This window comes from Eriocheir sinensis, unplaced genomic scaffold (assembly GCF_024679095.1).
Source record: "Eriocheir sinensis breed Jianghai 21 unplaced genomic scaffold, ASM2467909v1 Scaffold350, whole genome shotgun sequence".
In the NCBI taxonomy this organism is placed as follows: Eukaryota; Metazoa; Arthropoda; class Malacostraca; order Decapoda; family Varunidae; genus Eriocheir; species Eriocheir sinensis.
Genome location: NW_026111666.1, coordinates 64401 through 208579, shown reverse-complemented (window position 1 = coordinate 208579; position 144179 = coordinate 64401). Strand labels below are relative to the sequence as shown.

The following is a 144179-nucleotide window of genomic DNA, read 5'->3' as shown; positions in this document are numbered from 1 at the left end:
TTATGCCTACAGGTTCCTAGCAAAGGTTATCATCGTCCTGGGGTTAGTTGGGTCCACTTTTGGATTGTTCCTGCCCTTCAATGACAGCCTTCACATGTAAGTTACAGAGATCATTTGTTCCATTCCATTACACTATGTAACACGATTTTTGTCGTTGATAAGCAAGCGTTTTTTTCCAACACTTTTCATTGCAAAACAATAGAAAATGTCCATGATTCCTGTCATACTTTGCTTTTGTGGCTTTTAGAATGATTTTTTAGCTAAATTTCACCATTTTCACTATTTTTGAACAGAAAACAAAACAAACAAAAAAAAATCAAATGACACAAAAACATTTTTTTTTTAAACTTCTGAAACTAACTTTTATAATTAAAAATGCACATTTTTGGGGGGTTGATTTGCGTGAATTCAACATATCACTTTCACGTATGAGCCCCCAAATGTAGTCTCCCATCATGTTTTTATTGAAGGATCCCTGATATCTCTGTTCAAAGTTCATTATATCTTGGTGGAAGCGCTCCCCTTGTTTCTCTGAATATGCTCTCATATTCTCCTTGGCGTTGTCGAGATGAGCATCTAGGATATAGACCTGCAAGGACATTCTGCAGTCCATCTCAACATAGGTTTTCACTAAAGCTTCAACCAGTTCCATATAGTTATCAGCCTTGTTGTCGCAAAGAAAGCCCTGTACTACAGCAATGAAACACTCCCAAGCTTTTTATCCTTTTCTATGAGCTTCTGTAGAAATTTTGAGCACTCCATAATTTTCCTTACTTGTGGTCCAATGAAGATACCAGCTTTCACCTTTGCCTCTGAAAGCTTAGGAAAGAAGTCTTGAAGATATTTGAAGGCAGCAGACTCCTTGTCAAGAGCTGTAACAAACTGTTTCATGAGACCCAGTTTGATGTGTAGTGGAGGAAACACAACCTTTTGAGGATTCACCAATGGGTCATGTTTGATATTGTGTGCTCCCACTGTAGTGTCAGTCCTTGGGGGCCAGTGCTTTCTCTGGTAATGTGCTGCTCTGTCTCTACTTTCCCAAAGGCAGAGAAAACAGGGATTCTTGGTAAAACCTCCTTGCAGTCCCATCAAGAAAGCCACCATCTTGAAGTCTCCAATAACTTCCCAGCCATACTTGTTTTAGTTCAAAGTTTCCAGTAGAAGTTTTACACTGCTGTGGTCCTCCTTAAGATGCACAGCATGAGTAAGAGGCAGAGATGGATAATTGTTTCCATTGTGCAGAAGTACAGCTTTCAGGCTTTTTGAGGAGCTGTCAATGAAAAGTCTCCATTCATCTGTATTGCAAGCAATTCCAATAGCATCAAACAAGCCTGATACATCATTGCATTAGCATAGCCTGTCCGCCCTCTGCAAAGAAGCTGGATATATTTTTTTTGTGACGTTTTCTTTGGCTGGTTACTTGCACACTGTCATCAAGTAACTCCCATTCCTTCAGCCTTGAAATCAAAAGCTCAACATTTGACTTTGTCAAACCAAGATCTCTGATGAGTTCATTGAGGTCTCTTTGGTTTGGGTAGTAAGGATTCCTCCCAACTACAACTGTGTATGTGATGTCACAGTCTTCCTCTCTGTTTAGCTCATCTTCTGACTTGCTGCTTGCTTTTGATAGTTGACTTCCTTCTGGAGAAGCTGGTACAGGAAGATCAGCACTGTGTTTACATTGAATAAAATGTTCTAAACTGTTCTAGAAACTTCTAAAAGTGTCTGGTAGAACATTCTGGAAGATTTGAGATTTCTGAAATGTAAGCAAATTCTTCAAAATATGAGAAATTTCTTGCTAGATCTGGTCAGTTCAAGAATGATCTTATTAAAATTAAAAATCTTTAGAACACTTTATATTCTTTATTTCATTGTTTTAACTTGCAACATTTTAAAAGCAGTTAGATAAGCAATTGAGATTTTGCGAAGGTCTTTACCTGACATGAAAACCAATAGTAACCCATACTATTGTTGTGCTGGAAGCTTCCCCTGAAGTCTTCCAGAGGGCCATAGACCACGGGGGAAGCTTCCAGCACAACACTATAATGAAATAATGCAAAAATGTAAATTCATTGTTCTAACCACAAACGCAAAGTTTTAGGATCAAATTTTTGTTTTTTCTATTTTGCTTAGATGGAAATAACTTGAAAATTATGGTTTGGGGTCAAGGACAGAACAAAAAGTGAAATTTATTTACATAGTGACTTATTAGCAAGATATTTCCCAATTAGCAGCATACAGATAATGGGCGAATAAATGTAGTTTAGATCAACTGCACTATCCGTTCCCTGCTCCAGACAATATGCACGATATACACACATACTATTTCCTCACCATTATCAAAATTTAAGATAAGCAATAACAGCCATGCCTCGGAGTCACCATCTGGGGAGGGTTCATAAATGTCCCCTGGTTGGAACGGAGTTGTCTTGGTAGCTCTTCTAACGTTTTCCTCATCAAGCGAGGTCCTCGCTCTCTATTGCATTCTGTAGAACAACATCTCTCCTCCTCTTAACCTAATCTTTTCTTCCAAACCGAAGCACGTTTCTGAATCTGCTGATAGTTCTCTCTTATTGCTCTTGTCCACATTTCAGTCCAAAGCTGAATGCCATGTCTATTTACGTAATGGTGTCTTTTAAAGCCTCTAATACATAATTAATCCGCCTGTCAGCTCAACAAAATCTGACAAACATTTATCCTATAATTTGACAACACTCATCTGTCCCCTCCTTCTTCTCTAAACATTATCGGTCTATCAGTAACTCAGACTCTGATCTGGAAAATCCATATATTTTGCTAAATAAGTTTCCTCGAGGTTAGGCATTCCGTATCGTCTTCACCAGAACTTTTCTCCCATCCAAATATTATTTATCGAAAAGGGCCTCATCCATCCTAGTATGGAGTATGCATCTCATTGGTGTTTAGGGGGGGGGAGCTTCAATCACACAGCCCTTCTTAAAAAAAGTAAAAGTTAAAGGCTATTAGCGGCTGTCCATCCAGCTTCGTCGCCGGGCGTCGAAACTGAGGAACAGGCTCGAGCGACACCTAGCATCGAGCACTGCGCGATGCTTGGTCGAGACAGCTCTTGAAGTAAGCTTCACACATAAGCGATCTTGGTACGAGAGCACAGCGATTATGGTTCGCTGTGGTATGGTTGGAAATTGGCGCACTTTGGTCCGTCCCCTTGCGTGGAAAACTTTGGCACGACGCTTGCACAAATATTGCCCGAATGTTGAACTGAAGCTGGACAATCATAACGATGCGTGCCCGACAATTGCCCGGTATCTGAACGATCGACGACGATCACTCTTGAAATTTGAATTTAAAGGACCTTATACCGGGTTTTGTGGTTTGAGAGAAAAAACGGACCAAACTTAGTGAAATTTTAACGAGTAATCCTTAAGATACCTACTTACGTGAATAGAAATTGAGGACACTATAATGAAGAGTGAAGAAAAATAAGTTATTTGAAAAATGTGAGACCCATACATTTTAAAGAAAAAAAGAGAACGAAAGAAAATGCAAAAAAAAAAAAATCTAAATAACGCTGAAACTAACAGAACAAATGTAATTTAACAGTCAATAACTTTTATTCTGAGAATAAAACGCTACATTGCGTGAGGATGTGATTGTGTCCTGTAGGTCACTCACTACATAAAAGCCTTCTGGAGCATAGTTTTGCAGGTCTTTCCTCTCATGTAAGGAGTGATCATCTTCTTGTCCTTGTTTTGAAGGTACTTCCTCACGCCTGATCCAGTCGGAAATTCACTGGTAGTCGGTTAAATAGCCAAGTATACAAACTCGCGTTGCCAGAACTTTTAAAAATGATGTCACAAGCCTACCTTTCGTCGGTCTACACTGACAGGGAGCGGCAACCTCCGGCCCGCGGACCAGATCTGGCCCGAAGAGTCCTAATTCATGGCCAGTCACCCAGCTTGATATTTATATAACAATCTGGCCCACAACAGCCTAGCCAACTAAATGAGTAAGTCGGCGCATTTCGACGTGATCGTAGCGGGTAGCGAGGGGCAGATTTGCATGACTGAGATATTTACCACAGAAGCACCACAGAGAATCGCCAGGGAGGAAAATGAAAATGAGGCTCAACTGGTTCCTGGTCAGTTTATGCATTTTCCTCGTATTGCGGCTGGTGCTCCTGATGACGTGGACCTGAACACTTGTGTTAGTGTTGTCACCTCTTTGCGGAAGGAATTTGCCTCCCGTTTCATAGGTTTCAGGCCAATGGCTCTGGGCTTCATGCTGTTCACCTTCCCCTTTGACTTCCTTGTGGACGAAGCCCCTGCCCCCCTGCAGATGGAGTCGGTGGAGCTTTGATGTAATGACGAGCTGAAGGCAAAGTACCGTACCGCTTCTCCACTGTCCTTCTTCCGTGAGCTCGTCCTCCCTTCTAACAAATTTCCAAATTACATTGAGCATGTAAAATGCATCGTTGCCATGTTTGGTAGCACTTAATGTTGTGAACAACTCTTTAAAAAAATTAAATATACAAAGTCTCACATTCGCTCCCAGCTAAGTGACCGCCACCTCAATGACATTCTGCTCTTGTCTACCTCATCTATCGATCCAGACACTGAATCACTTATCCACGGCAAACAGCACCAACCATCCCACTAATTTGCATGTCTCTTCATGAAACTGTATTCAGCAGTCACTGATTTGCATGTTTTTCAATAAATTTCTAGTATTCTAGTCACTGGTCTGCCTGCTTATCTACATTTTTTTTGTATATTGTTACAAACTTTTCTGCAGTCACTGATGTGCATATATTTTAATAAATTTATTGTAATCTAGTCACTAGTTTGCCTGCTTTTCTATATTTGTTTTTGTATATTGTCACAAACAGTTTTCTGCAGTCGATGATTTGCAAGTTTTCAATAAATTTCTTGTAATCTGCTCACTAGTTTGCTTGCTTTTTTTTTTTTTGTACACTGTCACTTATGGGTTATCTTTGACACTTCCGCCCACAGTCTACTCTTTGAAACTTTCTCTGGCCCTCACACTGAAAAGGTTACCAACCCCGCTTCGAAACTTCCAGAGGGTGTTGCCACAAACCTGTACTATTTTTTAGTCCATTTAACTAATATATTCCTTTTTTTTTCGCGGTAAAAAAAACAGGACACCGCGCATAAACGCTTTTTTAGACGACGATTCCTGCCCGACTAATGCTCAACACCAGAACGACAATAAGAAATACTGCCCGACTGCTTAACGAAAACTTCTCAATTGTTGGACGAATGGAGAACGACTCCCGAGGTGTCCCCCTCCGGTAGGTATATAACCACACCTATGCAGGATCCTTACGCAGTTCTCAGGTGAACCTGGGGGCGCAACGTAATTCGTACGTCAGACTCAGTGTACATTCGTATTCGTGAGCTCATTCTGCTCCTCCAGTATATATCTGTGTAAGGCTCTCGGTTGCTAAGATGTCTGGTATCAGCCCATGATGTCAGATGGTTGTGCAAATGCAGCAAGCAAGGGGGTCAGTTCAGGATAGCACACAAGAGCGCCAGGTGGGTTGTCAGGAACGTAGGCGAAGGCAGGGCAACAAAAATAACCAGGACGTCAAGTAGAGATGCAGGACTTCGAGGGACCTCGAGCTGCACGAATGCTGCACCATAGCTGGATGATCATTGAGATTGATGCACAATGCCCAAAGCACTCCTGCCCGATCTTTGCCACGGTCACCGGCGACACCGAGGGCTGCACGAAAAATCAGTGCTACTCTTATATTTTGCATACCTTGCCGACTCATCTGCCAGCACTCGTTCTGTACGGATTTCCCCAGTGACGACTAGACGACGTGCTACGATTATGAACTCAAATGCTGCACGAATGACAGTCGTGCAGATGTCGCGTTCAATATCGTGTATATGTGAAAGGATCATAAGTTTACCTTCCGACTCCAGAGCTGTCTTGACCAAGGCTTCGAACACTGCTCGAAGTTAAGTGTCGCTCACTCTTGTCCCGATTCTTTTCGACGCCTGGTAACGAAGCTCCTAGAGTAGTGGTCGACATTCCCTACACCACTCCCCCCTTCCAGCGACATAAATTGCAAGTCTAATAAGGTGCGTACACAGAGAAAGAAGGTTGCCCGCTCGCTGGTTACCGGCGCTGACCCTCCCTGGCGCCGGATCCAAAGAGAAGGCTGCTGACCGACATCGGTATCGTTACCGAGCTTTTGCCCGGACGACACAGCTAAATTCAGATCCAAAGAGGAGACTTAACCTATCCCTCGGACCTCGCTACTGCAGAAAGCCAACTGATTGGGTAAGCGCCACGATGATGTCATCAGACTCGACAGCCAATCACAGCAAGTCTTTGAAAAAAGTTCAGCCAATCATAGGGCTGCCTCACTCAGTTGTGTTTACGAACTGTGGCGCCAACGTTACCATCGCATCACTCAATGCTAATATCGACTTCAGCCCCCAAACGGTCTCTTCTGGGCTTCAACGAAACTCATTTATAGTTATATGGTTGTTACAAAGAGGAGATGTGATGTTTCTTGGCAATAGTTAGGCAACTTAGGCGTCAGAAACCGTTACATACTATGCTCTGAGTACGATATTCTGGCAACGGTCTGTGGCGCTCACCTTACACACGGCAGGAAAGTACTTTTACCCAGAAAATGGTTGAACCACTAGGGAAAATGCGGCGGCCGAAATTTAGTGAGTCTGAGCAGCTGACAGTGGTTGAGGAGGTGGAGAAGAGAGAGGCAGTCATCATCGGGTAACATGACTACGGGGTATAACGGGAGAAGCAGCTAGCTTGGCAGCAAGTCGTCCTCAGCCTCTTATGGTTGCCAATTTCCGACACAAAAACTCTCTCCTGGGCCCCGATAACTGGATTCATATATTTTTATATTTATAATGGTTAATGATTAGTGCTCCTGGGCAATAGTCAAGGGTCAGAAACCGGTAAATACGATGCTCTGAGTACGACAATCTGGCAATGTTGCTTAGAGATGCCAGATGTTCTTGTGACACTTTCTCTGCCTTTTATATTATTTTGTGGTTGTTCTTATGATTGTATTTCCAGGACGGACCGGGGAGGGGGGTGGAGGTAAGCAGCAGCGACGCAGCGCTCGTGTTGATATTTTAGTCATGTGCATTGTGTACAAATCATGAGTATATAAATGAATCTGCTCTGTGTACTCTAAAACATATATTTAATGCTAAAAAAATCATAAGTTTATCATGATGAACCTCGCTACGTTTACGAGTGCTCTGGGGCTCTTGTTAAGTTAACCAAACTGTGACGCCATAGTTTAGCTTCTTGGATCCCATTAACGAGTGTTTACCTCGGTATCTCTCTAACGTTTTTTGGATCCGGCGTCTGGTTACCTGCTCCGTAAGTTGTTCGCAAAAGACGCGGGCTCCGACCAGTGCGGCAAGGGACACGGACGCGTGTTCAGTATCGAGTCACTTGTGATTCAGGGATGGAGTGTTCGTATTCGGTATTAGTATTCGAATACATTTGAATACCGTATTTGGATGTATATGTATTCGTATTCGAAGAATTACTGAAATAAAACAAAGTATTTTCATTTGTATTCCATTACAAAGGAAAAAAAATCGTATTCTGAAAAAAATCTGATGAAATTTCCTTAAAACTCTGGCCTCCTGAGCGAACGTGAATGGGCTTGTATGGTACAGATTAATTTGGTCGTTCTACTGCTGCATAACTTTAGGACAGTGCTATATCCAGTTGCGTCAATAGGGTAATTTTCAATGAAAAGTATTCATGAATGTATTTATGAATACGTTCAAGAAATATTCGTGTTTGTATTCGTATCCGAATTGGTGTTAGTATTCGTTGGAATTTAAAGTATTCGTATTCGAATACACAACTCTTTTATTCACTCCATCCCTGGTTGTGATCCAGCCAGTGTCGAGCCAAGATGTCAAGCTTATGATCTGATGAGTTCATGTTGCTGGACACTGCACATACGAAACTTAGAATATAATGGCAATACATGACACATATTTTTATTTCAAAAAGGAAAATAAGTGCATCACAATCTACAACCTGTACTACTTCTTAACTCGTAGGCTATTGGTGCTTGATCAAATTATTAAGGTTGTGTAATCACTTTTTTTAAACAACTGCCTAAATAATATAATTTTGCTTCTTATAAAATTAATACAGAGTTGTAGGTCACGTCTGCCCGCGCGGGTTGAGCTGGCAAGAATGGTCTGCGGAATCAAGGGTTGGAGCAGACTGCCTGCATCAACACGTTCGAGCCCGTTTTCTCTGTGAAACGCCTAGACTTGTTTCAATGGTATAATTATTCGTGTAGGTCGGCGTCAGTAGCCCGCCACAAATCGCCAGCAGCCGCTAGCTCCGCCCCCAATCTCTCTCTCTCTCTCTGTGTATGTGTGTGTGTGTGTGTGTGTGTGTGTGTGTGTACTGAGGTATCCCTAATGGCTGTGGCCCTTGTGAGCAAGCAAATTGTGGAGAGGTAGCACTGACCTGTAATCATTCAGCGGCATCAGCGGTTGAAGAGTGCTGGGTGGAGATCGAAATAGCAGACTCAAGGTCGCCGCTTCACGTGCCTCACGGCGGCGTTGGACTAAAACTAACATTCTTAGTTTCTGAGCCTCTTTGTGCCTTGACGCCTTCGGCATGGTGATGTAACAATGTAGCATGCAGTAAACAGCGTATGGTTGAGAAAACGAGTGAGGTACATGGTCTGAAGGGAGCAGAAATGATGGAAGGATGAGTGGCGAAGAGCGACAAGTCGCCTCCTCTGTTCCTTCGCATCTAATGCTGGGATCACAAATCTGCGATTTCGCTCTGCGACGGTTGGCGATTTTGAAAATGCACGAAATCGTGGGATCATCGCCATTGTCTCTGCGAGTTTGCCTCTGTTTCAACTCACAGCAACATGGCGAGGGAGGGTCGCTCGCCTATACGCACACGAGGGCGACAGGCGAGGGGACGTCCAGGTGAATCGTGCGTGAATGCGCGCGACTGTACGCAGAGGAGCCCAATTCTGAAAATAAAACCCGTTGCGACGGTTCGTGATGAACGCAGGGCCTGGCGACTATGCGCGACCGCCCCTCGTCTAGCCGCTCGACGATGCTCGACGTCGCACGCATGGTCGAGAAAACGTCAAGGGCGCGTCGCTGTACGACCCATATAGGCGGGCAACACTATCGCGCTCTCTCTACCCTCCATCCCCCATACACCACACTTTATATATATATATATATATATATATATATATATATATATATATATATATATATATATATATATATATATATATATATATATATATATATATATATATATATACACACACACACACACACACACACACACACACACACTAACCATAAATTAATATTGGCACCCTGCATATCCCGACGCTCTAACGCTAAGGTTATTACTTCGGCTGGTCAACCTTATAGGTTTTCAATATGGTAAAATAATCCCCATCTGACAACGCCAGTTGCATGTGTCGAGTCAAATTTGATAGTCGGTTAGTAACGAACACCCAGTGTTTCAAGTAAGTAGTAGCCCGTGCTACCCTCCCTTGCTGTCGCTGATATTGCTCTATTGTTTCTTGCTTCTAATTCAGCAGTTCTTAACCTGGGGGTCGTGATCTCCAGGGAACAAAGTAAGTTGTTTTGAGGAATATTAGATTTTCTTCGTATGGTGTAAAGTTTTCTGCATGTTATACCGTATCTACAACTTATGTAATAAATTGAAAGTGGAAAGAAATTTACAATCTGTAATAACTTGCTAACAAGCTAATGAAGTAGTCAAGAGAAATACATCAAAATGTTATGGTATACTCTACCTAATAATTTAACTGTGTACACTAGCTTATAATTTTACATTTTGTTTAACCAGGCTATTATTTTGCATTTAGTAATACTATTCTATTATTTTTTTATTCATGAATACTAGGCTTTCATATTATTTAGCAGTTAGGAATACTATTCTATTATTTTGAATTCATGAACACTAGGGTATTATTTTGCATTTAGGAATACTATTATATTATTTTCCATTCATGAAGACTAGGCTATTATTTAGCAGTTACGAATAATATGCTATTATTATAAATTCATGAATACTAGGGTATTATTTTGCCGGCGGGCAGGGTAGCGACGTGTGGCAGGACAGTGTGTGTGCGAGCGAGTAGTCGCTCGCCAACGGTTTTTCACACTCTCCCGCTCGCTCGCTACCATCTCGCTTTCCGAAGCAACGTTGCTGCCATACGCACGATGTACAAAGTCGCTCGCATATACGCTCGCATACACCGCGACCCCTTGCGTTTGACGAGGGTATGCGAGCGCATACTGCGATGGTCTCTCGCTTAACCCTGCGAATAATCGTGCGATTTGGCCAATATCGCAGACTTTCTGCGAACTTTTTTAACATTTCAAAATGTTCGCGCGACGGGCCGGCACCCGCAAGTTGCGCGAACTTTATCGCGCGACTATTGCGACTAATCGCAGGGACGTCGCTACAATGTCGAGCGTATATGCCGATTTCGGAAATTTTCAAAATCGCCAACCGTCGCAGAGCGAAATCGCGGATGTGTAATCCCAGCATAAGTGTATGAGAGGAATGAGTTGTGAAACTTTGTGATAGAGATGCCAATTTGCTTCTAGATGCCTGTATCATGAATTTTCATAACTGATTTTCTTTCGCGGAATAATGCAACAAATACATATTAATCAACGCGTTCCCTCGCATAACGCGTTCCTTGCCGAGGCGAGTGACACGGGGAGAGGGAAAGAGAAAATCAGCCATAACTTTCATGCTTGCTTATTTCCTTATAAAACTTTGTAACATGATCGCTGAAGTGATCTAGAGCACTTTTTCAAATATTTGGATTTTTTTTTTTAAATATAGGTACTAAAAAGGTTGTCCCAGGGGTAACCTACGTTGAGGGTGGATGACAAACAATTGGTAAAATACACCAAGTTTAATAACGAAACTATGGCACTCATCGGGCAGCGACAGCGGCTGGAGACAGGCGGAGCAGGACTGCAAGGTGGTGTTGGCCCCACTTCCCTCCCCGAGCACGGGTCCAGCCCACAACACGGGACGGCGGGAGAAGTGTCGGTCCCCTTCTCTCTTGCAGTCAGATGGAAGACACCCTCTCGGTCGGGCAGGAGACAGAGGCAACGGCAGAATGAGTAACACTCCACCTCTGTCAGCTCCACGAGGTACCAAGCCAGTCGGGTCACCGGCGGGTTCGTCCCTTGAAATGGGGGGCGATAAGGACTGCCAACCCTGCTCGGTCCAATGAAGGAGTGTGGAGTCGAGAGTGGGGTAGTCCAGTCTGCCTTCGTAAGAAGCGGGAGAATCCACGTCGCTTTCGTCCGAAGCCGTGAAGTAGCATCCGAGGTGAATGAAGCTTCGGAGCACGTTGGTAGGCTTGATTCCCTCCGAAGCAACGATGAATAGGTTAATCCAAACCTTGGTTGAGAAAATACTTAAACTTTGCCTTGATTTACTTCCCCTAACAAGTATTTATCGAAAGATTGATAAAAAATATAGTAGAAAAGGAAATAAGTGCAAACTAAACAATGGAGTACTGAACCAGAAATGTGGGAAGCCACTAGTGTTATTTACATGACCCGTTCAGGAAGTCTGCCCACACGTTATCCTTTCCCGCCACATGGACTAAACGGTAGCAGAAGCTCAAAAGGGTAATATACCAATATGAATTCCTTGCCCCGTAAGTAGTAATCGACCTTTGTACATATCCCAAAGATGAAGGCAAGATATTCACGATCTATCGTGAAATACTTTCCCTCATGATCAAGTAACTTCCGACTGGCATAGGAGACAGGGTAGGGGACGTCTTCGTGGTACTGATGTAACGATGCTCTAAGTCCCGCACCAGAGGCGTCAGTGCATAGCACAAAGGTGAGGCTGGCATCTGGCAACTTCTGCACGGGCGGAGAGAGTAAGGCAGTCTTCAGGGTGTTGAAGTGATTCTGCAGCGTGTCCGACCAAATCGGGGTTCTTGGCTTTCTTTTCGCAAAAGGTCCGACAATGGTCCTGTGTGAGAAGAGGCCTGTGGGATGAACATACGGTAAAAGGAAATCATACCCAAGAATGAGCGCGAGGTCTTAAAGTGCTTGAATCCGGTCGTTAAGGGACCGTAGTGTCTCCCCGTCCATCACGAAGCCCAAGTATTGTCTTGAAACCAAACTTGCACTTTGAAAGTCGAGTTGTCAGGCCGTATTCCCTCAGGCGTAGTAGAACTGCACGAAGAGCACCGATATGGTCTGTCCAAGTACGGGAGAAGACGAATACATTATCAAAGTAAAAGCTGCCGCTTGTTAGTCCCGCAAGGACGATGTGCATAAATCGTATGTATGTTGCACAAGCAGGTACTAGACCGAAAGAAAGTCTGGTAAATTCAATCAATCCCCGATGAGTTGGGAAGGGCGTAGGGTGCCTGCTTTGTTGGGAAATTGGTACCTTGTAGTATATCTTTGAAAGGTTTAAAAGGAGCCAGATCTTGCTTTCCCTTTGGTCGACATCCGTTGGCAATGATCACATGACCTGCAGAATTTCCTGATGTCCGTGCCCATTCCTAGCCAGAAATAAATTGCATATAATCATCTTCTCGGTCGTCCGACGAGAGAAATGGCCCGCCAATGGAGCCTAATCAGCGACATGAGAACGGTGTTCCTGAAGTGGGATGGAATGAGAAGGGAATGCTTTCCATTCCTGTCCTTAACCCGTGTGCGTCGGGTGACGGGAATTCCCGCTCGGGCGGAAAGCGTCGGGTGGCGGGAGTTCCCGCCATCCGACGCGCACGGCTTGGCCAAAAATAGCACCTCTTCCCAACATCATATATATGCCGTGCTGCGACGTAGACACTTCAAATTTATTTAATCATGGAGAGGAAGGATTGGCGATGAAAAAACAATATAAATTATTATATTTTCGTTTGAAATTGCCACACGGGGCATTGATGAAAGACACCTATTTTACAAAATCTATCAGCACCGCCCGCGCGGTGCGAGGACGACAATAGTCCTCTAGCCCGAAGCTTATGGGTTAAAGGGAGGTTTCCACTTGGGCTCTTGAAAAAAAAAAAAAAATTTTGGCTAATAAAAGTCTGTGATTTTTTCTCATTTCTTTGGCACTACGGGCTGCAATCCATGTTTTCATCCATTTTTAATTTTAGGAATTTTTTCTTTTTGGGGGGGGTCTGTCATGAAACTCTCAGGTTCTCTCTCACCACTGGCTGAGAAAATGGGAAATTCTAGCAGTCACTAATATTTTTCGTATTTATCGGTGAGAAATTGGTTTATATCATTTTTTTATGACTCCAACAAAGCACTACGTATCCGCTTCAAATGTCTTTGTTTTAATTATATTTTATTGATATTACACAGTAGAACATTGGTTTTTACTTTGAAATACGGCGAAATATGGTAAAATTCGAGTACATGGATTTATGAACCAAAGCAGCCTGTTTACACAATCAATGAAAGTAAGTAAGGGAAACCATGTCTGCTTTTTCTTCATATCCTGATGTATATATCCTGTGAATATCAAGTCGGTGGGCGGATTAGGTAACATAAAAAAAATATTTAGACTTCATCACTTGATATCTCAAAACCATGATTTTGCATTTTGAAAAATATCTCCTCCTAGGCATTTACTGTTATACTAGTTTCAATGCTTCAGGGTTATGAAACAATACAAAAGGAACAACTAAAAGTCTGCTAGATTTTCTTTGAAGTTCATTTTGATTTTTAGAATTTTTTTTTTTCATCGAACATTTTTTTTTTATTAACAATTAAGGGCTCCACCTTTTTCCCTCATCCTTCCTGAATAAAATGCTTTTTGAATGAAGGAAATCAGGTAAGAAATAAGCGAGGAGAATGGAAAAGACAAGCCCTTTAACATGGGAAACGCCCAAGTGAAAACCCCCCTTTAAGGGGGCCGACCGTTTTTACCCTTTTTTTTCATTGGGTCATTGTCATGATTTATATACCAGACGTAAGGGACACCCTACGCATATGATTTAGCCCCCCAAAAACAGTCTCTCACCTTTCCTTTTTTTACCAATGATAATTTTTGGAAAATTTGAAGTTTTTTTGAGAAGACTATTTCTACTATAATAATTGCTCTCCATGGGAACAATTACCATAGTACAAAAACCACGTTTAGGCCAATAAAAGTATAGCGAGATATTGGATCAATTATCATTAGTTTGCGGAATACAAATTTTCAAACTTTCATAGTCATAATGTCCCCCTAAAAATTCAGACATAAATACACCGTAGTTCAGTGTCATTTCATATACGAGAAAAACACGCAATAGTTTGATTTGTTCAAGTCTAGGCATGGTTTTGGTGTTGGTTTCATAGAAATCGGTTGAAAAATGGTGGATAAATTGAAATGCAAAAGTACATAACTTACATTTTGAGATACGGCCAGGTAAAGTTTTGAATGTGTAACATTCAAGCATAGCGAAGTGCTATCATGGAATTTATCCTTTCATTTATTTGTAATGATATCTACAAACAAATATCTTCATGTTCATTCATTAGTTTCTCAAAGGGCATACGTAGCTGAGGGATTTTTTCTAAGTTTTTCATTTTTAACCGATTTTCGTCATTTTCGACCGGCCGGCCCCCTTAACTTTGACTTCTATTTCTGTCCTTAACTTTGGAGTCACAGCAGGTTTTGTAGAGTAACCCATCGATGTACTCGAAGATAAAACTCAAAGCCGTCCCGTGAGAAACTCTTCATCCTCAAGACTGCATCTCTACCAATAGCTTCTAAGGGGGGGCAAGGAGATTGTAAATCAGAGAACTCTTGGGAGGCCAGAGTATGAAATGGCAACTTGGGTAGCACTAAGGGATGCATCGTCTTGGCCTGGCTGCTTATGTTTCTACGGCCTGCACTCTCCTTCGCACGTCTGGGTCAGGCGGGACGTCCGGTTGACACGTCTCATTTGTTATGTCAAAATCACTGGGGTCTCTGACACCTGGAGCGTTTTCAACCATTATCGAGCTGTGGTGCCCCGAGGGCTGCGACACCACTCGCTCCAGTGTCATCATCTTCACCGGCAATATTTTCCGATGACAACAGCGGTATCGACCGCTAAAACACAACACGGACTCCAAGACATGATTGTCCCCACACACACTGTTCATTTACCAACCTATACACAATTGCAATTGCCCATTAACGCACCCGCTTATCTCTCTAAGCCAAAACACAATCAACCGCGGCCAAAACACGATCAACCGCGGAACAAAATGTTATGAAAACAAAGCTGCGTCACCGCGTGAATTAAGCATGTCGGTTAGGTAGATTATTGTATGAGCTCGGTGTGAGTTTGATGTATGACTCACACGCCTGACGTATTAACCTCGCGATGTCTGTATGTATGTCTGCCTATATAAGAAGCATTTATTCAGGCTTGACCTCAGATCAACCAGCACTCTGTTCGTTGCTGGACACTCAGTTGTCCTTCCCTAGACAACATGGGTAGAACATTCATCTTTGCTACTGTGAGTATGGAGTAATGTGGTACCATAGAGGAAAGCGTATCTAACATATCTATTGTGTTCTATTATCTTAGTTTTACTTAGGATTATATTTCTATGATACTTTATTGTGTGAGTTTTTACTCAATATTATACCAGTGTTAACGTCAGTAACCAATAGTGAAAGAAAACCTGAAGACTCATTGAGTCTAGTAAGCCAGTCGCTGGTTTAAACAATATTTTTACCCTCTGTAATATTAAGTAGTATTAAGGTAGAATAAAATACATATAAGAAAGGCGACACCGTTTCATCACCCCATTTACGAACTCCTTTAAATACTCCTAAAGTACCAGAATTTTAAGTCAAGTGTCACTAATACAAACAGTGTGTCGTCTACCCTGTGTGCCCGGATAACGGGTTACAACATTGGTGTCAGGTGTGGGGTGGTGAAACTTGTGGTGAAACTTGTGGTAAAACTTGTGGTGAAACTTGCGATTTATATTGGTTTATATTGATATTGTACTGGTGTATGTCCACATCCGAAAGCGAGGGAGAAGACAGTTATTCTTGGAATTACGGGAATAAGACTTTAGAGTTAAAAAATGCCAGACGAAGGCAAGAACCCTCCCCCCACCAAAGGAGATGGAAAATCGATCACCCTTGCCCATGATGATCTTGTCACGCTACTTAGCCGTCATACCTTGAATGATTTTAGTAGAGTGCAGGGACTCTTATATTTTTGAGGTGGAGAAGAAAAAAGTAGCAAAGCACCAAACCTCCCATGCCATAAGCTAGCAAAGAAATGGATAGAGGATATTGAAAGCCGGACACAGGCAAATTGGGACACTACCGGAAAGATTGAGTTAGCCAAACAATATGCCCTGGGAGCAGCGCGCGATCATCTCCTCGGTTGTATTACTAGATGTGGACAGGATTGGGAAAAAGTAAAGGAAGACTTCCTACGTGTGTTTCCCACAGTAAGGACCTTTTCGGTCCTCCAGAAAGAATTGGGAGAGGCAAAACGGCGGACAGGAGAAAACATCCGCACCTTCCTCATCCGCCTGGAGACATTGAGAGACGAGTTGATCGCTCTCAAGCCTGACAATGCCAGTTTGCTAACTGAGATAACCGCTTTACGGCTCAGAGAGGCTTTCCCTCCGGCCCTCTTACTCATCCTAACGGAGGAAGAAAAGGGGGACCCACAGAAGGTATTAAAGAAAGGGTATGAGTATATTAAAGCTTATCCAGAGTCGAAGCTATCCGATGCCGATATCGCCAAAGAAATAAAAGTGCTGAACGTCTGTTCCACCCAGGCATCCGGACCCAAACATGTCTCACAAGCCCGTCCTCCACGCCCTCCAGGCCAGTCACGTTACCCGATACCCCAAAGGGGAGGACGGCACGCCGCGCCACCTACACGCCCATATCCCATTGAGACCCGAGAGAAAACTACTGAAGGGAATCACTTCAAACTGATATCCCATGACGTTTGTGAGTGAAATATGAAACAAAATAGTTTATTTCACTATGAATGCATGTTTACTTACAATCCATACTTTCAGATAGTAATTGTATAAAAAAACCCGCGAACTTTGGAAATTGCGAGATAAGTAGCGTCATCATGATGTCTTCAGGACTCAATGGGATATGGGAACGCGCCTACGCCACCCACATGTTATGCTTGTGGGTATGTAGGACACATGGCTCGCGATTGCACATATGGAAGGCAGTATAGGGGTGCCTACCACCCACCAACGGGCTCTCGGTACCCTCAGTACCAGCCCACTCGAAACAGGCGTCAGCCTGTCTCGCCTTGCGCTGCCTGGCGCCCGGAGTACACGGCCGGTCCCTCACCCCGTAGCTCCTGGGTCAACCCTGACCACCACAAAAAAAAAAAAAAAAACACGACCCCAGAGTAGCTGCGGCAGTCCACGGCCCTACCAACGCCCTCACGTTGAGATTGTGCGTAGGCGCTAATGCACAAAAGGAGATGGTTTACGCAATGCTAGACACAGGAGCAGGAGCGTCCCTAATAGAAGAAGATTTATTTAGGAAGGTAGGCGGGAAGATGATAGTTACAGAACCTCTCTCCATACAAGGGGTAGATCGGACTCCAATCCCTAATAAAAGAATAGCCGAAGTAGTAGTAGACTTTGGGCACGGAGAAATTATAGAAAAGTTTGTAGTAATATCACAAGGTATAGTGTTACCAACAGCAGTTTTGTTGGGCCTAGAATTTATGTGGAGACAAAATGTGGTAGCTGCACCGCTGGCCACCCCTGGGCAGTTTAGTGTAATGGTGGGCGCCTACCCAGTGGAAGTTCATTCCCTGGCTGCGGATGATATGAGCCCGTACCCAGAAGATTGACTAACCGACCTTAAACCTACTTTAGACGAGATGGAGGAAGTACCAGTGAAAGCATACGCTATTAACGTGGCGTCCTTGCTACCAGGCACGGCAGGGTATGTCACTCTGGAGGCAGAGATTGGCAGAGCCCAGCAAGCCTTATTTCTCCCAAGGTCCAATGATATCCCTTCTTCATTTTTATTTCCCGGGTTAGTAACCTTAACTCCTAACGTCAAACAAACCAAAGGCAAATTCATCATTCCCTATGCTAACCCAACTGAAGAAACTATTGAGATGCCAACAGGTGAAGTGATGGGACACATTTATTCTTGTCACTCAGAATACTATCAATCATCGACTAATGAATGTGTAGCGGCTGTCACAAAATCAGCTACAAAGCCGCCTGTCACCCAGTCAAGTAAGCAGATGGTACTCGATAAGCTGATAGACGAGCTATTTTTACCCTCACAACGGGAAAATTGCTGTCTGAAGGGCTTAACCCGCAAGTATCCTGATGTGTTTGCTCTAAAAAACGAGCCACTCACTATTACCCCTATTATGTTCACACTTTAAGGCTAAAAAATGACAAGCCTATATATAAAAAGCCATACCCAATACCAGTAAAATATCATAAAGAAATAGAGATTCAGCTCAAGGACCTTGAGGCCCAGGGTATTATACGCCCTAGTGCGTCACCCTACAGCGCACCTCTAGTCCCTGTTGCTAAAAAGGATGGTGGAGTCAGACTTTGTCTCGACTTCCGCGCTCTGAACGATGAATTGATTGATGACAAACATCCACTCCCTAACATTAACCTCATTTTGCAACAGTTAGGGGAAAGTAAAGTATTCACCTCCCTTGATTTGCGCCAGGGCTACCACCAAGTCCCATTGGCAGAGGAATCTAAACACTTGACAGCCTTCACGACACCTTATGGCCTCTATGAATTCACTACAGTCCCCTTTGGATTAAAAACAGCACCTGCAGCCTATCAACGGATCATGAATCAAGTTCTCATAGGTCTGACAGGAAGAATTGTACATGTATACCTTGATGATTTGATAGTACAAGGAAAGACATGGACCATCACCTAAAGAACCTCCATGCCGTCTTGGACAGACTGCAGAAGGCTCACCTGTCCTTAAGACTAGATAAGTGTTCCTTTTTCAAAGAGCAAGTAGATTATCTGGGTCACATTGTTAGTGCTTCTGGCTTGAAGCCTCAGCCCTCAAAGGTACAGGCGGTGCAACAACTCACTCCTCCGAAAACAGTCAAAGAACTTCAAGGTTTCCTGGGATTGGTTAACTTTTATAGGAAATTCATTAAAGACTTTGCCAAGATAGCATCCCCACTTAATAATTTACTCAAAGGGAGGAAAGTAACCAAGAATGATAAGACACATCTGGAGTGGAATGAAGAGGCATTGCATGCATTTAGCACACTAAAGAACAGTCTAACGACTGACATTGTTTTAGCCTTTCCGGATTTCCGGAAGCCCTTCAATCTCACCACAGATGCGTCAGATAAGGCAATAGGTGGTGTGTTGCAACAAAAGGATGAAAATGGTAGTTTACGTCCCATAGCATATTTTAGTAGAACCCTGAATGGAGCAGAACGTAACTACTCAGCGGTAGAGAGAGAAGCTTTAGCAGTCATCTATGGCCTCAGTACTAATCGACCCCTTATCTTGGGTTATAGGATACACATCCTGTCGGACCATAGACCACTGACTTGGCTGTTAAAAAGCACAGTACCTAGCAGCAGGATTGCACGCTGGCAGACACTTCTAGGAGAATTTGACTTTAGTATTGATTATCTCCCAGGCTCCAGCAACATGGTAGCAGATTTTTTGTCAAGGATTAGTGAGTGACGTGACGTGATAGAAGGCGAATTGGATGCTCGAATTATGTCTGTCACCCTTACGGGTGGACAGGACATGTCTGTCGCCTCTCCGGAGGGACATGACAAACAGGATAAGTTTCTCCATTGGAGTCTTGCTGGACTCATGGAGCACCAGGATCGCGATCCTGAACTGAGAGAATTGAAGCATGCTTTTGAACAGACCACCGGTGGTAACGTACATGAGAGAGATGAGAGAAAGGTTGCAGAGAGGAGCAATGTAACGTTAAATGCAGCTAAGAGGCACTTCAAAAAACTGCCTCTTAGTGAAGTGTGTGTAGAGAACGGCATTCTCTACCGCGATGTTTGCGATGAATACAACAAGCAGAAAAGACTGGTTATCGTTCCACCAAGCTACATTCCTAACGCGTTAGCTTTGGCGCATTCCATGCTACCTGCAGGGCATGGAGGCACTAAGGTTACGTTGGCACGCTGTCGCAAGTTTGCGTACTGGCCGGGAATGAAGGCGGACGTGGAGCAATATGTCAGATCTTGTCCTGTCTGTTGTCGGTTTAAGAAGAGGGATCCCGCCAGCTCCACTTATGAGGTATCCAGAGGTTGGCCAACCGTTTGACAGAGTCCATATGGATATTGTCGGACCTTTGTCTGTTTCAGACGAAGGCTATAGGTATGTACTGACAGTGATAGACGTCCTGTCACGCTTCTTGGTAGCAACCCCCCTTCGTACGAAGGCAGCCAAGGAAGTGGCAGCTGCGTTCTACAAGAACGTAGTCTGTGTACACAGCATCCCGCCGATTCTAGTCACGGATCAAGGAAAGGAGTTCGTCAACACTCTCTTACGAGAGTTGACTCAGTTGTTACAGATTGATCATCTAAGGACAACTCCTTATCACCCGTCTGCAAACGGTGTGATAGAAAGGCCTAATGGCACCTTAATAAATATCTTGAGAACTTTGTGCGAGGACAATCGCGGTATCTGGGACCAAATGCTTCCGGTTGCAACACACGCCTACAACACTGCCTACCATCGTGTTCTGAAAGATTCACCATTTTCTTGCTTTTCTCTCGGGACCCAAATGTTCCTTTTGAAGTGCTTGAGAATAAACTCCAACCTTGTTATGATGTTGACAGCTATAAAGCATTTACTTCTAGTGTCGCGCAGCGGACCTATAAACTATGTCAGACCAATATAGATATAGGATGGCAGGAGTCAGAAAGAATGTTTAGGAAATCCAAACCCAAACAGGTGGTAGTAGGAGATCGGGTCTACTTAAGGCATGTATGTACAAAGGGCGAACCAAAGAAGCTCCAGCCCTTGTTCAATGGACCTTTAGGGTGCTAGAAAAATAAGCCCTGTAGTCTTACGACTGCGTCATGTTAGAGGTGGTAAGATCAAGACAGTTCACACAAATAATGTTCAGGTCGTTCACGAGGACTCTCTTGGCTTCCATGACTCTCCTAATGTCAGGCGTGCATACCCTCTCCCTGATCAAGTAGTAGAAGTGGACCCACTCCCCATGACTTATTCCCCCGAGGAGCCGCTGCCATTGTCCCTTCCAGCTCCTTCCGAGCTCTCCTCACCGGCTCCTGTCTCCTCAGATGCTTCAGAGGTCCCTCATTGGTTCCTCAGCTCCTTCAGAGCCCTGTGTCAGTCGCTCATTACGCTCCAATACGGTACCCCCTTCTCTCCCCAATGTGATGGAACGCCCTCTTGAGTATCGACAACGCCCAACGAACTGATGCCCCCTATAATTACAGATCCTGGGTGTTGCCCTCTCCTTGTCTTCCCTTGATCCCTCCAGGGAGCAACCCTTTCGTCCCGGCCTCGTCTTCTCCCCAGTCTTTAAGATGCTGTTGACAGGACGGTACTATGTTGTCCCAGTCGTCATCAAGACTGACGACATCCAACGTCCTCTCAACAACGTGGCAAATCTAACAGCGGAAGTTTCATGGTCGATTGAACATATGAATCAATCCCCTACTGTTGGTCTACTCAGGCGCACTCTAGACTCTTTTCACATTGAGTTTGCGAAGTTATTCAAAGATCTTAACAGCTTTCTGTCGGCTATGAGTGGTAGAGATGGCAGCCCGTTTCGACTCGCCAGAAGCGAGGAGCCGTGGATTTCCTTGGCTCGGTAGCAAACCTCCTTTTCGGTACGGCCACTCAGGCCCAAATAGATGTGATACACGGAAGCTCTCCAGCTCTACACTCTGTCCACAGAAGAGAGACGTCAACTTAACCTCCATCAGGAAGTCCTCAACGCCACAGTTCGGGACCTCCGTCATGTTCATTCTGCCATCTCCTGTCTAGAGTCCGCCTCGGCTTTGGCCTCAGCTATTATCCGTCAGTTCTCACTAAAAACCTTGCAAATTGAAGGGAAATGCGTATTTTGGAGACTATCCTTCTCATTCAGTTGGCACTTAGTGACCTGAATCATGATACTCTGAATCTCAAGCTTGGCCTTCAGCAGCTGTCCCAAACGCAGGTTTCCTCCTCCTTCCGAATGATGTACTATTTCGTGTGCTCAGCAATGCGTCACCCATTACCCAGGCTTACTTTTCCCTGCAGCACATGAATATTTAGCATTGTATAGAGATGTCTCTAGGTTATTTCTAAAGGTACGCTTTCCTCAGGAACCCTTCACTTCTACTTACAAATCCCCATGAAAGGGGATCCTCTGACGTGTTCGATGTGTTTAAAATGGACGCGTTGCCTTTTCATCTTGATGGCACGCCATATTTTCTGCACACCGACACGCTTTCCACTTACCTTGCGGTTTCTGAAGACCGCACTCACTATATGCTCTTGGACTCCTTGGACCGCTGTACTAAACACCACCTGCTCTATGTATGTCCCCTGTCGCCCCTGTCTACTCGACTTCTGTCCGGCGCTGCGAGATCGCTCTCTTCTCGATCGCCCAGACGCCCTCTCGCTGTGTTCTAAGTCTCTCCTCAGAGTCTTCCCCCCGGTCTTCATCCCGTCTCCTGCGGGCTGGGTCTTCGCTACCGATACTCCCCAGGTGGTCACCATGGTCTGCCCGGACAGCCCGGTCTCCAAATACAGGCAGACCATCAACGGGACGGGTCTCCTCAGCCTCGGTATGGGCTGTAGTGCCCACTCCGACGCCTTCAGCCTCCTGCCTCTGCTACTATGGACGGTTACGCCCAGCTGACGGTTCATCGCGCCCTTCCACATCGGACGTGACGTGGTCTCATCGCTCCTGGCCAAGACTCCCTTGGACCCTTCCTCCCCGCCGCCGTCGCCCGGGTCGTCTCTGGCCCCCCCGCTGGACCTCCCTCCAGCACTTCACGCGCTCCAGGAATCCGTCTCCGGTCCCCGCCTTCGACCCCTTCCTCCCTTGGTGGGGGTGGCTCTCCTCGGCGTCGTCTTCGTCGCCGGTGGGGTGGCCTTCTGTCTCTTCAGGTCCCGTCTCGCAGGCCTCCTCCCCCACGATCCCGCCATCCCCGTCTTGGCCCTCCATGGTCGTCCGCCGGGCGGACCGCTTCGTGCCACGAGGACGTGGCGTGATTTTAACGGGGGGGGTATGTGGTGCCCCGAGGGCTGCGACACCACTCGCTCCAGTGTCATCATCTTCACCGGCAATATTTTCCGATGACAACAGCGGTATCGACCGCTAAAACACAACACGGACTCCAAGACATGATTGTCCCCACACACTGTTCATTTACCAACCTATACACAATTGCAATTGCCCATTAACGCACCCGCTTATCTCTCTAAGCCAAAACACAATCAACCGCGGCCAAAACACGATCAACCGCGGAACAAAATGTTATGAAAACAAAGCTGCGTCACCGCGTGAATTAAGCATGTCGGTTAGGTAGATTATTGTATGAGCTCGGTGTGAGTTTGATGTATGACTCACACGCCTGACGTATTACCTCGCGATGTCTGTATGTATGTCTGCCTATATAAGAAGCATTTATTCAGGCTTGACCTCAGATCAACCAGCACTCTGTTCGTTGCTGGACACTCAGTTGTCCTTCCCTAGACAACATGGGTAGAACATTCATCTTTGCTACTGTGAGTATGGAGTAATGTGGTACCATAGAGGAAAGCGTATCTAACATATCTATTGTGTTCTATTATCTTAGTTTTACTTAGGATTATATTTCTATGATACTTTATTGTGTGAGTTTTTACTCAATATTATACCAGTGTTAACGTCAGTAACCAATAGTGAAAGAAAACCTGAAGACTCATTGAGTCTAGTAAGCCAGTCGCTGGTTTAAACAATATTTTTACCCTCTGTAATATTAAGTAGTATTAAGGTAGAATAAAATACATATAAGAAAGGCGACACCGTTTCATCACCCCATTTACGAACTCCTTTAAATACTCCTAAAGTACCAGAATTTTAAGTCAAGTGTCACTAATACAAACAGTGTGTCGTCTACCCTGTGTGCCCGGATAACGGGTTACAACAGAGCAGAATTTAATAGGGGCCGCAGGGCATTGGTCAATCCCTCGAAACATGAACACCGTATACAACATCAAACAATGGGAAAGGTGTTAATCTGGCAAAGATAATCCGCTACTTTCACCATTTTGCAGTTGGATACGTCATAATCAGGAAGAGTCTGCTCTGAGACGATTATGCAAGGACGGCAGGTGTCTCTAATGATGGTTGAAACTCTAGATCCGTTGAAAGAACCAGATGTGCTCAACAATGAAGGCGTCCTAAACCCGCACCCATACAAGCATCAACAATACTGGAAGACTAATGACGTGACGTCATAGAGAGCAAGGTCTCCAAATAGTAAACAGTGAAAGGTCAAGACGATAAACGATAGACTAAACTAGGCGACAGCCACTTACTTCCAGGCTAAGAGGCAGCAAGTAGCGGTGAGAACCTCGAACAACTTGTCACCGATCCAAACGAGGTTTCCACAATGTAAAGGTTGTGCCAGAGGTGACCTATGCTGAGGGTGGTAGAGTAGAGGCAAACTGCGGTCACGGGTCCAGCCCACAACACGGGATGGCGGAAGACCTGTCGGTCCGCTTCTCTCTTGCAGTTAATTGGAAGACGCCCTCTCGGTCCGGCAAGAAACGGAGGCAACGGCAGAATGCGAAACAGTCCACCTCTGTCAGCTCCATGAAGTACCAAGCCAGTCGGGTTCCCTTGAGATGGGGGACGATACGGAATGCCAAACCTGCCCGGCCCATTGCAGGAGTGTGGAGTCGATAGTTGGGTAGTCCAATCTGCCTTGGTGAGAAGCGGAAGAATCCACGTCGCTTTCGTCCAAAGCAGTGAAATAGCGTCCGAGGTGAATGAAGCTTCGGAGGGCGTTGGTAGGCTTGGTTACTCCCGCAGAGACGATGAATAGGTTAATCCAATCCCTGGTTCAGAAGATACTTAAACTTGGCCTTGACAACGTGTTACGTTTTTATAATAGGTTTAGGGAAAGGACAGTGACCGTGTACCACAGCTGAGACATCATCTGGAAAGGAAACTGGCGATAGAATTTCAGAGGGAGGGATATAATCCATAGGTGAATTGTTTAGAAAGCAAAGCCTGTCGAAAGCTTCTGAAATGTCCAACGCAACAGCAAAAGTTTCACCGAAACGGCAAAGAAAGGTTGACCAGGAGTCATTCACGAGGGCAAGATCTCCTGTAGAAAACATCTTTCGGAACCCACACTGACGACCAGATAGGTCAGATGTAGACAAAAGCAAAGGAACTTTTCTTGTTGAGGATTGTCTCAAAAGCCTTAGAAAGACAAGCAAGTAGAGCTATAAGACGGTAGTTTGAGGGATTAAATCGGTCTCCCTTCATAGGCACAGGCTGTAAGTAGACGTACTTCCAGCAGGAAAGGAAGGTGAATATTGAACGGCACAGACAGAGAGTTTGACCAGGCAGGGTGTCATCAGGAAGGCATAATTTTTATGACAATAGGAGGCACTCCATCAGACCCATAAGTCTTCTAAGAACTGAGGCAAGCGATGGAATAGACGACATCATTCGTAAGTATTCTAATAACAAGCATAGTATAATCTGATGGGGGTTAAGTAGGAGAAATATGCCCTGACTCGTCCAAAGTGGAGTTACGTAAAATTATTATTTTTTTTTTTATAAAGGATACTCCGATCACAGCGTTATTCTACATTCTGTACTATCGCTCCTGTATAACATCTAGACCCACCAAAGAGGCAGTTCATTAGCTTATCAGTTGGTCCAGCAATCTTGACGTATGTTCCTGACCGCCTTGGAGAAACACCCAAAATACTTGACCTTTTTATAACCTCTAACCCTTTGGGATCCTCCTATCACAACCTTATTTTTGTTTTTTGTCCTATCGCTCCTGTACAGCCTCTGGACCCACCAAAGAGGCGGTGCTTCTACCATTTTGGTTCAGCTCGGTGGTACGACCTGAGGATGTACTTTTCCGATTTTCCCTGGAATGATTACTGCTTCCAAAAGAGAAACCCCTATATATGTGCCCAGCGCATCAATGAGGTGATTGATTTTGGAATTCACACATTTCACGTTCTTTCTCTACTCCTCATGCTAAAATGCCTTGATCCAGTCTGTTGTTATCGTGCTGTCAAAGAAATAGAGGCAGCTTACAAAGGGTTACAAAAAGACTTCGTACTCCTGCTAATCATGATCGTTACATTTCCGTCCGGAATCGCGCCAAATCTATTCTCCGACTAATCAGAAACTCTTTCATTAGTATAAATTGTCAAAAACTTGCTTTTTCTAATTCTTCCAGACACTGCTAGCACCTAGCCAAATAATCATTTTACTTATTCATGTTTCCCCCATCTCTTAGTTCCGACGACTGCACTGTTGTCACATCTGTTTCTAAGCTGAACTCTTTGCTCAAACTTTCTCTAATAACTCCACTCTGAATGATTCAGGGCATATTCCTCCCACTCATACCCCATATGACTTCACTCTACCAGTTATTAAAATTCTTCAGAGCGATGTTTTATATGCCGTCTCTGGCCTCAATTCTCAGAAGGTTTATGGACCTGATGGGGTGCCTCCTATTGTCCTTAAAAACTGTGCTTTCGTGCTGACACCCTGCCTGGTCAAATTCTTTCGTCTGCCTTTCAACACCTTCCTTTTCTTCCTGCTGAAAGTACGCCTACATAATTATAGCCTGTGCCTAAGAATGGTGACCGCACCAATCCCTCAAATTACCGTCCAATATATTTACTTTCCTGTCTTTCCGAAGCTTTTGAATCAGTCCTTAACCGGAAAATTCTGAAGCATCAAACAACCTCTGGCTCTCCATCCGATCGCCAGTATGGGTTCCGCAAGTGTAGGAACACACTCTCTGACCCGCTCAGCTCCTCCTGGATGTCTTCCAATGAGGCCATGGCCTCGGCGAGAGGGGATCAGGAGAGAGCGAACTGCACCTTCGAGGAGACGGAGAACGGTTTTTGTTGGTCAAAAGGCCCTCCATTTTATACATGAAGGTATTTACCGACTTCATCCACTGTGCACATCCCTGAGTCAAGGAAGGGAAGAACGTGGACGTCCCTGGGAAGGCTTGTTGTTCCTGGGCAGCGACGTATGGGCCCGAGAAGGCCCTGGCCTGGGACTCGTGGCCGGAGAGAGGGGCAGGAGACGCTGTCATGTCCTCGTCCACAGCCAACACGACTGACAGCGACCGTAGGCAGCCAGAACCAGAGGACCAAGATGCACGAGATAAGTAGGACTTTCCGGAGGGGCGGGAGGGGGAGTCGAGACCCAGGGAGACCCCAGAGCTGGATCCGCCCATGAAAGGCTGCCGTCCATGCGGTTGCGGGACTTCAGGGCCGTCGTCCATCGCTCTTTAAGGTCGGCAAAGCCCATCCCCTCCCCCCGCCAGGCGCGGCACTCCTCCATAGGTGAAACTACCCTCCAGCAAGCCTCGGCAGACCGCACACTCTTCCGGACGGTAAAGGTAAGTCAGAAGGCAGGGGTCGTGCGAGGAACAGAACTTATGGCCCCGAGACTTTAATTAAAATCGACGAGCACCCCTGAGCCTCACGGCTTTGCTTGTGGTTACCCTGGAGGAGGAGAGCGTCCAAGTGATAAGGAAAAAGGTGTGAAACACTATTTTATTTTTTTTAATGCACAGGAAGCAACTCAAGGACAACAAAAAGAAAAAGTAGAAAAAAGTCCGCTAATCGTTGCTCCCACAAAGCGAAAAGAAAAGAGTGGCGAAAACGGAGACCAATTTCGAATGGAGAGGTGTCTTGATACACTCTTCTTGAAAGAAGTCAATTCATAGGCAGGAGAAAATACAGACGAAGGAAGGCTGTTCAAGAGTTTACCAGTGAAGGGAATGAAATAATAAATATGCTGGTTAACTCTTGCATAAGGGGTTTGAACAGTATAGGGGTGAGCTAGAGTAGAAAGTCGGGTGCAGCGGGGCCGTGGGTGGGGGGGAGGTATGCAGTTAGCAAGTTAAGAAGAGCAATCAGCATGAAAATATCGATAGAAGATAGAAAGAGAGGCAACTGTCAGTAAGAAGAGGGGATCTGATGATATGAAGAGCCTTAGGCTTCACTCTGTCCAAGAGAACTGTGAGTGTGGAGCACCCCCACTCGTGAGATGCATACTCCATACAAGGACGGACAAGGCCCTTATATATGGAAAGCATTTGTGCAGGGGAAAATAACTGGCGGAGACAATACAGAACGCCCAACCTCGAGGAAGCTGATTTAATAAAAGAGGAGACGTGAAGTTCCCAGTTGCGATTTTAAGCTAAGGATAGGCCGAGGATGTTAATTGTACAAAAAAGGGACAGCTAAGTGTTGTCGAAGAATAGGGGATAGGTGTTTGGAAGATTGTGTCGAGTTGATAGATGGAAAATTTTTGTTTTTGATGCGTTGAAGGGCTCAAGGTTCCTTCTACCCCAATCAAAAAAAAAAAAAAAAGAGCAAGGTTTGAGGTTAAGCGTTCTACAGCCTCCAGTCTGGAGTCTTGTACGTAAATCCTGTTGTAAGGCTAGAGTGTGAGGGTAGAGTCGTAAGCGTATGAGTGGATAGGACAGTTTGTTGTGGAAAGAAGATCACTGATGAATAACAGGAAGAAAGTGAGTGACAGGACAGAGCCCAGTCGGACACCACTGTTGATAGTTTTAGGGGAAGAACAATGACCGTCTACCACAGCAGAGAGAGAACGGCCGAAAAGTAAACTGGAGATAAAGGAACAGAGAGAAGCTTTCGATATGTTTACCGCGACTGAGAAAGTTTCACCTAAACAGCTAAAGCTGCCCACACACGCATTCTTTGAGACCTGGCGTCAAGAGGCCAATCCCCACAAAATCCTCACCGTGTGTGGGCTCTTGATTCCATTCGTCAGATGGAATTATTCGGCCTCATGGTATTACGTCTGGTTATAAATCCATGTGAGGCCGGGAAGGGATTGGCGTCATTGAAGTCAATCGTCTGTGTGTAGGAGACGGCTCGCGCCAGTCACTTGAGGCCACGAGAGAGGCAAAAGGAGTGATATCACATAAATGCTTATCTATTAGTTGCCGCAACTCAACTCATACACGAGATAGGACATTTTGGTTAACATCGTTAAACGCAGCAGTAATTGCAAACTCGAATTTGTTTGTGAAAATTCAATAAATCATTAACTTAATAAAGAGTGACGAGTTGAAGTTGAAGAATCACTCCGTAATCTTTATAACACATTTCACATATAGTTACCATTTTCAGCGGCTATGAAATGAGTACTAAAATAAATAATTTCATCTTATAGAAAAAAGACTCCTGAGCACGGTGGTGTATACAGATTTTTCATAAAACTCCAAATAAGTGAAGCACGGATCTGTTCATTAAAAAAAACTTTTACCTCATCCCTCGTGTGTGCCCACGGGGGTGGGTGCGAGAGTTGTGTTTATAGTGCTCTTCGAGTCGCGTTGCCATGACAACCCTCGCCTCGCTTCGCTTTTTGTGGCCACAGAAATTCGCCTTCAGGACTAGACTATAAATAGTTTCTTATGTAGCTACATAACCCATCGTTATATTCCTTTATTGTTTATATATTGTACAGCCCTGGTCATTTTAACACTGGATGTTGGACGATTTAAAACACAACAATAAATTTAACAGTAGGCAATCTGGTTAAATAAACTAAATGCTGATCGCCTACTCCTGAATAAAATAATTAAGGCGTATTTGTGAAGTAAAGAATAACGTACATTTACCTCTCATACACCACACAGTCATGGGCAGGAGGTGATGTTATCATAAACTAAGCAGGATAGAAAACCCCTGCCTTGGTTATGCTCTCAGGAGAGGCACCTACCGCCACGAGAGAGAGAGAGAGAGAGAGAGAGAGAGAGAGAGAGAGAGAGAGAGAGAGAGAATGTCTGTCCTCATGCCAATTCTTAACGCCAATAGTCAGCGTGTGTGGGGTTTCGTCTATGATGCCAAGCCTTAAGGCTAGTCCATAAATGATTGTCCTCACAGAATCGTGGCGCCAGTCCTCTGCGTGTGTGGGCAGCGAGAGGATGACCAGGAGTCAGTTAAGAAAGCAAGAATATCACCAGTAGAACGCCCCTTGCGGAACCCATAATGGGAATCGGAAAGAAGATCGAAAGTGGATAGGTGCTTTTGAATCTTCCGGTTAAGGATCGATTCAATAGCTTTAGAGTTTAGATAGACAGGAAAGTAGAGCTATTAGGCAGCGAATGGAGAAGGGTGGTGGTGGGTGTGAGGGGGGACGTAGAGCAGCAACAAAAACACTGCACTCCGTCCTGCCATTTGACCAGCAGGCAGAAGGGGGGAGGGACGGCAAAGCTCCAGCGGTGCAACTCCAGAAGGCAGGATCAGCAAAACTCAACCCCTTGCCTTCAACCAGCGAGTGGAGAAGAGGGAGGGGAAGTGCAGGCCAGGGTTCCAAGAAAGACCGTGACCCAACTCTACTTCCTGGGCAAGAAGATAGTAGAGAAGGGCAAGGAGGAGGGGCTGGTAGCAAAAGTTACAAATCGCAGCACCCTACTAACGGTTTCAGGGGCCGTGTTCCCCTGTTTTTCGCAAATAAAAGTTTAACAAAGCGTCGGACAAGGATGTTATTTTGGCAGTGAATGTTTGAGACCCCGACCTAATGGGCAAATATATGATTTGATGATCTGGTGTCACATGTGGATAATGAAGCACTTATAGGAGTAAATTTAGGGTAAACTTGGCTAAAAGTTAGAGGCACTGTGAGCGAGGCTAACCCCGCCCCACTCATCTTCTCGTGACGTCGATGTGACGTTTAGCTCTGACGTATGAGTAATCATCCATCCAACCAGCAATTATGTCTTACTGCTTCACACACACACACACACACACACACACACACACACACACACACACACACACACACACCGTAGCAATATTTAATCTACTGTAAATATGGATGTTCCTTATATGGACTATCAGTTGGGGAGATACTGTTTTACTCGAAGGAAATTACTTATCATTTACATGGAAAATGTGACTATTGGAAGTACATGCTGCATGTATGTAAGCGAGCAGTAGTTTCTGGCTTCATCCCTTGTTGGTTCACCAACCTCCCCCAAACCCAACCTTTCCTTCCTCACACAATCATCCCCACCCAACTATCCAACAACACCTTTGTCGTTGGTGGGGCTAGCTTCGCTCACAGTGCCTCTAACTTTTAGCCAAGTTTATCCTAGATTTACTCTTATAAGTGCTTCATTATCCACATGTGACACCAAATCATATTTTTGCCCATTAGGTCGGGGTCTCAGACATCCACTGCCAAAATAACATCCTTGTCCGAAGCTTTGTTAAAGTTTTATTTGCGAAAAACAGGGGAACATTGCCCTTGAAACCGTTAGTAGGTGCCATCAACCACATCCATCCACCGACCTATCGCCGATAGTGCAGAGAGGGGCGGTGGAGGAGGGGCTAAGTTGCGACGGCTACGAAGCAAAGCAACCTCGGCGCCATAGCCTCCCCCCCCTCCCCCCCAAAAAAAAAAAAACACACACACACATACTCTACCTATCATAGATAGTGCGGAGTGGGGCCGGGAAGCCCTCGGTACCAAAGTCCACACAATTAACCACTCCACCTATTGTAGACAGTGCAGAGTGGGGCGGGGTAGGAAGGACTGAATAGCGACAGCTACGAGACAAGGCACCATCGGCACCATAGCACCCCCCCCCCACACACACACACATTCCACCTATCATAGACAGTGCAGTGTGGAGCCGGGAAGCCCTCGGTACCAGAGTCCTCACCCTTACCCACACCACCTACTGTAGACAGTGCACAGTTGGGCGGGGGAGGAGAGAATGAGTAGCGACAGCTGCGAGACAACGCACCCTCGGCGCCATAAACCATACACACACACACACACACACACACACACACACACAGTACACACACTATATCTCTCTCTCTCTCTCTCTCTCTCTCTCTCTCTCTCTCTCTCTCTCTCTCTCTCTCTCACACACACACACACACACACACACACACACAGGCGGTGGGTGAATGGTTAGCGTACGGGCCTTGCATTAACCGCGTGATGGACGACGCGGGTTCGGATTCGCCGCTATCACTTTGGAATTTTTAGTCATCACCGAGTGGCTTAAGACTACCTATATGCTGCCCTGAATACCACCCATCAACCCGGACTCAAGAGGAAACCGTCCAAGTAAAACATGAACGAGCTCCGGGGGGACAGCATGAGCCAAGAAAATATGGCGCCAATATAAAACACTTGGTTGCGCTATGACGGGCTGCTGCCGACTATCATCCAGTCCCCTCAAGAAAGGCTACCACCGCTATAAGCTAGCACGTAAAAAAAAAAATGAGTACAGAGTGGGGCGGGGGTGGGGGCGATGAGTAGCGACAACTACGAGACAACGCACCCTCGACGACATAAACCACGGACACACACACACACACACACACACACACACACACACACACTCCACTTATCTTTGATAGTGCAGAATGGGGCGGGTGAGGAGGGGTTGAATAGCGACAGCTACGAGACAACGCACCTTCGGCGCAATAAACCACACACACACACACACACACACACACACACACACACACACACACACACACACACACACATACCTTCCACCTATTGTTGATGGTGCAGAGTGTGGCGGGAAAACCTTTGGCGCCAATGTACACACCCACATCTACACATTCTATCTGATCGCCAGTATGGGTTCCGCAAGGGGCGTTCTACTGGTGATCTTCCCTTCCTAACTGACTTTTGGTCATCCTCTCTTAGCCGCTTCGGTGAAACCTTTGCTATTGCGCTGGACATATCAAAAGCCTTTGATAGAGTCTGGCACAAATCTTGCTTTCCAAACTACCCTCCTACGGTTTCTATCCTTCTCTCTGTACCTTTATCTCAAGCTTCCTCTCTGACCGTTCTATTTCTGCTGTGGTAGACGGTCACTGCTCTTCTCCTAAACCTATTAATAGTGGTGTTCCACAGGGTTCTGTCCTATCTCCCACTCTCTTTCTGTTGTTCATTGATGATCTTTCCAAAAAGAACTGTCCTGTCCATTCTTACGCCGATGACTCTACTCTGCATTACTCAACTTATTTTAATAGAAGACCCACCCAACAGGAACTAAATGATTCCAGGATGGAGGCGGCAGAACGCTTAGCCTCAGACCTTTCTATTATTTCCGACTGGGGCAAGAACAACTTGGTGTCCTTCAACGTCTCAAAAACACAGTCTCTCCACCTATCCACTCGACACAATCTTCCAAATAACTATCCCCTATTCTTTGACAACACTCAGCTGTCACCTTCTTGAACACTAAACATCCTCGGTCTATCCTTATCTCAAAATCTCAACTGGAAACTTCATATCTCCTCTCTCGCTAAATCAGCTTCCTCGAGGCTGGGCGTTCTGTACCGTCTCCGCCAGTTCTTCTCCCCCGCACAGTTGCTATCCATTTACAGGGGCCTTGTCCGCCCTCGTATGGAGCATGCATCTCACGTGTGGAGGGGCTCCACTCACACAGCTCTCTTGGACAGAGTGGAGTCTTAGGCTCTTCGTCTCATCAACTCTCCTCCTTTTACTGATAGTCTTCTACCTCTTAAATTTCGCCGCCATGTTGCCTCTCTTTCTATCTTCTATCGATATTTTCATGGTGACTGCTCTTCTGTACTTGCTAACTGCATGCCTCCCCCCCTCCCGTGGCCTCGCAACACACGACTTTCTACTCAAGCTCATCGCTTTACTGTCCAAATCTCTGACGCAAGAGTTAACCAGCATCTTCACTCTTTAATCCCTCACGCTGGTAAACTCAGGAAAAATCTTCCTTCATCTGTATTTCCCCCTGCCTACAACTTGAACTCTTTCAAGAGGAGGGTATCAGGACACCTCTTCTCCCGAAATTGACCTCTGTTTTTGGACACTTCTTTGACCTCTGTTCGGGACCAGTAAGTAGCGGGCTTTTTTTCACATCTGTTACCTTTTTGATGCCCTTGAACTGACTCCTCTGCTGTAAACACACACACACACACACACACACACACACACACACCTCATCTATCGTAGATAGTGCAGAATAGGGCGGGGTTGAGGTGGCAGAGTAGCGACAGTTACGAAACAACACAACTTTGGCGCAATAAACCACACACACACACACACACACACACACACACACACACACACACAAACACACACAAGAACACACACAAACACACACACGCACACACACTCCACCTATCTTTGATAGTGCGGAGTGGGGCGGGAAAGAGCCAGGCTGCTACCCGTTTTTAAAGTATTTACTTTTTAAAGTAGTTTTTTTTTTTTTTTTGTTTGTTTTTTACGTTGTTTCCTATTGCGCCGGTAGGCATCTTCCTGGTGGGGCCTGATGGTCGGCCCAAGGCTTCTTCCAGGTGGGACCTGATGGTCGGCCCAGCCCGTTCTGGCGCAGGCGAGTGTTTATAGTGGCGCCATCCTGCAGTGGCTCATGCTGCCCCCCGGAACTCGTTCTTGATTCGCTTGGACGGCTTCCTCTAGAGTCCGAGTTGATGGGTGGTCTTCAGGACAGCATGTGGGTAGTTTTAAGCCACTCGGCGGTGACTGAAAAATCCGAGGATTCGAACCCGCGTCGTCCATCACGCGGTGAATGTAGGCCCAGTACGCTATCAGTTCGGCCACCGCCTACCCAAGTTAGTTTTATGTGTTAAGTTTAAGGCGCGAACTGTTATCTCACTCGTCACAGGGCCGGTGTTTCCGTTGTCTGCTTCACAAGAGGATTGTAGTAGGTGAGATAACAGAATAGCCCTTTAAGTTAAGTGATGTGGATTATGTTGTGGCCGAGCGGTAGCCGTTATAAGTTCACTTTAGTTCACTTTAGTTCTCTCTCTCACAGGGACATAAAAATGCTGTGCTGTATTTTAACTATATGAACAGTTTTACACAATAGTTTATGTGAGCGAATCGCACGAAGATAAGCAAGCCACACCCAGCGCGCGGAGCGGCTGATCACCGCCCGCTACCCGCTGCCCAGTGTTTTCTCTCACGTCTTCGCGTTGTTCGCACATACAGTAGCACATACAGTCATACAGTCATATACACATGACGATATATGTATTACATTTTTGGGGGGGGTATTTTTCCATTTTACTCCTCATTTTACTAGTAACTCTTTTAATGGCAAGAATCAGCAAATGATGATATATATATTACAAGGCCATATACGAAGGGCAGTTGACTTACCATGGAGAAAGAGTCGATGACCAGCATGGGCAGGAAAGAGTAGTCGAACCAATGATGGGCAGCGAGGGAATGAGCTGAAGCGAGATTTGCTATGGGAGGTCGGCCCATCAGGAGAGGCGGAGCTGCTGACGGCAGTTTTTACTTCACTATATATGTCTACTCTATGTGTATAATTATGTCATCGGGAAACAGTATTATACCTTATATTAACTCATTGGGAAGGCAGTGGCTGAGTAGTTAGCGTGCCGGCGCGGCGTCCGGAAGATCCAGGAGAGACGCGGGTTCGAATCCTGGCCATCAAACGGCTGGGATTTTTCAGTTAACGCCGAGTGGCCTAAGACTACCCACATGCTACCCTGAAGACCACCTAACAACCCGAACTCCAGATTAGGCCTACCTCTCCAAAGAGAGGCTAAGAGATGCGCTCCGGGGGACAGTATGAGCCAAAAAAAGATGGCGCCACTATAAACACTCGTCAGCGCCACAACGGACTGGGCCGACCATCAGGCCCTACCAATGAAAAAGCCTAACGGCGCAATAATCCGCGACGTATACAAAAACAAAAACAAAAAAACATGACAATATTTTAAATAATAAAAAAAATCACGCTTAATTGACATATAATTATTATAGTTTTCATACGCGTTTCGGTAGAGGTGCCATGTTATTGATAACGAGCTTGTCGGGTCATGTCTCATATGTTATCTTAAAAGTATGTCAAAACAAACATTTATTTTCACATTCCTCGATTAGAGACATCTGTTTTTCTGTCTATACAATAACTAGCTAATGTATTGTAACATCAAGATATGGATAAAGATATTATACAGCAGACATATAATCAAAGGAAGACTCATACATAATTCGCATCATATATAAGAAAAAAAAAAAGAAAAAAAAACAGTTCATCTGCTGCAACTAAACGATAATGTTGTTTCATCAAATTTTACTTCTCACAGGACGGGTGTTCATGGACCTGTGGAAAACAAAAGGCATCACAAAAATTTCACATGCGAAGACTGTGTAAACCATAACTCCTCCCACGGACATAGCATATCAATTGAAATAATGCTGAGCATCTCCGACTCACATGAATCAGAAAACTCCGAGTCCTCTGGGAACCACAACTCTGGATGCGATAATGATGTTAACTACAATGAGAGTAGCGACTCTAGTGAAGATTCCAGCGAAATTACTGGTGAAGAGAGCAATGAAAACATAACTGAAGACACAACTGAAGACACAAGTGAAGACACAACTGAAGACACAACTGAAGACACCACTGAGGACACAACTGAAGACACAACTGAAAACACCACTGAAGACACAACTGAGGACACGACTGAAGACACAACTGAGGACACAACTGAAGACACAACTGAGGACACAACTGAGGACACCACTGAAGACACAACTGAAGACACAACTGAAGACACAACTGAAAACACCACTGAAGACACAACTGAGGACACAACTGAAGACACAACTGAAGACACCACTGAAGACACAACTGAAGACACAACTGAAAACACCACTGAAGACACAACTGAGGACACAACTGAAGACACAACTGAGGACACAACTGAGGACACCACTGAAGACACAACTGAAGACACCACTGAAGACACCACTGAGGACACAACTGAAGACACAACTGAGGACACAACTGAAGACACCACTGAAGACACAACTGAGGACACAACTGAGGACACAACTGAAGATACAACTGAAGACACCACTGAAGACACAACTGAGGACACAACTGAAGACACCACTGAAGACACCACTGAGGACACAACTGAAGACACAACTGAAGACACAACTGAAGACACCACTGAAGACACAACTGAAGACACAACTGAGAACACAACTGAAGACACAGCTGAAGATACAACTGAAAACACCACTGAAGACACAACTGAGGACACAACTGAAGACACCACAGAATACACAACTGAAGACACCACTGAAGACACAACTGAGGACACCACTGAAGATACAGCTGAAGACACCACTGAAGACACCACTGAGGACACCACTGAAGATACAACTGAAGACACAACTGAAGACACAACTGAGGACACAACTGAAGACACCACTGAAGACACCACTGAAGACACAACTGAAGAGACAACTGAGGACACAACTGAAGACACAACTGAAGACACCACTGAAGAAACCACTGAAGAGACAACTGAAGACACAACTGAAGACACCACTGAGGACACAACTGAGGACACAACTGAAGACACAACTGAAGATACCACTGAAGACACCACCGAGGACACAACTGAAGATAAAACCGAAGACACAACTGAGGACACAACTGAAGATACAACCGAAGACACAACTGAGGACACAACTGAAGATACAACCGAAGACACAACTGAGGACACAACTGAAGATACAACCGAAGACACAACTGAGGACACAACTGAAGATACAACCGAAGACACAACTGAGGACACAACTGAAGATACAACCGAAGACACAACTGAGGACACAACTGAAGATACAACCGAAGACACAACTGAGGACACAACTGAAGATACAACCGAAGACACAACTGAGGACACAACTGAAGACACCACTGAAGACACAACTGAAGACACAACTGAGGACACAACTGAAGACACCACTGAAGACACCACAGAAGAGACAACTGAAGACACAGCTGAAGACACCACTGAAGACACCACTGAGGACACAACTGAAGACACAACTGAAGACACAACTGAGGACACAACTGAAGACACCACTGAAGACACAACTGAAGACACAACTGAAGACACTACTGAAGACACAACTGAGGACACAACTGAAGACACAACTGAAGAAACCACTGAAGACACCACTGAAGACACAACTGAGGACACAACTGAAGACACAACTGAAGAAACCACTGAGGACACAACTGAAGACACAACTGAGGACACCACTGAAGACACAACTGAAAACACAACTGAAGACACAACTGAAGACACCACTGAAGACACCACTGAAGACACAACTGAGGACACAACTGAAAACACAACTGAAGACACAACTGAAGACACCACTGAGGACACAACTGAAGACACAACTGAAGACACAACTGAAGACACCACTGAAGACACAACTGAAGACACAACTGAAGAGACAACTGAGGACACAACTGAAGACACAACTGAAGACACAACTGAAGAGACAACTGAGGACACCACTGAAGACACCACTGAGGACACAACTGAAGACACAACTGAAAACACCACTGAAGACACAACTGAGGACACAACTGAAGACACAACTGAGGACACAACTGAGGACACAACTGAAGACACAACTGAAAACACCACTGAAGACACAACTGAGGACACAACTGAAGACACAACTGAGGACACAACTGAAGACACCACTGAAGACACCACAGAAGAGACAACTGAAGACACAACTGACGACACCACTGAAGACACCACTGAGGACACAACTGAAGACACAACTGACGACACAACTTAGGACACAACTGAAGACACCACTGAAGACACAACTGAAGACACAACTGAAGACACTACTGAAGACACAACTGAGGACACAACTGAAGACACAACTGAAGAAACCACTGAAGACACCACTGAAGACACAACTGAGGACACAACTGAAGACACAACTGAAGAAACCACTGAGGACACAACTGAAGACACAACTGAGGACACCACTGAAGACACAACTGAAAACACAACTGGAGAAACCACTGAAGACACAACTGAGGACACAACTGAAGACACAACTGAAGACACAACTGAAGACACCACTGAGGACACAACTGAAGACACAACTGAAGACACAACTGAAGACACCACTGAAGACACAACTGAAGACACAACTGAGGACACAACTGAAGACACAACTGAAGACACAACTGAAGAGACAACTGAGGACACCACTGAAGACACCACTGAGGACACAACTGAAGACAAAACTGAAAACACCACTGAAGACACAACTGAGGACACAACTGAAGACACAACTGAGGACACAACTGAGGACACAACTGAAGACACAACTGAAAACCCCACTGAAGACACAACTGAGGACACAACTGAAGACACAACTGAGGACACAACTGAGGACACCACTGAAGACACAACTGAAGACACCACTGAAGACACCACTGAGGACACAACTGAAGACACAACTGAGGACACAACTGAAGACACCACTGAAGACACAACTGAGGACACAACTGAGGACACAACTGAAGATACAACTGAAGACACCACTGAAGACACAACTGAGGACACAACTGAAGACACCACTGAAGACACCACTGAAGACACCACTGAGGACACAACTGAAGACACAACTGAAGACACCACTGAAGACACAACTGAAGACACAACTGAAGACACAACTGAGGACACAACTGAAGACACAACTGAAGACACAACTGAAGACACCACTGAAGACACAACTGAGGACACAACTGAAGACACAACTGAAGATACAACTGAAGACACCACTGAAAACACAACTGAGGACACAACTGAAGACACCACTGAAGACACCACTGAGGACACAACTGAAGACACAACTGAGGACACAACTGAAGACACCACTGAAGACACAACTGAAGACACAACTGAGAACACAACTGAAGACACCACAGAAGACACCACTGAGGACACAACTGAAGACACAGCTGAAGATACAACTGAAAACACCACTGAAGACACAACTGAGGACACAACTGAAGACACCACAGAATACACAACTGAAGACACCACTGAAGACACAACTGAGGACACCACTGAAGATACAGCTGAAGACACCACTGAAGACACAACTGAGGACACCACTGAAGATACAACTGAAGACACAACTGAGGACACAACTGAAGACACAACTGAGGACACAACTGAAGACACCACTGAAGACACCACTGAGGACACCACTGAAGAGACAACTGAGGACACAACTGAAGACACAACTGAAGACACCACAGAAGAAACCACTGAAGAGACAACTGAAGACACAACTGAAGACACCACTGAGGACACAACTGAGGACACAACTGAAGACACAACTGAAGATACCACTGAAGACACCACAGAAGAGACAACTGAAGACACAACTGAAGACACAACTGAGGACACAATTGAAGACACCACTGAAGACACAACTGAAGACACAACTGAAGACACCACTGAAGACACAACTGAGGACACAACTGAAGACACAACTGAAGAAACCACTGAGGACACAACTGAAGACACAACTGAGGACACCACTGAAGACACAACTGAAAACACAACTGAAGACACAACTGAAGACACCACTGAAGACACCACTGAAGACACAACTGAGGACACAACTGAAGACACAACTGAAGACACAACTGAAGACATCACTAAGGACACAACTGAAGACACAACTGAAGACACAACTGAAGACACCACTGAAGACACAACTGAAGACACAACTGAAGCCACAACTGAAGAGACAACTGAGGACACAACTGAAGACATAACTGAAGACACAACTGAAGAGACAACTGAGGACACAACTGATGACACAACTGAAGACACCACTGAAGACACAACTGAAAACAAAACTGAAGACACAACTTAAGACACCACTGAAGACACCACTGAAGACACAACTGAGGACACAACTGAAGACACAACTGAAGACACAACTGAGGACACAACTGAGGACACAACTGAAGACACAACTGAAGATACCACTGAAGACACCACAGAAGAGACACCTGAAGACACAACTGAAGACACCACTGAAGACACCACTGAGGACACAACTGAAGACACAACTGAAGACACAACTGAGGACACAACTGAAGACACCACTGAAGACACAACTGAAGACACAACTGAAGACACAACTGAAGACACCACTGAAGACACAACTGAGGACACAACTGAAGACACAACTGAAGAAACCACTGAGGACACAACTGAAGACACAACTGAGGACACCACTGAAGACACAACTGAAAACACAACTGAAGACACAACTGAAGACACCACTGAAGACACCACTGAAGACACAACTGAGTACACAACTGAAGACACAACTGAAGACACAACTGAAGACACCACTAAGGACACAACTGAAGACACAACTGAAGACACAACTGAAGACACAACTGAAGACACAACTGAAGACACAACTGAGGACACAACTGAAGACACAACTGAAGACACAACTGAAGAGACAACTGAGGACACAACTGATGACACAACTGAAGACACCACTGAAGACACAACTGAAAACACAACTGAAGACACAACTGAAGACACCACTGAAGACACCATTGAAGACACAACTGAGGACACAACTGAAGACACAACTGAAGACACCACTGAGGACACAACTGAAGACACAACTGAAGACACAACTGAAGACACCACTGAAGACACAACTGAAGACACAACTGAGGACACAACTGAGGACACCACTGAAGACACCACTGAAGACACAACTGAAGACACAACTGCGGACACAACTGAGGACACAACTGAAGATACAACTGAGGACACAACTGAAGACACCACTGAAGACACCACTGAAGACACAACTGAGGACACAACTGAAGACACCACTGAAGACACCACTGAAGACACAACTGAAGACACCACTGAAGACACAACTGAAGACACAACTGCGGACACAACTGAGGACACAACTGAAGATACAACTGAGGACACAACTGAAGACACCACTGAAGACACAACTGAAGACACAACTGAGGACACAACTGAAGATACAACTGAGGACACAACTGAAGACACCACTGAAGACACAACTGAAGACACAACTGCGGACACAACTGAGGACACAACTGAAGATACAACTGAGGACACAACTGAAGACACCACTGAAGACACCACTGAGGACACAACTGAGGACACAACTGAAGACACAACTGAGGACACAACTAAACACACCACCGAAGCCACAACTGAGGTTACAACTATATAAAAAAATACAAACACAAAGGCACCCAAAGGACACAACTGAAGACACAACTGAACAGACAACTGAGGACACAACTGAAGACACCACTGAAGACACAACTGAACAGACAACTGAGGACACAACTGAAGACACCACTGAAGACACAACTGAAGACACAACTGAACAGACAACTGAGGACACAACTGAAGACACCACTGAAGACACAACTGAAGACACAACTGAAGACACAACTGAACAGACAACTGAGGACACAACCGAAGACACAATTGAAGACATCACTGAGGACAGAACTGAAGACACAACTGAAGAAAAATGAAAAAAAAACAGTGAAGAAACCACTGAAGGCATAACTGAAAACACCACTGAAGACACAGCTGAAGACACAACTGAAGACACAACTGAAGAGACAACTGAAGACACAACTGAAGAGACAACTGAAGACACACCTGAAGACACAAATGAAGACACAACTGAGGACACAACTGAGGACAGAACTGATGACACCACTGAAGACACAACTGAAGACACCACTGAAGACACAACTGAGGACACAACTGAAGACACAACTGAAGACACCACTGAAGACACAACTGAGGACACATCTGAAGACACCACTGAAGACACCACTGAAGACACCACTGAAGACACAACTGAAGGCACAACTGAAGACACCACTGAAGACACAACTGAGGACACATCTGAAGACACCACTGAAGACACAACTGAAGACACAACGGAAGACACAACTGTTGACACAACTGAAGACACAACTGAAGACACAACGGAAGACACAACTGTGGACACAACTGAAGACACAACTGAAGACACAAACTGAAGATACAACTGAGGACATAACTGAAGACACAACTGAAGACACAACTGAAGACACAACTGTTGACACAACTGTGAACACAACTGAAGACACAACTGAAGACACAACTGTTGACACAATTGTGGACACAACTGAAGACACAACGGAAGACACAACTGTTGACACAACTGAAGACACAACTGAAGACACAACTGAAGACACAACTGAAGACACAACTGAAGACACAACTGAAGACACAACTGAAGACACAACTGAAGACACAGCTGAGGACACAACTGAGGACACAACTGAAGACACAACTGAAGACACCACTGAAGACACAACTGAAGACACAACTGAGGACACAACTGAAGACACAACTGAAGATACAACTGAGGACATAACTGAAGACACAACTGAAGACACAACTGAAGACACAACTGAAGACACAACTGAAGACACAACTGAAGATACAACTGAGGACATAACTGAAGACACAACTGAAGACACAACTGAAGACACAACTGAAGACACAACTGTTGACACAACTGAAGACACAACTGAAGACACAACTGAAGACACGGCTGAGGACATAACTGAGGACACAACTGAAGACACAACTGAAGACACCACTGAAGACACAACTGAAGACACAACTGAACACACCACTGAAGACACAACTGAAGACACAACTGAGGACGCAACTGATGACACAAATGAAGACACAACTGAGGACACAGTTGAGGACACAACTGAAGACACAACTTAAGACACAATTGACAGCTCCACTGAAACATCCACTGAAGTCACACACAACTGACGGCTCCACTGAAACCTTTCCTGAAGACACACCTGACGGCTCCACTGAAACTTCCACGGAAGTCACAATTGATAGCTCCACTGAAACCTCCACGGAAGATTCAACTGACGGCTCAACTGAAACATCCACTAAAGACACAACTGACGGCTCAACTGAAACTCCACTGAAGACACGTCTAATAGTTTCACTGAAAACTCCACTTAAAGAGAAAACTGACAGCTCCACTGAAACATCCACGGAAGACACAGCTGACGTCTTTACTGAAATCTCCACGGATGATACAACTGACGGCTCCTATCAAACCTACACTTGAGACTGAAACCTCCACTGAAGACATTTTTTGACGACTCCACTAAAAACCGCAAAGGACACAATTGGAAATACATCTTAGGACTGAGTTGAAATCACAACTGAAGAAGTCACTTAAAGATTCCACTGGGGACAACACTAATTACACTACTAAAAACACAACTAAAGACTCAACTGAAAATACCACGGAAGACACATCTAGGGAAATCATTTGAAACACAACTGTGGACACCACTTTAAACGCAATTGAAGACAACTGAAGACACCCCTGATGACACAATCGATGGCACTATCTGATATACCAATGTAGACACCACCGGAGACATTTCATAACTCATTGCAGAAACAACTCAAGAATATTGAAGTTAATGTACATTAATTTGTTTATCTATTTTGCTATTTTATTGAGGTTAAGCTTCCTTATGTTTCTTATATGCATACTCTCCCATAGTGCCTAAATGGGGATTCTTAAATGCATCTGCATAATGTAGTAGGCTTTAACATGTTACTCTTCCGTCATTTTCGTTGAGATTATAACATTTATTAGACAATCAGTATAACATACATGCAGGTTAGGCATTATGTAGAATAACATACTTGCGTTATCAGTCAGCAGCATGGTTCCTCAAGACAATTTTCTTTTCCAACGAAAATTTAAACACTATACTGTGTCTATACAGCCCGCAAATAATGAAGTTTATCATGTATTTGTCAAAAAACAAATATAACTAACGAATTCAGTTCATTGCCTAACCTGATCTAGCTTAACCAAGTCAAACCTACACATACCTAACCTGTGCCGTGGCACACGGGAGAGAAGACCAGGGCGACCCACTGTGATGTCATCCATCATTCCTCTGTCCGTGGTGCATTGGTTGATATTTCTTTCTTATTCTCACCAGTATGTCCTACAACAGTGGTGCTCAACCTTTTTGGCTGGCAGGGCCACATTAGATGGGCAATGTGTGATGAGGGCCTCGTATTGCCTGCAATGTGAATACGCATAGTAATTAATATATTTTACAGACTGATAACACTGATTAGGTTGTGTATATACTGTAACCTTCCGGATAGAGTCGTAATCAAAACACTTCTTACATAAACTGCAGGTCATGGGGAAATTAGCAATTATAAGCTTCAATAAAGTGAAGACCTACAAACGAGCGACAACATTTCGCTATTGAGCAGGGAAAGGGGAAACGTGGAGCGGCTGCGGTGTGCGGAAGGGTGGGGGAACTCTATTGGGTAGGGGTCCAGGGGAGGTGGCTTGGAAGACGATGGGTAAGGGGAGAGGGCTAGGAGTGGATGGGCAACGGTGGGAAAGGCCCGGAAGGGAGTGGTTGGGTAGGAGAGGGGTAGAGAGCCAGAGACCAGAGGCCGCATCTTCGTCAACTATTAATACTAAACTTGGTATTAACGTTCAACTTTACTATTAACTTCCCTCTCAAAGTGTATCCTCACCAACTATTAGCCTAATACCTAATATTAACTTCGGTATTAACTTGGGAGTGCTGGCGAGGACTTATAAACCCTTAATAGGAAAGTTAATAGTAAATCCTAGACCCAGACCCATATCAACATGGCCGCCGGAGTTCCTCGCCCAGCCCACCTCCGCAATTTTAGAGTTGGAAAGGACTCTTTGGAACTGTATATCGATAGTGAACTTGTCAAGAGATACATATTAGACCGTGCAGGAATGAAATATGTGGCTGATTTGGTGAGAATAGAGCTACAAGATCCAGTTCAGAGGGAGCATTCCCTCACCCCGGGGTTGAAAGTGATTTTGACTTAAAGAGACTTGACTACAGGAAAAATGCAGCAGTGTTCAAGTGATGAGTTTGGGGTTAGCCAGAGTAGTGCAAGCAGGGTGATTGTGGAAACTCTGGCCGCCCTCAGTGCCCCGTAGGTAGTCGGGAGGTTTATCCAGTTTCCCTTGATAGGGCGGAGATCCGTGAAGAGCAAGCAGAATTTTACCAACTTGCACATTTTCCCGGTGTTGTGGGAGTGATAGACTGCACCCATGTGAAAATAATAGCACCAAAGGAAAACGAAGTAGTTTATGGGAACAGAAAAAAAAACCTTACATAACTTGAACATACAATTAGTGTTTGATGCCTTTGTTATTGATTAAAATGTAAAATATTTGATTAAAGGAAAACGAAACATGAGGAATTTTTTTTTATTTGTAGCAGAAAGGTACACACATGCATATAAAAAAGATAACATTAGAATTGCATTAAAATGTAATTTAAAATATGATTTATAATTATTGTTGTGCTTTAAAATCGAGTTAGAAAAACAAATTACTCCTGCCGGTCATTCGTATGGAGATAATGGTGGTAAGAAAGCTTGTTAGTGACGTCTGCGAGTGTAAGGGAGGAGGAACGAAAGATCGAGGCGACCACATCGCGTACATCATGACTTATGAGTGAAGTAAAACGAGGTTACTTGGTTTCTGTTTACAAAGTTCCAAGAGAAAAAACAACTTTATTGCGAATTCAGTGTATACTTTTCTTTAGTATTGTGTTTACTGAGTGAATTGGTGACCAATCTGTTGCTATTTGTGTCTTGCTTGAAGATATTCATCATTGGATTCAAAGCTATGGTATTAACGTGCAATAGTCATAACAAGATACGTAGTTATAAATTATATATGTTAACCTATTTATTTTCATGAGATAATGGTATGACCACTGAAAAACATAGCTTTTTTTATCTCGGCTCCATTACAAATTCAGTATATAATTACTCATGTATTCAATAAAGTAGTGGAATCCAGTTTTCAGCATCTTTTATTATTATGCCAATTAGCACTCAGCTTGCAAACACGCTTAGGTTTATGTTGTCTGCTTGGGTCGCACTTAGGTGAACACTTTACCAAGTGACCTAAGATTATTCAATGCTACCATATAGGTACTATATCTTTAATTGTGAGTGAATCAGAGAGCACTAGAGAGCAGCATGAGTCTAATTAGGTGTTAATGAATATCCTTCCTGCATCACAGACTACATAAAATGCTAATATGATCGGTGCCTAAAGGTGCTATAAGCTAATGATGGTAAATATATATATATATATATATATATATATATATATATATATATATATATATATATATATATATATATATATATATATATATATATATATATATATATATATATATATATATATATATATATATATATATATATAGGTCCCTCCCACTTTTGAAGTCCAAATGACGCCCCTGATTGTAACAAAGTATCTTGTAACACCAACGATTGGGTGCCGGTGAAAATCTTCTCATTAAACATTGAGATATTAATCCAGGGAACTGAGAAAAATCTGAGTTAGAGAGTGCTGGCTGTGGGGATTGAACCAGGGACCTTCGACATACAAAGCCATGTCTCTGTCAGTCGAGCCAATAAAGGTAAAGTAAAGTTGGGGGCATACACTGTAGCAGCACGTGGTCTCGGTGCTCATCTCCGTAACATTGGCCCTTGACCCTGTTTTGGGAGGGAGCCCATTACCCCGGGACTTAGGGCCAGTGTGACATCCAGGTTACCACAGTTTCCCCAGGTTTCCCCAGGTACCCATTTATCGACCAGCCCGAGAGGGAGGATGAACAGCTGGGTGAGCTGCACGCCGACTGCCCTGGCCAGCATTCAAACCCGGGCCCGCGGAGTAGAAGCCAGGTACGCTGACCTCTAGACCACGGAGGCGTATTGGCGCCCAATCTCAAGTGAACCCGCTCACAATGGCACACAATTCTTTTTCTGGTAAATTATTTACTTTGAATGAATTTGCTAACCATGTGTGTCGAAAAACAGCAGAGATTTTTTGTCACTCCTTCCACCCTAATCTCCTCAGAAAAAAAAGAAAAAAAGTGATAAAATCATAGCCTTGAGGCAGTAATATTCAGCCCCAGCATCGAAAAATTATGCTGCTGCCTTATGAAAGGCATCTCTTAACTCCGATGAAGTAGGTGGTGACTTAGGTGGAGCAGCTTCATTGTCATCCCTTGCAGAGGCAGGTGCCATTGGGCCAGCAGATGATGAAGCAGTGGCAGGTGTCATAGGGACAGCAGATGTTGAAGCAGTGGCTGTTGCCGGAGCTGCTGATGGTATCTTTTCCACAAGTAATGAACAATGCGCTGGGATGGTCTCTAGCAATACAGCAGCAGGGCTGAAAAAAAGGGTCATATATTCGTCATGCTTAATGAATGTAATTCAAATAGGTAGTTGAAGAAAAAGGGTCATAAAGGTGAAATATTACTTATTAATATAAGTATTCCACTATTTGTTATTGGTTGTAAAGTAATTGACTGATAAAGTATGTATCTACAAAGAATATGAATTTAAGAGTTATTAATAAATTGTTTTAATGAACATTTTAAAGTTTTTTGCCAAAAACATACAGGCCAATCAATATATCACTGCTGCTTGACTGCTGCTGCTGTCCTATCCCTAGCACATCATCAGCTGTGTCAATGCTGAATGGCTCTGGTACCCCTTCAAATACATGGGTAGGCGGTGGCTGAACAGATAGCAAGACGGCCCCGCGTTCAGGAGGACGCGAGTTCAATCCCCGACCGGTGCCACCAAGCTGGGATTTTTCAGCCGCCGCCGAGTGGCTTAAAACTACCCACATGCTGTCCAGAAGACCACCTATCAACCCGGACTCTAGATTCTAGGAATTAAGATGAGTTCCGGGAGGGCAGCATGAGCCAATGCAGGATGGCGCCACTATAAACACTCGCCTGCGCCAGAACGGGCTGGGCCGACCATCAGAACTCACCGGGAAGAAGCCTTGGACCGACCATCAGGATCCACCGGGAAGAAGCCAACCGGTGCAATAGGCCAAGACGTAAAAAAGAAAAAAAGAAAAAAAAGGAAAAAAGAAAAAAAAACATGAGACGACCAGCCTATGACGTCATACACCAGTTTATTTACCACAGTTAATGTCATAGTTAGGAAGGCGCTTGCGCATCTGTGGTGCCGCACATGTGAGGCACTCAGGTGCTGGGGGGAAATGTCATTGTTATGAAGGGGCAGGGGTAAACCAGTGTATGCTGTGAAGCCTTGGTGTGGAAGTTCCCTGTCTGAACTGTGCAGCTAATCCCCCGTACAGTGAGGGCAGTGTGGGCCTTTTTTTACTCCCTCAGGGGCTGTGCAGCTGAGAGAGTGGTGTACATGAGTGTGAATGTGTGAGTGAGTGTGTGCCTGTCATTGCTACCACCCTTCATTGGGAGAAGACAGCCAAGGTATTTAGATAGATTGATAGTCATTGACAAATGAACATTAAAAAAAATATCTATATCAAATATGCAGTTCACTGCTATGAGCTTATTAACTTTAAGCTAAAATAAAGGCCTTATTTGTGGCCAGTATAGCTGCATTCTGTGAGCACGTAAAAAACTAATATAAGTTTTACATTTAAAGACATAACAACTCAAAAAAAGTACCAGTCTGCCGCTGCTCATTCTTGTACTTGGCAATGTGAGGCTTTGATTTTTGTTGTACGTTGTACCAACGCCTCTCAGTCATCCTGCGTATGGGATCCACTCCCAGGGAAGGCACTGTCAGGGTATAAATGTGAAGCGAGTTTCTTAATAGTTTCACTATGGCATGCTATTTATTTCCCATACCTTCTCTAATAACATTTAGTACATGCTGTTATGGAAAGCTAAATCAGTACCGGTATTTTATTTCCATGCATCATAAGACATTAACTTTTTTGTTGTTATGAACATGGCCATAAATACTACTTTTCATTACCTACTTTTCTAAAATGCTTCTCTAAGTAGGATGATATTACACAATACAGCTATACAAAAAAATTCAATGCATTAACCTTAATTTCATTCTTTTGAACATAAAATACTTGTAAGAGTGTTCAGAGTCTGGCATGCCCAACACCCCCCCCAAAAAAAAATATATATAAATAAAGAATAGATAAAATAACAGGTAAATATGACTTAACTCTCTTATACTAACCCCCTTTCCACCCTTACAAACTTGGGGACCTACCATGTTAGGTTAGGACGTGTTAGGTAGGACAGGTTTAGCAGGAGTTGGTTTAGTTATGTTAGATTATTAAGGGAGCGGGGGTTGCAGCATAAATGGTCATAATGATACTATTCACGTGGAACAGTAGTAAAAAGTATGTTCTGTTTGGAAACTCAGTGGTTGTGTTCGTATACAAAAATACCCATTTGACGAGGTTAGGTTATTTTGCAAGTTACTTGAATCATGAATATGTGAATAGGCTATGTAACAACAAAAAAAAAAGCATTAACCTTAATTTCATTATCCTGAGTACATTCCAATCTAACACTATATCACTATAATCTGTTTGACCAATGCTATAAATATCGTATTTTTATCTTACTTTACCATTCTCATGAAACATACTTATTCCCATATAGTCTTGACATAAAGTTCTTGTAAAAGTGTCCATAGTCTGGCATGCCTAGCACCACCCCCCAAAAAAAAAGATATATAAAGAATAAAATAAGAGCAAATATGCCTTAACTATCTAAAACAACCCCCTCTTCCCCCCCAACAAGCTTGGGGACCTGCCATGTTAAGTTAGGATGTGTTCGGTAGGACGGGGCAGGTTTGACATGGTTAGGTTTAGTTATGTTAGGTTGTTGAGGGAGAGGGGGTTGTGGCAGAAATGGTCATAATGAAACTATTCAGATACAGAATGAAAAGTTATGTTATGTTTGGAAGGTCAGTGGTTGTGTTATTATGCAAAAAATACCCAATTGATAAGGTTAGGTTAGTTTGTAAGCTAACTGAATCATGAATATGTGATTACCAACCTTGTTACAGCTTCTGCCACTTCAGTCCACGCTCACTTCTTATCCTCAGGGGTGATACTCTTCCCATAACACCCTCTGATTGTACGTATTTTTTCATGAATTTGATGTAATAAGACCGTTTCATCTGGCGACCAATTAAACTTATTCCTTTTCTGCGCTTGTTTTCCGGCCCGTAGATGTGCTAATATTGTGACAGTTGACGTGGTTATGGTGCAGTAATCTCAGCAGAGCAAGTTGTGATGAAGGAGGGGAGATAAGGGTATTCACGAGTGACGAATTAAAAGAAGCCTTTGAAGCTTCTTCGATCTGCCACAAAACTCAATATATTCTTGTGTTTGCCATTTATTATGTTTTTGTTGTATATTTATTCATGTTTTCTATCTGCAAACCTTTATTTCTATTTTTTTTTTAAATATTCACTTAATTCATGTCGGTTGTTTACGTTTTGCACGGAGGCGTCCTTAGCAACGAGCCCGCCATAAAGAAGACGAAGAAGATAATAGGAGCCAGGATTTGTTAATACTTACTCTCAAAGTTCACGAGGATAGCTATTACTCTTAATAAATCTAAACTATTAACTTTGATAGTAACTTGAAGGGTAAAAGTTACTAGCTTGTGAGGATACGGGTCCAGGACTGATTGAGAGGAAAAGGGGGGGGGGGGGGAGAGGGCAGGGACACGAGCGAAGGGAATAGCGAAACAGGAGAGAATTAAAAAAAAAAATCCTAGATTAGCCTGTTTTCAAGTGAAAAAAAGACAAGGCGCCAAAGTCTCAGCCCAAAAGCCAGGATCTAGTAAAAAAAAGCCAAGGAGTGGCAACGCTGGTCACGCCAACAAAATCAGTGAGGGTAGCCAGCATTCAGGCTGCTATAGTCCATCGACTCTAACTTGAGCCCTATGGCTTGGGCCGGGGAAACCTCCATTGCTTCCAGATCTAGCGATGACCCGCGCATGGCGATTTTTCTCACTGTTTGTCTGTACTTTATCTATATTTTGTATATATATATATATATATATATATATATATATATATATATATATATATATATATATATATATATATATATATATATATATATATATATATATATATATATATATATATATATATATATATATATATATATATATATATATATATATATATATATATATATATATATATATATATATATATATATATATATATATATATATATATATATATATATATATATATATATATATATATATATATATATATATATAATATATATATGAAAGGCTTGGGATTAGAAAGAAAACGTTACGTCAAGGGCTCAAGTTAAAATTGATAGACTATAGATGTGCAATAGCCTTTTTATCATTATAATAAATAACATAAAAAAAGTTAGCATATAATAAGATATTCAGTAATATGAATCATAATATAATTTATATTATTGCACATCATTGAAATTTAATGTGAACAAATAGTACGTATTATGATAGTGATAAGTAGGGTTTTTTTTTGTTACTTGCCGAGGGCCGCATTAAACTTCTTTGAGGGCCGCATGCGGCCCTCAAGCAGTGGGTTGAGCACACCTGTGACCTACAACATTCCGAGTTACCTTTGATCCTATCAAGGCTACCCTTTTAACTGCTTCATCACCTAGCCCTGGGTTCTTAAGATGTTATATAGTCTATGTTGAAAAAACACGACGCTGCACTACTGGTTAAACTCTAGAAAAAAAGAAAAAAAAGAACCGCACCTTTTCTTCCTATGATTAAAAAAAAAAAAACTTCACATATACAATATTTTTTATTTATATTTGTATGGATAATACCTAATTGTATATGTACACTTTATAGAAGTCAGCACACTCCCGTTTCATGAATCATTTATCGAAAGTTTGAAGTTTGCTTTCAAAGGACTCTTATAACACTTATTGACTGCTACAAGGTTGTTTTCCTTAGGGCAGTTATATCTTACAGCAAAGGACGCAGTTCAAGGGCAAAAAAAAAAAAGCCCGCTAGGGAGGGGAGGTGTCTCGAGACTCTACTGTTGAAAGAGGTAGAGTCGTAAGCAGGAGGAGATACAGGTGAAAAGATTGTTCTAGAGTTTACTCATTAATTTTGCATAAGGGATGTGGATAGTATTTGATCAGCAAAAGTAGACAGTCGAGTGTAGCGGTGTCGCGGCAAAGGTGGAGGCATGTAGTTAGCAAATTCCGAAAAGCAGTCAGCATGAAAATATCGATTGAAGATAGTAAGAGGCAACATGTCGGCGGAATCTTAAGAGATAGAAGACTGTCAGTAAGAGGAGAGGAGTTGAGCCGAAGACTATTGTAAGAGGAGGGGAGTTGAACAGAAGGGCCTCATATTCTTCTCAGTCCAAAACAGCTGTGTGTGCGGAGACCCCCCAAACATGAGATGCTACCTGACCAAGAGAGGGTAGTTCAGTGAGCTAGGGTCCGTTGTCTAAATATATAATGTTAACACGAGGGGCTCAGGTTGGCAAACTTACAACAGAAAGGTAAGGAAGAAATGAATCAGTGCAATTATATTACAGTTCAGTCACACATCTTTCATACACCCTACAATCACTCATACTTACATGCAAATATAAGAGACGCACCACGGTGTCGGATACAGTTACGATAAACGGTAAACACTTAGAAGTGGACTTCGGTCTGCTGTGGTTTGTTCACCTTACTTACCACCTGGATTATCCTACATTGTGCGAGGGACAGGAGGAGCGATGAGACCGATTAGAGAGAGAGTGTGTGAGAGAGAGAGTGAGAGAGAGAGAGAGAGAGAGAGAGAGAGAGAGAGAGAGAGAGAGAGAGAGAGAGAGAGAGAGAGAGAGAGAGAGAGAGTGTGTGTGTGTAAGATTTATCCGTAATGTGGAAACGGGCCTTTGTCACATGGATTAGAGTTTGGAGTTGGCCCTCTATAACCGCGGGTTATCTCCAGTGGAGGCTGGTTCGAGACAGTGAGTGAGAGTCCGGCTTGTTTCGAACAAAGACGGATTCGGAGCGGTAAGTGAGAGGCCGACTCCGAATTTAGACGGTTCGAACATTGAGGGTAATATTTTTTTTGTGTGTGTGTCAGGTTTGAGTGGGGCGAAGCATCAGGTATTCCCCCCCCTAACCCCCGCTGAAGACGACTTAACCAGGAGTAGAGTTGTAGCGGAGCTCAAGTTCTTGATAGTGTATCACCCATACAGTTGTCAGATCCCCTGTCGTGGTGGATTGCAATGTTGTATGGCTGAAGGTACAGAGTGACCATCGAAGCAGACGGTGGTTGGTGATTGAAGTGCTTGAAAGAGGGATAAGTAGGTGTGGTTCATGTTGATCTGACTTGCAGGCGAATGGGCTCGGAGTGCTGTACTTGCCTGAGGGCCAGGTTGCAGGATGGAAAACATCCCGCCGTTCATCACAGGGCGGATCCGGGTGGTATATGGCGTCCGTGTGGGGTAGGAAGGGTTTCACTCTCAAGCCTGCGTTCTGCAGCCTTGTCAACACCGTTTGGGGCAGTGGGAGGGAGAGCGGCCAGGTATCTTAAGGAGACGGAGTGGTAAATGCACTGATTGGTTGAGCCCTGTCTGTTTAGGGAATTTGGTAATACCCTTTGGTTGGAGCGATCTGTCAGGAACCATACTTGTCCTACCTCGTCACTGATCGTCTATCCGGGGCAGAGGGTAAGCGTCTGGTTTAGTTACCGCGTTGACCGTACGGCAGTCGGTCGGTCGGTCCGCTTTCCTTCGGAGTTAGCCGACACGAGGAGACTCAAGAGGAGTGGCTGATGACGAATGGCTGGTGTTGTAATTGCGATCTACGTCTTACATCCGGTCCCATCTGTGGATGTTGTCTGCAGGGGTTGTTACGGTTGGGGGAGGTGCCAGATATTGATTTTCCGTCCTGATTGGCAGTGTTGCGTCATCTGGTTCGGTTTCGGAAGATGCAAGAACGGGAGTGTGTGGGGTGTTGGGAAGGTGACAGCTGTTTTAGGTATTTGTGTTGATGGTGTAACCTGAATGAGTGAGGTGATCTTTTCTCATCTTCCTTTATGACATTATTGGGCCTTGGGTTAGACAATGATGGTCTCTCGAGTCAGGGGCAGAGGCAGGTAGGCATGTTTTATGAGACATAAGCAGGTTAACGTGGATTAGTTGAGTGGGCTGACGGCAATCAGGGGTCTTAATAATATAGATGGTGTCATTTACTCTCTCACTGATTTTATAGGGGCCATGATATTTAGGCTGTAAATTGGAATCGGGAACTGAGAGGAGTGCAAGAAATTTATCATCCTCTTGAAACGTACTCCGTTTAGCCTCTCTCTCTCTCTCGGGTTATAAAAACGTGCGTTAAGTTTTAACTATAGTTTTACACGTATTCATTTAGTGTGAATAGTCGCCTTTAAAAACCGACACCCTGCGAGGCACACGTATTGCTGTTCGCCTCGCCCACCTTGTTCTGACCTCACCGTCGCTAGGCCATGGCTCTCATCGGTGATGACCTCAAATCCACCGATGTCCACTACAGCATATTCCAGATGTGGGGCCACTCTTTCTAAGCTATAAACAACCTAGTTTTCACTAAACATCCGGTGGCGCGATACAGAGCTTGTGTTTCGACACTCACATTCCTACATTCATATGTACATGATATTGGCCTTGATTTAATGTACTATGCCCTCTCTGGCCTCAACTCTTAGAAGGTTTATGAACCTTATGGAGTGCCTCCTATTGTCCTTAAAAACTGTGCTTCCGTGCTGACACCCTGCCTGGCCAAACTCTTTCGCCTCTGCCTATCAACATCTACTTTTCCTGTGGTGAACACTGAATTCTCCAAGGAAGGAGATTTCAGCGAAGGGAGAGTTGGTCAAGACGTGCTCCACTTTATAGTTCAAATAGTCAAAGTATTTTACATAGTTGATAGAGTTAGGTGACAGATAAACAGCAATGTGTGTGTGTGTGTGTGTGTGTGTGTGTGTGTGTGTGTGTGTGTGTGTGTGTGTGTGTGTATTTTCCTACTTATTTGTATTTACCTACTCGTATATGTAGTAAACAGGGCCTGAGCTCCAGGTCGGACAGACGTGTCTCACAATCTCTCTCTCTCTCTCTCTCTCTCTCTCTCTCTCTCTCTCTCCAAATTTTCCTTCATTTTATGGACACTGCCCGCTTCAACAATGTCATTGTTTAGTCCATTCCATATATGAAAAACTGTACTTCTTTATGTCTATTAAACAAGTTCCCTTTCTCACTTTCTTGCTGTGTCCTCTTAGTTGCCTCCCCCCTTCTGTCTAGATTTACTCATTTATATCCAACACGTCCATTCCACTTGTGTTCCTTTACAACGCAATCAGGTCCGATCTTTCTCTTCTTTCTTCCAGTGCTGGTAGGCCCAGTTCCTTCAGTCTAGTCTCGTATGACAGACTTGATAGTTCTGGTACCATCTTAGTTGCAATCCTTTGCATCCTTTCAAGTTTATTTTTATTCTTTTCTTGCGTGGTGACCAAACAACCGCTGCATACTCTAACCTTGGTCTAATCAATGTGGTTATTATTTTCTTCATCACGTCCCCATCTAAGCAATGAAACCCACCCTAATACTGTGCAGCAAAATATATGTTTCTCCGAATGACTTATTTACGTGCATTTCAGATGTCAGTGCATCCTGTATTATAATTCCCAAGTTATTTTCCTCACTCACTGTGTCGTTGATTGTTCCTCCCATCCTATACACTCCACTTGGTCGATTTTTACTTTTTCCTATTTTCATTGTGTGATATTTTTTTTCCGTTAAACTCCATTGATAATAATAATAGCAATACTACTACTACTACTACTACTAATAATAATAATAATAAACCTGGTGCCCGTAAGTGACAGCATCGAGGTGCACAGTCAGCACTTTAGGCAGCGCTGATGATGGCAAATATGGCAATGATGGAAAATGTCGATGATGAGGATGAAGATAAGAATGGTTATATTATCTGGATAACAATGATGACGGCGATGTGAGTGATGCTGGCTATGATAACAAAGATAGTAATGATGATGATCACCATTATAATAATGATGACGATGACGACGATGATTATGATGATGATGGACAATGATTGTTATGATGACGTTGATAAAAATAGTGGTAACACTAACAAGAATGACAGTAGTGATGATGACAATGATAATGACGATAATGAAAATGTCAATCGAGTGGTAATGATGATGGTGATGGACATGGCGATGAGGATGAGAGGGAAGATAATGATGATTACAATGTCGGTAATGATGATAATATGATGGTGAAGATGAAAAAAAATCATGATAGAAGACATGACGATAGCGATCATGATAATGATGATGATGATAATGATAATGTTAATAATAATGACATAGATAATAGCAATGATGATAACTAATATTAACGTTGATCTTAACAATGAAAGATGATGATGGCATTAATGATGATAATGATGATACATACGGCATTGGCATAGATGGTGATGATGATGTTGATGGTGAGTATAGAGATGACAATAATGATTATGAGTATTATCAAGGTGGTGATGAAAATGATGACAGCATTGCTATGACGAAAAGGACTCAATATGACAGTCACCAAAGAAATCAAAGGAGGTGAATTACCTTTATTAACTAATCCCTCACTCCTATCCTAAACTAAGATAAAAAACTAGCATTGGCCAATCCTATTCTGTAACTTCGCTGTGGATTTCGGTGCCGGGATGAAGATGTAGCTGAGGTAACGTGGTGGTGGTTGGTGGCAGAACGGTGTGGTCGGGTGTGTTCCATGGTGCCAGTAGAAGACAAAATGCCATATCTATATCATTTTGCCTCTGGCTATTATGATATACATACGGCAATGTCATTTTACGGGGTTGTTTACAGCGGAAATCGGGTACGAATGTGTGTTCGTAGGGTATGTTAGACCGGAAATCGGGTACGTAGAGGTCGCGAACCGGTTATTACCGGAAATACGGTACGAGTGACTGGATGAAAGCTGAAGTGGCAAGGTGATATCGCTATGGCATTCTCGTTTTACCGGGTGGTTGTGTTTACGGCGGAAATCGGGTACGAATGACTGTGTTGTTTGGGTGCCAAGAGGTCGCGAACCAGTTGTACCGGAAATGCAGTACGAAGGGTTCGGATGGGAGTGTTTACGGGCGGAAATCGGAGTTAGACCGGAAATACAGTACGAACGTATGGGATGTGTTAGGGTTTGAATGAGGTGATTGACCGGACTTATGAATGTTGTTTGTTGTGACCGGGAATAGGGTAAGAACAGGTGAGTAATGTATCTGGGTAGGATCGGGAAGTCAATGACCCGTCCAATGTTATTGTTTTGGATGGGTAGGAGGGAGGGAGGGAGGGATGGGGTGGCGGGTTTGGGTAAGATTGGAATGTGCTTCGGCCTTGTCCAAGGTTGAAGAGAGAGATAGGAGGAAAGGAGAGAGAGAGGAAGAGAGGATGAAAGGAGAGAGAGAGAGAGAGAGAGAGAGAGAGAAGAAAAGAGAAAGGAGAAAGGAGAGAGAAAGAGAAAAGGAGAGGAAGAGTAAAGAGAAAAAGGAGAGGAAGAGAGTAGAGAATAGGAGAGAGGAGAAAAGGAGAGGAAGAGAAGAAAAGGAGAGGAAGAGAAGAAAAGGAGAGAGAGAGAGAGAGAGAGAGAGAGAGAGAGAGAGAGAGAGAGAGAGAGAGAGAGAGAGAGAGAGAGAGAGAGAGAGAGAGAGAGAGAGAGAGAGAGAAGACGAAGATGAAAAAAAAAAAAGGTGGAAGAGAAAGGGAGAAAGAGAAACAACATGTCGGGATGACTTACCTGTTGAGCCATATCGCGTGTCAACAAAATGGGAATGGAAAGGAAACTATATGAAAGGGCTGAAAAAGTCGTTACAAACACACACTTGCCTCCGCCCCCCCTCTCCCAGCTTCCCATACCAGCTAACAGAAAAAGTCGTTGGACAGGATACACCTGCCCCCCCCCCCCTCCTTGCCAACCCACAAGCTGTAAATCAAAGTCTGTTTCATTTGTTATTTTATTTATTAAGTAAACTGCGAGATATTTGCGATGCAAATAGGTCGTCATCATCGCTATCTATCACCGGTACATTCTTCATTACCCGAGCGAGCACCTTCTTTTCAGAAGCCATTGAGTCGTCCTCCTCGTCACTGTCTATTACTGGTCCATTACTGGTCCATTACTGGTTTATTCTTCAAGACTTGTTCATTTTTCACTATACGAGAAAATACGCGTTTTTTCGGAATCCTCGGTGGGGCTAGGTTCTTCGGAGTTGAAGTTCCCGCATCGCTGGGTGTCTTCGCGTCAATTACATCTACTCCTTTCTTCATATTTTCTTTCCCTTCATTTCCTTCCTTCTGCAACGAGGTCTTTTCATTCGGTTTGAGGTCTTTCTCATTCGACGTTGTCACAGCGTGGTTTGTCTTTTCCTTCAGAGGGGATGAATTTGCTGTCTTGTCCATCCCAGGGAGTGAAGATGGTTTCTGGTGGTCTGGCGAAACAATGTCGATGGTAGCATCGAAGAACGAGTCTGTCTTCTTAGGTGAGGCGTCGGGGAGGAGTAGTTCAGAATCACTGAAGTGAATCCGACGAGCGACGCCATTCATATCGTTCCCAGAATCTTCGGAATCGACAGTTACGACAGGTTGGTTTTTCCTCTTGAGGTCAGTCTCGCCTGCATCACTCTGATAGTATTTGATGTTAATCACCAGCCCACCTGAAAAAGCAGGAAATAATACGTTCATAGGTTATACATGGATTTTTTTTTTTCATCTTGTCACCAGGAAAACACACACACACACACACACACACACACACACACACACACACACACACACACACACACACACACAAGTGACCTCTATTAAGACAAGACACAAGCGCACACACACACTCATGAAGAGGTAAGCATATATAAATACGTTCATAACTTACACACATAGTATATGCATGGATATATCAGAAAATAATTAAATACTTACGAACGTCTTTAAAACGTTAAGTTTCCCTTGTTTTGTTAAAACAAGCCTTACCGAAGCCAGTGGGATGAGTTAATCTTTTCGCGGGATTCATATATCCGTCGAAGGTACAGGTAGCTCTTTTCAATGAGTGATGCAGTCCAGTCTCGTCGAGTTTATATAGGGACTAAAATAATTTCAAAATAGAGGTGAATAGTCAACTCACCTCCCATATCCCCCCCCCCCACCCCCCACCCCATGCAGCTGTTGCATCCTTCACTCTCATTTTTTTTATAACGCGTTTCTCTTTCGACCTCCACGTGGTCCGACATCGCATATTTCTCGTTGGCAATCTGCTTTATTTGCATATATACAGAATGTCCTTTTACAGTTGGGCATTCCAAAGAGGCGGTAACTCAAATGGGTTATTAATTTATCATTATAGAGAAACATTTTTTTTTAAATGTCCCGTGTATGCATTGCATGACACGTTGTAGGTTATAATAACTAAGTAAATAGCAGAAATACATACTGTATATACCGCACACCAGTGAATATAACCCCTGGATTCGGTATGCTAGCCGACGCACCGTGATATTCGGACGAGTTTGTATATAGTTTTGTAAAGCAGATGAAAGCAAGCTCGGATGTAAGTTATAGCTGTCAAAGTATCCTATTATGCTTGATCCATTATTAATATATACAGTTATCCAGTGTTCAAGTTGTTGAGTAGAAGAAGCTTTAGACTTCTGCGTAAGAAGAATAAATACGCAAGGTTTTAGCTTGCTTTCGGAGTATTGGAGTAAGTCGCGTGCTCGTTCCTCTGTATGGCAGCCTAGAAAAATCGTTCTGTCACCTAACACTCCTGTGAGACCTAGTTCTATCTCATATACGTTCATATTGACTTATGCATGCACAATGCACCTCACGTGACGATGACTGTCTATTTCTAATATACCCGTGGTCTCCGCAAAGAGCATGACAATGAGATTTTTACTTGACCCTTTTTTAAAAGCTAGATTAATTCGTAAATTTCCCGATCTTTCAAGAGGAATTCCATTACGCACATCTTCAGGTACAAAGTTGAAAGCACATACGGTTCTTCCTGCCTTTTAAAGGTGTGGAAAGGTAGTGTGTTACCCGTTTCTAAATCTAGCGATTCAACGGTAGTGTAGAACAGTCTCGCGGTGTGATGTGGAAAGTCACTTCGAATATTATATACCGTACACCCATTTATGGTAATGTGAACCTGAGAGAGGTCAGCGTGGGTAAAATATAAACCATTTTTCTCAAAGGAGCCTTGTAAACTGTCCATTCCCACAATTGCCATACAAATGCTCTGTGGAATAGTTTATGCGAAGGGTAACTCGGCTACAAGACTCGTTTGATTTACACCTAACACATACGTTTTATACAATGTCCTATTATATGTATATTGCATGGGTTTCAACATCAGAGAATGGTTGAGTGACTCCAAGGCCGCCGAGTGAGGAATGACGCGATCAATCCAGAGACGGGCCGAGTTAACCTTGAAACGAAAGCCATCACCAGGCTGATGTGTATTTAGTATCCATTTTTTTTGGCTAATTCCAAGCGTACTCTCAGGTCAACTGAATCCAATAAGTATGAATCAATGCTGGCGATGTCCATGAATAGAGGTCCTGTTATAGACAGACCCTGTTCTTTATAGGACGAGACTATTTCTTTCTCACGTTTGTTTCCCCTTATAAAATAGTCTTCATCATATATTTCGACTATCCCCTTTGCATGGTCATAGTCGTGATGGTAGAACGCAGTTTGTCCAATAGAATCGAGTTTGTCCTGGGGGAGTGACGTAATCATTTTGATATAACTGTGGTAATTAAAAAGGGGGTTGGATTCGACCATTTGTTCATTAAGATAACACGTGCATGCTTTGAAGATAGTATTTGAGAGACCGTTAGCAAATGCAAACTGATAGAGTCTTCAAATTCTTTTCCGTCCGCCTTCGACACACTGCACTGAAGGTCGATGGTTAGGGTAGAAAGGTCGAGAAATTGAGCCGGAGCTCCAGCTACTCTAAATTCTATGTAGTTATCTGTAACGCCGTCATTTGCCCACTCCAAATTAACGGGGAGGACGTCTAACCTATTCCTCGCCGCGATGGAACTTTCTATTAATCGTGACTTTGTCACGCGTGGAAAGGACTCGGTGACTGTGGCTGTGTATTCCTTAAGAGGGGTGAAGACACCCCCACCTTGTACGTTTACTCCGTAATCGCTCATCTTCTACGTTAAACCAAAGGAGTATTGCTAAATATGTCGTTTTTATAGCATACCCTAGCAACCTTACGTCGCAGTTGCCTTTTTCTCCCCGTTTTCTTTTTCTTTTTTCGTCGATTCGTTCTTCCACCTCCACGGGCCACTCGTTTCCCCACACCCTTTAACGCTGCTAAACCCCTTGATTTTAAGGACTCGCGGAGTCGTCTCCCCTCTAAACCGTCCCCTATAACCCCTTCAGTCATTCGGTATGCTTCTGGAGCGACATTCCGGATCAGGAAAGGTATGGCTTTCTTAGCAAGACCACTCAACACAGTGAATAGTCCCCCTCCCCTCCTAGCGCGTTGTACTGGAAGAGGCGGGATAAATACGCTAATATATTTTACCCCTGCACCTCTAGCATGACTTGTAGACAATAGTGCGTCAAAATCATGACGCGTGGGGGGGATGAAAGCTGTCTTCATGACTGCTAGATGAAGAATAACATGCAGTCGTATAAAGTCGCGGTATTTATTTAGGACGAATGTGGAGTAGAAGCGTCATGGTTTTCCCTTTCCCAAAGTTAATCGGTCTACCCTTTTGATCTGTAACCTTAATGGCTATAGAGTCTATGATTGATTTATTGATGGGTTTATACGCCGTTTGGTTATAAGCTCGACCCCCCGTTGTCTCCATGGCTATCATTTCGAGTAGATTCACATTCTGTCCGCCGTATCTAGTCGGTACCACACAATCAGCGTAAAACATGGCGAAATCGACCCCTCCGTCTGCTCGGGGTGGGAAAGGCGCGGGTACCAGCGTGACGTCGTCCTCATATATTACTTCCGGACCGTAAATAATATACTTTGGGGACTGGTCATACCCTAAGGCTTGTGCTGTTTTAGAATCAAATCTAAAACCCAGATGACAGAAATGATTATCGCTCGTACACGCTCCCTTACGAACAAGCAAGTCTACCCTTCGCGTTGTTTCGTTATAGTTAAAAACACGTCAGACTCAAAGTATCGTGAATACTGGTCCTTCATATTTTCATGAAAGGTCTGTGCCAGCTCATAATTTAATATATCTATCATGTACCCTGTATCACCAGCCACGATGTTAACCTGTGGTACGTAGGTATAAAGTAGATAAGAATTTCTGGGTTCATTATGGAGTTTACCCCAGATTTCAATCCTTGAAGTATAATCAGCTTCTAATATACCGTAATAAGTTTTAGGGTAAAGACAGTTTATCATGCCCACTTCATATTCCTTATTTGGATCGAGTTGTATAGGAGGATTAATTCTATTTTCAAACTGGTTGGGGGTATTTTCCGGGTAAATATCTCGACTCCCTAAATTACTGAGATACACGTAGTGTTCTTCCCCTGCCATGGTTAACAGGATACTAAGTCACTCATCAACAAAGGATAGCATTTATATATACTACCAGTGTCACACATACAATTTATTCAGTAAGTGTACAATATGGTAACACCAGCAAATACATAATTATATAATATAAGTAAGTGTACACAATAAGGCGAGACGTCAGCAAAGACATAATTATATGACATACATTAAGTATGTAAAGACATATATGACATACACCTATTCTTCGGGTAAGCGCACGAGACATATTTCGACGCCAAATGGTGACAAGCGCGAGTGCAGTGCTTGTATGTGGGGAAAATAATGCTTTTCCCACTCTTCATCACACTTCCCGCGACAGCCGACACCCTCAGGGATAAATATTTTCTCAACCACGTTATGACCCATTGCCAAAACTGCGACTTTCTTCATACAACTCTGAAAATAGTCACGTCGATTTTCACGTGTATCTGCTCTCAGTCCTTCAACATAATGGCGGTCCTGTGACCTTGTAAGTGCTTGACGTGCTTTGGTGTTACACTCTATAGGTTCATCCCAGCCATATTGCGTCACACAGGCGATGAGGTGGGGAGAATAACTTCCTTCTGGTGATTTGTGTACAATGATACTTCCAGGCTCATCTCTGCTGGCGACGACTGCACGTGACAGTGAAGAGTGTTTACCCGCATGAAGACACTTATATGAGGCGGAATATAAGTGTCTTCATGCGGGTAAACACTCTTCAAATCGCGAGCGATACCGTAAGCATCGCATGCAATCGAGTTTACTGCGTACACAATGAAGTTCCGGCTGTCGCAGAGTTCCGTGTCACGCAATCGCCCAACAATGGTCTTCATGGTAAAGAGCATGTGACTGTGTGTGGGGTGGATTTACACATACGCACTGCTTTTATTTCAAGGAGACACAGCTGACGTCCGGCAGGTGTTGCCGTTGCCCTGGGAACGCAGGTGTTGGTGGACGGGTTCCGACATGTCGCTCATTAGTATGCGCGACGCGTCGCTTGGCCTCATTCGAGAAAAACTAATACGAAACCCAGGAAGCTCCAGCACCCGCCAATTTTTTTTTCTTAAAACTAAGATTTCGGATAGCCTAATTGGGGAACTGACCCATTTTTAGTAATAATGAAACTCATGACCGTTGTTCGCTTTTATTTTTCCTTTAGCGCTGCCGAGGTTATTGATCAAATCCACTAGGTTTAATCCTGTGTAGGGTGGGAATAGATTGTCTGCTTGATCCCATTTTATATCAGGGTTTCCATCCAATGGTTTAACGAGTGATAATCCTTACTCTTGCAGTGATGGGGAGACAGAGAGACGGATTACATCATCCAAGGATGGGTTGCTACGAAAGGGAGGAGCAGCTGGGGGAGAAACCGGTATGGGAGCACGTGTGATGGGCGTGGTCGGGTTTGAAGGCTGAGTGGTAGTAAGCGGTTCATTATTATACATGTATTTTTTTGCGATTGAGACTGGGACGAGACAATACTCTTTCATTTTTGCATTGAACTTGTAATAACGGACGCAGCAATCGGCAATAAGATGGACAAAATTGTAATGTGTATATTATAATGTACATGTGTATGTATGACTGTACGTGTGGCGACACCCGGTCGGTGTCGCACAACAGGATGTTTAACAACACGTCGTGCTTTTGGCCGTGGGAAGCTGTGATGAACTGACACTAGGATCAGCAAATGATGAGTTTCATCAAGAGTCATCAACCGGAACCCATACCCTTCCGGACTATCTAAGAAGCAAATAAAACGAGCGAGCAACGCGAAGACGGGAGAGAAGACGGGTGACGGGCAGGAGAGCGGTGCTCCGCCTCTCCGCCCCCTGCAGTGGTGTGGCTGTCTCTGATTTCGTGTGTCTCGCTCACGTAAACTGTAAACCTTATGTAGTACAACTGTTAATATAGGTAAAATTACATTTTGTCTTGGTATTGCCCTGTGAGAGAGAGAACTAAAGTGAATTAAGGTGAACTTATAACGGCTACCGCTCGGCCACACATCACTTAACTAAAAGGCTATTGTGTTGTCTCAACCACTTCAATCAACTGGAGAACGCAGGCAACGGTACACCGGACCTGACGTGAGATAACAGTTCGCGCCTTAAACTTAAAACATTAACTATTACACTTAACAACAACCACGTTACATATAACGTTTAAAAATCGTTAACAAAATACCCCCTCCTCTTTTTGACAGTAATATCGCTTTCTTTTTGGCAAGCCCCGTTTTTTTTTAATGCCACGGCTTTTATTTCAGATCGATATCGTTTAAGTTTGTTGATGACTGCAGGATCTTGTGTGAGTCTACTCTTTAGGAAGTTTGAACAAATTTCAGTAATGGAGCTCACCTCTCTCTTCTTCAATGATTTCAAGACGGCTCGCCTCAGTGTTGGTGAAAGGTGCGTCAGGAGGTATATTGAGTCTTTATACTGTAAAATGAGCGGTACTTTATTCATATCTCATTAGATATCTGGCCGCAATCCAGGTGTCGAATTTATCGGGGTACCCACGCCAATGAACGAGATGGCGCATCCCACCCTTAGTTCTCTTAGATCTGAGCACGTCAACTTGGTATCGGTCTGGCAGCGTGGCCTTTACTAACTCTTCCCGGTAAAAAAACTCCTTCCACTTCCTCTCCGCTTAAATCCCGTAAGTAATACGTAGGGATTATCTGGGAAGTATCTGCGCGTCTCACTTGAAAGAGCTACTCGGTGTTATTTATCCTGTACCCTTTATGAAATAAAAACTGCGTCCGAGACTGAAGTTGTATACGTACAATGTCTCCTACAGACAAGTTAGAACTAACCGGTTTCTTGACTTTCAGTTGATTTAAATATATGCGCCTAAACTGCTTCCTGGCTTCCTCCACGTCACGTATCTCATGAACCTGAGCTGATGTTTGATTGTTCCGTAATCCACGATGGGGTGCTTGGTTATACGTCTCTATAATGCTTGGAAGGACGTCTATATAGGTGAGAGTGTTGTTCAGCGTTAGATATTTATATACTTTCGCTTTTATCGTCTTTATCACCCTTTCCGCCAAACTCGCTTTCGTTTCTCGGGAATAGTTGGAGTATAAAGTTACCCGTTTCGATGATAGGTATTCTTTTACCGCTTGATTATAAAACTCAACTCCTTGGTCCGTAAACAGGCGAGACATACCATTATACGTGTCCGAGTCAATAATGTTTTTCAAGGCCTTTAAACTACTGCGACTGGACTTACTTGTCAGGGTTGCCACTTGTAAATACCTACTAAATACATCTAGACAAAACATGATATACTTTACACCTCTATTATGTTTTTGCAAAGCAGAGAAATCTGGGAGGTCACACGTCAGAATGACCCAAGCTTAGGGGCAAGTATCTTTCGTCGCGGAAAGCGTTTTTTAAATAAATAATGGAGAGTGTAAGTTCGATTGCCCTGTAGATATGCTTTCACGTCACGCAGTGATAGTTTTTTTTTATCCTTTTCCGTCCTTCCTGGTAGAGTGAACGAACACTCCATACCCCGCAGGGTTACACACATCACGGTAGATTTGATCCAGTATGTCTTCATAACAGATACACTTTCTCACAGGGTGCCTCTCCAGTGATATTAGTGCGCAGCTGGAGTTCCTCAGGTGTGTTTGGCCCGAGATCGCAAAGCAGATAACCGTGAGGACGACTAAAAACTGATTTTTTATATATTTCAACGAAGGACTTTGCTTGCTTCTTCCCATAAAGCTGTCTACCCAGACACTCAACCTGATAAATATCTCTGCTTTTCATGAGTATGTAATAGTAGGTATTTAGTGCGATCGTTCGTGAGTACTTTCCAGGGAAAAGAAATATTTTGTGTTACCATTATCACGGATAGATTACGGTGCCTTCCTTTGGTGAAAGCATCCACAACGGTTCGAGAATTTGCCGCTGTAAGGAAATTATCATCTAATATCAACAGTAATTGTTTGCTTGGATTGCTATTGGGGGTAATTTCACCCGCTGAATCAATAATGTCTGCATATATTTCAAGTTTGTCTTTGAGGTTCTCATTCTTTTGTAGAGGATGTGTTGTGACACCGCAGATAATAATCCTATGGAATGTATCTTGGTACTTGTTGACAATCCTTGTGCAAAGATGTGTTTTTCCAGCACTGGTGTATCCCACGAGAAGAATACGACTGGGATATCTAAACAGATTCAGCGAGTCCTCGTTGAATGTCTTATCCATGTCTGTCTTGAAGGAATACTAAAACATAATACATCAAGCATAGAGTATTTATTACATTATGTACACTTATGACTAGAGGGTGATTTTTTTGATGTACATCGTCTCTTACAGACTCCCTTAACGACTAACGTTCTCTTACGTCCGGCTGCTGCTATGTTTAATGAGGAAATATTAACACCTGCTGACAGGTGGTGGACCATAGGAGGGTTATCCCTCTGACAGCTGCTCCCTCTTTCTCCATAGATCTGGAAGTTCACCTTCCTCCTCCTCCTCCTCCTCCTCCTCCTCCTCCTCCTCTCCCCTTTCTTGCCCCCCCGGCTCATCATTCCTCCCTCCCCGCCTCTCCTCTTCCAGCCTCTCTTCCTCATTTTCCTCTCCCCGCCTTTCCTCCTCATTCGCCTCTTCATCATCATCAATGTCATCATCATCCACCCACTCTTCCACTTCTTCCATCTGTTTATTATCTGGGTGGTAATATCCTCTCGTGCTATGTGAATTTATGTTATATCTCTTGTCGTCAAACCTCGACATTGTTTTTTTTATCACTTTTGTGGTTGATATTTGACCTTTCACATATCTGATATTATAACATTTCACACTCCTAGAAGGAACACCATTCAGGGTATCTTGAAAGTTCTGGTGACTTAATTTTTTTTTCTGATGATATATAGGAATTCCCTTACAACGAGAGACTTGTTCCTCGTCTCTCATTAAGAGAGAGTACATCTTTGGCTTTAGTATGATAGCTTCCCTGATCAGTTGAGCTCCTGTTTCAGACTTTAGTAACCCCAGCTGCCCCTTTTTATCCTCATTAAAATAGGGGTGGTCAGAGGGAAAGTTTCTGGTGTCTAAAAACTCTGCTATTGCCCCATGTTTCAACTCATCATTTAATGTGGTCTGTATCTCTAAACTGAAAATGAAGCTATCTGTATCTGCATAGGCTAATCTAGCTCTGTCGCCATAATTAGCTTTGATTACTTTATACCAGAACTGATACATATATTTCTTTGCAGTTTCCAGTATATGAAATCCTAAGTAGTTGGGCTGTCTGATGTTAATGCTGTCTTTATTGTTGACACCGATAACTCTCCCACTATCCAATGGATACGCCCTCATAAATGACGGCACTGAATTTCTAGACCAAGAGACATTAATAGCTGCAGCAAGTCAAGACTGATAAGATGATCCTGCATGCCCTTATGACCCGCCACCAGTTTGCGGTTTCTTTTAAGAACATAAGAACATAAGAACGCAGGAGTCTACAAGAGGCCGGTAGGCCTGTACGAGGCAGCTCCTTTGACCCTAAGCTCCCGTGTATCTAACCCCACCTAATATCGCTGTCCATGAATTTATCTAGTCTATTTTTGAATGTGACAATTGTATTGGCACTCACCACATGCCTGCTAAGCCTATTCCACTCATCCACCACCCTGTTAGTAAACCAATTTTTGCCTGTGTCCCTGTTGAATCTGAATTTATCCAGTTTAAACCCGTTTTGGGGAGTTTGTGACCTTCCGCTTGCAATAGTCGTTTACTGTAGGGTGAAAGGTCTTCCTCCGTAATATTCATTTGCGTGAAACAAAGGGGGAATTCATCAGTAACCCTAGCCACGTCCGCAGTAGCCAATGTCACCGTCTGTGCCATGATTCATGACACCCACCTCTAAAACATCGTCCATCTCCTGTTGTGAAAGTTTCTTAATATCACCCATCGGTAAGTGCGAACACATAACTGTCGCATACAGGGAATTGTAGTCCAGATATAACACACAGGTTCCGGGTCCACCATCCTCCGGGTGATTTGCCTCCAAGTGAGGTGTGGCGCAGGTCACGAAACCGCCTCGTATGTTCCTTTTGATGAGGTGATACAACTCAGGAGTGTAGGGCGGGTCGAGCTGAACTCCTGTTGTCTTTAAAAAATGCATCATAAGCATAGGAAGACAGTGAGACGTAGTGCGCCACGTCTAACCCGTACGACTCCTTCAAGCACGTTCTATAATTCATATAGGTGTCAGCTAATAACCCCACATCAATCTCACAGTACAGTTTAATATACTCGCCTAAAGTGTGACATGAAGCGATCTCCCATACATGCTGAGCGTGGGGAAACTCCACTCCTCCAGACACTCGAGGTTGGTGACTTACTCATAACACATAATCTGTTTTTTTCTTGCAAACTGTCTCTCTCGCGTGACTGGGGAGGTAACTCACCATCTCGTGCGTGTATGGTGTACAATAACTGGCCTTTACGTGACTCTCGGCCAGTTTACTGAGGCTAGCATTCATAATACTTAGCGTGTCTTGAAACTGCAAGTCGTTAATTCTCACTTTAAAGAACTGTGCCTCTGATTTTGCCATAATGGTTACCTTGGCTTTCGACCTTTTCATTTCTTTTAGGATTAATGAAACGTCAAAGCTCATGTTGTGGGCCAAGGTAGCGAGATATTTTCTCATATCACGACACTGCAAATTACAGCGTCCGCAGTACGCCCCTGAATAATTTCTCTGTGGCAGACTGTGATCGTGATGGCGGCGGGGAGGATGCTTACTGTCAAAAGGTTCAAAACAGAGTTCACACTGACGCTGCCTGCGAAAACGCTCTTCATCTTCGCCTGTCATGTCTATGGGATGAGCAATTACTGCGTCCTTAATTTCATACCAAGTTCTAGACAGGTTAAAAAGGAAGTGATTCACCGCGTCGGAACCGAAATAGGTGTTTTTCTTCACCACGTTTCCCTGTCTATCGACTATGAGATAAGCGTATCCCAACGCTTCATGTTCCGCTACGATGCACCCGTTCCGACGTGGCTTGATCATAGTCTCGAAGTCAAAAAAGCAGAGATGAGAGGGTGGATAGGAATACGCGTAGTGTTTAAACCTTACTTTCTCACTTTCTTCCGGGAAAAGGAGAGTTTGGGTGAAGCTACACTGACGCTCGTGTTCGCTCAAATTCACACTAGCGGGTAGTGAAGAGAAGCATATCTTGCAAAAATGAGTTATGAAGGGTGGGACGTGTTCTCGTATATTTTCTATAGAAGCTCTCTACATTCTTGATTAGGGCCATGTGCTTTCCTCCAAGCAGAAGGAGGGGTATAACTGTGCAATACTTGGCATCTCCTTTCCTGGATAAGGATAGCTGGTACATCTCATCGCTTCTGTGTAATGTATAGACGTTCAGAGAGACATGGTTCAACCGTTCCAGTTGACCTAGATTCTCCCACGTAACCGGTCGCCCAACGCCTTGGCAAACGACCAGCTTCTTAATCCCTCTACTTCTCCGTAATCTTTGACAGATATTCCACCATGAAGTCCCCATGCGGTGAAGTTTAAAGGCTGCTATACACTGAATAACACATGACGAATGCTTGCCGCAAAACTTAAAGATCTCACTCTTTCCCCGCAAAACTTTAGGAAACCTCACATATTCACCTATGCCGTTGGGAGCGGCGTGCTAGCAAAAATTGATGTAAAATGATTCCACTCTTGAGGTAATGAAACCAGAACCTTCCGTCTCACTGGTAAGACCTTCCAACCTGCTGGTAAGTCGATTGATCCATAAGTCTAACAGCTGAGTCACGTCCTGATGTGTGATCAGACGTGATCGAAATGTAATGTGAATGGTCTGCGTCTGATCTTCACCAAGGGCAGAAAACTTCACTAGAGTGAGGGGAAACTGGGCGAATATTTTCAAAGTTGGTGGAAACTGTTGGTTTTGACTAGTAAAAAAGATTAAATTTCCCGTATAAAGAAATGTCTGTACTCCGTGAGTATTGCTATAGGATCAGCGCTTATATATTCAGGATTGGAATACTGATGTCTGGTGAAACACCTCAAAAACTGTGACGTTGTGTTCATAAGGACAGTCTCTGCGAAGACATACTAGAGTCTAAACTAGGCGAACGAGGGGGTTCTGCTTGTGCCACTGAGTCGCTTCCTTCCTCATTAGGTCCGGGCCGAGATGATACATCTCTCAGCCCACTACTTGCTTGTACCACCGAGTTGCTTTGTACCCCACTAGGACCGGGTTGAGGGGAGTCGCTTCTCTACCTTCTGCTTGATCCTGCTTGATGAGACGTACGTTCACGGGAAATATATGTCGGGGACGGCTGCACACCACCTGCGAAAAGGGGACAAAAAGAGGATTATATTAAACAAGGTGTGGCGTCTACAGCAGCTGCCTCTATCAACAACAGCAACAAAAAAAAGAAAGAAAAAAAAAGGAATCTGGGAGTGGCGATAGGACCGGTCGTCCATGGCAATAATAAAAAATCTAGGTCTAGTGAGAGTGGGTGACGGCCGCCTACGAAAGAAAAAAAAATATATGCGACCTTTGGTCTGATACTTTTCTCTTTATTATTATTATTATTATTATTATTATTATTATTATTATTATTATTATGTATTACTATTATCATTATTATGCTTACCTCCACCTCCACGGCGTTCTGACGAGCCAGTCCCCAGAACTTGGTTATTCCTTCCTTCATAATTTAAACGTAGCTGACGGTGTGTAGTGTCTGTACCGAGGGAAATATAAAAAAATGACTATGTATATCTTCGATCTTTTTTTTTTATTTATTATTATTATTATTATTATTATTATTATTATTATTATTATTATTATTATTATTATTATTATTATTGATATTTTTTTTTCTTACCTTCTGACGTGTTGGTTTTCCGTGCTTGCTTCGAGGACACTTCAGGGGATGGCGAGTGATCCTTCCCCGCGTGGGATGTCGTTGCTTGACAGACATGATTTTCCGGAGGAGGTTTAAATAGATCACCACAGCTTTCACATAATTGCCATGATGTATCATGACAACCTGAACATGAAGCACCATTATACAATAACCCACTGACTTCACAGAGGTTATCAACATTGTCAGTTCGCGGGTGACAGACTGGACATGAAGAGGTATTATATATAATCCCAGAGATCTCACAGAGTTTATCCACATCGTCAACTCGTGGAGGAGAAGAACACTCATGAATAAAGGAAGAAGAAAAGTTGTAATGTCGTCCACAATGTTCACACAGTGTGTCCTCTCCACGGCGGTCGCTGTCGACACACAACCGACACGGTCCATTAAACGACTTTCGTCTCCCACACTGTTTACACAAAGCACTGTTTTTCATTCTCACGAAAACTATTCCGTCATCCCACAACAGACGCGAGTAAACACTGCGAGGTTGACCCACTCACCACCAGGGTTCGCTATCATATCTGCTAGAAGGGGGCAGTTGTGACTAGTCCAACGACTTTTTTCTGTTAGCTGGTGTGGGAAGCTGGGGGTGGGGGTGGGGGTGAGGGGCGGATGCAAGTGTGTGTTTGTAACGACTTTTTTCAGCCCTCTCATATAGTCTCCTTTCCATTCTCATTTTGTTGACACGCGATATGACTCAACAGATAAGTCATCCCGACATGTTTCTCTTTCTCCCTTTCTCTTCCACCCTTTTTTTTTTTATCTTCGTCTTCTCTCTCTCTCTCTCTCTCTCTCTCTCTCTCTCTCTCTCTCTCTCTCTCTCTCTCTCTCTCTCTCTCTCTCTCTCTCTCTCTCTCTCCTTTTCTTCTCTTCCTCTCCTTTTCTCCTCTCTTTCTCATTTTCTCTTTTCTCTTCCTCTCCTCTTTCTCTTTTCTCTTTCTCTCCTTTTTCTCTTTTCTCCTCCTCTCCTTTTTCTCTTTTCTCCTCCTCTCCTTTTTCTCTTTTCTCTTCCTCTCCTTTTTCTCTTTTCTCTTCTTCTCCTTTCCTCCTCTCTCTCTCTCTCTCTCTCTCTCTCTCTCTCTCTCTCTCTCTCTCTCTCTCTCTCTCTCTCTCTCTCTCTCTCTCTCTCTCTCTCTCTCTCTCTCTCTCTCTCCTTTCGTCCTCTCTTTCTCTCTCTCTCTCTCCTTTCCACCTCTCTCTCTCTTCAACCTTGGACAGGGCCGAATCACATTCCAATCTTACCCAAACCCGCCACCCATCCCTCCCTCCCTCCCTCCTACCCATCCAAAATAATAACATTGGATGGGTCATTGACTTCCCGATCCTACCCAGATACATTACTCACCTGTTCGTACCCTATTTCCGGTCACAACAAACAACATTCATACGTCCTGTCAATCACCTCATTCAAACCCTAACGCATCCCATACGTTCGTACTGTATTTCCGGTCTAACTCCGATTTCCGCCCGTAAACACTCCCATCCGAACCCTTCATACTGCATTTCCGGTACAACTGGTTCGCGACCTCTTCGTACCCAAACAACACAGTCATTCGTACCCGATTTCCGCCGTAAACACAACCACGCGGTAAAACGAGAATGCCATAGCGATATCACCTTGCCATTCCCGCTGTCATCCAGTCACTCGTACCGTATTTCCGGTAATAACCGGTTCGCGACCTTTACGTACCCGATTTCCGGTCTAACATACCCTCCGAACACATATTCGTACCCGATTTCCAGTCTAACATACCCTACGAACACTCATTCGTACCCGATTTCAGTTCCCGATTTCCGCTGTAAACAACCCCGTAAAATGACATTGCCGTATGTACATCATAATAGCCAGAGGCAAAATGATATAGATTTGGCATTTTATATTCTACTGGTGCCCGGTGAGTGGCTAAGTTGATGCGGGTCTGCGGACTCGGTCTCGGTATTTTGTGATGCTAACACAGGGGTTTGATACGCGTGTTTCTCAAATAATGAGAATTCGAATATTTGCGGAGATGTTTCTTGTCTGGAGTCTGTTAAGCAAGAGCCCGGCGGTGAATTCACCGCCTCTCAGATTAGCAATGTTTGCCACGTCGGCAAGTGCCACGTCGACAACTAAATCTTAATTAAGGGTTACTCTAAGCACTCTTCATACCGCTTTTATTATTTTTTATTGGTATTAAATACTACCACATGTTACTTAATTTTAGCTGAATTGCTTTAGATTAATAATGACAATATATACAATATATACAGATGGAATAATTTCCACATCTGGGGCTCGGTGAATATGACGGACTCCCTCAAGTAATGTCACCCTCCTGGAGTAACTTCCTCCAAGCTCTTCAGAGCCGATTGTTATAGTAGGATATCTATGTATTATTATTATTTAATATCACCACGAATTAGGCATACAATTGTCAATGGAAAAACCCACGACAGATAGATCACGCCACCTTATAGGAATGTCGTCCGTCAGTGTTTACCGTCTCAGTTTTGTATACTTCGCACTCCGATGGTGCGCGGAGGTCACCTTAACATACGTGACCAATTGTAACAATTATTTTCCAACCTGTAACTCGCCACTCCTTCACGAGAGTCCGACTGACACACAACGACAGTCGCTCTCGCTCCGACGCTTCTTGTACATAAAGGCTACGAATATAATTCGCCTTAAGGAAGCTGAAGTCTTAATCAACACCCTTTAAACGCCCCCCGACAAGCCCGTTACATTTGGTTGGCAGCGGTCACCCCGCGCCTGTGCCTTCGCTACCTCGTTCTCCTCCAAGCCACGAGAACTCACCAACAAACTCCGGGGAGAGGCGTACAAGGGAAGAAGGAGTCAACGCACCTGCCGTCCGCGGCAACGCACCTGCCGTCCGCGGCAACGCACCTGCCGTCCGCGGCAACGCACCAGCCGTCCGCGGCATCTCACAAGGCGCCGGCTACAAGCAACTCACAAGGCGCCAGCTACAAGCATCTCACAAGGCGCCGGCTACAAGCAACTCACAAGGCGCCAGCTACAAGCAACTCACAAGGCGCCGGCTACAAGCAACTCTACAGGCGTCCAGCCTACAAGCCTCGAGCACATCAGCTACAAGCAACTCTACAGGCGTCCAGCCTACAAGCCTCGAGCACACCAGCTACAAGCAACTCTACAGGCGTCCAGGCTACAAGCCTCGAGCACACCAGCTACAAGCAACTCTACAGGCGTCAAGCCTACAAGCCTCGAGCTCACAAGCTACAAGCAACTCTACAGGCGTCCAGCCTACAAGCCTCGAGCACACCAGCTACAAGCAACTCTACAGGCGTCCAGCCTACAAGCCTCGAGCACACCAGCTACAAGCAACTCTACAGGCGTCCAGCCTACAAGCCTCGAGCACACCATCTACAAGCAACTCTACAGGCGTCCAGCCTATAAGCCCCGAGCACACCCACAGGCCTATGCAGCCGAAAGCGAGGGCCACAATCTACAAGCCGCTCCCCCGCTTCAAGCCAGCACTGCTACGAACACTGCAAGCCACTCCACGATACGGCAGAAGTATTCACACCAGCAACGAGGAGGCACTCCCCGCTGACCTTGGGACACCCCACATGCCCCTCGCTCGACAGCTGGCGGCAACACCGCCGCTGCCGGGAGCATCGGCCCAAACCTCTTCCGGCAAACAGTCAGCAAGGGTACCCGCGGCCATCTCCCGGTGACTGCAAGCTGTTCCCACTACCGTTTCTTGCAAGGCGTCTTCTCAAGAGGTTACGCACCCAAGTCGTCTTCTCTGCCACCGCCGTCCATCTCTTACTACAACAAGGACGACGCGGCGATCATACGTCTGGCGGCAGTGTACCGGCCCCCAATCGCGGCCGCTCAAATTGCTGGGTCAGCAGTTTTTCAACCTCCATTGCGAGTCCTCCGATGTCAGCCCATCCCTCACCTCTCACCGCCGCTGTGGCCGCGGCCGAGGTTCCCTGACGCGCCTACAACGACTGCACGTACCCCAGGGCATCACAAGCCGTCGCCCTCTCCACTACATCAGCTGATTAATCTTGGTATTTGTGGATATTCCCTTCTTGTCCAAATATGCCGACTCGGCTTATTTTCATTATTATCCGTGCAGAGGCACGATTTTTTTATTTCTGTGTTCCTAACACTGTTAATCAGTCATAATTGTGAGAGTAACGTTCATTCGCATACGATATTGATTCTTTCTTATTGTTTGCTAGCGAGTATATTGAGTATAGTGTGAGTTCCCTGATCAAAGTTAATCTTCATCAGTGTGCCCTGCCTCCGTTTTCTTTTCACCGCTCGAGAGAAAACGTGAGCTTCAATGGTATACTCTCTTAACATACCACTTTGTTTATATATTTATTCTTTCAATATACCCATATCATTAGGACATTCCATTATAACCTTAACTTCTATTACGTCTAAACAGGCACCTTGCTAGCCATTCTTTCTTGCCTTTTTAGGGTTTCAACGCAAACTATTCATTCATACACGTTCCGTTTATTGGTACATATTTACAGCTATCAACATATGCTCCTATTGTGTAAATGATTTACACCATAGTATGAACAAAGACACTCTCGCTAAACTCGGCGACACCTTTAAACAGTTGGCTCGTCCTTCAAGTGAAGAGGGACCGGAACACGATACCACAACCGGTGAATTTACTAAGGTAATCTTATGTTCAGGCACTCATTATTTATCAATTACAGGCCGCAGAATTCGTTCACCCCCGGGTTTGTCTGCATACTTACAACCCACTCAAGGTTCAAGGACACCCTCACCAGCATCCCCTCGCACCAGCCGCAGTATTACAGGCTCAAAGTAAGGTCTCTCTCACCTGTAGTTTTTGCAAGCAATCAGGACATTTTGAACATTATTGCTTCGCGAAACGTAGGGAGTCAACACATTCAAGACAGGGCTCAGATAGGGGGTCAGGAGGTTACAGGGGCGGGCATCATTCATCACACAGGAACTCTAGGCCAAACCATCAGCGGAAGGCTGCCTTTTGCCATATCCACGGGAATTGTTTTCATGATTCAGACAGTTGTTCTGCAATACAAAAGGCCAAGGAGGAACAGAAGTACAAGTCCTCAGCGGACAGTAAACCACACTCCTCTTCTCAAAATAAAAAGACATGACTTCGTGACAGCCCCGAGGCGTACATCCAAGTGTCCCTTAAGGAAAATACTAATTGGGAGCAACTTGACTCCGTCATTGCCGCCTTGGGACGGACAAGCATAATTGCCCTCCCTTGCAAGGTGGGCAAAATTTCACTCACGTTAGCGGTTGACACAGGTGCGACAGTCAATGTCATCTCCGACTCAGCTTACAGGTCACTGACACGACAGGCGAGTGGGGAAAATTGGCCGCTCCAAGAGAACGACCTGAATGTGGTAGGCGTGACGGGCACCACCTTGGGAATCCTTGGGCGAGTACCACTAACAGTCAGCTTACATGAAAAAGTATGTCCCTTTCGAGATTTCTTTGATGTCTCTAGTAGGTTTGCTTCACCTGTGGATGGGATCTTAGGATTAAACGCCATGAAAGACCTGCACATAACCATAAACCCTGAAAGCAACGCGATCGTGTATCAAGGCCGACGCATACAGGGGATGGTAAATCCATCGCCTCTGTCACCTGTAATCCCACCCTCAGAGGGGGAAAATGACCGACCCACCACAGACTCAGGGACTGCCACCGCCCAAGTATCACCTCTTACGGTCAAACCACACGAAACCATTGCAGACTTGTGGCGGACAGTAACGGCAGTCGTAGAATTTCCTCATATAGTTCCGGATCGTGCTGCAAAACTTGTTAAAATCCGTTTGTCTAACGCCCCTCCGACGGGCAGTGATGTGTGTATCGACGGAGCTCCTCACATACACCGCGTGACGGTGGAGGTAACTCTTGCAACAGTTAAGGAGGGAGGTTTTGCAGAGGCATTGGTAATAAACACGTATGGATCCCCTGTATCCTTAAAACACGGTGTTAGATTATGCCAGTGTCTAGTGTATGGGAGAAATGTCGCCCCGGAACCAGCTGAATACCCTTCAGCCCAAGTCTCAGGCATAACCTCGGCGTGTCAGGCTTCTCCCGAACAAGACACAGCTAATTTAGAGGCATTCCTAAAAGTTGCACACTATTCCGAAATTAAGCCAACCTTAGTCCAGCTTCTGGAACATTATCAGGGGGCGCTTGCTCTACCAGGCGAGCCGCTTGGAGTTACGCAGTGTGCTGAACACCACATTAAGTTAAAACCCAATACAAATCCTGTATATATCAATGCGTACAAGCTCCCCCACAGTCAGAGGGAGGTGGTGCAACAACTTATCTCTGAAATGTTAGAACAAGGTGTCATCAAAGAATCGAATTCCCCGTGGAATTCACCCTTGTTTCTGGTTCCAAAGAAAGACGGTTCTTATCGTCCTGTGATTGATTTCCGGCGTGTGAACAACGCGACCGTGGATGATCATTTTCCGCTTCCCGTTCTTAGAGACCTTCTGATGTGTCCCGGTAGAGGAAATAAAGTCTTTACGAGTCTTGATCTGGTCAGTGGCTACTGGCAACTGCCCATGGCCCCCGAGTCACGTGAAATAACGGCTTCCAGCACGCCTGATGGCCTCTATGAGTGGACGAGGATGCCGTTCGGGCTCAAAGGAGCTCCCTTGACCTTCCAAAGGACAATGAATAGTATTTTTGGTGACTTGCTGGGCATCTCTGTCTATGTGTATTTAGACGACATCATCATAGCAAGTAAAGACGTGCATGCACACATGGAAACACTAAAAGCAGTCCTACACAGACTTCAAGAGGTCGGATTAAAGCTCAAAATCACCAAATGTAAATTTTTAAAGCTTCGGATCAAGTTCTTGGGGCATGTCGTGGACGAATTCGGCATCCACACAGTGGACGACAAAATAAAGGCTATTGCCGAGTTCCCTCAGCCAACGTCTGCGGACAAGGTACGGTCTTTCTTGGGTGTCGCAGGTTATTACAGGCCTTTCATAAAGGACTTCGCAGCACGCGCGAGTCCCCTAACCCATCTTTTAAAGAAAGACGTACCATTTCAGTGGCTCCCAGCTCAACAAACGAGTTTTGAGGATTTAAAGAAAGCGCTTACACAGGCTCCGGTCCTTGTCTTTCCGGATTTCAAGGACCCCTTTCAGCTTTGTACCGACGCTTCGGCTAGTGGACTAGGAGCCGCTCTGATGCAAACAGATAAGTCCGGCAAAAAGCATGTGATAGCGTTCGCCAGTCGAGTACTTACAGCTCCGGAAAAGAACTATTCTGTTACCCACCTAGAGGCTCTTGCCATTGTGTGGGCTCTGAAGCATTTTCGTGACATAGTGATGGGGTACAAAATTGTGGTGTATACGGACCACGCGGCCATAACTGATCTTTTCAAGGGAAAAAACCTACACGGTCGTCTGGCAAGATGGTTCTTAACGATCCAAGCATACAATCCGGAGATAAAATACATCACCGGGAAAACAAATGTGGTCGCAGATGCCTTATCTCGGAATATTCCGATAGGCGCGATTACCACCCCAGAGGTCATCCACAACTTCACTTCACCTGAGCTACACACTGCTCAGCGAGACCACCCTGTGTGGAAGAGGTTAATTTACGCCCTTGAGTCGGGAGACGAATCAAACCTTCCTGAATTGCCAGTTCCTTTTTCACAATTCTTCCTATCAGAGGACAACCTCCTTTGTAGGTCATGGCCAACCAAACCGGTACCTATAGACCAACTGGTAATCCCAGACAAATACGGCCCCGTGACGCTTAAGCTGGTCCATAACACACCCATTGCGGGTCACCCAGGAAGAGACAAGACGCTATCTGTCACCAGACGATAATTCTACTGGCCCACATTACGGGTTGATGTAGAAAAACATGTCGCACATTGCGTCGTTTGTGCTAAGCAAAAGGGGTCCGTCAAAGGGCCAGCACCTATGTTGCAATACCCAGTACCAGAGGAGCCATGGGATGTTGTTAATATAGACTTATTACAGCTCCCCCAGAGCCAACATGGTTCGCGCTACTTATTGGTGTGCGTCGACCAGTTCTCTAGGTTTCTAGTTATAGCGCCTCTCAAGGACAAGACAGCCACACGCGTGGCCCATGCCCTCGTGACTCACGTGTTGTGTCCACATTCGTCTCCTCGAATTCTTTTGAGTGACAATGGCACCGAGCTTAGGAACTCAGTATTGAGCGAAATATGCGCTCAGTTTAACATCACGCAATCCTTCATCACAGCTTACCACCCAGCTGCTAATGGGTTGGCGGAGAGGGCTAATAGGAAAATCTTACAGGTCCTCAGGCCTATCGTGAACGATCTCCACGATAACTGGGAGGATTGGCTATCGCATATAGCCGCTTCCATAAATACGTCGGTAAACGACTCTACGGGGAAGTCTCCCTACTACATCTTATATGGGGTGGAGAAACGTCTTCCGTACGACTTCCTAACAAAACCTCAACAACCTCTCTACAACATTGATAGGTACGCACAACAGCAGATGCATATGTTTTCCAAGATACACTCAGAAGTTAGGTGTACGTTAAAAGCTACGAAGGTTGAAATGATGTCAAAACAACACAAACAGGCCGTCCCGGTGGAATTAAAAGAGGGTGACACAGTCATGATTAAGCAAGCGGAAAAGAGTTCGAAACTGGGGGCTAAATTTGTGGGTCCTTACCGAGCTGTTCGGAATGTCAGGGGAAATCGGTTCGAGGTTCTAGAGTCAAATAGTGGAGTCAGTCTAGAAGTTCACAGTGATCGTCTGAAAGTAATTCCCTCACCTTTGGACCCTGATATTGGTACTTCCCCCTCAGAGTCAAATGTTCAACAAGATAATCCCAACACCCATAGCTATAACTTGAGACCACGGGTTTAAATACTTCATTCCCACCACTTTCAGATCATGATGTTGCGTTTTCTGACCATCTTGTTGTCCCTCGGCTCCCTGCTTGCAACAACACCCATCCACCTGCAGCCTGGTGCCCTCACGGCACACATAGGAGAGATCTTCCTCATAGAAGATGTGCTCCTCGTAAAATATCCATATACTTCCTTGACCAACACCACTGACACAATCAGGATAGTCTCGGAAAAACTACTCGGCATGGCAGACGCCATACGGGCTACCAAGACTAGGGAATCAAAGGCACCTTCTAGTACCAACTCTCTGACTCTTTTTCAACTACTGGAGGATAGGATTCTGTTCTTACGGGGAAAAGTTGATGAGGTAGACATGGATTATAGTTTTCACTCAGTTCACTCTTAGGTAAAGAGGGGATTGCTCAACATCGTTGGGTCCGCCTCAAAGTTCCTTTTCGGTACGGCTACCGACGAGGACGTTCGCGATTTGGGGGACCACTACGCTCATGTACTTTCCTTTGCTGCTCGAAATCGCAGGGTGATCAGCGCCAATTGTAGAAAACTTGCGGAATTGCATACTAACATTGAGGAGCTGCTAGAGCAGACAAATAAGATGGTAGAGGTTATCAACATAGTTGTCAAACAGATCGACCAGGTGAATCAGTTTCTCCTCCTAGATCAGGCCTTGCATGTATTGGAAAACGTCATTAACTCCGTCGCAGCGGCAAATCAGCAGGTTGTTAGCAACATGGTTGATGCAGCGCACGGTAGAGTCACACCTGTCTTGTTCCCTCTACACGATTTGAGAACGACTGTCCAGATCGGGTATCAAAATTATAGCCTAACACCTTTATTCACCCCGGACATGAGTCAATATTTTTACCCCTTGATCGAGTCCAGCCTCACCCCCGATGCCATAATCATTCATGTTCCATTTCAGACGGCGGACGTGTTTGAGGCACACGAAATTGTCCCATTCCCTTTTTCAGCTAAGGACAGTGTGTTAGCCCTGGACACGTCCCCGTCTCTTGTTCTAATCGCGAAGGATTTCGCTCTGTATTCAACGGGTAGCTACTCACTCTTGCAGTATTGCAGGGAGACGGTCTTCGGGCGATTGTATTGCTCTGCGTCTCTCTTTGCCTTCCTACCAGTTCGGGGAGGGGTATGCGAGATCGCCCTCACCCGCGTGATCGCGTCTGACGCTCTTTCCCTGTGCCCCTACAAGCAGCTAACACCAACGCCTGTTTTCCATAAGAACTTTCAGGGTCTGCATTATTTTTATTTCCCTCAGTCATTCTATGTCTCGGTCATCTGCCCGGAGGGTACCACTTATCAACGGGTTACTGGTCACTATGCCATAGCGGAAGCATGCTATATGCCGCTCCACTAACATAACAACGTACCCGTCCCGGATCCGTCTGGTTTTCACGGCCAATATTTCCCATCGAGTGTTTCCTCTACGGTCTCTCGATGACATTCACTTCTCCAGCATCTCGTATGTGACTAATTCCCTTAATTCGTTGTCTTTCGCAAACAAAACAGAGTTTGCGGAAACCCTGGAGGAAACGCTGCCTGATTATTTGCATCTCCCCTACCTGTACCATGGATTTTTTATACCAATGTTTCTGATGTTCGTCAGTCTCGTCGTCATGTGCTACCTTATTAGGAGGAACTCTGTCCTGCACGATTATTTGGTTGTGCAGACACGGCGACTGGATGCAGGGAGGCCACTGGCAAGGTAGTTTTTCCTTTTCTCAGACAAGTCAGGGGACAGAAACCTGGCTGCTCCTATACTTAACATTGTACTGTGTTTCACTACTGTATTTTTTTTTTAGGAGCTAGATCACCGTTTCATTGTCTGTAACTATGCCAGTTGATAGCTTCTTATGCATGTGTCCTTATATTTATCTTTTGAGAGGTTTCTTATGTTTCATGTCACACACGTTGTGGTTTCCCTCTCACTATTTATATTATAACTCCACATCTGCTCTTACATAGCCAGTGTTTTAATGTAATTGCATCATAGGCAGTCTGCTTGATAAACTCCCACTATGTATGCTCATGGTAACTAGACTGCTATTTAGATTTTTGTATATCGCGAGGTCGCGATCACTGGTAGGTGACCGAGCAGTGTTATAATAGGATATCTATGTATTATTATTATTTAATATCACCACGAATTAGGCATACAATTGTCAATGGAAAAACCCACGACAGATAGATCACGCCACCTTATAGGAATGTCGTCCTCCAGTGTTTACCATCTCAGTTTTGTATACTTCGCACTCCGATGGTGCGCGGAGGTCACCTTGACATACCTGACCAATTGTAACAATTATTTTCCAGCCTGTAGCTCGCCACTCCTTCACGAGAGACCGACTGACACACAACGACAGTCGCTCTCGCTCCGACGCTTCTTGTACATAAAGGCTACGAATATAATTCGCCTTAAGGAAGCTGAAGTCTTAATCAACACCCTTTAAACGCCCCCCGACAAGCCCGTTACACGATGATCTCTGAAGCTTGAACGTCCCCTCGCTGGCCTCACAAGACTCATGCGGGGGTTGGTCCTCTATCCCTTCAGACAGTTCCAGAGGAATGATGTTGTTGAATGATGACACCGTTGACCCCTAACCAGCAGCTCCACTGATCTCACGAGCCCACCACCCAGACATTTTTTTGCGAATGGCAACTGGGAACGAGGCGTGTCATCCTTTATCAAGACTATTTCCCCAACCTTCAGTGGACAGTAGGTAGCTGGTGATTGAGAACCATAAAACCTCTCCCCCAAACTCAATATATAATCAGAGCTCCAATGTTTGTCCCAAGTTTTCAAAATCTTAATTAAATTTTGGTAGCTAGTTCTGAGATGTGCAAGATCGTTTGCTGTGGGATCACTGACTTAAGCACTGATATCTAGGGATGAAGGGCTTCAACTCATCTTTCAGTGATTAAATGTGATGGAGTGAGAAATTCAATATTTAACCGCGGCAAAAAAAATCGATATGCGGTAAAATAAAAATAAAAAAATAAAAAAAACATTTTGAGCACTTCTTGGTATTTTATTGTTGTTAGATCATTACACTTTGTACTTTGTCATGTTCCCCTTATTTTTTATCACCAATTTAAGTCTTTCTGGCATGGATTCAGACAGTTTTACAAAGTAGGACAACTTTTTCAGTGCCTCTTTTAGTTCATGAATGTTGCTTGCTTTAGCTTGCGCAAGCTTGTCTTTCATATAATTCTAGGCATTCTTAATGGGGTTCAGATCTGGAGAATTACCTGGCCACTCAAGCACATCAAAAATTTCGTCTTTGAAGAATTTCTGGGTCCCCTTTAACCTGTGTGCTGGGGCTCCATCGTGCATAAAATATTTACAACCATGAATAGGCCAGAAAGGTAGGAAATGGTCCTTTAACATCTCAATGTAATTACTTCCTTTCATGGTCACGTTCTTGGGGAGAAAGTACAAGCCTCCCCGCCCCATTTCACCACTGTATGCCCCCCACACCATCACGCTGTCCGGGTGTTTCACTGTCTTGACGGTGTACCTGGGATCAAACCTGGAGGAGCCTATAGGGCGACGCACTGTCTTGGAGACCCCCCTGACCAGCCTGAAGGTGCTTTCATCAGTAAACATGACTTTTTTTTCCAGTTCTCGGGGGTCCACTTCTTATATTTATGGGCAAAAGCAAGGCGCTTCTTCTTCATCACGGTCGTGAGCAGGGGTTTCTTGGCTGCGCGGCGGGCGGGTAGTCCAAGGTCCTTCTGCAGGCGGTGGCGTATGGTCCTAATGGAGACGTTCTTGAGCAGCTCAGGGTGCTTTGATTTGATTGTAGTGGCAGCAATAGACGGGTTAGACATTACCTCTCGCATTAAGATCATGTCTGTCCTTGGGGAAGTCTTGCGTGGTGCTCCGGGGCCCTTCTTCCTGGGAAGGGTCGCGCCTGGAGGCAAGGCTGAGACAGCGTCACGGACCCGGTAAATGGCGGGTTGAGTCACATTTAGTTCACCGGCCACGCGATAAACAGACATCCCCCGACTTAATAGGGCGAGAGCACGGGCCTTTTCCTCCATGTTCAGCTTCTTACGACCCATTGTGTTCAGCTTGAACGAAAATACAGGGCGCCAAAGCTACAGGTTAAGTGAAAGTCGGCCCAATCGCGAGAGCCATGAGCACTGGCTGTGCACTAAGGTTTTGGCGGTGTGGTATGGTGCAACCGGAACCTCCTCAAGGCCACTGCCGCCTCACTCACTCCGCTTAATCGCATAGGGGTGGAATAACAAGGAAACTCAATATCCGGAGAATCATTATATCGTTTTTTTTTGCCGAAAATGTATATCGATTTTTTTTTGCCGCGGTATTGAGGAATCAACTATGTAAGTCAACGGGCGATTTTAACCTTATTTTCGATCTCAATTATCATAATTCTTAATTCTTTCAGGGTTAACTATGTCCGGTGGAGAGTTTTTCTTAGGCAATGCTTCACTATGCCTATCATTCTCCCATTTTGCCAAGGTGCTTGGGGATTTATGAAACTCCAAACGCACTTTCTTGCCTCCATTTATTGCTTTACCAGAGGGTTGTTCACAATCTCTAATAAGAAAGAAGAGCTACCTAAAAAATTAGTGACGTTATCACCAATCAAACGCCTTGGACATGATCGCCTGGCTGCAAATTACCGGAATAGTAGAATGAATGTATCGGCGCTTATATCTTCATTTAGTTCCAAATGTACCGCCCTTGAAGAGGCACAACTAAATAAACATATATACAATTTACTGAGGGGAGATTGACCTCCAGTTATTGCGCTGGCCCCAGTATAATGCAAGCCGGTTAACTCAAAGGGACAGAGTGATTTCACCCTGCCAGAGATAAGCTAAGGAGGCCCTGGGTATTTGACAGGCCGCCCCTCAAAACGCTTCCATGTTTGATAAGATTTGAGGAAGCGTTATACTGCCTGCTTACCCTGGGGTATCCAATATTGCTTCCTTACATATATATATATATATATATATATATATATATATATATATATATATATATATATATATATATATATATATATATATATATATATATATATATATATATATATATATATATATATATATATATATATATATTTTGCAAAATTGGTCATTTTGCAAACTGCCCGGCCATTATGCAAAAAGACCAAATCCGTGGTCACTTTGCAAAATGACCTAATAATCTGGGCGTTTTGGAAAAGGATCAAGGTTTTGTACTTTTTACAAAATCACTAGTATTATTGTTGGGCAGTTTACAAAATGTCCAAACAGCAAGTAGCCAGTTGGAAAAAAAAAACGACGCTTCCCATCTAGTTGTGTCTGCATAGCGATTAAGTCGACCTACAAACAGACAGAACATCAAATAAAGTGATAATATATTTTTAAATAATAATAAAAGTAATAAAAAAATAATAATAGTTATAAAAGTAATAGGAGTGAGATAACACTTCATGGAGCAGATACAAGCAGACGATACGAACACAGCAAAGCAAGCAAATTCGATTCACGGGGCTTGATACCCGTGCGGGCTATGGTGGCCCGGCACCACCGTAATTATCTCTGTTACAAGAGTCGTTGAGCCGTCGCGCGCCAGGGTTAAGCTTGATCACATCTCCGGGGGTCCTTAATCCCGCCCACTGGGGGTGGGCGGCCTGACCACTCCAGTTGTTCACTAATTCAGCAGTTATAGTGCTCGTTAGGGAGGGGCATTACATCCCCCACCGTGCGCCTCTGCGCTTCGTGGTGAGGGATTAAACTATCTAAAAATATATCTAAAAAACACAAATAGTAAAGTTTCGGCATGACAACAAGCCATGACAACAATGAAAATACTGTGTAGACTTTATGACAAGTGATGAAAGGTGGTGAAGGAAACACGGGCTAGGGAGCGAGTGTTTACTCCTGACTAGTTTCGCCTTAGTGGGCTTCTTCCTCTGAAGAGGCCCACTAAGGCGAAACTAGTCAGGAGTAACGACTCGTTCCCTAGCCCGTGTTTCCTGTACCACCTTTCGATGAAAATATTGTAAATGGCCTTCACCAGTACGTGTTTACTAACCTGACCTCGTGAGTTCATGCTGTTTGAGACAATTGGCTTCACAGTCACAGACTTGCGTACCGTGTTTTTTTTGTTTTTTTTCAGCCGACACTCCTCATACAACGGGGGCTCCGCTCTCTCTGCCTGGACATAAACAAGCCCTTGAGAGAGCTTTCCTGTTTTGAGGAGGTTTTGGGGCTTTTTGCCAGCTGCTGTTTTCCAGTCTTGACAGAGAGTGACAGTAAGCGCCAGTCGTCAGTTTTGTGGCGTAAGGGGTTTTGAGGGCTTCGGACTTAGCTTATATTTTGCCATAAGAAATTCCCTTCCCCGGCCATACCCTTCCTGTCGGAGTTTTCCCCGTCTGCGCATGCGCAGTTCGAGGAGTGTGACGTCATGCCCACGTCACTATACTCCCACTGCTGCTCGTCACTGACACCCTGACCTGTACTGTATTGCTGAAGCAATATGGAGTACTCTGGCCCTGCCTCCATATCCGCCGTTGAAGCCGATCTTGCTCTCAGTGACGATGTGGACATCACAGACCAACACTGGCCCCCAATGGATTTAAATACGCAGTGTTTTGGCCCCACCCCCTGGCAGCCTCAAGTTGATGTCCCCCCCTCTGCCACCCAGCCCTCCACCTCCACCAAACGGCCCATGGATCAGACTTCGAAAACGAGCGACTCGTCATTTCCCGCTCCCAAGTCATCACGGCACATCGAGCCTCCTCATCCCACGGCTCCTATCTCTTCCCCTTCCAGCCATGATCCTCACAATTCATCCCGTGCTGGGCTTGTCCCCCCTGCATTTGCTCCAAGGACTGATTATGTAAAGCTCATCTTCTGTGCCAGCCCGGCTGTGGATACGAAGCTTCGCTGGCTCTCTGACGTCACTAAGGCGTTCCACCTTGACAGAGAGTTGGCAGAGGTTAAAATGTCAGCTGTTACCTCGCGCTTTGTCTATATTTCACGAAGGCGTGTTGACATCATTGATAGCGCCGTAAAAGGAGCATTTTTGTCGTTGAAGCTTGAGGTTCAAGACTCAATCGAGAGGCCACGGAAATTTCCGACTTACCTCGTCACTCGCTTCCCTGTCGGTGTAGACCCGTCTTTGGCTAAGGAGCTGCCAGGCGTATACACGGCTCGTCGTTTCCACCAATACCGCACGCCCATCAGTCGGCTTGTTATCACCTGGAGCCTCTCCGACCCACCACCGTCGGAATTCACCTTTAGCTTCCTTCCTTGCCTTCCACCCTGCGAGCTTAGAAAGATGAAGGATGAGCAACCTTGGTGCTACAAATGCTGGGGAATTGGCCATATATCCCGGTATTGTTCCGCCCCCTCTGACAAGTGTGGCTGGTGTGCAGGCACTCACGACTCCCGCACCTGCCCACACCTCACCCCCTCTCAGCCCACCTCCGCTGGCTGTGCTTCTACGTCAAAGCAGCCTTCACTGTCCACTGCAGTCACATCAGTGTGGAAATGCCCCCGCTCTCACGAACCAGAAGTTAACGTGTGGCATGGCTGTGCGAGACGCTCCCCCGCTGTCGTCTCAGTTGTCAACGCGCTGCCTCCCGCTCTTCACACCTCCCGTCAAGCACCACCACCACCACCACGGCCGCGGACCGGCGCCACCTCCCATTCTTCAGCCACTACCACGCCTGAGTCGCCACAAGTTACCGCTCTTCGTGAAGCTGTCGCAAAGTTGACAGCGCGATGCACGGCCACTGAAGCTCGTTTCGAAGCTATTGATGCCCGTTTTGCTGCCATTGAGGCGGGTATGGCTAGCATTAGGGCCGAGCAGGTCGCCGCCGGCCGCACACTCGACACGCTTGTCGAGTCCAACCAAGCCCTCGTCGCGACCGTCACCACTTTCTCAGAGAGGCTGGACAACATCGCCGCCAGCTTTGAGAAGCTCAGTGCACGGTTCCCTGAGGACCCACCACGACGCCCGCCTCGCGGCAGCGCTACTTTGACGTCCCCACCGGCCTCCCGTTCACCCAAAGGCAAACTTCAATAACGGAATGCAGCTTCACATCATCTCTTGGAATGCCTGTGGAATCAAAACCTACCCAAAGCTGACCTCTCTCAAAACATACATAGGTCGCCACCACCCACACGTCATACTCATTCAAGAAGCTTTTGCAGGCTGTTATGTTCCTGAGGATGCTCCACCTCTCCCTGACTTCGTCTCGTATGTTCATCACGTCAGGAATGGCCTTGTGAGCTACATTCACTCCTCCATTCCCCACCAGCTCCTGCGCTGTTCTACAGATGACGAAATGACGTTCCAGCTTTTTGAGATCACGGTGGGTGATGGGAAGCTGCGGCTCTGCAATGTCTACTCTGCTCCAGGAAGGATCAATCTCCCTGCTCTCCCTGCAGCTGCGCCTCACGGCATGATTTACATGGGTGACTTCAATGCCCGGCACCCCGCCTTAGGTGATGTCTCCTCCACCCCAAATCGTAGTGGCTTGAGTACATCCGCCGCCACCGCCTCACTCTCTGGCCTACTGGGGGCGCCACACACACCCGAGGTGGCACGCTCGACCACATCATCACCTCCGGCTTGGTAGGGTCGCACGTCAGGTGTTTTTCTATCCGCACTCTCTTCTCCGACCACATCGCTCTTGGGCTTTAGTATTCCCTGCCAAGTGGACCTTCTCTTCCTTATACTCGCCTCCGCATCACCATTCCTACGAAGTACTGCCCCAATTACATCTACATTTCCAGTCTTCTACCGACATTTGATTTCCAGTCACCTGAAAACCTGTACTCTTCCCTATTTGGCTCAACACACGAATTTTACACCCGTTATGTGACGCGTCCGCATGTTAAGAGAAATCGTGAGGCTTCTGCCTGGACTCTGGACCAACGTATTCTCCAGGCAGAACGGAAGGCTGTGGATGACGGCCTTGCCTTTCAGGGGCAACCAACACCTGCTCGTCTTCTACAGTACCAGGCATCCAGATATGACCTCGTTGCCCTTCAACAATGTGTGCACACGGAATCCTGGAGAAAATACACCGATGGCATCAACCATCAGACAAGCGTCGGCTCCATGTGGCATATGATAAACAGCGTCATTAAGAGGAAGTCCCCGAGTGCTCTCCACCACAGCCCAGCCCAGTATGCACTAGATTTAATAGATACCTGGTCTGAGCAGGCGCAGGCACGCAATCTTCCCGCCCACATTCAAGATGCTCTCTCCACCCACAGGAACGTTCATACCCTGCGTCTAATGGCTGCACTCCTTCGAGCGGATGAAGATGATGACGTGCTCATCACAGGGGATGAACTGCGCCGTGTTCTCACCAGGTGTAAGGCAACGGCTCCCGGGGATGACGGCGTTACTTACCAGGTCCTCCGACTCCTCCTCAAAGTCCCCGTTAATCCCTTGTTGCAACTTTACAATATGTGCTTCTGCAGAGGATACGTACCGGTTGCCTGGACCTCCAGTACCATTGTGCCCATCCCAAAGCCTGGCACAGATAAGTTCAGGCCCATATCCCTCACCTCCTGCATTTGCAAAGTGTTAGAGCGTGTACTCCTCACCCGCCTCATGTTTCGTCTACAAGATAAGTTATCTCCCTGTCTGTATGGTTTCCTGCCACAGAGGAGCACGCATCACTGCCTGATGGAGCTGTACGCCCGCCGATCCCCCACCAGTGTAGTAGCCTTTCTTGATCTCAAGAGTGCTTTCGACATTGCTAACAGGGAGGTTATTCTCGACCAGCTGGTTGAGTTTGGTGTGCGGGGAAATCTCCTGCGATGGATACGTGGTTATCTACGTAACAGGACCTCAAGTGTGCTCTTCAAAGGAGCAAGTAGTACGTACAAGGAACTCGAGCTTGGTACTCCACAGGGCGGGGTGTTAAGCCCCTTCCTTTTCAATATCCTCATGCACCGCTTGCTGACACTTCTTCCCGACATTCCCGGTACTACAGTCCTCTGTTACGCTGATGACATTTGTGTGCATTCCAACTCTGCTCCTGACCTTCAACGCTTTCTCCAGGCTTTCCATGAATCGGTGTCTGCTTGTGGCCTCATCCTTTCCCCTGACAAAAGTCGAATATTTTCTCCCCGGGGCCCCAGTGTACTTCCTGTGCTCACTACAAGACACAGTATCATCCCGCCCTGCACACAGTACCTGTACCTGGGAGCGCCGGCGCGCGTCACTCCTGCCACACCTGCTCGGCAGCGCACCCATCCCATCATACAGGACCTCCTGCACCGACTAGAACAACGCTGTATCCCCTTCAAGTGGCTGACTAATAATGCTGCCGGAATCTCCATCCCTTTGGCAAGAACCATTTACCTTACCTTTATACGATCAGTCATAGACTATCTCTCCCCAACCCTCAGTCAGCTCTCCAAGACCTCCCTAGAACCTTTAGAAAAATTCCAGAATAAAGTGATGTGGTACATCCTTGGGTGTCCCACTTCCACCAGGATAGTAAATATGCTAACCGAGCTTGATCTTCCTCCAGTTAAAGAGAGAATATACACCAATGTCTCCTCCTTCAGTGTTAAGTGCCTCCACTCTCCCCCTCTTACTCCGCACTAATCCCACGTCCTGAGAGCATCACTTGACCCCGCTGCGCCCCGCCCTCCACTTCGTCCCGGCGTCCGCACCCTCGTCAACACAGTGTGCTCCACCCTGCAGCGCCTTGACCTGCGTGTTCCCGTGGTTGAGGTTGATCATGGTCCACCTCCGTGGAGGATTTCCACGCCACAAGTCACCTTCACACCCACTTCCAAGGCGGACCCACCACCACTGCAGAAACAAATGGCACTGGAGTACATCAGTGCGGTGTCCTCCTCTGTCCCTGCCGCGCACCATTTTTACGTGGACGGTTCCGTGCAGCCAGATGGCAGTGCGGGGTGCGCTATGTACTCGCCTGACGTAGAGCCACCGGAGGGAAGCTGGGTTGGCCGCAGGCTGCCTAACTCGTCCAGCTCCACCTACTGCGAGTTACGGGGACTCCTGCTGGCCGTTACTTTCCTCTGCGAACGCCAACTGCATGGCGTGATCTTGTGTGACTCTCAGTCAGCCCTTCAAGCCCTCTCGGCTCCACAACCCACTCATCGCTACCAAGTTCAACAAAACTTGCGTCAGTTAGTCTTAGCTCAGGATAGTTCCCTCAACGTTCACTTCGCATGGATTCCCTCCCATGCTGGCATTGCAGCCAACGACCAGGTGGATCTCCTAGCAAAGGACGCATGTCGACTCCCCCTGCCCGACGGCGCCACACCCTCCCCCCGCTACTACAAAAGGATGATACACGCAGCAGCTCTTCACTCCACACACCACCGCACGGAGGCTGATAGGCCTCACAGTGTATCTATCCAGCACTATGACCACTTCCGTCTCTCCCCACCAAAGTATCGCCGACACGGTCTGATGGTTCGTAGGCATAACATTGTGGCTGCTCGACTTCGACTTGGATACCGACCAGTGTGGCAAGTGTCTGCGGCTGGGAACATTCCTCACTTTTCCGACTGCAAGCTGTGCGACGCGCCCAACGCCAATAGTCTGCACCACTACTGCCTCGAGTGTCCCTCGGTCAGGGACATGCTGCCACAGGGTCGGCCCTTGCTCAGTGTTTGTGACTTTATTCTCAAAGACAATAATTTGGATGTCATCCTGGTGCGACACCCACACTTCGGTGGGTGCTGACTGCTACTCTGTCCTGCGAGTGTGTCCTGCAAGACACAGACAGCCCTTAAGACATTAGCCTCGTTACTTCATTGATGGCATGTCCTGTGTGGCACTTTAATTAGAAATTGTCCTGTACAACCCCCCCCCTCTCTCTCTCACCTCTCTCCGTACCTCCCATACCCCCCTTTCCTCTCTCTACACTCCCCTGTCTTAAACAACCCCTCCCTTCTCTCTCTCTCTCTCTCTCTCTCTCTCTCTCTCTCTCTCTGATTATGTGTTTGTCTTTCTTAATACGTATTACTTGTATTTACCTGTTGTATTTTCATGTTTTTATTTTGTTTCCATCTATTTTTCAATGTTATTATGTATGTTTTATATGTAGTACATAACATCATGTTTCAAGAGTTCTCGTTTACGTTTACACTTATTTTGTACATGTTACTATGTATTTAAAAAAGTTTGCCGCTGTAAGGCGCAATAAATTTATACAAACAATCCTCATACAACTGTAAATACAACTGAATTTGGGATCCTGAAATATTGGCATATTTTTCACTTGTTTCCTTAAACACAATAGTTCTACCTCCGTGTCCACTTGCACGATGAACAGCATCGACCACGTCGAACACATCTTCAGCGTATACGAATCCAAGCTGAGTTCCCTTTTTCTGCAGTTTCTTAAAGGTGAGCTGAGTTCCCCTCGGTGGGCAACACGCCCCTTTGGTGGGAGGGTTGGGGTAAGACGGGCGATTCAGTGTGGCCCCACTGGATCAATCGGCTGGTCATGCGATGGCTAGGGTCAAGTGGTCTTTGCCGGGTGGGCGGTCGCAACGGTCCTGCGGCCGCCGTTAAACACCTGGCAGTGGATGCGTATACTTCCCCATTACCCCTGGGGCTGTTGGGTGCGGTCTGGCCCCAACATTCAGCCTCCCCTTGTTGGGCTCCGTGGTGGGTGGGGGTGTGGGGGAGCGAACCACCTCCCCTGTGTATGGGTAAGTTTCCCTTGCCTCGGCCTGCCTCTCTCCCTGACGTCCGCCTGTCCCCGATTACCCCTACACGGTCCTCTCTCGTCGTCACCTTGGAGCCTTTCACCGTTCCTGGTGGTGCCGCTGGAAAGTCCCTACCTCCTAGAGGGGCTGACCAAAACAAGTCCGTGCGACACAAAAGTCCACGTGTGTCTGACAAGGCTGCCTCCCATTCCGGGGGTAACTCTGATGTGCGTCCCTCTTCCAAGCTGGACGCACTTCAGATGGTGAATATCGATCCATCGGTTTCCTACCGTGCCTTGCACTCCTTACTCAAGCCATTTGGCACAGTCCTTCGTATCCGTCTCATTTATGATGGAGACTTCAAGTCAAACAGATGCTATGTGACCTTTGCTTCAAGCGCTGAAGCCCAGTCGGCGTGTGATGCTGTTGGGACTCTGCCTTTCGCAGGTGCTGGATTTCAAGCGAAACTTCTCCGCTCTTCCAATATTTCTGACAGTGACATAGACTATGTCCCGAACCTCTTCGAAGACGCTTTGTTAGAGCCAACTCCCAGGGACAGCCAGGTCCCTCCCCCTCGTTGGTTTGTTGCATACTATAGGAATGGGCGTGGCAACTTCATTCATGCTGCCAGGTACCTCGCCAAAGAAATTGGCACGATCCCTGAGGGGAATCTGAAAAAGTATGGGAAGGGAGTGTTAGTCAGGGCTAAAGATATTACTCAAGCTAAAATGCTGCAACATCTACCATGCCCTGCTGACAACATGTTTGAAACGGTCAAAGCACACCATACCTTCAATTATAGGAAAGGCAGTATATATAATCATGACCTCTATGAGTTATCTCAGGAGGAAATACTTGGGATGTGCCCTAGTTCTGTTCATAAGGTGTCCAAGATGAAGGGTTCAGCTAACATGATATTTCTCACCTTTTTTGGTTCTACCCTCCCTGACCGTGTCAGTATTGGCCCCCTCCATCTTCGGGTAAAGCCTTTTGTTGATCGCCCTCTACAGTGTTTTTCATGTTACGGGTATGGTCATGGTAAGAAATACTGCACTGAGCCTTCTCGGTGTGGTAATTGTTCTGCATTAGGCTCACACTCCACGGCGGACTGTGAGTCAGATGCTTATTGCTTCTATTGCCAGGATGCTCACCAGTTGTCTTCCAGACAGTGCCCACGATATCGCCTGGAACAGGATATTTTGCAACTTGCAAATAGTCAGTTTATCAGCCTCGGTAGTGCGCGCCGTGAACTCCTCTACCGCCCGAAGGCCGGCACTGGAGCAAAGACGTACACCTCATCGCTAGGCACTCGCTCTTCTGCCCAGCCCGCTGCTCAGGTGTCCTCTACGGTTTCCTCCCGTACCTTTGAAGCTACTGTTATTACGTCCCATAATAGATTTTCCCTTTTGTCCTGTGATTCTGTGGAGTCACCTCCAGGTTCTAATGGGGTTTCTCCGGCCTCGTCCCAGGTGATGCATGTTGATGTACATGCACCTCACATTGCTTCGCCGAAGTCCGCCAGAGGTATGAAGAAGCGACATCGCGGTTCTACAGATTCAGCTGAATCTGTTCCGCCAACTAAGATTACTGTAGGTATACATGATTCTGGGGTCTCACAGGATAGGCCTATGGAGGAAGATGCGGAGGCTCATATTGAGCCTGCTGAGACCCCCTCTGTTCCAGTTCCTGTTGATTCTAGTGGTTTTCCTGATCGGGATATGGAAATTGAGGAATCCCTTGGATATAGTGTTGGGAATCCTCCCCGGGAGCATGTAGCTTCGGGGAGTGGTGTGCGGTCTGGCTCTAGTAGTGCGGCGTCCGGAGGGGCGCAGGTTCCTTTGTTGGGAGAAAGCTCGAGGTCCCTCGTCCCGGCTTCTCTCGGGTCCCAGTCTCCTCTTCTCGTCGTATTACCGTACCGAATCAGGTGGGTAAAAGGCAGTCTCTTTCAGGGGCTCGCCTGGAGCGCACTCGAAAATAGACATCTTCCTACTCCTCCAGTGGAATTGTAGAGGCCTACGAGCCTCGTGGGAGGAACTCCGAGCATTGATATCTCAATTTTCTCCTGCTTGTCTTTGTTTACAGGAGATAATGCTCGGAGACTACACTCACTCTAGTCCTCCTGGGTATCGTGCCGTTTACAGTACCCCTAATCCTGGACAGGACCACCATGGTGGCACCGCCATATTCGTTCGCTGTGATATTCCTTATGTCCCATAACAGCTTCACTCAACGTTGCAGTCTGTTGCTGTTAAGGTTTATTTGGGCAAATTTTATACATTATGTAGCCTTTATCTCCCTCCTGGTGTTCCCGTTGACATACACGATCTTGACGACCTGGTGCAGGAACTTTCCTCGCCTTTACTTTTATTAGGGGATTTTAACGGTCGCCATCCGTTGTGGGATGATGGTGCTACCAACCCACGCGGACTTTTAGTTGCTTCTTTTATTGAGGATCAGGGATTAGAAATTTTAAACTCTGGGGAGGTGACACATTTTCATAGCCAGACTGGTACTTTTACCTCTATAGATCTTTCACTTTGCACTTCTAATTCTCTTCCTGATTTTCGTTGGCGGGTCTTACCGGACTTGTATGGCAGTGACCACTTTCCAATTTTATTGGAACGCATTGATTCTGTACCACAGTCACGCCTTTCTCGCTGGCGTCTAGATAAAGCAGACTGGCAGCGATTTACGGAACTTAACTCCTCTCTTCGTCCGTTGGCTGACTTTGTAACTTCTGACGAGGCTGCATCCTATTTCACTGATGCCCTACATTCTGCAGCCCTTCAATCCGTCCCCAGGACGTCTGGCCAGTTCCCTAAACGTCCTGTTCCCTGGTGGAACGCCGCTTGCACTACTGCTGTGCAAGAGAAGCGTGCTGCATTCTCTCGACTTCGTCGTCACCGTGGGGACCCCCCGTGTTTGGATGCTTTTCGGCTAGCGCGTGCTCGAGCACGACGCACTTTCAAGGAGGCTCAACGAATTTCTTGGAAGGCTTATCTCTCTTCCATCACTACCAGAACTACACTCACAGAAGTCTTTAACAGAGTTCGTAAGATCTCTGGGAAGTTTTCCCCCCCTCCCCCTCCAGTGTTATCGCATGCAGGGGAAACGGTGGCGGACCCTAAGACTGTTGCTGACCTATTCGCCAAGCACTTTGCCAGTGTCTCTAGGAAAGATCCTACTGCACCAGGGGCTCGTCATCGCCGGGATTTGGAATCACTCGGCGTTAACTTCGCTTCCACCGGAGGGGAATCTTATAATATCCCATTTTCTCTCTCCGAGTTGAAGACGGCTTTATCCCAGTGTCATGATTCCTCGCCAGGTCCAGACGACATCTCTTATGCTTTATTACGCCACATGTCTGACTGTGGTTTTACATTTTTATTGGATCTTTACAATTTCATTTGGCGTACAGGTGATTTTCCATCTCTCTGGAGTGTGGCTGTAATTCTCCCCATTCTGAAGCCTGGGAAAGATCATCTCCAAGCAACTAACTATCGTCCTATTTCTTTAACATCCTGCATTTGTAAAGTGATGGAGAAGATGGTGAATGTCAGGCTTATGTGGTACTTGGAGAGCCGGAATTTATTGACCCCGGTGCAATATGGTTTCCGAAAGATGCGCTCCACTTCGGATGCTCCTTTATCCTTGGAGTCCTCAGTTTGTGAGTCGTTTGCCAATAATCACCACCAGGTGACCGTGTTTTTTGATCTGGAGAAGGCCTATGACACCGCTTGGTGTCATGGAATTTTACTTAACCTGTTTGAGTTTGGTCTTCGTGGCCGTCTCCCTGTTTTTATTCAGGAGTTTTTATCTCATCTTCTTTTACGAGTTAGAGTGGGGAGTACTCTTTCCGAGGTTTGTCCACTTGAGGATGGTGTACCACAGGGAAGTATTCTCAGTGTTACGCTATTTGCTGTGGCTATTAATGGAGTCGTTGGTGTCCTGCCTGATGGAGTTCATAGCTCCTTATATGTAGACGATTTATCCATTTCGTTTTCTGCGGCAAGGATGTCGTTGATTGAACGAAAACTGCAATTGACTATTAATAGAGTCGCCAATTGGGCAAATACGCGCGGCTTTCGATTTTCGTCCTCAAAGACAGTAGCTATGCATTTCTGTCGTCTTCGAGGCGTTCATCCGGACCCTGACTTATATCTTGGTAATAGGCGACTGTCCTGTGTAGAGACGACTCGTTACCTCGGTCTTTTATTTGATAGCCGCCTAACCTGGGTGCCTCATTTACGTTACGTTAAGGCGGCTTGTCAGAAAGCCCTGTCCCTCCTTCGTGTTTTAGCTCATACCTCTTGGGGTGCAGACAGGGACACGCTACTCCTCCTCCACAGAACACTCATCCTTTCCAAGTTGGAATATGGCTGCGAGTTATACTCCTCCGCCAAGGAGGCTCACCTACGCGTGTTGGACTCAGTACATCACGCCGGGGTCCGCTTGGCTACTGGTGCATTCCGGTCTTCACCGATACCTAGCCTCCTCGTGGATGCTGGCGTCCTGCCTCTGGATTTGAGACGCCAGTCCTCTCTATTCCGTTGCTGGTTCCGCGTCCAACGCCTTCCAGAATCAGTTCCTTGTGTGTCAATTTTGCGGGATTCCCGTTCGCCTGCATATGATGAGCGACCTAGTCTCCCTAAACCTTTTGGGTTTCGGGTAGCGTCTGCCATGACACCGTTGTCTTTCCCTCCCATTCCTATCTGCCCTTATCGAGTACCTAGGGTTGGATACTGGCAGTTGCCCGGTGTATCCGTGTGTTCTCCCACTATAGATAGTAAGAGGGATTTACCGCCATATGCGTCCCGAGCCTTATTTTTAGAGCATTTCACTGAACACTCGGACTCCATCCCTGTCTTTACTGATGGCTCTAAATTGGATGCTGGAGTTGGCTTTGGTGTTGTGTTCCCCTCCTTCTGTCGGGGAGGTAGTCTTTCTTCTGTTGCTTCTGTATTTACTGCAGAGCTGTCTGCAATAGTCCTCTCTTTACAGATTATTTTTACCCTTCCTGTGGACTCTTTTATGATTTTTAGTGATTCTCGTAGCGCTCTTTCTGCGCTGGGCTCCTTTACTCCCTCTGTTAATCCCCTAGTTTTATCTGCTCTCGAGTGGCTGTATTTGCTCAGCAACAGGGGATATCGCGTTGGGTTTTGTTGGGTTCCAGGACACGTTGGCGTACACGGGAACGAACGAGCTGATGGACTTGCAAGGGAGGCAGCAGCTAGAGCTGCCCCTCCTAGTGCTGTCCCATGTACAGATATGTTTCCAGAGATTCGCAAGGCAATTCTTGCCAGTTGGCAGGAGAGGTGGAATGCTCGGGGTGCGACTTCCAAAATGGGAGAGATTACCAGGACTGTGTCTCCATCTTGGTCATACGAAAGTGTCCGTGACCGTCGCTCGCAGACAGCCTTGACCCGTCTTCGGACGGGTCATACGCGTCTAACACATGGTTACCTCATGTCCCGGGGAGTGCAGCCTTAGTGTGATGACTGCTTGGTTCCCCTGACCGTGCGGCACTTGCTGGTCGAGTGCCCCAGTTTGGGGGACCTGCGAGTGCGATACCTGTCGCAGTGTCGGGGAGAAGACGGATCATTCCGTCTCTCGCTGATGCTGGGAGGGAGATGCCTTTCCCCGGGACATGAGGTACTTCTCTTTATGGAGAAGGCTGGCCTTCTCCATGAGTTATGACCGTTTTATGTGTGATTTGTTTCGTCTCGTTTTGTTTGGCTTTGCTCTTAGTTTACTTTTTTGGGTTCCTTTTTTAGCCCTTTTAGTTTAGTTGTTTTTTTCTTTTCTTTACTTTTTAACTCATTGAATGCGGCGCCATATGACCCTGGCTGTCGCGGCGCCTAATTTAAATCAATCAATCAATCGGTCCTCCCGCTGCAGTTTTCCCAAGTCTTCCCATGGCACCTCCGCTGTCTGTTTCACTGTAGTGCGGCGGCACATATTCTGGACGCTTTCCCTCTGGAGGCAATGTTGACACTCAGGTAGGCAGGGGCGCCGGCTCAAGCTGCTCAAGCTGTCCGCGTTACCGTGTGTTAGCCCAGATCGGTGCACAATAGTGTAGTGATGCTGCTCTAGTTTACCTATCCAGCGAGCAAGCTGGCCCTCAGGGTTTTTCAGTGACTTCAACCACCGCAATTTTTTTTTTTTTTTTTTTTTTTTTTACGTTGTTGCCTATTGCGCCGGTAGGCATCTTCCCGGTGGGGCCTGATGGACGGCCCAAGGCTTCTTCCAGGTGGGGCCTGATGGTCGGCCCAGCCCGTTCTGGCGCAGGCGAGTGTTTATAGTGGCGCCATCTTGCACTGGCTCATGCTGCCCCCCGGAACTCGTTCTTGATTCGCTTGGACGGCTTCCTCTAGAGTCCGGGTTGATGGGTGGTCTTCAGGACAGCATGTGGGTAGTTTTAAGCCACTCGGCGGTGACTGAAAAATCCGAGTGGTAGCGTGAGGATTCGAACCCGCGTCGTCCATCACGCGGTGAATGTGGGTCCAGTACGCTACCAGTTCGGCCACCGCCTACCCTGCAGCGTGATCCGTGCGGATGGTGAAAGTTGCACCGTACAGGTAAGCATGGAAAAAGTCAAGGCTCTTGACTACTGCCAGGAGTTCTTTCCGGGTCACGCAATAGTTTTTCTCGGCTGGTGTGAGCTTCTTGCTGAAGTAGGCCACAACCCGTTCCATGTCGGCACATGCCTGGGACAGCACTCCACCAATCCCCTCATCACTGGCATCACAATCCAGTATAAAAGGCTTAGAGGGGTCTGGGTAGGTGAGTACGGGTGTGCTGATGAGGGCCTCCTTGAACTCCTCAAAGGCAACCTGAGTTTCCGCTGTCCACTCAAACTTGCGCCCCTTCTTCGTCAGGAGGTGCAGTGGTGCAGCAATCGTAGCGAAGCCTTTCACAAACCTGCGGTAGTATGAGCACAACCCGAGGAAGATCCGCAGCTCCTTCACGTTGGTGGGTGTCGGCCAGTCCCTTACCGCAGCCACCTTCTCAGGATCATGTAACGGTGTACCGGGGGGCGTTTAAAGGCGTTGATTAAGACTTCAGCTTCCTTAAGGCGAATATATTCTTAGCCTATATGTACAAGGAGCGTCGGAGCGAGAGCGACTGCCGTTGTGTGTCAGTCGGACTCTCGTGAAGGAGTGACGAGTTACAGATTGGAAAATAATTAAGTTACAATTGGTCACGTATGTCAAGGTGACCTCCACGCACGACGAAATGCTTTGTATACAAACTGAGACGGTAAACACTGACGGACGACATTCCTATAAGGTGGCGTGATCTATCTGTCGTGGGTTTTTTCCAATGACAATAGTATGCCTAATTCGTGGTGATATTAAATAATAATAATAATAATAATAATAATAATAATAATAATAATAATAATAATAATAATAATAATAATAATACGTTGATATCCTACTATAACACTCAGTGCGTACTCCAGCCTCGCTCACGATGTGTCCCAAGTATTGGACCTCCTTCTGGAATAGGCAGCATTTCTTCGGGCTGAGTTTAAGGTGTGTAGCTCTAAACCGGGCGAAAACCTCTGATAGCCTTTCCATCTCCTGCTCGAAGGTCTGGCCAAAGACAATCACGTCGTCGAGGTAGATGAGTGCCGTCTTCCAGTGAAGTCCCTCCAGCACCCTCTCCATCAGCCGCTCGAACGTGGCCGGCGCGTTGCATAGGCCAAAGGGCATGACCTTAAACTGCCACAGGCCTTGACCGTAGGAGAAGGCTGTTTTCTCTTTGTCCTACTCCGACATTTTGACTTGGTGATACCCAGACTTCATAATTATCTAGTGTTGAAAACCACTTGGAGCCCACCAAAGCGTCGAGCGTGTCGTCGATCCGTGGGAGTGGGTATGAATCCTTGATGGTGAGATCGTTGAGGGCTCGGTAGTCCACGCAGCACCTGAGGGAACCGTCCTTTTTCCTGACGAGCACTACAGCAGACGCCCACGGGCTGCTGGACCGTTCGATTAACCCCTGTTGCCGGAGATCAGCCATCACCTCATCCATCTCCTTGCGACGGGCTGGTGCCATCCTTCGAGGAGCTTGCTTCACTGGGCGGTGGCTACCTGTGTCGATGTGGTGCTCTTCCAGGTCCGTACACCTCAAGTCCAGGTCTCCTGTGGAAAACACATCTGCATTCCTCACGAGAAGCTCCCTGAGCTGTTCCACTTGGGGCTCCTCTAGACACTTGGAGCTCCTGTCAAACAGGTCGCGCAGGTAGTCGGGCTTCGTCAGAGTTCTCCTGCAGACACAGGTTCTCGGTTTCTGGTCGATCTCATGGCACAACCCTACCATGGTCCCTTATTTTATCTTCTTTGGGCTGAAGGAGACATTGGCCACGACGACAGGCACTTCCGCTGCAGTAGGGTCTGCCAAAGTACTGCCTACAATCACCCCATTTTCTACCGGGCATCGATGAATTGATCACGCAGCAAAACCGTCAGCAGGTCATGGGTGGCACCTGGGTATGCCTTATGCGCCACGCTCTCAAGGTCCTGAACGAGTTCCTGAAGAGACTCGCCGCGCCTCCTGTTGCGGGGTCTGAACCTAACCCTGAAGAACTCGTTCTGGTGCTTGGTCCCATATCGTTGCTCCAGCGCCTGTGCTAGCCCGCTGTAGCTGCCTTTTGTCGCATTGTCGAGCTGAGCAAGGACCTCCAGCGCCGCCCCTTTCAGGCTAGTGGCCAGCTGAACCGCGCACTCTTGGTCATCCCACCCATTCCGAGCTGCCAACAGCTCAAACTGGGCGCGGTAAGCCTCACAGGAGACCTTACCATCAAACTCCTGAGGCTTCTTTCTAACAGGCGACCCCAGCAGACTCATGGGACTGGTGGAACTTCTTGCTGGGATAAACTCAGGCGAAACATGACTCAAACTACCCCGGACTTGCGTACGAGAAGCATCTTGGGTACAAGTAGCCCCTGCAGGCACTGGCTGTCCGTTTCCAGCCAAACAGTCTTCAAGGGCCTTCACTATGTCACTTACGTCACAAAATGCCTGTTCAGTACGGTTCACCTTTCCTTGCACTTCTAATATTTCTTTGTGTGTCGTCTCTCGTACCACCTCCATCTCATGTTGAAGATTTGTGTGTTCTTTCTCCACTTCTATCAGGCGTTGTCCCAAGCTCGTGGTCACATCAGTCATATCTCTCCGCATTGACTCTCTTCCATCTTGTACTGCTTGTAGCTGTTGCTGTAATCCCGTGAAGCGATCTCCTAGCTGTTCTTTGAGTTCTTGGAGTGTTCCTTCTTGTTGTTGCTGTGCTCTTTCTTATTGTTCTTTGAGTTCTTGGAGTGTTCTTTCTTGTTGTTGCTGTGCTCTTGTTGTTCTTTGAGTTCTTGGTGTGCTCTTTCTTGTTTCTCCCCCTGTAGTCTCAAAGCTTCCAAGAGTTCAGTCAACATGTCGTCCCTCTGGGCAGCTTGGGAACGAGTCTCCATGGCGAAAAAAAGAAATGGCTACATTCCTGATGCCAATGTTATACCGGACGTATTAATTGGGTTCCGTGGCGCCGTCACAAGACTCCGTGGGAGGGAGATATGTAAACACCTTGCACAGCTTATGTAGTTTAATATTCTTCCTTAGTAGTACAATTCACTCTTGACTCTTCACTGGCCACTAGCTTGCTATGACTGGGACTGACTCCTCTCGCCCTCTTCTCCTATATATATATATATATATATATATATATATATATATATATATATATATATATATATATATATATATATATCTATATATATATATATATATATATATATATATATATACCGAACAGTACAGTCTTCGCCGTGAACTGGCCACATTCCTGCAAGATCAGGGGCACAAGAATGCTTGTTATTTTCGTGATCCACACTTTCTTGCTCGCCTTGCACTTCTGACTGACGTTTTTGGGCACATTAATAAGCTCAACACTGAACTTCAAGGAAAAGAGAAATGGGTGTTTGACCTTCAGGGTGCAATAAAGGAATTTTGTCAGCAAGCTGCAGATACTACAAGAAGCTGAAGCTGACAGTTACTCTCATATCCACAACTACTCGGAGTTTACAGCTACATAGCATATTAATTTTCGTGAAGCACTGGATCTCGCAGAAGAGAAACAGGATTTACTTAATTATTTGCAGAATCTAAGAGGGAATATGAATGCTAGATTCCCAAAGTTGCTAACCGAGTCTTTTGATTTTGTGCAGTTTCCATTCAAAATTGACGGAAAGCAGTGTGGTTCTATTGCACTTGAAATGGCAGAATTACAAGCTGACAATTAAGCAAGAGTGGACTTTGATGTGTATAAGGACATAGGAAAGTTTTGGATTAATTTAGCAAATAGGCATTCAGCTGTAAAAAATTGAGCCTTGCAGGTTCTTGTGCAATTTGGAACCACTTATGTTTGTGAGTTTAAGGGAGAAATCATCAAGGTGGTACGACTGGAGGTACAACAGGTACTCAGGCAGAACATCGCCACACGGCCACGGTGGAGGACGGACGGACTCGCTCGCGCTCTGTATAGGACCCACATATGCTTACCAGTTTTGTCTTTTCATGTCAACCTTGTGTTCCTGGATTGATTTAAAAGCCTGCCATGGCTGGACATGGACGGGCTGGTAAAAGTGAACAAGGAAATCTTGATCAAACAAGGAACAGCGGTGTTACTATGAATGTAAACACAGGTGGGAGTGATGGAGGTAGTGGAGGCCCAGCTGGTGGCGCCCGAGGCAACACCAGTACAGGTGTTGATGATCAGATTTGTCCTGGGTGTGATAAACAGGTATGTAATAAAGACCAAGCAATGTTGTGTAACCGCTGTAAAAAGTGGCATCATATTCGTTGTGAAAAAATGGAGAAGAGTACTTATAAGGCCCTAATGAGTATAATTGATAATGAGCAATTGCATTGGTACTGTGGTGGTTGTAATGTGAGGAATCTTGGAATTTCTCGTGATTTAGAGGCTGCTCAAAAGCTTGTTGCACAACTTGAAGACCTAACAATAAAGCAGAATGCTAGAATTGCTGAGCTTGAAAATACTATTGCTGATAATGGCTATGCTACTGGCCAAGGAGTTGAGGATGAATTAAAAAACTTGTCAAGGAAAATTGATGTACTAAATGGGACAATTTCTACTCTCACATGTTCTAATGACAATAAAGGAACATATGCTGACAAGATAAAGAAGAATCTGCTTGTTATCAAATCCCAGGAACCAACTACTAAGATTAGTGACAAAAAGAAAGAAGTGGCTGAAGTGCTAAAGAATATTCCTATTGTTGACACTAGATTCTCCCAGACTGGTAACATGGTAGTTAATTTTCCGGATGAGGAGTGTAGAGACAGTGCAGCGAATTTGATTCAAGATAATGTGGGTGGTGCTTTGACCAAGAAAATAAAGAAAATGCAGCCCAAAATCATGATATGTAATGTACATGATGAGGAGGAGGATGTTATTGATGCTGTTATTGATGTACTAAATGGGACAATTTCTACTCTCACATGTTCTAATGACAATAAAGGAACATATGCTGACAAGATAAAGAAGAATCTGCTTGTTATCAAATCCCAGGAACCAACTACTAAGATTAGTGACAAAAAGAAAGAAGTGGCTGAAGTGCTTTCTGATGTGTCTCAGAAAATGACACTGTTGTTCAAGAAACCAGCTGCGGGTCATACAGCTCATTATATAATCAAATGTGATCCTGAGGTTCGAAGGGCAATTCATGATCACGGTGATAGAATCTTATTGCGCTGGGGTAGGTATCAGATTCGGGATAGATATCATGTGTTGACATGTTATCATTGTCAAAGGCATGGCCACACCTTAAAAAACTGTAATTTTAAGGAAGATGATGTTGTATGTGGTATCTGTTGTGGTAATCATAGGACTAGTGACTGTTCCTCAAATACGCAGAAATGTATCAATTGTGTCAGACAGAGAAGGGAGGAGGTAAATCATAGAGTCAATGCCAGATGTTGTAAGGTTTTCACTGCTGAGTTAAGTAAATTGGCTTCTATAACGGATCATGGATTCTAGGTCTACTATTGAATATTTAAATTGTGCTTTTGTTAAATGAGCAATCTCTTGATATTTTAGCTATTTCTGAGACTTGGTTGAATAAGCATGACACAAGTAGAATTACTGAGATGACACCTGCTACTCACACTTTCTTTCATAGCCCCAGAGAGGGCAGACGAGGGGGTGGTGTAGACATTTTCTTGTCAAATATTTTTTCTCACCTGAGGGTGTTGACACGAGTGAAAGTATCAAGTTTTGAATATATTGAAGTTAATTTTAAGCATCAAAACCAGTGGGTAGCATACCTTGTTATTTATAGGCCACCTTGGTCAAGTGTTAATCTCTTCTTTGATGAATTTAGTGCATTGTTGGACTCAATTGATATGGTTTCTTTTAAAGTTTTTATTGTTGGTGACTTCAATATATAGATGGATGATCATGAAAACCATAACACAGTTTCTTTCTGTGAGCTTCTTGAGTCTTATCAGTTATCAAACAAGGTGAATTCAATAACTTCATCAACTGGCCATATGTTAGACTTAGTCATTAGTGATGATGTAAACAATCTCATAGGTAGGGTGGATGTTGAACATGAATTTACTATTTCCCCAGTTCACAGGCTCATAACATTTAAATTATTATTGCCAATATGTAAGGTTACTAAGAAAATTTATTTTAGGAATAAGGTGGGTTTCTCTGCTGCTACATTTATCAGTGAAATTAGTCAGACTTTTTATGATATGACTGGAGAGTGTGTTCACAATGATATGTTATGTAAATCAAATTGTGTGAATTGTCTTACTGACATTTATAATGAGGTGATTAAGACACAATATAACAATGTGTGTCCGATCCTAGAGAAGGTCATTACTGTCAAGGATAGATCTCCCTGGTTTAATGGTGAAATTTTGACACTGAAAAGAGAGAAACGACGCAAGGAAGGTAAATGGAGAAATGAGGGATCTGTTGTGGCCTGGGAGGATTATAAAAATGTGAGAAATCGCTATAATGACTTGCTAAGAAGGAGTAAAAGAAACTATTATCATACTAAAATTCTTGAGGCAGGATCAGATATGAACAAATTATATCAACTTTTCAATAGTCTTACTGGTACTACTTTGAGAAGAAAGCTTCCCGATGGTTTCTGTGATAAAGATTTAGCGGATAACTTTTGTAATTTTTTCAAGAGTAAGATTATGAATATTGTATCGGAATTTGTGTACACACCTTTTATGCCTGTTGCTGATGTTGAGGTGGATTGTAGATTGCAGTGTTCTAAAATCATTAGGAAGGATGATCTTGTTCGACTTTTCAAGAAAGCTAAGAAAACATATTGTGCCAGTGACCCATTGCCTGTATTAGGTATCATGGATGCAGATAATTTTCCTAGTTTCATGGATATGGTGCTAAGAATTGTCAATACTAGTATTTCTTCATGTAAATTTCCGGATTCTGAAAAGCGAGCTGTTATAAAACCAGTATTAAAGGGGAAACTTGATTATCAAAATGTAAGCTCTTATAGACCAGTATCAAATTTGCCTTTTTTGTCTAAGTTATTAGAGTATGCAATTATTGAGAGTTGACGGAACACTTGGAGAAGGTCTATGTCTTGCTTGATAGTCAGTCTGCATATAGGCCAATATTTTCTACTGAGACTACTATTTGTTTTGTTGTTAATGATTTACTAGAAATGATGGATGGGGGTAAATGTGCTATATTGGTTCTTCTAGATCTTAGTGCAGCATTTGATACGGTTGTTCATGAATTGCTTGTAAAAGACTTAAGGAACATTGGAGTGGTAGACAATGCATGAAAGTATCTTGAGAGTTATTTACAAACCAGAAGTTATTGTGTGCAAATTGGAAATTGTTTTTCTACATATGAAGCTCTGACAAGAGGAGTTCCACAAGGAAGTGTGCTGGGACCTATTTTATTTTGTATATACACGATTAGTTTATCCAGGATACTACAACAACATGGTGTAGGATTCAAGTTATTTGCTGATGACACCCAGTTCTACTTTTCCATCACTGATATTGAAAATACAAGTGCTAAGATCAATAGTGTTATTAATTCAGTCAAGGATTGGATGCATTATAAGCAATTGAAATTAAACGATGATAAGACTGAATTCATGTTTGTGGGGAAGAAGGACACTCTACGTTATTTTGGTGATGGTAACATGATTATAGGTGGTAATGAAATTCATATTGTTGAAAGTGTTCGTGACTTGGAGTGTTGTTGGATTCCAATTTGACACTGAAATGTCAGATAAATAATGTTGTAAGGATAGCTGGATATCACCTTAGAAATATTGCTTTTATCAAGAAATACCTGGATGAAGATTCTATCAAGAAATTGGTGATTAACAATATTATATCAAGAGTGGATTATTGCAACTCGATCTACTATAACCTGCCAAAGCTCCAATTAAGGAAATTACAGATGGTCTTAAATAGAGCAGCGAGATTAATCAAAGGAATTCCACCACGAGAGAGAATAACTCCTGTTCTGATAGAGCTCCACTGGTTGCCAATAAAAGCAAGGATAGTATTTAAGTTATGTGTTTTGACACACCAAGCTTTGATTACTGGCCGTCCACCGTATTTGAGAGAATTATTACACGAAATACAGCCAGGTGAAGGCATTAACACTCGCCGAGCCACTTCTGGAATCACACTTCACGAACCACGGTACTCTTCAAATGTTGGATTGCGCGCTTTCAGTTCTGCCGCCCCAAGAATGTACAATAAGCGCCCTCCTGACATTAGAAGAACAAGGATCTCTCCAAATTTAAGAAAGAACTAAAAACATTTATGTTCTCTCACTGCTATGACATGGAAACATTGACAATTAACATGGCATATAAGTTGTGATCAATATTGAAAATTTAATGAATTAAATATGTGGGTCCTGCAGAGCGCTTCGGCGGAAGTGGGACCAGATAAATAAGAAACACAAGTAACAAGTAAGTAACATGAGATGAAGAAGCTGAAAGATGATGTACACGCAGAAACAAGAGGACCAGGTAACATGGATGGTGTCCCAAGCTTACAAGGTATGAAAGACTACATTAACAACTACATGGAGGAGCATATGAGGGAGCAAGAGGATAGAAACAAGAGAAGGAATAATGTAGTTCTGTACAATATACCGGAAAATAAGAGTGGAGATGTAGACCAGAGGCAGGAGGGAGACTTGAATCTCTGTAAAAATCTTTTCCCAAACAGTCTAGAAGTAAGAGACATACAGATGCAGAAAGTAATAAGACTCGGAAAAAGCAGAAATGATGGGAGACACAGACCTGTCCTTTTTGTTCTGAGCAGTGAGGCAGATAAATTTGAGATTCTAAAAAATGCAAAGAAGCTGAAATTTGAACGCAACACCTGGAAGTCGCGCGTTGGAATAGCCCCAGACCTCACAAGACATCAGAGGGAACATGAGTAGCTACAAGCTGAGACAAGAACTCAAGCAGCGTAGAGAGCACGGAGAGACAGGACTGTATATAAAAAACGGGAGGTTGTACAAAGCAGGAGAGGGAGAAGAGAGGCGATTCTAAGTCAACATAAAGCTAGACACATTAAGAAAAGTAACAAAAGTACAAAAAGTTCTTTAAGGCTCATTAATATACAAGGACTTACAAAAACCAAAGCAATAGAGGTAGGAAAACTAATTGACCAAGACAACTGCATGATATGTATAACTGAAACTCACCATAAAACAGATAAAGTTTTATTTAGCCAAGGAATTAATACTTATGTAAATATGAGGAAACGGGAAGACAAGAAGGGAGGAGGACTGATGTTCATGTACAAAAATGGCTGTGACTTTGTGTGCAATAGCACGGATACAACGATCCCTGATCTCTTAGAATTAAAAGGTAGAATTGAGTATCTCGATATAAGGATAATACTAGTGTACTTATCCGTCGAAAGAACACAGGAAGATAAGATAAGGAACAAGACTATACAAAATGAAATACTAAAAAAGATCCAGGAAAATCAAGACACTGAAAAGGAAGCATTAATATTATTGGGAGACATGAATGGACACTCTGGATTACTAGGAGAACAAAATTTAGATAGCAATGGAAAATTTATCCTGCAATTGATTACATAAACAAACTTAACATTCCTAAATGAAAACAGATGCACTGGGATGTACACATGGAGTCAAGACCAAAGGAAAAATGTTATTGACTATGTGCTTGTAAATAATAAAATGTATAAGTATTATGAATCCATGCATATTGATGAAATCAAGAGATAATAAACTTATCAGATCATAACTTAATCACAGTGAACCTAAATATAGGAGAGGAAAGTGAGAGTTATGGGAGAAAGGCAGAATGGAAGATAACAGAATATTACAAAACAGATGAAGATTCGCTCAGGAAATACACACTAGAAGTAGAAACTCAAATACGGAACAAAAACATAAACAGCATAACTGACTTCAATACCATAGTAAAGGACATAGCAGACGCAAACCTCAAGGGAATATATAGAAGGAAGACCAAACAGAGTCAGGAGCTACATGAACCACCATGGATAACAAATGAAATTAGGGTGAACATCAAGAAAAGAAAAGAATACAACAGGAAAAAGAGAAATGCCATAAGAAAGGAGGAAAGAAACCAGTGGAAAAGCCTATTTGTGGCCCAGAAAAAGAAAACTCAAAACTTGATAAAAGAAGAGGTGCATAAGCGTGAAGAAAAGATAACAAATGAGATAAAAGAAAATAAAGGCTCAAAGAAGATTTGGAATGAGATAAACAAGCTAAGAGGATACAAGCATAAAGAAACTGAAAAACAAGTTTTATTTAATGAGGATGGACAGAAGTTGTCACAGGAAGAGGCAAGTGCAACAACTGAAAAACACTGGGAAAAAAATATACAAAAAACAAGAAAATGAAATAAGGAAGGTTTGGACAAAACATAAAGAGGAATATATAAACAAGTATGCAGAGCAGGGATGCAAGGCAATTTGGAAAGAAGAATAAACAGCTTTCTGCATCCCTGATGCATTAAGAGAACACTATGAACTACGCTTTCAAACAACAGAAGAAAGAGCAATGAACTGTCCTGTGTTTACTGTAGAAGAAGTTAAGAGGACTTTACAAAGACTAAAAAGCAGAAAAGCTAGTAGCCCAGATAAACTAAAACCAGAACTATATAAAGCGCTGAAAGATAACCAAATATGCCTACGTACTCTTACAAGATGCTTCCAAAAAATTCTGGATGAAGAACAGAGTAAAAGAATGGGAGATGTCTATAACAAAAATGATTTCCAAGACAAACAAACCCACGGTTGGACAACTAAGACCAATTGCCCTTACATATATAACCTACAAGTTATTTATGACACTAAATGGACAGAGGATAGACCAACATGTGATGCTAAACAACTAAAATAAAGAAACGCAAACAGGCTTCACGAGGGGTTGTCAGACTGAGGACAACCTGCTCATACTACAATACTGTATTGACAGCAGCTATAATTATGGTCTCCCCCTTATTATAACCTCAATAGACTATAGCAAAGCGTTTGACTCAGCGAGAAGGGAATCCGTAGTAGAAGCATTAATGCACTACAAAATTCACCCAAAAATAATAAGTGCTCTAACAAACATATATACAAACGACAGTACAAGGATCATCGTGGGAGAAATAGAAAAGGAAATGGACATACAAAGTGGGATAAGACAGGGCTGCACAGAATCTACTGTCTTATTCAAGTTGATCACCTACTTGATCATAGAGGAGTTGGAGAAAAAAGGAAAAGGCATTCAGAACCCCCTGTTCAACATTAAAGCAATGTACTGTTGTAATGTGTATATTATAATGTACATGTGAATGTATGACTGTACGTGTGACGACACCCGGTCGGTGTCGCACAACAGGATGTTTAACAACACGTCGTGCTTTTGGCCGTGGGAAGCTGTGATGAACTGACACTAGGATCAGCAAATGATTTAAAGCGCGAACTGTCATCTCACGTCAGGTCCGGTGTACCGTTGCCTGCGTTCTCCAGTTGATTGAAGTGGTTGAGACAACACAATAGCCTTTTAGTTAAGTGATGTGTGGCCGAGCGGTAGCCGTTATAAGTTCATTTTAGTTCACTTTAGTTCTCTCTCTCACAGGGCAATACCAAGACAAAATGTAATTTTAACTGTATTAACAGTTGTACTACATAAGGTTTACAGTTTACGTGAGCGAGTCGCACGCACACCAGAGCCAGCCACACCAAGGTGCCCGGGGCCGGCGAGCACCACTCGCCCGCCCGCTGCCCGCTGTCTTCTCTCGTCTTCTCCCCCGTCCTTCCTTCCTTCCTTTTAAGATTAACCCCTAAGAAGGGGAACGGGCCTTTGTCTACTACGACGGCCCGTCGCAGTTATGGCTGGGGTCCCCCGTCTTCGCGTTACTCGCTCATTTTATTTGCTTGTTAGACCGTCCGGAAGGGTGTGGGTTCCGGTTGATGACTGTTGATGAAAGTCATCATTTGCTGATCCTAGTGTCAGTTCATCAGAGCTTCCCACGGCCAAAAGCAAAACGTGTTGTTAAACATCCTGTTGTGCGACACCGACCGGGTGTCGCCACACGTACAGTCATATATACACATGTACATTATAATATACACGTTACATCGCTCGGTTCTCTAAAAGTCGCAACCTCGCGACTCACTCGACCTTTAAAAGCAGTATACCTACCCATGTTACAGTCGCACAATGTGTACTAGTTTAACGAGGTCCTGTTATGGCTGCATTAAAAAATGTATACAAGTCAGAGCCCGCCTAACGATACAACATCGGGAAATGTCGATGATAATAAAAATAATCATGGAAGTAACAAGAAATGGGCAAAGTACATACAGGGCGAGGTAAACAGGGCTAGAGTCGTGGACATGGAAGCTCAGTACTATTCCAAGAAAACAAAATAATAGCTCGAAAAATCATTTACATGATACATCCTAGTAAAATTAAATTGACTAAACTGTCATTAGGATACATGGTAATGGAGCTATTTGGAATAGTAAAAAAGAAAAAGGAACAATTATTGAAGAAGATCTGCTACACACTGAACCTTCGAGTCACACCTGAACACAAAACTGTCGCAGAGAAACACTCATTCGTTGCGTGACAATTAATTGCCAGTGTCGTTACCCTCGGCACGCCTTCGAGACGGGTGGGGTTTACAACAATAGATAAGGTTGTGTGAAAAGAGGTAATTTTATCCGTAGAGTCTCCTAATAGTTACAATGTGATAACCAGGACAAGTCTGGAGAACCTTAGAAGCATCGGCAGTCAGCACCACTAACTCCTACTACTCCGGTTTTCAGATCTTCAGTACTATAAAAGAAAATCCTGTCACCAAGTTGTGAAATCACTGTTGTAACAAATCTCACTGAAATATATAATTCCAGCATAATTGATTAAAGTAATTCCAGCATTAATAAACATTAAATGAAAAAGACAAATTACCAGCTATCCCTCGATCGTAACGAACGTGGATGACTGACATCTTTGACGCCAAAAATAATTCCCGTAACGGGTAACAGTGGTATGTCAAGCAAAGGGTAAGTAAGACTTGTCTGCTTACTTCCAAAGTTTACAGATATTCACATGCTGGTTACAATAAAAGTTAGGGACAGCATCTGCTCAAGTTAAGTTAAGTCTGTCATTGCAGAGAAAAAGTATGTTTTAAGCAGAAGCACATGAGGTTCAAGGTTAAATTGTACCTATCCCTATGTTAGTCTACACCCTCGGTTATTACGGCTCCAATTAAATTAATTAAATTAAGAAGACTGACTGCCTTGCATCAACTCAGCAATAAAAGAAAATAGTGGGTTAGAGTGAAAAGTATTACTCAAGCACTCCCCTCTGGCATGAAAAAAGATGCAGGCAAAAGCTCAGGAACCAAATATAAATTAGTAAATGCGAGGATGCAGGTTATAGTCGTTTGGTGGAGAGATAGACAAAGCAGCGTCAGGCTGAACCTCAAGCCGGCGCTAGTCTTTGGAGACGATCACTATGCACATTCTGTGAATTAAAAAAAATAGATCGTAAAGCTCAAATTTCCGTCCACCTATTTATCTGACTATTTCTGACTAAACCACGGGTAAAAGAACACACCAAGGATTTTTTTTTTTTTTTTTTTGTTATTACCGCTGGTGACACCCAAAAAGGTTTAGGTCGGACGCTCGAGGGCCCCCCTCCCGACGAACGTGTCGACGGCAAACGAAGCTTCAAAAAGGACCCAAAATTACTTTAAATGCCATAAAAGTTGGCTGATAGAACCGTGTAGGTTGACAGTGGGGCTGTAGTCAAGGGATACTGCACTCCTTCGAAGAGGAACTTTAAGGACAATCATGTACACAAGGAGCTCTGGTAATAATCCAGCATTAACTACAGAGATGGTTTCTCCATCTGTCCAGTTTCCTTGTTTTAAAACACGAGATCAAATCAGTTGATAGCCTTTAGGCGTCCACTGGCCTATTAAAAAGGCCACTCGTTTGCACAGTGTCCACAGCAAAATTTACACCCTTTACGAGGCTGTGTTGCCCATCTTCCCCAAATGTTTCAAGAAAAAGTGACCGAAGCGCATCATAATCCTTCCGTCCTGTGAACGCGCTCCTGTTTATGAGGGCCGTCGTTCCCGTTCCCAGGATTGACCTTCGAGCGGCTGAGAGATATTTTATCTCCCGGATTTGACACGAATGAAATGTCCATGACAGTCTCACTTTGAAACAAGAAGTCCCTGGCCGAATAGCCTGCCTCCCTTGCTACCCTGCGAAAGGCCTAACTGCTGTAGCTGTTAGCGGGTGATTAGGGGCAGAAGCCATTGTGGGTTTAGTAAGGTAAGTAAATACCTCTTGGTTGCCCATGCAGCGTAGAAGGAGAAAGCACCCTTTGAAGACTGCTACCACTCCTTACATGACAGTTACCGTTATCCGTGACGGCACTGTCATTTCTCTCTACCCACCCCTCATGGTCTTCGGTGAGAGCTTGTAACTTCGGGTCAGGTTTCTTTGCCATAAAAAAGTGTTACTAGTAAAATAAGGAGTAAAATGGTAAAAGAAAAAAAAATATCGCTACAAAATTAATTAAAGTAATAATCATTCACCGCTAAGTAAGTGCTCACTCCTCCCCGATGTTTTTAAAATCCATAATAAAAGAGGAAAAAGAATAATGAGTGAGGCTTAGCAAGACAAAACTTCTCCACTGTGCAATAAAATACACAAAAGAAAGGAGAAAAGAAAATGAATGATTATACATAAAATGCGTAACAATGTTACTCAAGAAAAATATTAAACAACCACATGCCAGAAAAATCAACAGCTGAAAAATCTAATAGATTAGATACGGCCCCACACGCCTAAACACGTGAACATAATAATAGTAATGCACCTGAAATAATGTTACAAGTGGTGTAATTACGGAAACCGTATCAATGTATAATGTCAGCTAAAATGTGATAAAAACCTCGAAGACAGCAACTCGATGCCCCACTACTCAGCACGCTCGCGTCCTTTGCCTCGCCGGTGGCTGGGGCAGGGCTGCAGGGGTGGCAGGGTCTGCCGTCCGTCGGCTGGTAGCGGTGGTGGGAGGGGCGGCGGGCAGACAATATACGCCCACCAGTCACCCTCAAATGTCCGAGTTGCCTGGCGAAGAAAAGTGCGCACCTACGAGGAGTTGTGTCGTAGGAAGAAACAAGCTTCGAGACACCTCCAAGGAAACTTGGTTGTGCGAGGCGGGGCGCGCGGGCTGTGTGAATTGTGCGGGGCGGGCGGGGCGCTGCTCTCGGGTGTGGCTGGGTGCTGACTTGACGCTCACGGAGCAGGAAAGTCGCGCGCTGCTTCAGCAGAACGCTAGGTACACGCTTCACTGTCTCTGCCCTCACACACGTCACTGAAGTTACGGTTGAGAGATATAACAATTCGGAGTAGTTCGTAACCACGCTGCACACCATTTATGTTAACGACTTTTAAGTGTTATTTTTAACGTGGTTAACGACGAGGCGGCCACCAGCCACCATTTTATATTATGTTGCGTGAGCGAGTCGCACGAAATCAGAGACAGCCACACCTCAGGGAGCGGGGCAGCGGAGCACCGCTCGCCTGCCCGTCACCCGTTTTCTCTCAGCTTCTCCGCGTTGTTCGCCCGTTTTATTTGCTTGTTGTTCGTCCGGAAGGGTGTGGGTTCCGGTTGATGACGGTTGATGAAAGTCATCATTTGCTGATCCTAGTGTCAGTTCATCACAGCTTCCCACGGTCAAAAGCACGACGTGTTGTTAAACATCCTGTTGTGCGACACCGACCGGGTGTCGCCACACGTACAGTCATACATTCACATGTACATTATAATATACACATTACATCAGCCACGCGCAGCTATAGCGTAACATCATTATCACCACCTCCATCATCGTCATTACCGTAATTTTCATCACCGTCGCCATCGCCATTATCATAATCTTCTAGAGTGTTATCTATGGCGGAGTGTGTTGGCGCGGGCGACGCAGCGCGGGGACTGGGCCTCAGATGATGGGAAATTGAAGTGCAAGTGATAGAGAAAACGAGGAAGAGAAGAAAAATGTAGGCGTAGAAGACATACAGAGATGAAAAAAAGACGGCGTATGCTATAAGAAAAAAAAAATCTAGCATCGACCGAAATAATGCTCAAAATACTTACGAAGCCATGCCAAAAAAAAAAAAGGATGATTTATACTCTGCATCTTTTACTCGTCATCGTCCTGCCCCTCCCCTCCTTCCTTCTCCTCCCCCTCGTCCTTGTCCTTATTCCCTGTCTCCTCCTCCCCCTCTTCCTTCTTTCCCTTCTCTTCTTTCTCCTCCTCCTCCTCCTCCTATTACTGCTACTACTACTACTACTACTACTACTACTACTACTACAGGTAGTGCAAGAGGAAAGAGACCTCGGGGTCACCATCAACAGTGACTTGAAACAAACAAAACCCTTCAAGTCCGCCTGTAAGAAAGCCAATACTATGCTCGGGTTCATAGCGAGGAACTTCGAATACAAGACGCCGGGACATTGAATTACTTGAGAGAGTACAACGCCGCGCCACGAAGATGATACCATCATTGAGGACGAAATCTTACGAAGAGCGACTCGAGCGACTCAACCTCTTCACGTTGGAGAAGAGTCGACTGCGGGGAGACATGATACAAGTCTTTAAGTACCTGAACAAGCTCAGCAATGTTGATCACTCCAAACTCTTCACGCTACAAACTAACCCGGGAACAAGAAACAATGGAAAAATAATTCAAGCAAAGCGATGCAATACCGACATCGGCAGGAGTTATTTCTCGAATAGAGTTGTTCGCCACTGGAACAGCCTTCCTGCAGAAGTGGTTAGCGCAGAGGCAATCAACTCCTTCAAGAAACGCATTAATCGACACTTTGCTGCATCTGGAGTGATCTGAATGTATCCAAGAGTAGGTACACAAGTGCTTTAATCCTTCCCGCAAGCCACTCTTATGGCAAACGGATTGATTAAATCACTGAAAGCAGGCAGCCTAGTAAAGATCTAACAGGCTGTTTGCTGCCTGTTCGTCCATGTTTCCATGTTTCCTACTTCTCAATTTCATCCTACTTATATATTCTCCTACTCTCTTTTTTCTCTCTCTCTCTCTCTCTCTCTCTCTCTCTCTCTCTCTCTCTCTCTCTCTCTCTCTCTCTCTCTCTCTCTCTCTCTCTCTCTCTCTCTCTCTCTCTCTCTCTCTCTCTCTCCTGCATAACTGCCCTAATTTGGTTCTCATAATTATCTATAGACTCGCTTTTTGTCTTCCTTCGCCTCCTCTTCTTCCTCTTCTTCCTCCTCCATTTTTCTCTTCTTGTTCTTACCCCTCTTTTTCTCTTTGCCTTTCATCCTCTTCCCTCGTTAACTCCTTCCCCTCCTCCTCCTTACTTATCAACTCCTTTTTCCTCCTCCTCCTTCCATTCCTTCCTCCTCCTCTCCTCCTTTTGCCTCACTTCCCTCATCTCTCCATCCCTCTTGCCCTCTCAATCTCTCTCCTAATATGACATAGAAGAGAGAGAGAGAGAGAGAGAGAGAGAGAGAGAGAGAGAGAGAGAGAGAGAGAGAGAGAGAGAGAGAGAGAGAGAGAGAGAGAGAGAGAGAGAGAGAGAGAGAGAGAGAGAGAGAGAGAGAGAGAGAGAGAGAGAGAGAGAGAGAGAGAGAGAGAGAGAGATTTACATAGATTTACATAGAAAATCAGACCACACAGACCCCATGGTCCAGACTAGGTGGCCTGTCCTTAAACCTAAGTGAGTCTACATTAATCAGATGGCTCCAAAACGTTGCTTTTCTACTCTAGTTAATATTAAGTTCAAGGAAGTGACGGTCGAGCTTGTTTTTAAAGGAGTCAATCGTGTTACACTGGACCACTGATGGTGGGAGCTTATTCCATTCTCGCACTACAGCGTTGGTGAAGAAAAATTTGGTGCAATCTGAATTTACTTGTCTACATTTGAGTTTTGTGCCATTGTTCCTCGCTCGCAAAGTGTCATCGATCATAAACAGTTTTGTTCTGTCTACATTCGTGAAACCATTAAGTATTTTAAAACATTCGATCAGTTTTTCTCGAAGGCGTCGTTTCTCAAGAGAGAACATGTTAAGGGTGGAAAGCTTTTCTTCGTAGGATTTGTTGCGCAAGGAAGGGATCATTTTTGTTGCTCGACGCTGAACACCTTCTAGTTTAGCAATGTCCTTTGCATGGTGGGGAGACCAAAACTGTACCGCATATTCCAAGTGGGGTCTGACTAAACTATTGTAGAGCGGAAGTATTACATCTTTATTCTTGAATAAAAAGTTTCTTTTAATGAAGCCCAACATTCTATTCGCTTTATATGCTGCATCGATGCATTGATGTGAGGATTTGAGGTTTGACGCGATTTTAATCCCCAAGTCCTTAACGCATTGAACGCTTGTGAGTTTAACGCCGCGAATTTCGTAATCGAACTTCTTACTTTTCGTTCCAACTTGAAGGACCTGGCACTTGTCTACGTTAAAGGGCATCTCCCATTTATCCGGCCAAGCTGAAATTTTGTGCAAATCCTCTTGGAGGCTTTGCCTGTCTTCGTCAGTGAGAACCGAGTTACCAATCTTTGTGTCGTCTGCAAATTTACTAATGCGATTATTGAGTCCAACATCCACGTCATTGATGTAAATAATGAAGAGCAATGGGCCAAGAACCGAGCCCTGAGGGACGCCACTAGTGACCGGCGCCCACTCTGAGTTAAATCCGTCGATCACAACTCTTTGCTGTCTGTTGCTCAACCAATTCGCGATCCATTGGTTTACTCGACCGTCAATGCCTATTTGCTTTAATTCATAAAGTAATTTATGATATGGGACTTTATCAAACGCTTTCTGGAAATCAAGATAGACTACGTCCACTGATTTGGTTACGTCATAAATTGAGAAGAGATCGTTATAAAAGGTCAGTAGGTTTGACAGGCAGGATCTTTTGCTACGGAAGCCATGTTGTGAATCCCCAATTAATGAGTGCCTTTCGAGGTAACTCACAATTTTGTCTCTAATTATGCTCTCGAGTAGCTTACCTACAATTGAAGTTAGACTAATGGGTCGGTAGTTACCTGGTATTTTTTTGTCTCCTTTCTTAAAAATCGGTGTCACGTTAGCCTTTTTCCAATCCGAAGGGACGATGCCTTGTCGCAAGGACATATTGAATACGGTAGTGAGGAAGGGGAGTATTTCGCTCTTTGTTTCTTTAAGCAGTATACGATATACTTTGTCGGGTCCGGGACTTTTATTTGTTTTAAGTGAATGGAGAGCTTTAAGGACTTCATCGGCTGTTATTTCAAAGTTAGGCAATGCATGCTCGAGATTTACAATAGTACTGGTGTTGGTGGTAGCGAGAGGAAGACTGTTAGTATTAAACACCGAGGAAAAGTAGTTGTTTAAGACTGTCAGTCACTAGTGCACCGTCGCTGTTTGTTAAAGGTCCAATACCACTTTTGATCGCCTTTCTGTTGTTTATGTAACTGAAGAAAGATTTCGGATTATTTTTACAGTTGGCTGCAATATTTTCTTCATATCTACGCTTTGCCTAACCTACTAGTCTTTTCACTCGTCGCCTGGCATCATTATAGAGTCTAATGTTTTCGGGCGTGCTTTGTTCTTTCTTTAACCTGTAAAACAATTTTCTTTCATTGACTGATTGTTTAATTTCGCTATTAAACCACGGTGGGCTTTTATTAGTGTTAATTCGCTTCTCTCACAAGGGGACGAATGTGTTTTGCTAGGTGAGTAAGTGATTTTTAAAGCTTAGCCAGGCTTCCTCTACGTTGCCGTCATCTGATAGTTGTATTTCTGTTAGTTTTTGTCGGATTTCTACGAAGTTAGCTCTTTTGAAATTGGGCACCTTTACTCTATTTTCAGTCACTGATGATTGAGCTCTAATGTCGACGCGCACTAATTTATGATCGCAAGAACCGAGGTGTTCTCCTACCGTGACATTACTGACTAGGTTATCTTGGGTCGTTATAACAAGGTCGAGTATATTATTTTGTCGAGTTGGCTCAGAAACCATTTGGCTTAGATAATTTTCTTCTAGAAATTCGATCATTCTATGTGACTCGCCTTCTGTACCTGACAGTGTTGCCCAGTCGATATGGGGGAGGTTAAAGTCTCCTGATATCAGTGAGTCGCTGTTATTAAGTGACTGCCTTAAGACGCTGTACATTTCAAGGTCGTCATCGAGTGATTGCCCGGGAGGTCTGTAGGTGACAGATATATTTAAATTGACTTTTGCAATGTTTATTCGCACGCACAAATGTTCAACGTTACTGTTTCCCGGTGTTTTGTCAGTGGGTTGCAAATAGCTTTTGACATAAAGGGCGACGCCACCGCCTCTATGGTTTACACGATCTTTGTTGAAGAGTCTGTAGCCATCTATGCTGTATTCGGAACTTAAATCAATATTTGTGGTGTCGATAAATGTTTCGGTTATAGCAATTATGTCAAAATTTTATGCTAGGGCAAGACATTTCAGTTCATCAAATTTGTTTCTTAGGCTACGCGCATTGAAACTAAGGATTTTTAAGTTATCTAGAGGCTTGGTAATAAAGAGAGAGAGAGAGAGAGAGAGAGAGAGAGAGAGAGAGAGAGAGAGAGAGAGAGAAAAGAAGAATGTCTTAAGACGCTATTTTTTCCCTTCCCTATACACACACACACACACACACACACACACACACACACACACACACACACACACACACACACACACACACACACACACTGATAGAGTTTTATTCAGCCTGACGAAGCGACGGGCGGCTGATGCAAAAAGTAACGAGACGATTGTGTGATGGAGAGGCTGATAAAGGAGAGGAGGGAAGGAGGGATAGAGGGAGGGAAGGGAAGGAGATGGAAGGGGAGAGGAAGAAAGGGAAGGGGAGAAAAGACTTGGGAAGCTTGTCAGAGAGAGAGGGAAAGAGAGAGGTAGTGGGAGACAGAGGTGAATGTAGAAGAGGTATAGAGATGAGGGGAAAGAGGGTAGATAGGGAGGGAGGGGAGCAGAGGAAATGGGAGACAAGAAGAGTTGGGGAGCTTATCAGAGGATGTGAGAATAAAGGAGGGAAGGGGAGGTGAATGGAGAAGGGGTATGGAGGTATGGATTGAAGCGGGGAAGGGAGGGAGAGGAAGAGAGGGAAGGAGGGATTAAAGGAGTCGGGTATGTACCTTATCTGAAAAAGAGAGAATGCAGTAGGGAGAAGGAGGAAGTCATCGGTAAAAGAGAGAGAATGAAGAAGAGACTAGGGAAACGGAGGTGAATGGAGAAGAGGTACAGAGAGGTGGAGGGAAGAGGGGAAGAAGGAGGGAGGATGAGGGAGGAAGAGAGAAAAGAAGAGTCGCGGAGCTTATCTAAAAATGAGTGAAGGAAGGAGTGTGAAATAAAAAAAAAAAAGTATAGAGAGATAGGGAAGAAAGAAGGGAAGAGAAGGAAGTAGAGAAGAGAGTAGTTTGGGGCTTATCCTAAAAAGAGAGAGAATGGAGAGATAAAAAGGGAGTCAGAAATGAATGATAAAGTCGAAGAGAAGGAAAGAGGAAGGGAAGAGAAGAAGGAAGAGGAAGAGAGAGAATGAAGAAAAGAGAAGGAAGAAGTCAGAGACGAGTAGTGAAGAGGTAAGGTGGGAGAGAAGGAACGGAGAAGAGAGGAGAAGAAGGGAGACGAAGAGAGAGAGGGAATAAGGGATGAAGAGGGAGAGAGAAAGAAAGACTGAGTGAGAAAAAAAGAAAAGGAGGAGAAAGACCGTGTAAAAAAAAAGTAAACAATATAGTCAGCCTTATTCCCCGGCCGGTGTGTTGTCAGCGGGGCGAGGTTATTAAATTACAGACAGGGCAACAGGTGGCGCTAAATTGCATGGCTCGATTTTTCCCCGCGGTAAATGGGGTAAGACCAAAGGAAGGCACAACACAGAGACGCGGCGAAAAATGTACCTGACGGACGATAGGCGGGGAAGAACAGCGATCGAGGGAGTGCAGGGAGGAAGGAAGGAAGAGTGAGAAGCAAAAGGGAGAAGTAATATTGTAAGGGATGGAAAGAGGGAAGAAGGAAAAAAGAGCAAGAAAAGAAAGGTGAGAATTAGAATGGAGGAGCATAGGAAAGATGAAATAAAGTAAGAGGCGGGGAAGATTATGGAGAAACGGCGAAGGGAAGGTATATTTGGAAAGCTGAGACTGGTGGGAGTGCCAGAAATAAAGTAAGAGACAAGGAGACAGCCGAGGACGAGAATTAAATGGAAGCTTTTTTTTTTTTTTTCTTTTTACAGCAGAGGAGTCAGTTCAAGGGCATAAAAAAAAGGTAACAAATGTTAAAAAACTGCTCCTAAAAAGAGTTAGAGGAGTGGCCGAAAGATAGGTCAACTTCGGGAGGAGAGGTGTCCTGATACCCTCCTCATGTGTTATGGAGAAATAGTGCAGAGGGAACTTATATTTGGAAGGTTGAATCAGACTGACGGAACTTCCTAAATACAACAAGAGACAAGTATTGACTGGAGAAAGTGAGGCATAGCTAGCAGGTTACGACGCGGAGGTAGTGTGTGTGTCTGGGGTGGGAGGGACGGGGGCTATGTAGAGTTGAAACGTCTTATAGAAAGCGAAGAAAAATTAGGTTGCGATGAAGAAGTAGTGTGCGGGGATGGCTTGAAATGGAAACGGCAAAATATACCGAAAGAGTTGGCTAATAATAAGGTGACGCAGGAGCACTTTTTAAGGTGGCGTGTGTGGCGGCGTTGACCCTTTTGGTTGTGTAAAGAAAAAAAGAAAACTCTCTCTTTGATCTACTGGGCCACCGTTGCCGGATTATCGTACTCAGAGACTCGTATATACCGGTTTCTGAGCCATAGCTATTGCCAAAAACACCAATAATTAACCACTTTAACGATAACTATATATGAAGGCAGTTATTGGGGTCGAGGAGGCAGTTTTGGGGTCGGAAATCGGCAAACATAGGCGGCTGAGTACGACAATCTGGCAACGTTGATTATTCTACCCTAGGTCTATAAGAGGTTTTGCAGCTGACGTCATTAGTGGGGGTGCGGGGGTAGCGCGGGCCTGCACGGTCATCTTGGTGGTCAGTGGTGGTGGTCAGTTATCAAAGCAAACCTTGGTGGCGGCTGCACAACTTACAGCACAAGTACTCTGTGTCCGTCATGGGATACGTATGCTGTGCGGTTGGATGTTCTAACCGACACGGGAGAGATGCCGTGTCATTTTATAGATTTCCAGCGAATCCAGAATAGCGGGGGAAGTGGATAACAGCTATGAGGAGGGAAAACTGGCGGCCGTCTGCTTCATCTCGACTTTGCAGTGCTGATTTTGCCAGAGGTAAATATTACAGGCAAGACTGATCAGATTATTACATGAGGCAACACTCATTTAGGTATTGTCCCGGGTCCCCTAGCTTATTGTGTGGCGGGGGATTACTCTGGAACGGGATTTACATGAGCTGGCGGAGATAAACACGCATGTCGGCGCTCAAGCAGGGGAAGAGAATAGGAAATTCAGTGGAGGCACAGTGCATAGAGGGACAGAGCTCAGTGCTGGGTGGAATATATAAGTGTACGCAGGGAAGTGACCAAGAGTGCGTAGTGTAAGGTGACTTGCCGTCACCTGCCCTCACCTGTCGTCACTTGCCCTCACCTGTTTGCCTGCCTGTGCTGCCTACCTGGGCATCACTGGTCAGCAACAGGAGATCGGCCATCCAACCAATCAGCCAGTCAACCAGCCAGCCAGCCAGCCAATCAGCCAATCAATCACCCAGTCAGTCATCCAATCAACCAGTCAGCCATCCAGTCGGTCAATTAGACAGAGAGTCAGTTTACCAATCAGCCAGCCAATCAACCCACCAGGCAACCAGTCAACCCACCAGTCAACCAGACAGCCAGTCAGCTAGACAGCCAGTCTACCAGTCTCCTCCTCCAAAAGCACTGATTTGTTCGAGTTCGATGTATCTTAGCTTCGCAGCACTCTCAAGCGATCTCGCGTAATCACTTAACACAAATGATGCTGAAGGTCCTGCCATTTGCCCGCGGGTAGTGACTTGGGGAGGGGGCACACGTGGTGCGTCTGCTCACTCTGCTGGAGAGGTGACCACCAGCGGGTTTGCAGACGACGCACAAGGTGCAGACGACGCTATTTCGTGACGTTACTGCAAAACCCCTATACCAAGTCAAAACTGCGACCGGTACGCGCAGGAGGCGGTTTTTGGGCGGAGCAGCGGGATGACGTCACTTGAAGCTAAAAAAAATAAAAATACCCGCCAATTCAGGGGTGACTAAAGTTGGGGTCGTGTGTGCACTCTGGATGTACATTCTCGCCTCCTTTCACAGCGCGTCCATGGGCAAGCCACTGACAAAAAAATATGGCTTTTTACTGTGCTATTGCGTGACTGTAATTCCAATGCTTACAAATGGCGGTGTGGGGTGTGAAGGAGGGCATGATGAAGTGATTGATTTAAATTAGTCCGCCTTTCTTCGTTTTCTCTAAATCCCTGTTTCTATATTCTCTAGTTTGGCTCGAAGCAGTGTCACGCATAAACCACGCCTCTGCCGTATCTCCTCCCACAAACCTGCGTATGACTTGACTTGGTGTATATAGACCTAGATTCTACCCATATGCTCAAAATACTGAAACTCCCACGAGCATAAAAATAACATAAAAAGTAACAGTAAAAGATCATTCGTCTCTGAAACTATAAAGCATTGTGGTATATATATCAGGTGATGTAACTTGTTCAGTGTGATGATGTATTAGATATGTTTATTAAGAACTTTTTGGAATGACGATATAAAGTTTGTATAGCATTGTGATGTGTTCTTGCATAATATAAAGTATGGGTTATTTTTTATAATTTCCCTAATAGTAGTAGTAATAGCAGTAGTAGGAGTAGGAGGAGGAGGAAAAGGAGGAGGAGGAGTAACAGTGGGGCAGTAGGAAAATCATTCAGTATTAGGGAGAGGGAAGAGAATTCGGGAGGATAAAAAATGGCTAGCTAAATAGGATAGATAAGTAGAGAAGAATATAGGAGGCAATGGAGGTAACGGAGAAGGAAAGTAGAGAGGGCTAAGGCGTGGGAGGATGAAAAAAGGAGTATAGAGGGAGAGGGGATGACTAGAGTAGCACATTAGATTTGATAAACTGTATTAACACCTCAAACTCACTTCACGTCTCATTTCCCTCCTCAAACTCACCTCTCGTCTCTCATCTCCCTCCTGAAACTCACTTCTCGTCTCTCATCTCCCTCCTCAAACTCACCCCTCGTCTCTCATCTCCCTCCTCAAACTCACTTCTCGTCTCTCATCTCCCTCCTAAAACTCACTTCTCGTCTCTCATCTCCCTCCTCAAACTCACCTCTCGTCTCTCATCTCCCTCCTCAAACTCACTTCTCGTCTCTCATCTCCCTCCTAAAACTCACTTCTCGTCTCTCTTCTCCCTCCTCAAACTCACTTCTCGTCTCTCATCTCCCTCCTCAAACTCACCCCTCGTCTCTCATCTCCCTCCTAAAACTCACTTCTCGTCTCTCATCTCCCTCCTCAAACTCACCTCTCGTCTCGTAGCACATGTATTTCCCTTTCATTTGGCTCATACAAACAGTAAACTAAAGGAGCTCACCTGACACGAAGCAATGGTCCTCAGCAGCAGGAAGAGAGGAGGCGCTGCCGTTAGTACTGGTGGCGGGGACAGTGGTGAGAGAAGCGAGACTGCGGCCACCATGTCAGGACTGTGTGTGTGTGTGTGTGTGTGTGTGTGTGTGTGTGTGTGTGTGTGTGTGTGTGATTTTTGTTTTACGTCTACATGTGTGCGTTTAAATGTATAAGCTGTGTAAGTTTTTTTTTCCGTTTTAAGTTTTTTTCTCGTATTATCTTGTTTACTTCGTTCGTGTGTGTGTGTGTGGGGGGGTGTAGCATCTCCTCCTCTCAAGATGCACACACGCACACTAACACGCATACAACTCCCCACGCACACTGGTAAGAACGTACTGGCCCTGTAATAATAATAATAATAATAATAATAATAATAATAATAATAATAATAATAATAATAGGTTTATTAATGTAAGGCAGCCGTCAGGCTGAAAATATACAAATTAAATTAAAAATACAAGCAACTAATAGTAAATAGGCTACACTAGAGGGAGGGAGAGGGTGGGGGGTGGTTTGGGAGAGCTAAAAATAGAGACATAAGGGAGAGGGAGGGTGGTGTGAAGGGGGAACTTAGAGGGGTAGCGGCGAGGTACTAAACTCCACCGCGGCCCTTTGGGTATGACTGTCACTGGGCATTGTTTATCATCCGCACCATCGCGGGCACTGCGCTACGTTTGTAACGGTCGGTACGCGGCGCCCTGAAGGGGTTGAGTTTGTTGTGGTGTCTGGTGAAGCGGGTGGGAGGAGGCGCGTCGGGGGGCAGAAGGTGGCGAAGGCGAGGATGGTGAAGCAGGGAGATTCCGAATTTTCTGAGGGCGTCCTGGTGCCTGTCAGAGAGCCTCGGGAGACTCAGGGTGGCCAGGGCATTGTCGTAGGTGCGGTAGTCAGGGCCTAAAATGACCCTGAATGCCCTCTTTTGAACCCTCTCAAGCTGCTGTTGTTGGGTGAGGGTAAGGGACGAAGACCACGCCGGGGAGGCATACATTAGCTTTGGCAATATGAATGATGAATAAATACTGCACAGCTCAGCAGCCGGTGCCCCCAGCGTCCTGAGTCTACGCAGCATGTACAGCTTGTAGGAGGCTGCTCTGACGGTGTTGGAGACGTGGAGCTTCCAGTTGAGCTGGTAGTCCACAGTGATGCCTAGTAGTTTGGTGGACTGGACGACCTGGAGGTGGTGTGAGCCAATAGACCGCAGCGGAGGTGGCACATCTCTCTTGGACGTGCAAACGTGCATCACCATGGTCTTGGTGTGGTTGATAGTGGCACTGTTGTCAACCGTCCATGCCTGAAGGTTGTCGAGCGACGCTTGAAGAGGTGCATAGTCAGGATCCCTGTTGTTGACGGGGACGCCCAAGATGCTGTCGTCAACATATTTCCGGCGATGCGGTGTATCCATGAGGGCGTTGTTAATGAGCACCAAGAAGCAAAGCGGACCCATTTTGGTGCCTTGCGGGACGCCACACGTCAACTCAAGAGGAGTGGAGACCGAGCCCTGGGAGCGAACTATTTGCTGGCGTGCGCTGAGGAAATCAGTCAGCCACGATATTAAATTAGGGTGAAGCCCCAGCTCAATGGCCTTAGTAATGACAACAGTGTGGTCTACAAGGTCAAAAGCTTTCCTGAACTCGACAAAAGCAAGGGCAAGGGAGGTGTCTCGTTTGTCCAGGTGGTTGTGTTTGAAATCTAGAAAGCTGACCAGGCAATGAGTGGTGGAGGAGTGCTTCATGTTGCCAAATTGTTGGATGTCTATGAGGCTACTAATATCATCATAAGCCCAGTTAAAAATAAAATCTTCACAAATGAGGCTGGGAATGGGCTTGATGGCGATTGGCCTTAGGTCATTAAGGGACTGTGGGCTGGAAATTTTGGGAATGGGAGTGACAAAGGAAGTTTTCCAATCGCTAGGGCAAGTGTTTTGTTCAAGTGAAGCATTTATTATGGAGCAAATGGGGGTGGAAAGTTCAGGGGCAAATTCCTTATAGATTTTGATAGGAAGGTCAGTGGGCGTGGTGGCTCTGTGCGTCCTTAATTTCTTTAATTTATTGAAAACGTCAACCTCCTGGACGGAGGGGGGTGGGGAGGGGGATGGTAGGTAAGCGGGGAGGGCGGTGAGATCAAGTTTTGGGAGGCTTTGACAGATACCCGCGAAATGGGTATTTATCTCCTCGGCCACCCGGTCAGGTGATAAATGTGAAGTGCAAGGGAAGGAGGGTGAATGTTTGCCGAGTCCACAAAGAGACCTGACCTTGTGATACCACTGTCTGTTGTTGGCCTGTTTAAGATGGTGTATTTTTTCAGGATAATAGTTTGCTCTGGCGGTTTTGATCTCCCTGATGACTCTGTTCCTGAGCTGTCTGTAGCGGGCTGGGTCTGTGTTGTGGGCCCTGTTTCTCTGCGAGATGAGCCTCTTGACGGTGGGGTTGATCCAGGGGGCATCAGATGGATGGACTGGGAACGTCTTGATGGGGAAGCAGGTGTGATAGGCACTGGTAATAGTGTGCTGGTATTGCTCCCATTTGTGGTTGACGTCTGGCTCATTTGTCACTTCAGTCCAGGGGTGTTGCGTAATCCACTGCCCGAACCGTCTGATGGCCGAGTCAGTCAGGGGCCTGAATGACCTGGCGGAGGATGACTGAGGCAGTGAGGTGGTGTGAGCCGGCTCCCACAGGACTGACAGGTGTCCGCTGCGTCCCATGGGGGGGAGAGGCTGGGGGGTGAGTACTGCTGGCTCAGGTCGGTCATGATGAGGTTGAGAGTAGCTTGTTGGTGGGTGGGGAAATTTACGACCTGAGTGAGATTCAGTTGGTGCATCGTGTCGTTGACGTCCAGGCGGTTAAAATCCCCACATATGACCAACTTTGCAGAGGGGAATCTCACTCGAAGCGCGTCAGCTATGTCGATGATGTGGTCAACCAGCAGCTGTGCAGTGGGCGCGCGGGGGGGGGTGGTATGCCACACAGTAGATGATGGAGGCAGTGTGGCGAGGATGGCGGGCAGGTGTGACCCTCACCCACAGGGCATCCACTCCCTCGGGGGTGTCGACCTGAAGGTGTGAAGGAGTGAGGTCGGAGCCGCAATACAGGGCCACTCCCCCTCCCCTCCTATTAGTCCTGAGATGGTGAAATAGTTCATAGTCATCGATGTTGCAGATCTCAGGAACTATTTGCCACGCCTCCGTGATGGCCATCACACCAGCACCAGTGGACATGACCGTCACCATTAGTTCCTCGATCTTGTTGCTAAGGGAGGTCACATTGGAGAGGTGTAGAGAGGGCAGACTGTAACGGGCTTGTCGGGGGGCGTTTAAAGGGTGTTGATTAAGACTTCAGCTTCCTTAAGGCGAATTATATTCGTAGCCTTTATGTACAAGAAGCGACGGAGCGAGAGCGATTGTCGTTGTGTGTCAGTCGGACTCTCGTGAAGGAGTCGCGAGTTACAGGTTGGAAAATAATTGTTACAATTGGTCACGTATGTCAGGGTGACCTCCGCGCACCATCGGAGTGCGAAGTATACAAAACTGAGACGGTAAACACTGACGGACGACATTCCTATAAGGTGGCGTGATCTATCTGTCGTGGGTTTTTCCATTGACAATTGTATGCCTAATTCGTGGTGATATTAAATAATAATAATACATTGATATCCTACTATAACACTGCTCGGTCACCTACCAGTGATCGCGACCTCTCGATATACAAAAATCTAAATAGCAGTCTAGTTACCATGAACATACATAGTGGGAGTTTGTCAAGCAGACTACCTATGATACAATTACATTAAAACACTGGCTATGTAAGAACAGATGTGGAGTTATAATATAAATAGTGAGAGGGAAACCACAACGTGTGTGACATGAAACATAAGAAACCTCTCAAAAGATAAATATAAGGACACATGTATAAGAAGCTATCAACTGGCATAGCAACAGAGAATGAAACGTTGATCTAGCTCCTTAAAAAAAATACAGTAGTGAAACACAGTACAATGTTAAGTATAGGAGCAGCCAGGTTTCTGTCCCCTGACTTGTCTGAGAAAAGGAAAAACTACCTTGCCAGTGGCCTCCCTGCATCCAGTCGCCGTGTCTGCACAACCAAATAATCGTGCAGGACAGAGTTCCTCCTAATAAGGTAGCACATGACGACGAGACTGACGAACATCAGAAACATTGGTATAAAAAATCCATGGTACAGGTAGGGGAGATGCAAATAATCAGGCAGCGTTTCCTCCAGGGTTTCCGCAAACTCTGTTTTGTTTGCGAAAGACAATGAATTAAGGGAATTAGTCACATACGAGATGCTGGAGAAGTGAATGTCATCGAGAGACCGTAGAGGAAACACTCGATGGGAAATATTGGCCGTGAAAACCAGACGGGTCCGGGACGGGTACGTTGTTATGTTAGTGGAGCGGATATAGCATGCTTCCGCTATGGCATAGTGACCAGTAACCCGTTGATAAGTGGTACCCTCCGGGCAGATGACCGAGACATAGAATGACTGAGGGAAATAAAAATAATGCAGACCCTGAAAGTTCTTATGGAAAACAGGCGTTGGTGTTAGCTGCTTGTAGGGGCACAGGGAAAGAGCGTCAGACGCGTTCACGCGGGTGAGGGCGATCTCGCATACCCCTCCCCGAACTGGTAGGAAGGCAAAGAGAGACGCAGAGCAATAGAATCGCCCGAAGACCGTCTCCTTGCAATATTGCAAGAGTGAGTAGCTACCCGTTGAATACAGAGCGAAATCCTTCGCGATTAGAACAAGAGACGGGGACGTGTCCAGGGCTAACACACTTTCCTTTGCTGAAAAAAGGGAACGGGACAATTTCGTGTGCCTCAAACACGTCCGCCGTCTGAAAAGGAGCATGAATGATTATGGCATCGGGGGTGAGGCTGGACTCAATCAAGGGGTAAAAATATTGACTCATGTCTGGGGTGAATAAAGGTGTTAGGCTATAATTTTGATACCCGATATGGACAGTCGTTCTCAAATCGTGTAGAGGGAACAAGGCAGGTGTGACTCTACCGTGTGCTGCATCAACCATGTTGCTAATAACCTGCTGATTTGCCGTTGCGACGGAGTTAATGACGTTTTCCAATACATGCAAGGCCTGATCTAGTAGGAGAAACTGATTCACCTGGTCGATCTGTTTGACAACTATGTTGATAACCTCTACCATCTTATTTGTCTGCTCTAGCAGTTCCTCAATGTTAGTATGCAATCGCGCAAGTTTCCTACAATTGGCGTTGATCACCCTGCGATTTCGAGCAGCAAAGGAAAGTACATGAGCGTAGTGGTCCCGCAAATCGCGAGCGGCCTCGTCGGTAGCCGTACCGAAAAGGAACTTTGAGGCGGACCCAACGATGTTGAGCAATCCCCTCTTTACCCGAGAGTGAACTGAGTGAAAACTATAATCCATGTCTACCTCATCAACTTTTCCCCGTAAGAACAGAATCCTATCCTCCAGTAGTTGAAAAGATTCAGAGTTGGTACTAGAAGGTGCCTTTGATTCCCTAGTCTTGGTAGCCCGTATGGCGTCTGCCATGCCGAGTAGTTTTTCTGAGACTATCCTGATTGTGTCCGTGGTGTTGGTCAAGGAAGTATATGGATATTTTACGAGGAGCACATCTTCTATGAGGAAGACCTCTCCTATGTGTGCCGTGAGGGCACCAGGCTTCAGGTGGATGGGTGTTGTTGCAAGCAGGGAGCCGAGGGACAACAAGATGGTCAGAAAACGCAACATCATGATCTGAAAGTGGTGGGAATGAAGTATTTAAACCCGTGGTCTCAAGTTATAGCTATGGGTGTTGGGATTATCTTGTTGAACATTTGACTCTGAGGGGGAAGTACCAATATCAAGGTCCAAAGGTGAGGGAATAACTTTCAGACGATCACTGTGAACTTCTAGACTGACTCCACTATTCGACTCGAGAACCTCGCACCGATTTCCCCTGACATTCCGAACAACTCGGTAAGGACCCACAAATCTAGCCCCCAGTTTCGAACTCCTTTCCGCTTGCTTAATCATGACTGTGTCACCCTCTTTGAAATTCACCTGGACGGCCTGTTTGTGTTGTTTTGACATCATTTCAACCTTCGTAGCTTTTAACGTACACCTAACTTCTGAGTGTATCTTGGAAAACATATGCATCTGCTGTTGTGCGTACCTATCAATGTTGTAGAGAGGTTGTTGTGGGATTGTTAGGAAGTCGTACGGAAGACGTTTCTCCACCCCATATAAGATGTAGTAGGGAGACTTCCCCGTTGAGTCGTTTACCGACGTATTTATGGAAGCGGCTATATGCGATAGCCAATCCTCCCAGTTATCACGGGGAATTCGATTCTTTGATGACACCTTGTTCTAACATTTCAGAGATAAGTTGTTGCACCACCTCCCTCTGACTCCCTCTGAGCTTGTACGCATTGATATATACAGGATTTGTATTGGGTTTTAACTTAATGTGGTGTTCAGCACACTGCGTAACTCCAAGCGGCTCGCCTGGTAGAGCAAGCGCCCCCTGATAATGTTCCAGAGGCTGGACTAAGGTTGGCTTAATTTCGGAATCGTGTTCAACTTTTAGGAATGCCTCTAAATTAGCTGTGTCTTGTTCGGGAGATGCCTGACACGCCGAGGTTATGCCTGAGACTTGGGCTGAAGGGTATTCAGCTGGTTCCGGGGCGACATTTCTCCCATACACTAGACACTGGCATAATCTAACACCGTGTTTTAAGGATACAGGGGATCCAGACGTGTTTATTACCAATGCCTCTGCAAAACCTCCTTCCTTGACTGTCGCAAGAGTTACCTCCACCGTCACGCGGTGTATGTGAGGAGCTCCGTCGATACACACATCACTGCCCGTCGGAGGGGCGTTAGGCAAACGGATTTTAACAAGTTTTGCAGCACGATCCGGAACTATATGAGGACCTTCTACGACTGCCGTTACTGTCCGCCACAAGTCTGCAATGGTTTCGTGTGGTTTGACCGTAAGAGGTGATACTTGGGCGGTGGCAGTCCCTGAGTGTGTGGTGGGTTGGTCATTTTCCCCCTCTGAGGGTGGGATTACAGGTGACAGAGGCGATGGATTTACCATCCCCTGTATGCGTCGGCCTTGATACACGATCGCGTTGCTTACAGGGTTTATGGTGATGTGCAGGTCTTTCATGGCGTTAAATCCTAAGATCCCATCCACAGGTGAAGCAAACCTACTAGAGACATAAAAGAAATCTCGAAAGGGACATACTTTTTCATGTAAGCTGACTGTTAGTGGTACTCGCCCAAGGATTCCCAAAGTGGTGCCCGTCACGCCTACCACATTCAGGTCGTTCTCTTGGAGCGGCCAATTTTCCCCACTCGCCTGTCGTGTCAGTGACCTGTAAGCGGAGTCGGAGATGACATTGACTGTGGCACCTGTGTCAACCGCTAAGGTGAGTGAAATTTTGCCCACCTTGCAAGGGAGGGCAATTATGCTTGTCCGTCCCAAGGCGGCAATGACGGAGTCAAGTTGCTCTCAATTAGTATTTTCCTTAAGGGACACTTGGATGTACGCCTCGGGGCTGTCACGAAGTCATGTCTTTTTATTCTGAGAAGAGGAGTGTGGTTTACTGTCCGCTGAGGACTTGTACTTCTGTTCCTCCCTGGCCTTTTGTATTGCAGAACAACTGTCTGAATCATTAAAACAATTCCCGTGGATATGGCAAAAGGCAGCCTTCCGCTGATGGATTGGCCTAGGGTTCCTGTGTGATGAATGATGCCCGCCCCTGTAACCTCCTGATCTCCTATCTGAGCCCTGTCTTGAATGCGTTGATTCCCTACGTTTCGCGAAGCAAGAATGGTCAGAATGTCCTGATTGTTCGCAAAAACTACAGGGGAGAGATACCTTACTTTGAGCCTGCAATACTGCGGCTGTTGCGAGGGGATGATGGTGAGGGTGTCCTTGAACCTTGAGTGGGTTGTAAGTATGCAGACGAACCCGGGGGTGAACGAATTCTGCGGCCTGTAATTGATAAAAAATGAGTGCCTGAACATAAGATTACCTTAGTAAATTCACCGGTTGTGGTATCGTGTTCCGGTCCCTCTTCACTTGAAGGACGAGCCAACTGTTTAAAGGTGTCGCCGAGTTTAGCGAGAGTGTCTTTGTTCATACTATGGTGTAAATCATTTACAAAATAGGAGCATATGTTGATAGCTGTTAATATTAACCAATAAACGGAACGTGTATGAATTAATAGTTTGCGTCGAAACCCTAAAAAGGTAAGAAAGAATGGCTAGCAAAGTGCCTTTATAAACACTGTGGTATTTTAAGTGGGTATACCATTGAAGCTCACGTTTTCTCTCGAGCGGTGAAAAGAAAACGGAGGCAGGGCACACTGATGAAGATTAACTTTGATCAGGGAACTCACACTATACTCAATATACTCGCTAGCAAACAATAAGAAAGAATCAATATCGTATGCGAATGAACGTTACTCTCACAATTATGACTGATTAACAGTGTTAGGAACACAGAAATAAAAAAATCGTGCCTCTGCACGGATAATAATGAAAATAAGCCGAGTCGGCATATTTGGACAAGAAGGGAATATCCACAAATACCAAGATTAATCAGCTGATGTAGTGGAGAGGGCGACGGCTTGTGATGCCCTGGGGTACGTGCAGTCGTTGTAGGCGCGTCAGGGAACCTCGGCCGCGGCCACAGCGGCGGTGAGAGGTGAGGGATGGGCTGACATCGGAGGACTAGCAATGGAGGTTGAAAAACTGCTGACCCAGCAATTTGAGCGGCCGCGGTTGGGAGCCGGTACACTGCCGCCAGACGTATGATGGCCGAGTCGTCCTTGTTATAGTAAGAGATGGGCGGCTGTGGCAGATAAGACGACGTGGGTGTGTAACCTCTTGAGAAGACGCCTTGCAAGAAACGGTAGTGGGAACAGCTTGCAGTCACCGGGAGATGGCCGCGGGTACCCTTGCTGACTGTTTGCCGGAAGAGGTTTGGGCCGATGCTCCCGGCAGCGGCGGTGTTGCCGCCAGCTGTCGAGCGAGGGGCATGTGGGGTGTCCCAAGGTCAGCGGGGAGTGCCTCCTCGTTGCTGGTGTGAATACTTCTGCCGTATCGTGGAGTGGCTTGCAGTGCTGGCTTGCTGGTGTGCTCGAGGCGTGTAGGCTGGACGCCTGTAGAGTTGCTTGTAGCTGGTGTGCTCGAGGCTTGTAGGCTGGACGCCTGTAGAGTTGCTTGTAGCTGGTGTGCTCGAGGCTTGTAGGCTGGACGCCTGTAGAGTTGCTTGTAGCTGGTGTGCTCGAGGCTTGTAGGCTGGAGGCCTGTAGAGTTGCTGCTGGTGTGCTCGAGGCTTGGAGGCTGTAGAGCCTGTAGGCTTGTAGGCTGGACGCCTGTAGAGTTGCTTGTAGCCGGCGCCTGGTGAGGTGCTTGTAGCTGGCGCCTTGTGAGTTGCTTGTAGCTGGCGCCTTGTGAGTTGCTTGTAACCGGCGCCCTGTGAGGTGCTTGTAGCTGGCGCCTTGTGAGGTGCTTGTAGCTGGCGCCTTGTGAGTTGCTTGTAGCTGGCGCCTTGTGAGTTGCTTGTAGCTGGCGCCTTGTGAGTTGCTTGTAGCTGGCGCTTTGTGAGGTGCTTGTAGCTGGCGCCTTGTGAGTTGCTTGTAGCCGGCGCCTTGTGAGATGCTGCGGACGGCTGGTGCGTTGCCGCGGACGGCAGGTGCGTTGCCGCGGACGGCAGGTGCGTTGACTCCTCCTTCCCTTGTACGCCTGTCCCCGGAGTTTGTTGGTGAGTTCTCGTGGCTTGGAGGAGAACGAGGTAGCGAAGGCACAGGCGCGGGGTGACAGCTGCCAACCAAATGTAACGGGCTTGTCGGGGGGCGTTTAAAGGGTGTTGATTAAGACTTCAGCTTCCTTAAGGCGAATTATATTCGTAGCCTTTATGTACAAGAAGCGTCGGAGCGAGAGCGACTGTCGTTGTGTGTCAGTCGGACTCTCGTGAAGGAGTGGCGAGTTACAGGTTGGAAAATAATTGTTACAATTGGTCACGTATGTCAAGGTGACCTCCGCGCACCATCGGAGTGCGAAGTATACAAAACTGAGACGGTAAACACTGACGGACGACATTCCTAAGGTGGCGTGATCTATCTGTCGTGGGTTTTTTCATTGACAATTGTATGCCTAATTCGTGGTGATATTAAATAATAATAATACATTGATATCCTACTATAACAAGACTATACCACGCTCGCGGCACCTCAAAATGTTTGTACTCCTTCTCCGCCACTGGTTTGTTCTGATTCACCCTCGTGACGATGACAGGGATGTTTCTCGCCACTCGTCTGCCTCTCCTTCTGCTTCGATTGCGGAAGAGTTTGGTGTTTTTCAGGCGTGTAATAACGTCCGGCGGAGGGTGGCCGCTCCCTCGCCTTAGTTTAAGCAAGTCACAAGGGCGACTGTATGTGTGTGTGTGTAATAATAATAATAATAATAATAATAATAATAATAGGTTTATTAATGTAAGGCAGCCGTCAGGCTGAAAATATACAAATTAAATTAAAAATACAAGCAACTAATAGTAAATAGGCTACACTAGAGGGAGGGAGAGGGTGGGGGGTGGTTTGGGAGAGCTAAAAATAGAGACATAAGGGAGAGGGAGGGTGGTGTGAAGGGGGAACTTAGAGGGGTAGCGGCGAGGTACTAAACTCCACCGCGGCCCTTTGGGTATGACTGTCACTGGGCATTGTTTATCATCCGCACCATCGCGGGCACTGCGCTACGTTTGTAACGGTCGGTACGCGGCGCCCTGAAGGGGTTGAGTTTGTTGTGGTGTCTGGTGAAGCGGGTGGGAGGAGGCGCGTCGGGGGGCAGAAGGTGGCGAAGGCGAGGATGGTGAAGCAGGGAGATTCCGAATTTTCTGAGGGCGTCCTGGTGCCTGTCAGAGAGCCTCGGGAGACTCAGGGTGGCCAGGGCATGGTCGTAGGTGTGGTAGTCAGGGCCTAAAATGACCCTGAATGCCCTCTTTTGAACCCTCTCAAGCTGCTGTTGTTGGGTGAGGGTAAGGGACGATGACCACACCGGGGAGGCATACATTAGCTTTGGCAATATGAATGATGAATAAATACTGCACAGCTCAGCAGCTGGTGCCCCCAGCGTCCTGAGTCTACGCAGCATGTACAGCTTGTAGGAGGCTGCTCTGACGGTGTTGGAGACGACCTGGAGGTGGTGTGAGCCAATAGACAGCAGCGGAGGTGGCACATCTCTCTTGGACGTGCAAACGTGCATCACCATGGTCTTGGTGTGGTTGATAGTGGCACTGTTGTCAACCGTCCATGCCTGAAGGTTGTCGAGCGACGCTTGAAGAGGTGCATAGTCAGGATCCCTGTTGTTGACGGGGACGCCCAAGGTGCTGTCGTCAACATATTTCCGGCGATGCGGTGTATCCATGAGGGCGTTGTTAATGAGCACCAAGAAGCAAAGCGGACCCATTTTGGTGCCTTGCGGGACGCCACACTTCAGCTCAAGAGGAGTGGAGACCGAGCCCTGGGAGCGAACTATTTGCTGGCGTGCGCTGAGGAAATCAGTCAGCCACGATATTAAATTAGGGTGAAGCCCCAGCTCAATGGCCTTAGTAATGACAACAGTGTGGTCTACAAGGTCAAAAGCTTTCCTGAACTCGACAAAAGCAAGGGCAAGGGAGGTGTCTCGTTTGTCCAGGTGGTTATGTATGAAATCTAGAAAGCTGACCAGGCAATGAGTGGTGGAGGAGTGCTTCATGTTGCCAAATTGTTGGATGTCTGTGAGGCTACTAATATCATCATAAGCCCAGTTAAAAATTAAATCTTCACAAATGAGGCTGGGAATGGGCTTGATGGCGATTGGCAAAGTGACAAAGGAAGTTTTCCAGTCGCTAGAGCAAGTGTGTGTGTGTGTGTGCGTGTGTGTGTGTGTGTGTGTGTGTGTGTGTGTGTGTGTGTTTGTGAGTGTGTGTGTGTGTGTGTGTGTGTGTGTGTGTGTGTGTGTGAAAACTCAAGGTTATAATTGCATGGAGCTCAAGTGTTCGGCTGCTCCCCAACTCCCCCCAATACTCCCCGCGTTCCTCCTCCCCACCTCCTCCTTTCACCCCACCCCCCTCTTCGCCTCTACCCCTTCATCACCCCCTTCTCTAATGGTTCAACTAGGAATGATGCCCCCCCTAAAAAAAAAAAACAATCCCCCCTTTTTTCTCATCTCTCCCAAACTTGCTTTTTCTAATCTCTCTTCCCTAAGCTCACTTCATCAACAAACACCTGACTCACTAATAATAATACCAGGTTACAATTTATTTCGACACGTTAAGGGCCGCGGAGGTGGAGTGTGTCTTTATGTTAAGGATAATCTAAGCTCCAAGATCATCATTACACCAGATGTTGAACCCTGTACTGGAATCGAAAACATATGGATCACAGTTCAAAGCAGAAAACTACCATCAATCATTGTAGGATGCTTATACAGACATCCCAGAGCCCCCGCTACCTCATATGATTATCTAATGGAAGTCTTCAGGCACGTTAACCTAAGAAAGAAACCCATGTATATATTCGGCGATCTTAACGATAACCTTCTAGTTAACAACAGCAACCTGCAGAAAATAATTGAAGATTGCGGCTTATCCCAATAAATAAGTAAACCAACACGTGTCACCCCCCAGTCTGCCACACTACTTGATGTCCTAATCACAAACAAAAAAAGAAAGTATTGTTGCCTCTGATTGCCTTCCCAGTACTATCGCAGATCACGACATGATTATCTCAAAAATCGACATCAGCAAACCCAAACGAACAAAACTAGAGAAAACTTTCAGAAGCATGGCTACATACAATAAAGATAACTTTTGTGATGCATTGCTAAACAGCTCAGACTGCTTAAATAGTATCACGTTAACTGATGACATTGACGAACAGGTGAATATACTCAACAAAATATTCAATTCTTGCCTAGACCAAGTTGCCCCAATGACGACTAAATATATAAATAGACCACCTGCTCCCTGGATTGACAAAGAATTAAGAGATAACATGAAGTACAGGGATAGCTTACAAGGCCAGCTAAAATTAGATCGACATAACACACAACTTTACAACAAATATAAAGAAGAAAAGAAACGCGTTAAGGATAAGCTTCACAAGGCAAAAAAGACATACTATCATAATAAATTCCATCAAAGTAAAGTTAACTCGTCACAAATGTGGAGTAATATTAGAGGTATAGTACCTAACAATAAACCAAATAACAACATCATCACTAACGAAGATATCAATGACAAGGCGGAGGATTTTAACAACTACTTTGCTAACGTAGGAAGAAAAACTTTTGAGAGGTGCAAAAATGACTCTACTAACAATAATACTAACTCATACAACGTACGAGTAACTCATGACACTATTGATAACTTAGACACAAATAACTTCCTCAGACCTAAACCAGTTGATGTTTAGACTGTAATTCTAACAATATCCAAACTAAAGGAGACCAAAGCTGTAGGTAGCGATGGCATTTCTTTAAATTTCATAAAAGAGCCTTTTTGATTGTCGTTTTGGACCTTTTTCTTTGTCCCGGGATTCCGGGATAAAATTAGCCCTAATCCCGGGATCCCGGGATTTCCCGGGATTTTCAATTGTCTAAAATTGCACATTATACCTAGTTTCACGTTCAGATTTTTGATGTGCTTAACATTAATAGATATGCAAAAATATTACTGTAGATTGACTGTCTTATTAATTCCACTTAATATTTAATTCCAAATTTTCAGCATACACTTTGTTTCTCAACAAAGTAAAAGGAATAAGAATAAGAGCTAGTATATGCTGCGTTTACTACTTTTTTTTCTGCTTCCGAATTCCAATGTGAATGACAATGTGAATTATAGTTCATTATCGCTGATAAAGAAAGAAAGAAAAAGAAAACATTTGTTTCCATGTATACCCAGTGAAATTAAAAGAGTACTTAATGACAGAAAATTTAATAAAAATAAATGAAGAAAAATTAAACGTATGCATTCTTTATTTATAATATGAACTAAATGATTAAGAAGTATCTCATAGAATAAGATCTTATTTAACACAAGCAAATTTCCATAAAATGAAAGCAATAAATGACAGTAGGTTTAATCAAATGAATGAATAAAAAATAAAACATACATGTTCTGCATTCCTGTGTAAACTAAAATGATTAATAAGCAATCGAGCATGTATGGAATTTTGATAATAAGATCATAAATAACACGAACAATTTTCCATAAAATAAAAACAATAATTAATGACATAAAATTAAATTAAATGAATTAATCAAAAGGAAAATTATATTCTGCATTCATATAGCATCTATGGGATTTCATGAAAAATCTTAAGTAACACAAATTCAACACACAATATGTTTTCAATCTCTGAAAAACAGTAATGATTAAATGTAAATGACCAAAAAAAAATTGTCAGATATATAAGGAAAAGAAAATGTATACTGAAATTTTCCATACATGAAAATAATAATTGACATAATTTAACAAAATGAATTGATGAAATATTTGCATTCCTCCTTCATATAAACTAAACTGGTTTCCTGATTTCAGATTTTAGGGCTTTAACCTATAACCCTGATTAGCTTTTCAAGCCCTAAAGAAAAAAAAAAGAAAAAAAAAAAGCTTTCCAACCCTTCCGGGTCTTGAAAGTATTTACATTTTTCCTTCACATAAGCTAAACTGGTTTCTTGTTTTCATAATTTAGGACGTTAACCCAGATGGGCCTTTCAGGCGAAAAAAAAAAAAATCCAACTCTTCCGGGTCAAATAAATGAAGGAAAAAAAATGTATACAGAAGTTTTCCATAAATGAGAATAATAACTGACAAAATTTAGCAAAATTAATTAAGGAAATATTTGCATTCCTCCTTCATAAAAACTAAACTGGTTTCCTCATTTCAGGTTTTAGGGCTTTAACCTATAACCCTGATTAGCCTTTCAGGCCCTAAAGAAAGAAAAGAAAAAGCTTTCCAACCCTTCCGGGTCTTGAAAATTAAACTGAATCTAAGAAAAAACTTTCCAACACTTGTGGGTCTTAAGAACTATACTGATTAAGATCTAGGAAGAATCTATGGAATTTTTATAATAAGCTCTTAAGTAGCACAAGCAGTCTACACTTCTATCACTTAAACGGGTCCTCATTTTTGTGACAAACAGTCCAGCTGCTGAGAAGGCCCGTTCGGATTCCACTGAGGTTGGAGGAATCGACTTCAGCGAGTTCAGTAAATTAGTAATATTGAGTGTTCTGTCACCGGTTGCTTCAAAAACTTCAAGTTCTTTGCCAAAATATTTACCAACACTAAGGCTACCTGACACTGAGGACTGAAAAGATTTTGTCTTTGACCGAATTGCAGCTTCCAGCTTTTCATTTAGTGTCATGTTCTGACGAACTTGAGTACTATGCCCTTCTTCCTCAGACTCCGACCAATCAGAACCAGACTCTGCTGACATCTCGATTTCAAACAGCCTTGACAACATTTTCTTCGCAAAACTTACTAGAGATGATTTTTTTGGGAAAAGTTGGTAAGCCGAGTATGCTGGCATGAATATTGTAACGTTGCCCAGCATTTAGATATTGGAGTAGTCCCACCAATGTTGTACTTCTCCTCTCGTTGATCCTGTTGATCAACGATTCTTTCATCTTTTTTGCAAATACAGAATTTTGTTCAATAAGCTCATTCAATTCGTTGATGATAAAGGTAAAGACTCCTTCAGCACTTAACAAAGTTGCATCACGACTGCATAGTCTCTCAGCTCCAGCTTTTACAGGTTGCAAAGCTAACACAATATCATTTAATGCTGTGTATTCTCTGTCAGTGATGTCAAGTTTTATTTTGTAGTCTATTAGAGTTTTGGCAACTGCTGATTTAATTTCTAGAAATCTGTCAAGCATGGCCAAAAGACTATTCCATCTAGTTTTAGAGTCAAAATTAACACTTTTTCACGGTTATACTCACTTTTCACATAGTTTTGCAGAGTTTCATTCTTTAATGGTGACTTCCTAATTAGTTTCACAATTTTTCTTACCTTAGAAATAGCCTCAGAGACATTAACTGTTTCGATGTTATTCTCATGATCATCACAAATTCTATCATTAATTTCCATTGTCCCTAGAAAAGAATTCTCCTCAGTTTCAAAATCAACTGCTGTGTCAAAATCATGATCACAATTCTCAATCTCCTCCTCTGATTCCGAATCTTCATTCATGTTCATGTCACTTACACTGCCTGAGGTCTTCTTATACAGAACATCACACACAGCAAGATGTATACCATGTGCATAACAAAGATGATGCTCACAATTTATCAATCTGCCGACCTTCACCATTACACTTGCACCATCTGTTGTGCAGGCAACCACATGTTTTTCCAGTGAAAGGTCAAATTCTGCTAATTTATCCTCTACCGCTTTGACAGTCTTTTCCGCAGTCAACCGTCCTACAACAGCAACCATACCTAAATTCCAGAACTTTCGATCATCAGCATGAACATTGATATTCAAGTAACGCTTGTTTCTCAGTGAGGAGTACTCATCAATGGAGAGGCTAAACCTCGATCCCATTTTCAGTGTGTCACAAATTTCTTGCTTCATCTTTGCTTTTGTAACATCATACTGTTTGTAGATAATCTCCATTACAAGGTTAGGATTTCTTGGAAGAGAATAACCTTTGTCACGTAATGCCTCCCTAATGAAACTACTGTTTGTAATGGCATTCACAGAAAATCCATCCACAGCTACAAGTTTACTCACAATTTGTTCTCTTGTATCTTGTTTCAGGAAACTGGTTATCTTTGTCTGAGATGGTTTTCGTTTATTATCACTAGACACACTTGATTTACCAGAATCACCACCATCATCAGCAAAACGTTTAGCAGTATATTCAGGTGGTTTTTCTATTGCATGTTTGTTTTTCAGATGGCGTAACAAGCCACTTGTTGACCAACCTCGGCACATAATTTTAGCATTACACTTTTTACACTTTGCACTCTCTTCCTTGTCATTTTTATCATAATAATTCCAAGCAAATGCTTTAGAACGGTCAGCCATATTGACAAGGATAGGAGAGCGAGAGAGAAGTTAATTGATAGTATTTGATGCAGTGACTATTAGGCAGCAGAGCCGCGGGCACGGCCTCACGGTCGGTGACGTAGCTGAGTTTGAACTGGCTCTGGCTGATTCAGTGGACGGTCCGAGGCAGGGAGGGGAGGGGAGGGGACTGAGGGGTGCCGTTCTGGCCGTAGCTATTTTAAAATGTTATTTTTCTTACTCTTTTCGGTATATGATTACCCGAAGATGATAGACTTTAGTCACATTACATGTCCAACATAAAAAAAAAAAGTTATGTATCATCTTAGCAATAAGTAGCTAAAACGTTGGGAACTATGGCAACAGCGATCAGCTGTGCGGGCAGGCAAACAGACAGACAGACAGACAGTTTACTGGTAACCGTCACTGTTCGGTCACTCACGCGAGGAGGGAAAGTGTGCTGTTTTTTTTTTTTTTTTAAGCTGTCACGCTCATCTCAATGCCGTATACATACAGCAAAGTGGAATATGCAGACATGGTGTTCATTATACGGGCTCTGTTCCGGGTAACGGGAGTGCCATGGCTGCTTTATAATACTCAAGAGAATACCTAAACAGTAAGTCCTTCCTTCACAGTGTTCACACACACACACAAAACA

The 144179-nt window shown here is 44.9% G+C and overlaps 1 long non-coding RNA gene across 1 annotated transcript; it reads right to left on the bottom strand.

Moving 5' to 3' along the window:
* Nucleotides 1–71854: 71854 nt before the first annotated feature.
* On the bottom strand, nucleotides 71855–72941 carry LOC126991846 (uncharacterized). The gene is made up of 3 exons (XR_007745883.1): nucleotides 72598–72941; nucleotides 72364–72453; nucleotides 71855–72053 (listed from the first exon to the last, which is right to left on the bottom strand). It is a non-coding gene; the product is annotated as an uncharacterized LOC126991846 (long non-coding RNA).
* Between the last annotated feature and the right edge of the window lie 71238 nt (nucleotides 72942–144179).